Source organism: Cydia strobilella, chromosome 21 (assembly GCF_947568885.1).
Source record: "Cydia strobilella chromosome 21, ilCydStro3.1, whole genome shotgun sequence".
NCBI classification, from domain to species: domain Eukaryota; kingdom Metazoa; phylum Arthropoda; class Insecta; order Lepidoptera; family Tortricidae; genus Cydia; species Cydia strobilella.
This window is the reverse complement of record NC_086061.1, coordinates 4,554,831-4,681,414: the sequence shown is the minus strand read 5'-3', so window position 1 is coordinate 4,681,414 and position 126,584 is coordinate 4,554,831. Positions and strand designations below refer to the sequence as shown.

General features: G+C 37.9%; 3 protein-coding genes across 4 annotated transcripts; 1 reads left to right on the top strand and 2 right to left on the bottom strand.

Moving 5' to 3' along the window:
• Nucleotides 1-3,512: 3,512 nt before the first annotated feature.
• On the bottom strand, nucleotides 3,513-10,785 carry LOC134751197 (zinc finger protein 628-like). The gene has a single exon (XM_063686575.1). It carries the CDS (start codon nucleotides 10,418-10,420, stop codon nucleotides 8,873-8,875), a length of 1,548 nt encoding a protein of 515 aa, XP_063542645.1. The 5' UTR covers nucleotides 10,421-10,785; the 3' UTR covers nucleotides 3,513-8,872.
• Nucleotides 10,786-11,179: 394 nt separating this feature from the next.
• On the top strand, nucleotides 11,180-15,484 carry LOC134751032 (elongin-C). 2 transcript variants are annotated; one of them, XM_063686365.1, is made up of 4 exons: nucleotides 11,180-11,319; nucleotides 11,580-11,665; nucleotides 14,173-14,380; nucleotides 14,474-15,484. In XM_063686365.1, exons 2-4 carry the CDS (start codon nucleotides 11,584-11,586, stop codon nucleotides 14,613-14,615), a joined length of 432 nt encoding a protein of 143 aa, XP_063542435.1. In that variant the 5' UTR covers nucleotides 11,180-11,319; nucleotides 11,580-11,583; the 3' UTR covers nucleotides 14,616-15,484. The 2 variants fall into 2 exon arrangements, with proteins under 2 accessions (XP_063542435.1, XP_063542434.1); XM_063686364.1 differs by having other exon boundaries at nucleotides 14,164-14,380; nucleotides 14,474-15,483.
• Nucleotides 15,485-18,619: 3,135 nt separating this feature from the next.
• On the bottom strand, nucleotides 18,620-110,046 carry LOC134751036 (focal adhesion kinase 1). The gene is made up of 27 exons (XM_063686370.1): nucleotides 109,560-110,046; nucleotides 86,418-86,847; nucleotides 65,098-65,198; nucleotides 58,050-58,237; nucleotides 57,246-57,401; nucleotides 55,851-55,930; nucleotides 54,627-54,783; nucleotides 52,846-52,990; nucleotides 51,528-51,664; nucleotides 49,381-49,467; nucleotides 48,161-48,242; nucleotides 46,550-46,585; nucleotides 45,166-45,288; nucleotides 44,182-44,262; nucleotides 42,728-42,895; nucleotides 41,606-41,738; nucleotides 40,789-40,921; nucleotides 38,925-39,066; nucleotides 37,207-37,411; nucleotides 29,663-29,790; nucleotides 28,365-29,581; nucleotides 27,275-27,391; nucleotides 26,563-26,662; nucleotides 25,765-25,835; nucleotides 24,488-24,690; nucleotides 23,604-23,714; nucleotides 18,620-22,743 (listed from the first exon to the last, which is right to left on the bottom strand). The coding sequence occupies exons 2-27, from the start codon at nucleotides 86,792-86,794 to the stop codon at nucleotides 22,197-22,199; spliced, it is 5,025 nt and encodes a 1,674-aa protein (XP_063542440.1). The 5' UTR covers nucleotides 86,795-86,847; nucleotides 109,560-110,046; the 3' UTR covers nucleotides 18,620-22,196.
• Between the last annotated feature and the right edge of the window lie 16,538 nt (nucleotides 110,047-126,584).

The window sequence follows — 126,584 nt, the reverse complement described above, 5'->3', positions numbered from 1 at the left end:
CGTTTTATTACGAGTATAATATATAAATGCGGTACAGACAATTGCGGCCCGCGTCAATTTCGTTGACTGCTATGTGGCCCTTGGCCGCTAAAAGGTTGCCGACCGCTGATCTAATTGATTATATTTCGTAAATTTTAGGTCATTATCAAATCGATAATTATCAGTCATAAAAATCACGATAATTATCAAGATATCATCATTCATTGATAATTATCCTTTCGAACCCTGATTCTATTCCATTATGGAATAGAATTGATTTTGCATTGTTTGAAAATTGAACGAAAGAAAGCAAAAGCGACTCTGTTCCGATGGAATATGATTTAAATTTCATCAAACTGAAGAGGATATGTAGGACCTTGGGCCTTTGGAGGATAGTGATTGGAATGAAATTAAATAATACGAAAATTGGAGTTAACAAAAACCGGCCAAGTGCGAGTCGGACTCGCGCACAAAGGGTTCCGTACCATTACGCAATAAACGGCAAAAAATCATGTTTGTTGTATGGGAGCCCCACTTAAATATTTATTTTATTATGTTTTTAGTATTTGTTGTTATAGCAGCAACAGAAATACATCATCTGTGAAAATTTAAACTGTCTAGCTATCACGGTTCATGAGATACAGCCTGGTGCTGGTGACAGACGAACAGCAGACAGACGGACGTACATATGAGTCTTATTAATAGGGTCCCGTTTTTACCCTTTGGGTTCGTAACCCTAAAAACAACGACAATATGTGGCTTTCCATCACAGAACAGAAGGCATTTATTTATCTGATATTCCAATAGAAAGGTCCTTATTGCACATGAAGCATAAGGACCCATCTCTGATGGAAAGCCACATATTATTCATGACATTCTGATCGTCTGAACCGCAATAGTAGATTGTGTCACAAGGGAGCTATGTGACATATTTACAGCGTCGGCATACATTGAATCCGGAACGAAGCGAAGGATTCTATAATAGAATCCCGAGCGTAGCGAGGCACACCTTATTTTCTGAAAACGAATTGGGGTAAATAATTAAAACATACATAATGATGTCCAAAATATTTATTACAAGACCATATTACATGTTATTATAAACCAGGTACAACGTTTATAGTTATTATTGTTCGCCGGGCACCTTGGGTTCGTGTTAGTATAACTAACCACACTTCTGCAACTGTTTGTTGGAAACTGATTATACAGGGAGACTGCAGAATAATTTCGGTTTAAAGATATTTTTTTATTTGTCTCAAAAGAGAGATTAAGATAGGTCGATACATGCAAAAATTATGTAGGCTACTGAGCGTTAACAGTAATGCAAAATACATATTACGTTTGTTAGAGGGACAGTAAATTTAGAATAATTTAAAAAAGGCTATTTTGGTTTGGTCCTAACACGCGGCCTAAATTTACATATATACCAAAGATAGATATAACTCCGTAATAGATGGATACAGTCTAAGGAAAAAACGTGCCTCGAAAATCAAGAAAATTTTATTCTCGTTCAGAGGGCGCTACTAGTTTTGGCCAACTGTCGTATAGATGGCGTTGACGGTTTCGTTTGTTATTTAACAATTTTAACGCATATCAGTGACAGAACATGGGTCAAAATTATAAAAAAAAAATAATGCAAAAAAAAAAACATTTATCCATATTTAAATACATTTTATCGTATTTTTATAAATCTTTATTTTTAGTTTTAAAGTGTGTCGACAGATGGCAGTGAATTTACTGGGGTTACAAAATTTACTATGACAGTACCGCTCTAGTATAAGTTACTCTATGTATATACTTATAAGCAGATTTAGTGTTGATTAAGACTCAAATCCTTAAAGTGCTATGCTTTATGACTGGACTCCGTTTTTCAAACTCATATAACTTCTTTGAGACCCGAGTCTTATGTAGACTTGAGTCATTTTCAGAGCTCTATTTTTTACAAAAAACTGGAAGTGATCCCTTATAGGGATAAGTTCGCTTTTGTACCTAAATTTATTTGAATTTCATGTAAACATATTTTTGTACAATAAAGTGATTTACTACTATGTACTACTACTTTAAGTCTGAGTGTACAAATCAATTTCCAACACATTCCATATTTTGATCTTTAATTCATTATAAAACCATAATTACTCCTAAAAGCGTAACAAAAATAGATTTCTTCTATTAAACAATTATAGACTTCTAAAAATATTTTTTCATTGTTGTTTCAAATCAAATACACTTTTTATCGAATAAGGCCCCCACGTTATACCACAAGGTGAAATGGTTTTCGTTGCAGTTACCAACCTACAGACAAAATATAAGTTACCAATATTCGAACTTTACAAAATGTAAACGTAGTAAATGTATAATTATTTGGTATTACACTTCTGTAATTACAAAAATATAAATGCGACGAGTCACACTCGTCGCCAGATTAAACATAAAAACTACAAACTGGGAAACAAGTTAACAATAATTATGCATATAAACAAATTTCACCAATAAAAAGGGCAAGGGCACTATGTGCCCCGCTCGGCTGTCAATAAATAAATACAACTGAACTGTCAATATTAAATATTCAAGACGTAACAAACTGTTAAAGTTGCATCTTTGATATGTTAACGATTATTGTATATATTAAATCTAAAACATTACAAAAATATATTGGATATATCGTTGTATATTTCAGTATCAATACTAATAAAATAAAATACAAGGAAAACATAAATTATTATTAATATGCGAGTTATATGCTATTTGTTACATTTGTACTCTGGCTTGCACCTTTTATTGATCGTAATCGTAAATTACTCCAACATACTCCAATATATAGGTTGTTTTCTAATTGGTCTTATCTTGGAAACTACTTATTTTTGACATATTGTAGTCAGGGAGAGCATTCCACAAAAATATCTACTTTGTCGGGGACGTGACGCGTATTGTATATATGGCAGTTACTTTAATAAACTGCAATAATCTGTATTACATTATAACGTTGGATTTATAGCTAAGTTATCACGCCAAATATCGGCTTCTTAGCTTTATCAGAAGTGTTAAAAAACCGGCCAAGTGCGAAGGGTTCCGTACCATTACGCAAAATACGGCAAAAAAATCATGTTTGTCGTATGGGAGCCCCACTTAAATATTTATTTTATTCTGTTTTTAGTATTTGCTGTTATAGCGGCAACAGAAATACATCATCTGTGAAAGTTCTAGCTATCATGAGATACAGCCTGGTGACAGACAGACAGCCAGACGGACAGTGGAGTCTTAGTAAAAGGGTCCCGTGTTAAAAAATCGGCCAAGTGCGAAGGGTTCCGTACCATTACGCAAAATACGGCAAAAAAATCATGTTTGTCGTATGGGAGCCCCACTTAAATATTTATTTTATTCTGTTTTTAGTATTTGCTGTTATAGCGGCAACAGAAATACATCATCTGTGAAAATTCTAGCTATCATGAGATACAGCCTGGTGACAGACAGACAGCCAGACGGACAGTGGAATCTTAGTAAAAGGGTCCCGTGTTAAAAAATCGGCCAAGTGCGAAGGGTTCCGTACCATTACGCAAAATACGGCAAAAAAATCATGTTTGTTGTATGGGAGCCCCACTTAAATATTTATTGTATTCTGTTTTTAGTATTTGCTGTTATAGTGGCAACAGAAATACATCATCTGTGAAAGTTCTAGCTATCATGAGATACAGCCTGGTGACAGACAGACAGCCAGACGGACAGTGGAGTCTTAGTAAAAGGGTCCCGCTTTTACCCTCTGGGTACGGAACCCTAAAAATAGCGTCACGTACCTGACACTTTTTTGGGACTAATTTGTTTCAAATGAACTGTAATAATGTACATTGTATATGACCAATCTGAAAACCCCTTGTGGATTGGTAAATATCACTTGGTGTAACTGCCTATTTGAGAATAATTTATGTGCTGCTATTGAACATGACTAGGGCCAAGGAAGACCGCGGCACACGTGAACACATAACATAATATAATAGTGTGTGCGCGGTCTACCCTCGCAGGAATTATCAAAACATCCATGGCTGGATAGCCACCGAACCATCAGAGCGTTCTGATCGGATCAAATTAGCAACTTTTAAAGCCTACCCATAATTGCCTGGCTACTTTTTTAACGTACATTTTAGCAATTTATTGCCACTACTCTGGCATATTTTAAAACACTAACTGCGAATTTTGACCGGATCATTCGGTGGCTATCCAGCTTATCAAATACAATGCGACATATTCTCTAATAATAACTATTATGGAACATTGTACTCGTAGAATATTTTGAGGGAAATCTTTTCTGATATCTTTATCTAGAGATGTATGTATTTCTAACTTCCAAAATGTAACGAAATGCGCAATTTTAAGGCCTAACTTATATATTTTATTATTTTTAGATATATTTGTGTTTTTTAGTCCGCGATCTTTTAATGAGGGTGATTTGAACCTGGACTTTTTGATGCCAAGAATATTGATAATTTGAATAACGGAATTTAGACCATTGAAATGGAACTCAAGTACCTGTTATTCTAAAATGTATATAATACATTTAAGAGCTATGAAAACGGATATACATTTGTAGAACTTTATTAACTACATATTAAAATTTTCAGACGTATGACATGCGTGTAAAATTCATGGCTCGGAACCGGTTTTAAAAATAGCTGTAAATACTGGTATTACTGGTTTATTTCGGTTTTACTCCGAACTTTCACATTAAGAACGCTAACGTATTAAGAACTTTATTGTAACATAAATAAACCGGTTTATTCGACGAGCGAGGAGATGGCCGGCCGGCCCAGTGGTGTGCCGCGTAAACAATGACACCGACATACCGGTTCTAAACCGGTTAATATAATAAGAAATTTATAGAAATGTTCTCCTAAAAACTGGTTTACAAATAACGGTTTTACGAACGAAACCGAAATTAAAAGGTTTTGCGCCAAGCCAAGTACATGATAACGGTTTGAAAATTTTACCGGTTTCCGGGCCTTGTTTTATTATTTATTATGGTACAAAAAGAGGCCATTTCAATAGTAAAAATCCCAAATTAACAATAAAGATAAAGCGAAGTATATAATCATACATATTAAAGGATATATCAATAAAGATTTCTGACATTGCAGCACACACTTACATTACAATTAATAGCGTACATTACGTCACCTGTACCATCGGTATGGTCGCTTCAGAAATAGAAAACCTAACTCTCACTAACCTAACGTAGTCAATTAAAATCTAGACGTAATTATAAGTTTGCTTTGAGGTAGATTAACAGGGCGTCCGCTTGGTACTAAATCTCTGTAATTTTAATGAATAAAAGTTAGGTACTCTGATCCCATCTGTATTATTTTGGCCGCGATTAAAATGTTGTCTTGGGGTAGCCTTATATACAAAAGGCATACAAAAATAGGACAAGTATCCGAAATTTTACCATGTGGACGATTGGCAATTTTAGAAAGGTCCGAAAGCACATCAGTAGATATCAGTGCCATTCTTAACGTTAATCAGTTAGTTACATGGTGCTCCAATTTTTAGGTAGTTATTTGAAAACTGAACGAATTATCAGCAGCTAAACAGTGACGCGCTAACTTGTCAGCGCTAAGCGGTGCGGCGGACGCCCTGACCAAATTTTTTACAGTCCTATTAACCTAGAAAGATTGAATTATTTACATATATCTATATTTACGAAGCGTGTAAAACTTGGATCTCGCCATTTTTCCTTCCTAGACATACATGGATCATAATTCAATGGTTACCTAATATACGAGTTACTGTTTTTTTTTTTTGCAAAGTTATCTTTAAAAAATTTACACATCTAAAACAAAATGCAACGGGAAATGAAATCTTGCTGATAAAAGACACATTCCGTAATACAAAAAAATTTAGAAATATGCGCCTATAGATTCAGGTAACACGATCGCTGTGATATTTGATGACGTCAATCGCATATGATTTCAGGATTAATAGTTTGATAGTGATTTTATTTGAAAATTATCTCTTGCCACACGATAGTCAGAAAAGCAATGAAAACGCAAACATGAATAGAAATTCTATACTCTATAGTTACATTGTCCAAGCTATTAATATTTTTGAATAATTAAATTCCCCATTTTTAAGTTAGATTAGCTTTTTGAAAGTTTCACTGAAAATTCAAGGAAGAATGTAATCATAATCAACAACAACAACAACAAACAATGTAATTAATTTCAAATGCCTATTATAAATGCGAAACTCTGTATTTGGCCTCTTCAGGCTTAAACCGCTGAACCGATTTAGATGAAATTTAGTATGGAGATAGCTTAAGTCAGGAGGAAAGGATAAACGATATTTTTTATCAATCATCATCATCATTCAACGCAGACGAAATTGCGGGCAAAAGCCAGTGTTAAATAAATGATAGACTAAAGGGTTCGCTTGGTCAATCAATCCTAAGAATTGGCGAAGCATATTTTTACAAAACGACTGCTTCCCGAATCTTTGAGAATGCCTGTGTTTGAGGATAGTCCGACTTCCCCACTGTAATTTTTTTACAGCGAAAAGCTGGTGGCATATATCTATGCACTCGTGGTTAATACATTTTTGGACGTCATCAAACATCCATCGATCGAAATTGCTCGATTCGTTCGAAAAACATGTTAAATTATGATTTCACCATCGTCCGCAATTGAAAATGTAATTTATGATCCAGTACAATTTCTAATATTCAGCCGCGTCCATACCGAGCGAACGAACGACTAACGGACGCCTGACGTTTGTGCGAACTCGTTACTGGTCATTCGTTAACTTGCTGGTGTGGACGACACACCTTTCCTCGAAATCCAAGTTATAATTTCCCTACTTAAATCTGACACGCTCGAGTCATTGTATATTATGTAATTTGGCTTATAATCCTAAAACACATGCCAAGACAATTTGCAACGGCAGTTTTGCAATAGAATTATTGAAAGAATATTAGCAAAAAATCCCCGATTACATATTTTTCGAGAGAACATTCATACTTATTGTCATTGTTATTTAATATGACAGGGATATCACAGCATCACATGAAAAAAATAAAGAACACGATCAACCATTCCAGAACATTCTTGATTCTATATTTTTTGGCACATTTGTTGTATGAGAATGTTATGCTGTAATATTTGCTTGCCAAAGGTGGCATTCCTATCCAAAATATGCGGGAAACATCTATTCGGATTAATCTGCATACTAGCTTTGCATCCGACTTATGGCCTCTCCAAACGTCACCGATAATCGCATGCGATTTGCAATACATTGCGGCGTTTGATCGATCGATTGAATTCGTTGCTCTTACTTAACCAGCAATTATCGAAAATCGCATGTCATTCGTTGCAAGGTCTGTAGAAGCCTTTATTCGCAAATTAATCTTGTGAATCTTTATTCGCAACGAAGTTGTGCGGAAAAAACGTTTTTGCGGATAAACGCTAGTAAGCTAGGAAGCTCCGAGCGAAAGAAACTGATTATAACAAAACTAGGTAGGTATTTAGAATTTGTATGATACTTATTGGTTTTTTGATGGTTTTAAAATGTTTTTTACTACTTTGTAATTACCGTCATACCATCAATCAATGTAATAATATTCATCATTTCAATGAATTTCTATCGCCCGAAAACTCACCTGCCAAATAGGTAGCTGAATTTCAGAACCAATTAAAATAAGTCTTAATTCTAAGGAAGCAGCCGCTTCTGAGGTATTTATGATTTTTTTTATTGCATCCAGTGTCTCATGCTTTCAAGTGGAACTGAATATTACAAATGTTTTTTGAACACTATACTTAAGAAAGACTATTTCTTTACCTTAACAGATCTGATGTAATGCCACTCCAGCAGTTAATCATTTATAAATAGATACTAGCTTTGATATAATTTTTTCTAAAGACGACACGCACCTCTAAAACATATTGTATAGCATGCCGCCTTTATACGAGTTGTTGAACCCCTGGGTCTCCGGTACAAATCAGTAGTCGTAACAAATGGCGCAGATATTCCAATAAATTGCAAAAATAATTGAGAAATAGTGTATTTCGTGCTTTATATATTTATTCAAAACGACGCGACAAGTGCAGTCAGAAGCAGAACATAGCATTTGAACAACACGCAAAGTATTCCTATAAAAGTGCCCAAAGTACATTACAATGAACATTTAGTTTCAATGTAATTTAAACCATTAAAATAAACTAAGTAGCATTTCTATTGTTCGTAAAAACTTTAAAAGTGGTGATTTTTAAGCACAAACAAATTACATACAACCTGTTCGTAAGGTGCGTCCAAGCCAGGCGAATATGCGGCTAGCGCGCCATATGCGAATCAATTCGCGAACTGCATCGTGTTCGCCAAATCTCACGCACCTGTTGGACCTACCCATCGTCTGTGGTAGCACTAACTCCATAAAAACGTAGTTCCCATTTCCATCCCTAGTTTATGTTTGTATGGAGGAGCTGTCCACAATTGTCTTAAACAATTTTACTTGAAAATATAGCATCAGCTGCGCTCATATTGCATGTTATGGTTAATTGTGTGTACCCTGAATGCTCCTAGAGATTCAACAACTTGTTTCACCAAAATTAGCTCAGTATCAACTCGGCCACCTGATCAAAGGCCCTCGAGAACTACTCTACTGCACCCTAGCTCAGAGTTGGTCCCATAATACTCCATAACGCCACATGTATACGCTATAAATAAACAATATACAATTCCGAAAGTACATACACGACTAGACCACTTATTCATGTAGAATTCGGAAACATTTTGGTATACCCGACACGTACAAATATACTATTTTGGCAATAACCGGTCCCATACCTGTCTCACGCGGAGAGGACATTTCCATACTCTATAGCTAGACCACTTACCTAATGAGGTAGCATAAATGCTAGTGGGGCGGAGGGGGCGGCGGCGGCGGCTTGGGACTCTGCGAGGTCTGGAACGCCTGCGTGAAGGCTGGCAGCCTCTGCCGCTGCTGACCCGGTTCTTCCCGAGGCTCCTCCTCAGGCAGAATACTCAGCATCTGCGACGCCAGGCCCGACGGTCCTTCCCCGGGATCATCGAGCATCAAACTGCTGGGCAGTAGCTCGGGCAGCGGCTCCGTGAGGTACGGCAAGTCTGGCGCGGTCTGGAACGTCGGCGGCACCATAAACACCACCGGGAAGTCCATCGGCAAAAGCTCACAGCTGGGCGACGTGGGCCTCTCTAACTTTATTTCCACCGGCTCCAACTTTATATCAAAATCTGGCGGAATCTCCACGATGATATCAGACGAGGGCACCCTGGTCGGGCCCTCGGGGGTTGGGACTTTTGGTGAGGGTGATTTCCAAGCGTAATCTGGACTTTCTATTGCATACTCGGTAAAGGATGTTGGCTCGGGTATCACAATTTCATCAAAGGAAGAGGCTTCTGGTGTAGGGTCCTTCGAGGTGCCAACAGCTGCGGATCTCCATGATTCTTCTGGATGAGCGTTTTTAACGTGTCTTACTAGATGATCTTTTCGGCCGAATTTTTGAGGACAGTGTGGGCACAGGAAGTCTCTCCGGCCAGTGTGCACAACTTGGTGGCGTCGCACATCCTTCGCTGTAAAGAACCGTCGCTCGCAATAGGTGCAAGTAAATTTTTTGTCAGTCTCATTTTTGACTGTCCGACTACCTGTATGGACTTTTAGGTGATAAACTATATCTTGCGTAGTAGTAAATACTTCATCACAGATCTTACACTGCAGGTTGCCTTCCTCAGCCGAATGCAGCGCCGCATGCTTCCTATAACTAAGTAGGGAAGTGTATGATTTCCTACAATCTGGCCTCTCACATGTGTATAGCTTTTTGACAGGATTGTGAACTCTGACATGGTTAGTGAGATGATCTTTTCTATTGAATGTTTTGCCGCAGACGTTGCACGCAAAAGCTCGGGCCTCGCTGTGGATGAGATTATGTCGGACGAGTTTGAATTTAGAGTTAAATCGCTTATCGCAGAGGTCGCAGGAAAAGGGGAGCTCGCCGGTGTGGGAGAGGACGTGCTGGCTGAGCTTGCCGGGGCTGGAGAAGCGCTTGTCGCAGGTGCCGCAGACGTGGCGCTTGGAGCGGTCACGGCGCGCGCGGCGCTCGCGCGGCTCGGGCGGCGGCTCGGGCGCGGCGGGGTCGTCGCGTCGCCGCGGCAGGGTAGGCACGCGACGCGCCGCCTTCACGGTGCGAAAGCACTGCTTGATGCCACTGGGCCCGGGCGCGGCTAGCGCCACGTAGTGCAGCTTGGTGCCATGCGAGCCGTGCGGCGGGTGCGGCGGGTGTGGCGCGTGCGGCGGGTGCGGCGGCGGCGGCGGCGGCGGCGGTGGCGCTAGGACCGTCTTCGGCGCGGCGGGCGGGGACTCCTCGTCCGCGCCCCGCCCGCCGCCGTCGTCCCCGCCAGCTCTAGGGTTCGGAGGCGGACTGGCCATCTCGCGCACATTTTTGACGCGCTTGCCCTATATCGCCGTCCGGGTAGCTCGCGTCGTGGCCGTTTCGTCTCCGCGGTGGCGTTCACTCGTCGCGATGGCAGAAAACATCTCTGTCACATTGACGGTATGGAAGCAGTTTTTCGTATTCGTGTCACATGGCTGTGGACGTATTTCTCGGTCCCGTATGCGAATTTCACTAAACCGTTTGTCGAGCTTATCTCCCTACGCTTTTATTCGTAAGAAGAAAGGAGAGAAATTGCGAAAAACGATTGAAAAAAGGCCTTTTCCAAAGAAATACGTAGCGCTTGACATCGAAATGTCAAAATAATGAAGCCATAGAGCCATGTCAAAAAAAGTCCGCGGGATTTATGGTTCATCTCTAGTGATGCGATCATAATGATGACTTTGGTATGTCAATGATTTTATTAATGATAATGATATAAATAAACCGTACATTTTGACAAATTAAATATAAATTGTAAAATATGGTGAACGTACATTTGAATGCTCATTTTTTTCAATTGCAATATTGTATTGTCCGTGTTTTTGGATTAGTTAAATTTATAAAATGTTTTGAATGCTAGTAAAGGCAATAAATCTCACATGCTTGAAAGTAGTTATGGCGAGATCGTATAAATTTTCATTGCGCAAAGAATAAATTTACAAATGCTCTTGAGGAAAGTTCTTGGCTGTTTATCTAGTCACTCAATCACATTTCGATCTTTTACTTAAAAAAAAATTAAACACTATGCTCTATGCTCGAAATAAAACTGAAAACTGTCAAATAGTTGAAAATAACCTGATCATTTCTATCTATTTTAATTATATCAAAATAATCAAACAGTCAATCTACATTTAGAGTATTGATTTATTTTATAACTGTAAGCTAACACCGAAAGGTAAGTATCATCGGCGATATGATATATTTCATATACACTCCAGACACTAGTCAATAGTCATGGCTCAAAATATTTCATGGCTGTAACTAAAACGATTTCTGTTGTTTTTCTTGGCTCTAAATTTGTACGGGTTCTACTCTATAATAATAGTTAGACTAAGGCAACACCACACGGAATGTAGTTTATACGTAAATCGCGCACCCTTTGTTCAGTTTTAGAAGATGTTGATGATACCTATAATACTATTTTGCTTGCCTTTCAGTCATGTCGGAACAAAACGTAGCCGCTGGATCGCCCGTCGCCTCTGCTACTGGCATCGAGGAACGTTCGGCTAGCATTGCTCCAGGTATTTATTTTACATAGATACATTTATCAAATTCACCCAAAAGGTAACCTGCCTATAGGACTACTGTGTAAAGCCTTTCATTTGTATAATCATGAGAATAATATTGTTGAAAGCATTTAAACCTAAATAAAACCCTTTTTTCTGTTGAAAATATTGTGAAATTGCTGAATAATTTCAACAGCAAACTTAAAAATGAATTGAATTACTCTTTCAAAGATAAGATGGATTAATCTTATCATTAAAGGTGCAACAAGGATCTTGATAATTGTTTGCATGACATAATTAATAATTCAAGCAAATAAGTTTGCTATCACTGATTGTAGAGTACAAAAGTCATTTGTGGCCATTGGCCACATAAATTTTTAGGGTTTCGTACCCAAAGGATAAAAACGGGTCCCTATTACTTGGACTATTTCTTTCAATTACTAAAGCTGACATGTATCTCATGAACCGTGATAGCTACACAGTTGAAAGTTTCACAGATGGTGTATTTCTGTTGCCGCTATAACAACAAATACTAAAAACAGAATAAAATAAATATTTAAGTGTTGTATGGGATAAATAGATATTTATCCCATAGAACAAACGTGATTTTTTTGCCATTTTTTACGTAATGGTACTCACTCACTTGGCCGGTTATATAAAATTTTTAGGACTAAGGAGATGATTAGGCTTGATAACTTTTGCCATATATATATAATCAAGAGTCAAGAGTCAATATATTCTTTATTCAAATAGGCCTAGCAACAAGCACTTATAAATTGTCAAGTTTTAAATATTACCTTAATCTAAATATCAGAGCAATTTATTGATGCAGTTATTATTATTCTTAAAAACATTGAATTATTATAGATATGTCAAACTTAATAATAAGAATTAACAAAAGGACCGTCAAACACAAAAATTGTATAAAAAATACTAGTCTAGAACCTTTCTGGTTGGACAAAAGCAAAGGGGATGCCGACACAAATTTTTCATCGGAGTGATGTTATTATGACACCTATTTTTTATTGTGTTATCATAGAGAATACGCTAAAATAAGCATGTTTTGTAGGAAAAACTTTTCTCTAAAATCAAAAATGGATATATCTATCATTTGGAACAGTAAATTTAAGTAACAGAGACGAGATAGGTGCGACGACGAGCGAAGCGAGGAGGAGTGTGTTAGGTTGACCGCGATGATCACAGATGTTATTGTACCTACTAAAAAAATTTTTTTTAACCCCCTTTGCTTTAGGCCAACCAACTTTCTAGAATAAAAATCTAAATGTCAAAAAATACGGATTACCTAATATAGGTATTCATTGAATTATCAATTTCATCATTATTAACACAATAATAAATAATTAATTATTTTCAATCACAATCCCACGGTGTTTCATCATTCATGTAGTCTTGTGTGCTATAATAGGCTTTAGAGATAAGTTTACGTTTTACATATTTTTTAAATTTATTAACAGATAATTCAGTGATGATATTTGGAAGTTTATTATAAAATCTTACACAGTTACCCAATGATTTTTTAATTTTATGGAGCCAAGTGAAGGGTACTGCAAGCTTATGCTTATTTCTAGTATTAATGTTATGTATGTCACAGTTTTTCTTAAAACTGGCAATGTTTTTATGTACATACAGAATATTCTCATAAATATATTGACAGTGCACTGTCATTATGTCAATCTCCTTAAATTTATCTCTAAGTGAGTCTCTATGGTTCATTTTATATATTGCTCGAATAGCCCTCTTCTGCAGAACAAAAATGGTATTTATCTCTGAAGCACCACCCCACAGTAAAATACCATATGACATAACGCTATGGAAGTAACTAAAATATACTAATCGAGCTGTTTTCACATCAGTTAACTGACGGATTTTGCTCACTGCAAAAGCTGCAGAACTCAGTCTATTCGAAAGAGTATCAATATGGGGACCCCATTAGAGTTTAGAATCTAAAGTTATACCAAGAAAAACTGTACTATCAACCAAGTCTAATATCTAAAGTTGCCATATAGAGGGTTAAAATTAACCTTTTCACCTCATAAGAATTACTTGAAGTGAAAAGTTTTTGATGTTGAAGGCTTATTACATAGTGGGGGGGACTATTTAAAAGACAAGGATGATCCAAACCAGAAACCACAACTATATCATGCACATAGCTATTAAATCATTGTAATATAAATATATCTATATATTTTTTAAGATTGTAAATGTTTTATTAGTAGTTATGGAATAAAAAGGCTTTTTATTTAATTTATAATTTTATAATATAAATATATCTAGGAGGATTTCTCTTATAAATTTATTTTTCTTTTGCTCTACAGTGTCTACAGTGGACACACGCTCCCTTGCGCGTTGTATGTTCTGCCATTTTGTGGACTAAATCGGAAGCTTAAACTTGCCATTTACACTTTGCGCCAATAATCAAGGGGCTTCTGTGCTGCCCCCTAAGATCCCTATTTAAAGTATTTGTTTTAGTAGTCACAATGAATTTTCCATAGGCTCTGCAGCATCTGCTACTTCTGAGGAGAAGGAGAAGGTCTACGGAGGCTGCGAGGGCCCAGACGCCATGTACGTGAAGCTGGTCTCCTCGGACGGCCACGAGTTCATAGTGAAGCGGGAGCATGCGCTGACATCTGGCACGATCAAGGCTATGCTCAGCGGCCCCGGACAGTTTGCAGAGAATGAGGCCAACGAAGTCAACTTTAGGGAGATTCCGTAAGTTGCATTTAAAATGTTTTTTTTTTCAAATACCTATGTTTAATCTCGACTGTTGGCAAAACTAAAATTTTGTTCACCTTTTCCCCACAGATCCCACGTCCTCCAGAAAGTGTGCATGTACTTCACGTACAAGGTGCGCTACACGAACTCCTCCACCGAGATCCCGGAGTTCCCGATCGCGCCCGAGATCGCCCTGGAGCTCCTCATGGCGGCCAACTTCCTCGACTGCTGAGCTGGCCAATAATATCTAAACACAGTGGCGAAGCGGCAACAAAGTCCATCTTGCAAGCCGGAAAGGCATTACAGAAGTGTTGCTTTTTTACACTTCTGATAAAGCTATGAAGCCGATATTTAGCATGACAACGTTTGAAAACTTAGCTTTAATTCTGCAGGTTATTAAGGTAGCTGCGGTACGCGTCACGTCCCCAACAATGTAGACCTTTGTGTAGAATGCCCCCGAAGTTATACTAACTTACTTTTCCTTGTCAAAATGGGCAAGCCGATGGGAATTGAGTTATGTGAACGAGTCGCCACTTGAAGATTCGAACTCAATTTTCTTGCAAGAGCTATACACGGGCATTTTTTTAACTTGTACTTTGAAGCCTATAAGGTTAATTTACCGAAGTAGCCAAAAAGATTGTATGGACGACATTGCTGCCTCACCACGCATGACAGCCGTATGTTGCATTAGGAATTCATTATACACGATGAAATTTAATCAGGGATTAGAAAAATTGGTTCCTGATCACCAATTAAATTTCATCGTATTATCAATCTTATTCACAAATCTCGTTCAAACTAGTCTTCCAATGTAACATACTGTACTGTTGTTACGTGGCGGTGCATCATAAACAGTGGTAGTTGAACAATTTTGTAATTAAATATAATTCATTTAAGCATATTAAGCCAACATAGCTGAAATATAAATTTATCAACCGATTTTTTTAGTCCCATATCGAGTTTTGTGCTAATAGTATTAGAATTGTATTTTCTTGATCTTTTGACCGCTTTTTTCATGTCCAAAAATGTCACACACACGCCAACATCATTGGTACTAGCAAACTCACTCGAAAGCGATGAGGGCTATCGTTTTTTTGCTCACCAGTTTTTTTTTTTTTTTTCATCTGGTTTTTATGGAGGCTTTGGACACTCTAGGTGAACATGTCAGCCTCATGGGTGCTATCATAGTTCCCTACTCAAGGGAGAGGTCAATAAAGTGGTAAACACTGATTGCTTTGTCCGATATAGGCTCTGCCAACCAACAATTGATCTGTCCATTGTGCATGGAGCCCAGGCTACCAAAAATTCTTTTTCTCAAGTCCGAATTCCGGACGCATTCCAACAACACGTGAGACAAGTCATCAGTCTTCTGACAGTTTGCGCACAGTGGTGACGATTTAACACCCATCATGCACAGAAATGACGCCTCTGTTGATGGTGGTCCAAAAGACTAAAGAACAGCTTGAAGTGACAAGTGACATTTGACATTTCGAACTATGGAAAAGACCACCATCTACACTAGCGCCCCTAGCGGCGAATTCATACGCGTTAGCCCTCATTAACTGAGAATTATAAGTGTTTTTGGGCCGGCACAAGATGCCTATATAGGTTCCGGTACAAAATAAACCTTACTACATTGTAATAAAGTTCACTATTGCGTGTGATATAAGATAGTCGTGGCGGCCAAAAGGATTCGTGTCATTCAGAGTCTGTAGATATGATTCAAACTTGATATATTATTTGTAAAATCAAACAATTAATATTGTATAGTTTTTAGAAGCACTAGAATAAATAAACTTAACAGAGTAAACTTCTTTAGACAACCATGCTTTAAACGTAATATTGCCACATGGAATGTATGAAATGAATTTATCATTCTATTTACTTTCTTTACTCCTGTGAGGTATAAAACCGTCAGCTATTTTTCCTTTAGGTAGGTAGGACTGTAGGACGTCGTCAGAAATATGCGATGGATTGTCAAATTGGTATCGTCAATGATAATTAACTGTCGAGTTGTTATAAGGCCAGGATTACACTTGTAAGTTTTACTTACGTAAGTAGGGACACAGCTATACTAAAGGATGAAATATGAATATCGTTATCTCATTCTAGCAAATAGCTTTGTCCCTACTTACGTAAGTAAAACTTACAAGTGTGATCCTGGCCTAAAGGCAAATTGTAAGTAAGCCTTATGTAAACGCCAAAAAGTATAAATTGTGTATTGTCTGACAAGAGTCGTAATATGATTCTTGCGATGTCAATCTGTAGTTGCATTTTCTTTTGAGCTGTCGATGAATACATTAGTAGATACTGACGGGAAAAAGTGCGGTATGCAGTATGCACCTATGACCTATGCACCAATATATCTGAAAAGAGGGGTTTTTTTCACAGTCCTCACTAATATTTTATCATAATTTAGTTTTGGTATCTTGTACATACACAAGTAGACATGTTCAGGTATGTTCATTTTATTAGGGTTCCGTACCCAAAGGGTAAAAACGGGACCCTATAACTAAGACTCCTCTCTCTGTCCGTCTGTCACCAGGCTATATCTCATGAACCGTGATAGCTAGACGGTTGAAATTTTCACAGATGATGTATTTCTGTTGCCGCTATAACAACAAGTACTAAAAAAACGGAATAAAATGAATATTTAAGTGGGGCTCCCATACAACAAACGTGATTTTTTTGCGTAATTATACGGAACCCTTCGTGCGCGAGTCCGATTCGCACTTGGCCGGTTTTTCAAACTAATTCTGCTTTGTATTTTTGTTAATAAAATGAAAATTTAATTTGTAAACATGTTTTATTTCTTTTAACCTTTTGGACGACAATGACCGATATATACGCACCGTAGCTTCAACGCCAAAGACCGATTAATTGGTCATAGACCACAGAGCAACATAGACCTACATGCATATGCATAAAGTTCAATTTCAGTCGACACTTCGGTGACGTGGCGTCTGGATGACTGCTTTTGTGTTTGATATGGCGTCGAAAAGGTTATAATGCTCTCGTGGAAGCGGCATTTATTTGTTCGAATTCGCTTAACCCACAAGATTCACTTCAATTCAATCAAAGATATATGTAACTCCGTATAAGATAAATAGTCTAAGGAAAAAACGTGCCTCGGGAATCAAGAAAAAGTCGTTCTCGAATAGATGGCGCCACACCTTTGACCTATACTCGCCAGATGGCGTTTACGACACCGTTTGATATTTAATAATTTTAACACATCAGTGAAAGAACAAGGTTTTTTTTAGAACGCCATATTATATTCATTTTTTGATATTTTTATACATTTTCATTTTTAGTTTTAATCGTGTGTCGATAGATGGCAGTAAATTTACTGTAACTACAAAATTTACCATGACAACAACCCTCTATACTATCTATTCTCTTTGCTTCAACTTCCTACAAGTAGCTAACTCCTGATAAAAATACATAATATTACTGTGGAAGAGAAGATCAAACCTTCGCGCCAACATTTTTGACAAATTTTTCTCTTACCCGGGGAAAACCCTTCTTTGTGGCAGTTATAAAAAAAAGTTGAGCATGGCTAGCGGCTAGTTCAAACGATACAACTTTTTCACAATAAGATTTGATGATTTGATTCGATTGAATTGTATGGTGACCTCAGAGGATGAAAAATTAAATTCAAGAACGTAACCGCACATCAAAACGCACATCATTCATAGACAAAATCTAAATTTATTCAGTGAGCCTATGGTCATACCTCTATTATTTAGATTCAGGGCAATTTCCGGAAAAAAACTGCTCGTATGTCCAACCCGCCTTATGAATTATTAGGAATTGTTCCTGTTGTTTAATCTACAATGAATAGGTATTTATTAGTTGCTCTTCAATGAAATAAAAAAACATCGTAAAGAAACCTGCATATAATGCGACATAAAATAGTAGAAATGAAATAAAATGGAACTATAAAAATTCCATACTAAATTGTTGCCATGTTTAAATAAATAAATAAATATTCGTTTATTTCAGGCCTGGGGCCCATAAAAATGTTTAAGCATTTTACGTCAAAAAAGTGACAGTTACGTAGGAGATGGCGCCCTCAATAATTTTCTACAATTTCTTGACGGACTATACCTACATGACGAAATCGCCGAAATCCCCAATCCTTTACGTTATTGAGGTTCTGTATGTAGTAGAAGGTAGTAACTCAATAGAGTAGGTAATGGAGATATTGAGGAGAGCTAAGTAAAACAAGACATGTATTGACTTGTCCTTTATTCAGTTTAATGCATAAACGAAAACCAGTTCACGTCTATATTTATTTCATAATTGTAAATAATCTCCGGCAGTCGACTAGGTATAGTGAGTCTTGGCTTTTCGACCTAATATTATATACTCGTAGTTACACTGGTAGATATAAAATGTGACCTGTTGTTATTGTTATAGAATAAGATGGGCCTTATTTCTAGGCAATAGTTGTGATAATAAGAAATATTAAAAGACAATTTATTTTTTCGGTAAAACAGTCTCAAAGCCAACACTGATATAGTAAGCGCGAAGCTTTTACCGTCGACGTACTTCACTTTGGAATGAATCCTGCTTAACTCTAACACATTAGGAAAACTATACATTAACCGAAGTTGATCAATAAATAAATTCTGTTTTTTAATTACAAAACTAACCGACATACATACAGTCCCTGAGATCTAAGCTTACAATAAAACTTTGGATTAAAAATTATAATAATTATGAATCAATTCGGTTTGTACATTTTTACAAAGTAATCCGAGTCCAGTTAAATGCTGTATTCGATATATTGAAGAAATTAAATGCAAAAGTTTACATGTTGTGACAGTTAGGCACCTTAACTAATGAAAATATACAACACAGAAGTTCTTTTCACAGAACACATGGAGTGCTTATGACCATATACAACGAGATAATAATGACGCCTCAAAGTAAAAAAATATTATAGACACATTATTTCAGTTTAAGGAGACGGCTAAATATTACTGCAATGTTCTACCACCAGAGTGCAGCACTAGCCCTTTTAGTAAACCATAGATACCATACATACTGTGCTTCTAACAGTTTTTTGACAAGTTTTTAAAAATAATAAAATATGAACATTGATGCATCAAGGCGGTTTGTTTACAGAGGACCTACCGGGAAACGCGAATCCGAAATTACGCTATCTGCCTCTTTATCGCTTGAATATGCAACAGTGACAGAGATATTAGATAACGAAATTTCTACTCTTGTTTCGCGATAAACCCTCAGATTGTGGCAGTGGCGCCCCCTACAGGTAATATTCCCTTTTGTCAAATGTTAGCGCTTGATAACCAAATTTAAAACTTTGGTAATCAAATTCGCGTCCAAAAATGTTTGCACTAGTTTATGCGTCTTTAATATTTATTTTTGTCTATGGTATGACTCCATGTGCGCTGCACCTTATTCAAATAATACGATACAATTCCATTATTTACTGTATACTGGAAGATTCAAATCGCTCGCGCGGTATAAAAACTGCAACATTACACCAAAAATATAAAATTTGTATGAGTAATTAGAAAACTTACGCGGTAGGTGCAATCATAAGGAATGTGCTGATGCTTATTATATTATACGTATGGCAACACTGATAACAAAAATCACAATAATCTCTTTTCTGTGACATTAGGCTCAGTAATATTGAGTAATATTGTGTTTTTTATTATCCGTTGCCCATATTAACTCGAATTAGGTAAAATTTATTGGCAATAATATCACAAATTAATATTATCAATCGGTTTTAACTTCGTAATGTTTTGTGCTCATTTTTGAGAAGCCAGTTGCACCTAACTCTGAGCTATGAAAAAAATCTTTGAATTTCATTAAAAGTTTATAATTTTCGTATTTGAAACATCATAATAATTTGAAGCTCAACAATGCCGATGATATGTTGGTAGATATAACAAGTAACACATAAGCCAATATGTGATATATTCTATTCAATTTTCTATTGAGCGAACTATTTAATAATCGTGTATGTTTAATAATGTCACTAGTTTTAATTTCGAATTTTTGCGACATACTAAACGATAACAAAGTTTTCTCGATAGAAAATCTTATTGAAAATTCCAGCTTGGCCTGGGTACAATTTCCTTTAAAATGAAGCGAGAATATAGTCCAATACTTCTAAAGAAACATACATGTCATATGAACGAAATTATGGACAATATTTAGCTCAGGACTTAATTTAAATCGTCATCTATTCTACTACATAGAATATTGAGCAATCGTATGATTGTCTTTCAAAGCTTAAAGTCGCGGAAAAAAATCGAAGCGGCATTGCTAACTTCAAAACAAATTAAAGTATCGCGGTTAAGTACTAGTCACTACTGCCTTGAGAATAACTGCGTATAGAAGCGACGTTGAAAATAAAACGGCCGATGTTGTGTCTTATGTACCTTTTCGAGGATAAAGTTATGATAATCAGCAATATTCTTCAAAATAGGGAGTATTACTGCAATACTCTGCCGCCAGAGTGCTGCACTAACGAAAACCGTAAACCATAGAGCAACTTATATACCGACAGTTTTTTGACATGTTTTCACAGATTACTTGTTACGAATAAATATGACGGTTTGGTTACTGTTTGAGCTAGTAGCGCCCCCTACGCTGAGTTTTGCTTAATATTCCCTATTAGCTAAGTTATGGGTTATCTAACTTATACGTCGGTCGCTTCTATAAGCGTTAAAACTGCCAATACAACTTTTCACTAGCTATTCTCAAAACTACCGCACATACTACCGTAAAGCTGTCAGCCTCACCGAGGCAAAAACAAAACTACAAGCAAAGATAATTGATTGTAAGAGAGGTAAAGTCTAAAAAGAAAACGTGCCCCTTAGTTTGACAACCAAAACAAATGGCGATGTACCAGGAGTGCGAAACTCCTAGCTTCGGGCAAACTCGGCTCCGTTCGGCTATTATAAGGGTTGACAAACTTGACGTCCCTTTGCGTGCACGACCACAGATAAGATAATGACTTGAATTTTGACAACCCTAAATAGCCGAAAGGGATAGTGCCATATATTAGAAAGAGACATCATGATTCGACCCTTAACCGGTGTCAAACTTCGGTTTTGTAGGAAGTTTCCTTTCTGTACGGTAGTACTATTATTTATTCTGTGGCTGTACTGCGCCATAAGTTTTGCGGTCACTGAATGATGGCTAACGCGTATGAATTCGCCGCTAGGGGCGCTAGTGTCCCTTCAATGACTGACAGCTGATCTTTAGTCTTTTGGACCACCATCAACAGAGGCGCCGACTTCCGGTTCGAGCGCCATCTTGATAGTTAGCATCGTGATTAATTACTTTGTTTTTTGCTCATTAATATTGTTTAAAGTGTAATATCGATAGCTTATTATACAGTAAACTAATGTGGTAGTGTGCAGTGAATGGAGAATTAATTTTGAAGCGCGTTTAACCACCATCTTGGAGTCAACGGCCGGTAGTCCACGTGCTTCTTGTAAAGTCCAGCTATCGATTTACAAGAGCTAACAAGTCACCGTACACTGTCTTGTACAACCGTACAATTTTTGTCGTTTTTAAACCTCTTAATACCTTGATACTGGCGAAATAGTCCCACTGGGCTGAAGCCATAATTTTAAAAGAAGAAGAACAAAGGCGCCAACTGGTGAGCAAAAAAACGATAGCCCTCATTGTCAAACGTCAACTTATGACAATATGGCGCTGTACAGCGCCATCTCGTCTGTCAAATTCGAAGCACGAAATCGTCTTAGATTTTACGCATCTCACTCAACCAATGTATCTTTGCTACAAGCGAATAAAGCTTTCAACCTTGCTCGGTCGCGTTCTGATCCACAATGACTTTCTTGCTCACAGAGTATATGGGCGGCGAGTCAATCTTACCCGACATGGCTTGTATGCGGCTTCTAACCGACTCCAAAGGCGCGCCATCGATTTTTTCATCGATACCAGACGAGGAGTGCTGAAAAGAGCCGCCTACTTCAGAATTTCCATAGATATGTTGCTCTCTAATATTGCCGTACAGATTATAATTATGTATCAGAGCGGAGACCCGGTTAGAAGTTACTGGGAGGCTGCTATGTTCTTTAGGTAGTTCGGTAGTGGTAATTTGACTAGTGGTAACAGGTTGGTTGATTTTGAAGTCTGGCTTCGCTTCCTCTTGGACGGAGGGTTGGAGGGTGTTTTGGGGGGAGAACTGGTTGGGTTGGGGGGAGAATGGGGGGGACAGGACGGATGGGTCTTGGAGTGCGACTCGCCAGTCTATGGTGGGGTGTCGTTCGCGGATGCAGTCTACGACGTCGAGGAGGTTTTTAGCGTCCATCGCTAGTACGTGAGCCGCTGCGAGCATATTTCTGAAAGTAAACAATGGAATGGAATGGCTTGGCTACTAATACCAAGAATTGGGGTAGGCACTTGTTGATACAAAATGACAGGGGCCCATTTCTCGAACGGTATTAGACTAATATTATTAGTCCATGAACTGTCAAATCGTATGGGTAGCCATGACAACACACTAATAATATTAGACTTAATATCTTTCGAGAAATGGGCCCCTGTACTGATATGATACTATGGTATGATATACTAGTTTATGTTGTTTAGTTTATGAGTTTATGAAGTGAGTGATGATGTTGATGATGATGATGAATGAATGATGATGATGATGATGAATGATATTGTGATTGAATGAATGATTATGATTGAAAATAATTAATTATTTATTATTGTGTTAATAATGATGAAATTGATAATTCAATGAATACCTATACATATATTAGGTAATCCGTATTTTTTGACATTTAGATTTTTATTCTAGAAAGTTTCTAGACTAGTATTTTTTATACAATTTTGGTGTTTGACGATCCTTTTGCGAATTCTTATTATTAAGTTTGACATATCTATAATAATTCAATGTTTTTAAGAATAATAATAACTGCATCAATAAATTGCTCTGATATTTAGATTAAGGTAATATTAAAAACTTGACAATTTAAAAGTGCTTCTTGCTAGGCCTATTTGAATAAAGAATATATTGACTTTGACTTTGATGAAATGATGATGATGTTTATGAATGATGTATATGATGATGATGATGAATGATGATGTTTGTTTAATTTATACGAAAAGACCTTCCAACCCAGAGGGGAAATCAGGCCTTATACCGGCAAGTACATATGTTAAGATATAACATCAATTCAATGGTGATACTCACTTGGTGTACTCGTGGTGTAATGTGGTCGCCGCATATTGGAGCGCCAAACGCATGGCTTCTACCAGGGCCGCCATGTCTTTACTCAATACCTGATGGGCCATCTCCACCTCCCTGCAATATACAGATGAGATTAAAGCATTCATTGGCAGCGCATGATACGCGCTACACTTGTAGCCGATAGTACGCTTTTTCCGCTTTGCACGGAGCTCTGTGCCAATAGGCTAGATGACAAATTTTCATTAATGTTATCAATCGATCAGGTTTGTTTTTAGGATCAAATGTCTATATGGGATTCATTGCATTAAAGCAATATAAAAGTCAGAAATGATAGTCAAAGTCCGACAGTCGTACTTCACTCGGGAAACGCTCCTTAGAGAATGACTTTTTTCTTTTTTGGAAGTTAAAAAAAAATATTGAAACTTTCAGGTCCTGTATGTTTGTATTATTTCCATATATTGGTTTAATATCGACATTATTGTGATAAATTGCTCATTTGCTATCTATTTTACTAGATTTTGTTATCAAATTCAACATGTGTTCTCAATGTCATCATCCCTATAGCGGCTATAGCCCTCACAGCTTATAGCACGGCGGGTGCAGGAGGCGCGCCGTTGGTGGCGAGATTATAATTATATATAGGTATAACCTATGTTTGCTTGGCCAACAAAGAGACAAAGAAACACACTGACCGTTGCTCTGCACTAGGAAATGGCACCACAACGTTGTCAACGGTGGCACACAACGCCCTCAGCTCGGTACCAATAGCCCTGACAGCTTGTAATACAGCAGGGGCAGGTGGCGCACCGTTGGTGGCGAGATTATAATTATATATAGGTATAACCTATGTTTGCTTGGCCAACAAAGAGACAAAGAAACACACTGACCGTTGCTCTGCACTAGGAAATGGCACCACAACGTTGTCAACGGTGGCACACAACGCCCTCAGCTCGGTACCAATAGCCCTGACAGCTTGTAATACAGCAGGGGCAGGTGGCGCGCCGTTGGTGGCGAGATTAGCGAGTTTCATGACGCAACGCACGACTCCTGTAGTCAGGCAGTACACGGGGTCTTCCGTGTGCGAGCGGGGCTGGAATGAGAAGAATATATTTTGCCTGGTGTACACACTTGTCGAGAGACTCCGAGACAGACCAAAAACGAGTGTGTACAATACTGTTTCCTTCTCATCTCGCTCTTAGGAGTCTTAGGCCGCTTCCCCACTTGGCGGCGCGGTATCGGTGCAGTACGCATTATTTCTTCCTGATTGGCGCGGAGATGGCGCGGAGTCGCGGGCGCGCCAATCAGGAAGAAATACTGCACCGATACCGCGCCGCCAAGTGGGGAAGCGGCCTTACTCGTCTCGTCTCGCCCTTCTTCGAGTTGGTCGAGTTGCGCCGAGACTCGACGAAAGGCTCTCGACGAGTGTGTGCAGCCGTTACAAATATTACTCAATACTAATTTTCAGGTAAATATCGCATTTGGCACTTGAAGTTGCCCGCAGTCGAAAAGCAAACGATATTATTACACGACTAGTAACCGAATTAAATAGAGCTTCTGTGAACTTTGTCGTGGTGACAGATTACATATGAGATGTATTCGATATTTGTCGCTCAATACAAAATCCTATAATTAAATCAGATGTACTGACAAGTATTCATTTAAAGTACTAGCGACCCGCCCCGGCTTCGCAATTATACACCTAAATCTTCCTCAAGAATCAATCTATCGATAGTTGAAAATCCGTTCAGTAGTTTTTGAGTTTATCGCGAACATACATGCATACAGATAGACGCGGCGCGGGACTTTGTTTTATAAAATGTAGTAATATGATTGTTTGATACAAAATTCAAACAAAAAATATTGGCGAGCTGGAAGTTAAACCTAGATACATAGGTACGTATTTTATGCATGCGAAGATAGTTACGCAACACAAAGCAAACTTAGTAGCACTAATAATTGACAGCACCCTGAACACACATTCGTTGTTGTTTATCGGAATAGTAACACAATTTTATTATTGTAAATTAAGCAAGTAAATAAAGTAATAAACACTATTGTACAAGAAAAGATAGGTTACAGCAGATATATAATTGAAAGTATAAAGGCGAACTTATCCCTGAGAGATCCTTCTTCTGGTTAATCTATAAAAGCAACATGTACTCACCCTGTCCTCGCTCGGCGGCTTGTCGTTAGGCTTCACAGTGTTCGCTGGACTATTTTCCGACGAGTTAGGCGCTATATAACCAAAATTCCATTAATTTTCGCTTATGATAAAAAAACTATGCTGCTATACGGGGATCACGAGTTCGAGAGTTATTCAGGGCGATGGTTTATTCATTTGCTTTTTATTAAAAAAAATAGATAAAGTCGTGATGCCATCTGGGTGTCACATAACAATATAGTAGTATTAAATCATTAAATCACATTCGCGATAAACCTGATTATAAATGATTTATTAATATGTGTTTCGAAGCGCGAAGGATTTAAATGTTATGATATAGGTAGTATTATTAATTATTATAAACAAAAAGTGCTCAAACCAAAGTGCCACTGGGGGGCTTGGTCACTTTTTGTTAGTCATATGACATCTATCTATTTCAGTATATCTCTAGTAGTGTGACTACTTAAAAAATACAAATCATTTTTTTAATAAAATATTTGATTTGTTACCTAGTAGTATATTTCATTTATTTTAGAGATAATTATATTTAAGCTTTCCCTTATTTATTTTTTACATTGTGTTCACTAGTCCATCTACTGGCCTTACTGAAAATCAGCGTCGCGGAGTGTGCCATGTTGGCTCACACCGTGACACCAAGCTGAGTAAGGACCATTTAGCGCAACCTCATTCTGTGTAATTATTCCTAGTTTTAGTCTTATGTTATGTTGTGCTAATAAATGCTTTTTCTTTCTTTCTTTCTTTCTTTCTTTCTTTCTTTCTTTACTACTTAATTGTAAGTACCTGTCTGGTTGGGCGTCTTATCCTGCACAGCTATGTTCTGTACGCCCTCCGTCAGCTTTTCGGCAGGCTCCTCCGCGGACTGTACGGTTGACAGGCGGTTCTGTAACAATTTATATCATTGACCAGGCGAAAGCGAAGGTCATCGTTTTCGACCGAAAGAAGCGAAGGTCTTTGTTTCAGCTTGGGCACAGGTACATATCGCATTTCTCAACCGATTCTTGTGGAATTTGGTGAACAGGTTCGATAATAATTTTTTTTGTCGCAGTTTCAGGATTATTTTCAATATAGCGGAGCCATGGGTGTTCGCGAGGTCTACAGCTCGCAGAGCCTCTAGTTAAGATGAAAATGGATTTTTTTTCTACGTGTTTCGAAATTTTGCGAACTTTTGGGTCATTCTCACCTGTTCTACCAAGTTGCTAAAATTTCCAAATAGCTAATGGTAAGTAATAATCCGAATTTTTGAGTAGGCGAAAAATTTAAAAACCGTAAAGCCACCCAAATATAGCCCAAAACCTCCAAACTACACACTACCGACACTATGGTCCAAAATGAACTCGAATAGTTTTTACCAGTTTGTCCTCTTGCATCTGCAGCATCGGCGGTCCTCTTCACTCTGATGTTGCTGTCTCGCCAGCTCGGCCAGTAGGCGTCTCTCCACTGCTTGCTCGGTGTTCAATCCTGGACTCTATAGCTATTGACATAAGGTTCTTACCAGTTTGTCCTCTTGCATCTGCAGCCATCGGCGGTCCTCTTCACTCTGATGTTGCTGTCTCGCCAGCTCGGCCAGTAGGCGTCTCTCCACCGCTTGCTCGGTGTCCAATTCTGGACTCTGTAGCGTTAGAAAAAGGGTTAGAATGGATTCAACGAGTTTAGTTGACATTAAAAGATCCATTTGAGCGTGGTTATGAAAAAAGATTATTGTTTAAGGCTATTGAGTAAAATACTAAAAGTACTTACTGTCGAAAAAAATCATGAATCAGATATTTTAGATCACAAACAATAGATACTAAGTTCTGCAATAGACTCCTATAACACAATTGAAATAGGACACAGGTCTAAATCAGTAGAACAGTCTGAAATTTGATATGTATGTAAATGAAAGATCCTGTTTTATATACAGACCATTTGTCGTTTGGGGCCTCTAGGAACCGCCGCCATCTTGAAGTATTTCGACCTTTGTCCTATTGCCATTATGTTCTTAGGTATTTTATCGTCCCGATTGGTTAGATATTTGGCTAGTTTATGCAATAATAATTGACAATAAAGTGGTAAATACTTAATTAGAACATTGTTTGAATACATCGTAAAAATTAAATGCGAAAAGGAATATTAACGATCTCTCAAATGGATCCTTTGGAACTAACATTGAGGTTAGTATTTTTTACAATTTGTACAGTTTTAAATATGCCCAAAATGTTACATGGTTTAATTTAGTAAATAAATAATGATTAATTGAGATGTTCTCGAGCCAATAGTTCCCAATGTGTTAACGACAATGTTAGTTCTTTCTCTTTTGAAAGTTAAAAAACGTGTCCCACGTGAAAAATTAAAGCTCAAAACATTTTTCACATGTGACACTAAAATAAAAAAATAAAAAACCCAAATTCTACCGGAGAAAACCAACGGACACACAAATGTCTGCAAAAAAATAAACATTTACAAAATAAAAATAAAACGTGTCACAACTAGAGTATATATACAAGTGCCTGTCAAATTCAAAATCTACAAGTCGCCAACATGCAGCTAAGAACCTACGAAATAAATAAAAATGTCTAAGAAACCTTCATGCAGGAAAAATTCACCTGGACGGGTTGGCCGACCGCCGAACATTCCTGCCGCGACGCGTACAGCGCTTGCGCGTCCACACTGGCCGCCGACGCAAAGTGTGGACGCGGCGCGGCCGTGTACTGACTCGCGGTCTGCGCGGACACTTGCGGCCGATACAACATCGGCTGAGGCCCTTGCACCACATTATGGCCACTATAGATAGGCTGGGACGCGCTCGCGTAAGACATAGGAGGAATAACTCCCGTAGGTTGAGAAACAAAAGTTTGAGATAAAGGGCTGGCCGAGCGTTGAGGGAAAAAAGCCTGACTAGAAGCTATAGGAGGCGACGGAATCTGCTTTGGCATCATTTGCATGACATGACTAGGTTTCACTGGGCTTTGGGAGTACGGGACGCCTTGGACGACGCCAACGGGCACACCATACGTGACCGGGTGAGAGGCGACCATCGAAGGTCGGTATTGCTGTTTCGTTAGACCTGCCTTTTGGGCGGCGACAGCTACGCAGCTTTTGACATTATCGCCCCCGAAATCATAGATCTCTTCGACTAGAGGCGGATCGGGTTGAGATCGCATCTTATTGACGACACTGGCGGCCAACTGCGCATTCAGAGACCCTTGTACAGAGAACTGACCTATGTCCTGTTCCCTTCTATTTCTCGGCGGCGGCGACGCCGGGACCGAGTGCTGACGAGTGAAAGGAGCTATAGGTACGGGGGAACCCCGATGGGATAGACTGCCGCGAGCGTTGCGTTCTAAGGAACCCATCCTGATCGGCGCTCGTTCGGCCGTCGATAAGGTTCCCCGAGTGTTCCTCTCCAACGACCGAACTCTATTGGCGTACGGTTCCGGAGAAGGTTCCTCGGGTGGAAAGGCAGTATTCTGGCAGAGATTATCGCAGCTGTCCCTAGCGCCGACTACAACAGTCAAAGTCTCATCTTCGGGTGGAACGACGGGATCGAGTTTGTGAAGCGACGCGACAGGCATCGGGACAGTTTGGAGGGGTATGTCTATAATTTCGTCAGGTTTGGGATTGATGATTTTGGTGATGTCGGTGTCCTCCGGTAGAGCTTGGAAGTCGACGGCGACGGTGTTGAATACCGAGGCGGGGGTGGTGTAGGCCTGCGGGTCTAGGGCGCGGGCCTGGTTCTCTCGCAGCAGGTGCGCGAGCACGAGCGGGTTCTGCGCCACGATATATGTCTGCGGCGCCGCGCCGCCGGTGCCGGGCTCGGCGGCTGTGAACAAGGCGCGTGTTGTTTGAATATGAAGTCCTCTCACGCGAGTAGTCGGGTTGGAACAGGGGTGGGAGTGGTCACCGGTGAGGTTGGTGGCGGGCCTGCTGGGCTTGGGCGGCGGCTCGTCGCCCCAGGAGGCGGCGGCCACGCGTCGGTTCTCGCGCCGCATCGTGTCCCACGCCGTGCTGCGCTCCTCTTGCAGAATCTCACTGTAATCACAAATACTCAAACTCAAACTCAAACTCAAACTCAAAAATTATTTATTTCAAGTAGGCTTAAAAATAAGCACTTTTGACAAGTCATACAGTCATAATCAAGAGAAAATAAAATATAACAAACATTCACTGAATAAAATAAAATTTTGAACGAATACAATTGGTTACAATTAATAAATTAATAGAGAATTTACATACAAGAAGGGAATAAAATGTCAGACAATTGGTAACAATAAACTATTTATTTTAAGGGTAAAAACGGGACCCTATTACTAAGACTCCGCTTTCCGTCTGTCACCGGGCTGTATCTCATGAACCGTGATAGCTAGACAGTTGAAATTTTCACAGATGATGTATTTCTGTTGCCGCTATAACAACAAATACAAAAAAGTACGGAACCCTCGGTGCGCGAATCCGACTCGCACTTGGTCGGTTTTTTAAAGTTTTTATTTTGAAGCTTCAAAATAATAAAATAAAAACAATTCAATTTTTTATACAATTTTATAACTACAGACAATGTTGTCGTTAAAAAAACCTGCCAAGTGCGAGTCGGACTCGCGTTCCAAGGGTTCCGTACATTACACAATTTAAACAATGTATCTTTTATGTGAAATGTCTTTAAAAAACCCGTAGGGGTCGGATCAAAAACTAAGTAATTAAGTCCGACTCACGCTTGACTGCACATTTCTAATAGGTTTTCCGGTGATCTATACGTAAAGATCTATTTTGTGTATTTTTGTCAAAATTTTTGACCCAATAGTTTCGGAGATAAAATGGCCATTTTTTGCCTATTTTCTTGAATAACTTCTAAACTATGTACTTTAAAATTGTAAAAAAAAAATATATTTGAGATTCTCACAAATACGATATAGTTGGACAAACTTTATTTTTTAATTTTCTCATTTACTTACCCCCCAAAAGTGGCCCCCGTGTTTAAAATTAATATGTTTACGTTACATGTCCATCTTTGGGTCACAAACGTACATATGTGTTGAAAAAGTAGAATTTTAGTAGACACATCGTTAGTCAGTTTGCGGGCGGCACAGAGACATCTAGCGACAAATTGAGCTAACACACCTATGTTGTTCAGGTAAACCGTTTCACCAAGACTGTTCGTGCTTTACCCCCTTATTTAAAAACTTTACGAGTCCCAATTAATTAATTTATGTTTAACTAGCTTCTGCCCGCGAATTCGTCTGCGTGAAGTGATAAAAAGTTAAAAACTATCATGGAACGGATATTTTAGGACTTATTTACGTAACTTAGATAACATTCCAACGTTTGAGATCGTAAAAACAAACAATGAATACGGTCGAAGTACCGTGTATATTGAATAGATTTCCAAATGAACATAGAGTAACTTATACTAGAGCGGTACTGTCATAGTAAATTTTGTAACCCCAGTAAATTCACTGCCATCTGTCGACACACTTTTAAACTAAAAATGAAGATTTATAAAAATACGATAGAATGTATTTAAATATAGATAAATGTTTTTTTTTTTATTTGCATTAATTATTTTTATGATTTTGACCCATGTTCTTTCACTGATATGCGTTAAAATTGTTAAATAACAAACGAAACCGTCAACGCCATCTATACGACTTAGGCCAAAACTAGTAGCGCCCTCTGAACGAGAATCAAATTTTCTTGATTTTCGAGGCACGTTTTTTCCTTAGACTGTATCCATCTATTACGGAGTTATATCTATCTTTGAAATGAATTAATAAGCTCATTAGAAGGTCGAACATGTAGCTAGATAAATTATAAAGAAACACATGCTTAAAATGTGAGAAAATTTAATCCCTATCTTGTAACAATATAACAAAAAATACAAAAATATAATAATATTGCATAATTCATTCTATAATTTTTATATACCTAAACCCCTTAACTCGAAAAATCTTATTAATTTAAGATTAGTAGTTAAGTTTGTAAAATGCATGATTTTTATACGAAATAAACAGATTAAATGAAAGAAAAAATAATCACCTACACACAAACTACGGTTTTAGGACATCTTCTTTTTCTAACTTCACAAAACAAAAACGTATTGAACTTGCAACATCCGTTTCATCGCGTTAGGGTCATAAATTTCTCTATATTATGGAGTTCCATTGATATTGATTAAATCAACTTGTATCTCTCTCTATCTCTACTCAAGTTTTGAATATGCAAACTAACGGTCACTAGTAAATTACACTATGCCGTATACAAAAAATGTAATCATAAAAAGTTTATAATATATAACTACACAGATATGTTGTCGTTAATAGTAGAATTTTTAGTAGACACATCGTTAGTCAGTTTGCGCGCGGCACAGCGACATCTAGCGACAAATTGAGCTAACACACCTACGTTGCTCAATGCTTAGGTGAACCGTTTCACTGAGCGTTACCCCCCTTATTTATATAACTTTACAAGTCTCAATTAGTTAACATATGTTTAACTAGCTTCCGCCGTTTACCAGCGGGTTCCTCTGCATGGTGATAAAAAGTTAAAAACTATCGTATGTCAGTATGTCCTTCCATGGAACGGATATTATTAGGACATCTTTTTTAGGGTTCCGTACCCAAAGGGTAGAACGGGACTATTACTAAGACTCCGCTGTCCGTCTGTCTGTCTGTCACCAGGCTGTATCTCATGAACCGTGATAGCTAGACAGTTGAAATTTTCACAGATGATGTATTTATGTTGCCGCTATAACAACAAATACTAAAAAGTACGGAACCCTCGGTGCGCGAGTCCGACTCGCACTTGGCCGGTTTTTTAATGGTAGGATAGAGCATGCTGACGATTCTGAGCAAATTGAGCCCAAGAAATTCCAGATTAGTAAAATCAGATTTTCAGTATTTTTTTTTTTGGAAACCACTCATTTTCATAACGTGATGCCGCAGTAGAGTGGCAGTCAAATGTTTCTGCCAAATATCATATTTATCAATAGCGATGTAACGATACCGATACGAGTATATCTGCCGATATATCGGCATCACCGATTTAGATACACCCGATATCGTAGTTTAAAAGGCGCGGGAAATGAACGAAGCAACAGATCACATATATCTGCTAATAATTTGAATAAACTTTGTTTCCTTAAGAAAAATCTCCCTAAAGTGAACTTTAATTACTAATTTTGATTTACTTTCGCTGTGATTGCATGATGATTACCTCATTTTTTTAAATTTGGCAATGTTTCTTTATTTATGTTTTTCACACTTCATAAAATCGAGTGCTGTCTATTAAGCATTGGTAAGTTTTATGCATGATATAGTACATAATTGTTTATTTCTTTGATTTTTTAACAAACCACTAAACCATCAATATCGGAATCGTATCGGCATAATTATGTATCGTTACATCCCTATTTAAAAAACTACGGGACCAGATTACAGTATTTATCTGTATTAAACCAAATGAAACATAATATATTTTACTTTCAGTTTCAAAACGACATCACACAATGTTATTCACGACAGAACAACCAAGAACGGCCATGAAGAACCATAGACCGAGCATTACATAGATGAGCTATGCGCGTGCGCCCGTGAGGGACAGAAAATACGCATTGCGAGTCGAGTCGAGTAGCTTTGTAGCCCACATAAACCATAAAAATTTACGGTGGGAAATTTTAAAAAATGTGAGACTGACAAGGACAAACAATAATAACGCTCTGCTACTCCTACTGAAAGTTTCATAAGAGCATCTCATTCAGTCAAATGGAGGAGGCGCCATTTCCTCTCTATATTATTATACCTCTACAAGGGCCTGACACTCTTTGATAGAGAAAGGTAGTCTTATTTCGATTCCTATAAGAGGAAAGAGAAAATAGTGCTATGCTTTGTCCTTATCACCGACCGGGTGGCATCATAGGTAGGAGGCGAAGGCGAAATACCGAAATTTATAAGAGTGAAAGAGAAAAAATCCTATGCTGCCCAAATTTATATTCTTTCTCTTACCCTGGTCGCGCGGTGGCGCGTCTATAACTACTTGTAATTTGTATAATTATACTATGTACCTCTATGAGAACCACGCAATTTTCTTTACCACAACCATATTAGGCTGCGCATGCAGTAAAGGGTTAAGTAGGTAAGTTTAGGTTTAAGATAAAGTTAAGTTACATATCAACCGCTAACACAAACGCAAAGGAGCCTCTTCTGCCAACAAACCACTGTGTGGTTTGGCAGGAGAAAATATGTATTTAATTGTAAGTAAGATCTTTGAATAAACGTTTTTTTTTTAACGGCTCGGAGCGTTCAGATACTAGTACCTGTTCCATAACAATAATAAAAAGGTAATGTGTAAAAACGTTTTTTAGTAATACTCTATGAGTATTTTCAGCTGTGGCGTTTATATTTTACAATAAAATAATTGAAATAGGTATTTGAATATTAGTATATTCATCAAAATTCTAATTAATATTTTAAAGTCAATTGTACTTATTTGCTTTCATAGTCTTACGTGTTTCGGAACGATTTAATTCTATGTAACTTTTTTTGGGGAGTATTATGAAAGTTCAGTTATACGTTTGAATTAATTTCGTAATTTTACGTCTCACTCTTTTTCCTAACGAAGTGAAAGGGACATAGCGAATAGAATCCTAGTGTTTCAAATTTGTATTAAGCCGAGCATATTGAAATGACATTCGAAGGTAAAGGTCACTTGAATGTCATTTTGTCTCACTGTTTTTAAGCAGCAGCAGGCAGCTGTTTGTTCGAGCTGCTGAGGTGAAAATCATCTTGGAATTTGGATCTCTAGTTTTGGTATTTGAATCAGAATATTTAGAATATACAAATTACAATTTAACGGTCATTAGTAAAATTCCAATATGCCGTTTTCAAAAAATATTAAACAAATCAAACAAAATGTGAAGTACTTAGTATAACTGCTGATACTGTTGGTGTTAATAAAATAGTAGTTTAGTAGACACATCGTTAGTCAGTTTGCGCGCGGCACAGCGACATCTAGCGACAAATTGAGCTAACACACCTAGGTTGTTCAGGCGATTCAGGTGAACCGTTTTACCAACTGTCCGTGCGTTACCCCCTTATTTATAACTTTACAAAGCTCAATTAGTTAATATATGTTTAACTAGCTTCTAACCGCGAATTCGTCTGCATGGAGTAATAAAAAGTTAAAAACTATGTCCTTCCATGGAACAGGAAACGGGACCCTATTAGTAAGACTCCGCTGCCAGTCCTCCTGCCTGTCTGTCCGTCCGTCACCAGGCTGTATCTCATGAACCGTGATGATGTATTTCTGTTGCCGCTCATCATCATCTTCCTCGCGTTGTCCCGGCATTTTTGCCACGGCTCATGGGAGCCTGGGGTACGCTTGGCAACTAATCCAAAGAATTGGCGTAGGCACTAGTTTTTACGAAAGCGACTTCCAACCCAGAGGGGAAACTAGGCCTTGTTGGGATTAGTCCGGTTTCCTCACGATGTTTTCCTTCACCGAAAAGCGACTGGTAAATATCAAATTATATTTCGTACATAAGTTCCGAAAAACTCACTCAAGTACGAGCCGGGGTTTGAACCCGCGACCTCCGGATTGCAAGTCACACGCTCTTATCGCTAGCTCTTGCCGCTATAACAACAAATACTAAAAACAGAATAAAATAAATATTTAAGTGGGGCTCCCATACAACAAACGTGATTTTTTGCGTAATGCTGCGGAACCCTTCGTGCGCGAGTCCGACTCGCACTTGGCCGTTTTATTTTTATATGGTAGGATAGAGAATGCGGACGATTCTGAGCAAATTGAGCCCAAGAAGGTCCAGATTAGTAAAATCAGGTTTTTAGTATGTTTTTGGAAATCGCTCATTTTCATAACCTGATTGCCGCCAGTGAAATTGCAGTCAAATATGTTTCTGCCAAATTTAATATTTATAAACCTACGGAACCAGATTACAATATTTACATATCTGTATTATACATATATTTTTCATCTCTCCTATTCGAAAAGCTCACCTTTCATAGGCTGATATCCGGGTGCAAAATTGCATTTCCTACCCTAGGGTGGTTTTTGTAAATTTGTACTTCGAGCAACGGTTAGTTAGCCAAATATGCCATATTATTCAGTTAAAAGCTCTCATATTAGCTTTCGCATTTTCAGACCAAGTACCTATTATCGTAATAATAATGTAATGTCGTAGTTATGTAATTTTTACACGCTAGCGGATAAAATAGACTTTTGCACGCAGATGACGCAGATTTCGCGCTATAAACTGAGGTTTTCCGAGCGAGTGAGGTGAAAATCATCTTGCATCTCTAGTTTTGGTATTTTTTAATCAAATTCAGTATATACCAAATACAAATTAACGGTCATTAATAACTAATATGCCGTTCACAAAAATACAAAAACTTGGAAATTGAATTATGATTCTTATAACCGCTGATACTGTTGGTTTTAATAAAGTAGTATTTTAGTAGACACAACGTTAGTCAGTTTGCGCGCGGCACAGCGACATCTAGTGACAAATTGAGCTAACACACCTACGTTGCTCAATGCTCAGGTGAACCGTTTCACTGAGACTGTTCGTGCGTTACCCCCTTATTTATAAACTATACAAGCCTCAATTAGTTAATATATGTAGTTAGTTAATTTGTGTAAAAAACCGGTGATATCCGAATCAAACACGCGTAGTGACACCGTGAGTGTAGTGTGTTTGGACAGACCAACGAGTGTGAACGCGACCGGACCAACAAGTGTGAATGCGACCGTTAGTAAGGTTGAAAGTGAACGCAGCCGACGCGCAAGAATTTGACACCCACCCGCTATCTTCAGTCACCCGTGAACATGATGCATGTAACTGCGTCGAAATATCGGGAGCTCACAAATAATACAAAAGGTAATCACGGTCTATATCCCGGTCAATATAAGTCTAGTGAAACTAACCGTAAATCATTCAAAACTCTAATTTCCTCAAGATGTTTTCCTTCATCGAAAAGAGACTGGTAAATATCAAATATTTCGTACATAAGTTCCGAAAAACTCATTGGTACGAGCCGGGGTTTGAACCCGCGACCTCCGGATTAAAAGTCGTACGCTCTTACCGCTAGGCCACCAGCGCTCAATGCTTGCACCTATATCTTATTATAATATCTTTATCTTTATTCAGTAGTAAAAAAGACATATATGTATATGCTTACATTTTTGTACACAACTATATAGTTTAGTGATCTTATAGTCACTAGGCGCAGCACAGTTAAGTGACCAACCCACGTCCTTAAGTCGTTAGAATAAGGTCTATGAATCCCTATATTTAATAATTGGATTTGTTCCCTAGTTCTATAAATTTACTATGAAACGCGAAACCTGTGGTACTCACAAGATGGTTGATATTCACCGCGACATGCGGAGTACAGTCGCGATGGACGTTTTGGGGGAATACACCATGACCACGGTACTTACAAAAGTGTCTCCTTAAGCTGGTGCTGCTGAGGTCGCTGGGACGGCTCATAAGCCCAGCACCGCGACATCACAGAGTAGAGTCGCGGTGGACATCCTGGAGGGAGTGCCAGCCGTTCTCCGTTCTCCAGTTTACCGATGACGTCATTGTTCTTCACGCCGCTGAAAGGTTTCACGCCGAGCATGAGGATCTCCCACATGCAGACGCCTGGAATGATAAAGTACATGTTTATACACATTGCATTGCAAAAAGAGTACCCGGCAAGCTCGGCCGAATTGCACCTTCCCATACAAATGTAGTTCCGCTTTTATTTTAAAACTACGTGTTGAATTGTAATGAAACTTTGCACATTCAACATGAGGTATATATAGCTCCAGTTTATAAAACAAACGAAATAGTGCAAAAACAAGTTTTGTGTGAAAAACTTAAATTCGCTGTTTTTTTTAACTATGGTATCTAAAGCTACATAAACTAATTACAGACATAGATATACCTTACCCTATTGTAAGTACAAAGTTTCAGAGCAAACTAGCTAGTCGTTTCAAAATGAGAGCGGAACTACGTTTGTATGGAGAACCGAGCTTGCCGGGGACCCTTAATAGTGTAACTAAAATATCGGACTTATCGAACATCTAAACATCAGACGTTAATGGATTCCGGCGCCATCCATTTAACAAGCAGTTTCCAGCGTGATGCCTATTTATATTCATCTTCCACAATTTTCAATACATATGGAAATATATGTAGTCATTAAACTTACCGAACATCAGACGCTGACGTGAACCGCCTGAAGTGAATTGATTTTTCCGCCATCTATTTAATAGAGTTACACCAAGATAAGTCTGCAGCGATTTTGATAGCCCAAACTGTGCAATGAAATTATGACGTATATAACCTTTGCACAGTCTGTACTGTCGAAATCGTTGCAGAGTTATCTTGGTCAAACTCTAGGCGACTTTTACCTGCCACCATATTTGAAATCTGGAATGTATAGTTGGCATTAACCCAATGGACTTCACCGTGCGCGGCGTATTATCTTGAATCTTGGCTCCTCTACACAATCGGCGATGATAGAGGATGACTGGTGGACACGATAGTGAAGAGGGCATACTCGGCAGTCCCCGCCAGTCATCGTCTGTCATTGCCAATGATTGCCTGCGACCCGTGAGTTGTCGGTTTTTAGGGTTCCGTACCCAAAGGGTAAAAACGGGACCCTATTACTAAGCCTCCGCTGTCCGTCCGTCTGTCACCAGGCTGTATCTCATGAACCGTGATAGCTACACAGTTGAAATTTTCACAGATGATGTATTTCTGTTGCCGCTATAACAACAAATACTAAAAAGTGCGGAACCCTCGGTGCGCGGAATCGCCGGGTGGTTGCGTTGTACAGGCGATCATGTGGATGCTTGCACGATGATCTTGCCGATGATAGATGATGATACTGTCAACGATCGTCGCCAATAGTGTAGAGGAGGCATTATCTGAATGCACGAAGGGTGATATTGGGTTGTAGCCGCACGTATCAGGTGACGTTTTTGACGATCAAAGGGTTAAACAGACTTACCGAACATCCAAACGTCAGAGGCGGAGGTGAACCGCCTGAAGTTGATGGATTCTGGCGCCATCCATTTAATAAGGCAGTTTACCTGACGCGTTATACCTTAATTTATCCACCATCTTTGATAAATATAGAAAAGTGTGTAGTTGGCATTAGACTTACCGAACATCCAAACGTCAGAGGCGGAGGTAAACCGCCTGAAATTAATAGATTCTGGCGCCATCCATTTAATAGGCAGTTTGCCGCGAGAAGCCTTGTAGTATGACTTGTCTTCCACCATCTTTGATAGACCGAAATCCGCTAACTGCAAAGTTTAAATACGTGAGTGAAACCGCTAAGTTAACTAAGTTAATATGTCTCACGATAGTTTAAATTCGATTAAAATTTAATGTAAGAATTATTGCAGCTTGTTGACCAAGTGATCGCAAAGAGCTTGGGCAAAAATGCTTTTTCACCTCAGCAGCTCGACTCACTCCAGGGAGTGAAACAAAGTAGCTTTTTATTTTAGTGAAGGCCATCAACTGCCACTTCATACTTTTATACCATTTTTTTTTCTCTGTATTATTCTGTGTAATTCGAAATACATTTGAACCTTTACTATGTTCTCACTACTGTGCAACACGAGAGCAAAGTTATTTTACATCTCGTTTTTTCGATAAACACTCGCAAGAAAAACCAACTTTCCTCTCTTGTTGCACAAATAACTATTGTATGCCCAGCTGTTTTCCTCTACAGGTCGCATTTCTCAACCGAATCTCGTTTAATTTTGGTTCGTTATCTATATGCGTTATAAGTACAATCAGTTTTTAGGGTTCCGTACCTAAAGGTTAAAAACGGGAACGGGACCCTATTACTAAGATTCCTCAGCCTGTCTGTCTGTCTGTCTGTCACCATGCTGTATCTCATAAACCGTGATAGCTAGACAGTTGAAATTTTCACAGATTTATTTCTGTTGCCGCTATAACAACAAATACTAGAAAGTACGGAACCCTCGGTGGGAAAGTCCGACTGGCATTTGTTATTTCAAAATTACGGAGCACTGGGGAGAGGTCTATAGCTCAAAGAGGCACTAAAATAACAAAAGGTAACACCGAGTGTATTAGGGCACATACGGCGAAGTTAATAATCACCAATGGTATTATAACTAACACTCAATCCCCGCCGTTTTGACTGATTTAAGACGAACTGAGCAAACTAAATGAGCAAAAAAAATATTGTCAAATAAAATAAAAAGTTTACCAAATTCGCTCCGGCTTGCCCTATTTTTTATACCACGTCGGTGGCAATCAAGCATACGGCCCGCCTGATGGTAAGCAGTTACCGTAGCCTATGGACGCCTGCAACACCGGAGATATTACACGCGCGTTGCCGACCCTTTAAAAACCTGTACACTCCTTTTATGAAGAACCCCATACTGTAGCCCCTCGGGAAAACCTCGGCAGGGAGCTCTCTCCACAGCCGAAGCATACGCGGGAGGAAATTCCTCTTAAACCGCACAGTACGCGACCATTTAGGTTCTAAGGTGTGAGGATGAACACCCTGCCGATGGCGAGCGGTGCGGTGATAGAAAGCGGCCGTTGGCATCATGTCAAACAATTCTTCAGAGCACAGCCCATTGTACAAGCGGTAGAACACGCATAGGAGGCGAAGTCTCTCCTTAGACTTAACCCTTAAATGCATGATTTTTTGTATAACTTTTTAATAAATTGAAATAGATGTCATGCTGTATAAAAGTAATAAATGTGATTTTGGATAGCTGCATATTGAGCCACGGACCATCAAATATACGATGCATATATACATCATTATGCATTTAAGGGTTAAAGGTTCAATACCGCTTGTGAGTTTGGGATCGTGGACGATTCGTACAGCGCGCCTTTGGATCGAGTCGAAGGGTCCAAGCTGGCATCCAGGTGCTCCTGCCCAAAGGTGACAACAGTACTCCATATGGGGTCTTGCCCTACTTGCCTTTCACATTATGTTTACCTAAAATAACTAGTGACTAACATCATTAGGTTCAATTTACCTTAACACAAGTTGGTGTTGAAACAAGGACATTCCTCGCGGCGATGTCCCGATGTACAAATTTCTTGCTCTCCAAATAGCTGAGTGCAGTTGATAGCTGGTATATATACAGCACCAGGGTACATGTCTCCAACCTGAAAAGGGCGGCAATATTAAATCAGTTAAAAGGGGCCCACTGACTATCAGTCCGCCGGACGATATCGGAAAATTTGACAGTTCCGAACAACTGACCGGGCCGATATCGTCCGGCGGACTAGTCAGTGGGCCCCTTTACGTACTTTCAGGGCAATGTATCGGTCAAGAAATACCGCAGATAGTTCATTCCACAGTTTAGTATGAGTTGCACTTTTTATGCAAAATAAAGACATTGATTGATTGATTGAGGTGAGTTTTGTGCGAGGCAGGAAGTATCTAGAGAAACGCACAGCTGAGGACTCGCGACCACAGATTAAATATATACGCTAGATGACGCAAAAATCACGATTTGTATTGAAACCAAGCGTCCCGACTTTATCATACAAAATTTACGCATAATATCATTTTAAAATAACTTACCTGTGATAGGAAATATGTCCTTGGCTTTGGGTGCTCGCTATTTTTGGGCTGTTGCAGTTAATTATCACGCAACGTAGCATTTTTTAAGTTTTCACGGACGTCAGGCTGCAACAACTGACGCGCGTGAACTGTCAAGAGCGACGGTCAACCACGACGCTTGGTCGGGGTACGGACACGCGATGTAGATGCATTTGCGTCATCTATGGTATATTTATATGTGTGCTCCCGACCTGTGTGTATAAGTGAAGGTGTATTAGACCCACCTCCTCGCGTTTTGTTGCAAGTAAGCCCTAAGTTCGCCCAGGGTAGCCAGCTCCATGACGATCCATATCGGCGGCGCGCTGCACACGCCCACCAGCCCGATGATGTGCGGGTGAGAGAACTGCTGCATTATATCTGTAAATAATAATAAACTTTACAGTACATATGGTGCTACTTTCTCGCACTAGTGCGTAAAGAGCACTTTTTGTGCATATGTCGAAAGTTTAAAGGGCCATATGTACTGTAAAACGTTGTACGATACACGTGCGAATAGGTAATTCGCAACTCGTGTCGATTTAAAACACTCCCTGCGGTAGTGTTTTAATTTATCGCCACTCGTTTCGAATTTCGTCTTTTCCGCACTTGTATCGTAAATAACTATTTCACATTACCAATTCGAAAAAGGGCTTCTTCTTCCCTGCTATGAGAGATCAAAGTGGCATTTTTCTTCCCTGCCCTAGCAGAACAAATCAAATCTAGGGATCAAAGTAACACTTTTCTGTTGTAGGACACAATTTTTACATCTTTTTGGACATTTTTTGAAGTTAAATAATATTTTCAAACATCATAATTACCTCATAGGTGATGTGAAAAGCAGTATGTGTCACGTGGTAGCAAAATAATTTCCATCTTGGGCGTAACACACTTGAATCCCTTACGCTCGGGATTCTATTATAGAATTCTTCGCTTCGTTTAGGATTCAATGTACGCCCTCGCCGTAAATATGTCATTTTGCTCCCTTGTGACACAATCTACTATTTAATACCTACTCAATAAAAGTAACATAAAAAACTCTACTTACTAAGTTGGAAATCGTCGCTTAGTACTCATAGTACAAGCTTTGATAAATTTGGGACCTGTGTAAGTTTGTCCCCATATATTTATTTATTTATTACCGTAAAACGGGGTCAATAAACACGATTTTAAACTTCTAGCTCCATTTTAAGAATGACTTCAAATATCTTAATTAATAAAGTTAACTTTTTTCTCAGTCGGTTCTTCAATTCTGTATACATATTTTTAATTTTAACCCGCTTATTTTAGAGAAAATCAAGAAAAACTACCCGATTTCAACAAATTACTGCTGCTTCTGTATGGTGAGCCTAATAAAGAGGTACACTCACAAGCTTCTTCCAGAAACTTCTCGGCGGTATCTAGGTCTGCATCCAGCTTGCAGGTCTTCACGGCGACGGGTAGTATGTATTCTCCGCCTGAGCCTTTCCCCTGCTGCTTTTGTATGGTGAGTTGCCGACGGAGGGAGGGGTGGTTGGCTGAGGCCACTCGACACGTGCCTGAAATTATAATACCTATATGTAATGTACGATTACTAAGGCGACGGTTGCGATGGGTAAATTTTCAGATTCTGTCAATCCGCGTACGCTTCGGCTGTGGAATGAGCTCCCTGCCGAGGTTTTCCCGAGGGGCTACAGTATGGGGTTCTTCAAAAAAGGAGTGTACAGGTTTTTAAAGGGTCGGCAACGCGCGTGTAATATCTCCGGTGTTGCAGGCGTCCATAGGCTACGGTAACTGCTTACCATCAGGGGGGCCGTATGCTTGATTGCCACCGACGTGGTATAAAAAAAATGTTTTATTCCATTTCACACACAAGCGCACTTCACGCACACTAGGGATAAGTTCGCCTTTGTACATCTTATTATTTGTACCATGTAATTTTTAATGTGTATATTTGTACAATAAAGAGTTTACTACTACTACTACTACTACTACTTTACTGGGACAGGTCAGTGACCCATTATGTTTTTTAAGATAACACTTAGTTTAAAAAAGCGATACTCCAAATTTTATATTAAAGGAAAAAATTACACTTCCGGCACTTTTAGTTTAGTATTAACCACTGGCCTCCTTTGAGGAACAGAAACTGTAAAAGCGTTCCATTGAAAGAAGAACGAGAAACATACATTTAATATTGCTTTCCTAGTCTGTTCATGTCACACATAGATGACATTTTTAAATGTAAATAATCTAATTCATTTGATTGTTTTCTACTATGTTATGTGATGTGTTATTTCTGTTTCTTCCTGTATATTTTGTATCTTGTACTATATTTGCTTTTGTATTATATTTTTCTTGAAATGAAATATTCTGTTAGGTTAAGTTTCTCTGCGCATTGGTATTTGCTGTAATGCCGTTTAACTACAATTGTATAAAAAAAATATTGACAGTTTTCTTTATACATTCTACGATGAAGTTAACTAGCGTTACCTAGTTTCCGTCTGGAACAGCGCCATCTTTTAGGAAATTTGGACATCAAACTAAACAGAAATTGGCTATATTTTTATCCTTGTTTTTCGGGGAGAGAAATGACAGCCATGTTCTTTACATTTTATTTAGATAATAATTAGCTTTTTGAAAGTAAGAAACGAGAAGAATTTTTAGTGTTTCGTGCAAAACTTTGTTTTGACAAACGGAACACTTATGGGATCACTTCGGTCTTGCAAATCAGTTAAATGCGTTTTTATTAATGTAGGTACATAATACCTATAATTTGCTTCGTTTGTTTTTTGAATGGTGTACAATAAGGACAAATAATTTGTCTTGTATTTTATAGTGTTTGTACCTTTGTGTACGTCGCCAAACTGCCCTTCTCCGATAATGCCGGTGAGCTCGATCTGATTCCGGACCAACTCGTAGTCTCGAACTAGAAATATAATAATATTTATATTTAACAGAAGTATTCATATCTTTTATCAATAATAAACATAAGGAGCACAACATTACTTTCATATTTATTTCTATACCAATACCAAAGAGATAGAGGGGTACTGTCATTTGGTCAATTCTTTGGTAAATTTTGTAGTCACAGTAAATTTACTGCCATCTATCGACACATGATTAAAACTAAAAATAAAAATATCAAAAAATGTATATATACAGGATAAAATTATATGAATAAATGATTTTTTTATTTCAAATTCAAAATACAAATACAAATGAGTTTATTTCATTACTTTTTACAGCTTTTCTTAGTAATTTGTATTTATTGACCCATCTTCTTTCACTGATGTGTTAAAATTGTTAAATAACAAACGAAACCATCACCGCCATCTAGTCGAGAATAGGCCAAAGGTTTAAACGCCATCTATGCGAGAATTATTTATTTATTTATTTCCGAGGCACGTTTTTAGGGTTCCGTACCCAAAGGGTAAGAACGGTACTATATTCTATCAAAGATAGATATAACTCCGTAATAGATGGATACAGTCTAAGGAAAAAACGTGCCTCGAAAATCAAGAAAATTTGACTTTCGATCAGAGGGCGCTACTAGCTTTGGCCTACTGTCGTATAGATGGCGTTGACGGTTTCGTTTGTTATTTAACAATTTTAACGCATATCAGTGAAAGAACATGGGTCAAAATCATAAAAATAATTAATGCAAATAAAAAAATAATTTATCCACATTTAAATACATTTTATCGTAATTTTATAGAACCTTAATTTTTAGTTTTAAAGTGTGTCGATAGATGGCAGTGAATTTACTGTGGTTACAAAATTTACTATGACAGTACCGCTCTAATGGTAGTTGTAATGATAAATGACAAACCGGCCGGTGTGGAGTAGTCAGCGTCGTCGTCGACAATCTCGGCATAGTCCTCTGACAACAGCGTCGCCGTGTTGCCCTCCCACGTACTGGTCTTGCCTTCCGACGAGCTTGAGCTCATCTCCGCTGGAAACGAAACGGATATGTTAATGTTGTTTTAGAAACATACATACAGGCAAATAGAATCAATGCTAATATTATAAATGCGAAAGTCTGCCTGTCTGTCTGTGTGTTACCTCTTCACGCTTAAACCGCTCAACCGATTTAGGTGAAATTTGGCATATAGATAGATTGAGTTCCGGAGAAGGATATAGGCAGGCCTATGGAACTCTCCGCGCGAGCTCGGATTTATACCTACGACTCGCTTCCCGCCGGCGGGACTCAAGCTAGCCAGTTGGTTGCCACACGCGCTCACGCACGCACGTCACCGCGCGCTATGCCAAAGAAATGTCTTCGTCACGAACTAAAATTACACAGCTTGTAGTGTGGATGGATGCAAAAAACAACGAAACAAATAAAAAATAGTTTTTTCCTCTTTAGACGGATGAGGAAAATTAAGTAGACATTCTCAATATAGGTACTTACACCTACTGTTATTATTTTTACGATAGTTACAAGCTACGTAGGTACTATTACATTGTTTTAAAGACGTAGGTAATGTTTTTTATGACACATTTATAGCTAGATATCTACCTAAGACACCTAAGTATTTGAAAGAAGCGTCGGCAACCCTAACGTTGTGCCGGTGCGCGCGGTGCGGCGCGTTGAAGGTCATTTCATTGTATTTTTGTGTAGGTATCAAAACAGTAGGTATTTGCGTTTTCTTTGAGAGATAAGTATCTGTTCGTAAGAACTATTATATAATCTGTGATATAGGATAGTTTTTATCTCGAAAATCATCGCTTAATGAATGTTATGTGGAATTGAGATAATTTGTGTAAACAATTTGTGTGCTCAAATTGAATGATTGCTATTACACTTTTTTCAGGCGCTACACTTGCTCTGCTGTTACTAATTTTGAAATGATAATTTGAAGACCATTTTCTCGAGATTTGGAGATAAGCTTGCTAAGTATTTCCGTTTCATTTGTGACTTAAAACAAAACTTCACAAAGTTATTATAGTCCGCATCTTCTTAAATGATTATTACGCCTACGACGGTAATTTGTTAAACAAAAGCCATTGTATCTTTTGTGTAGGCGGTCGGCCATTGTGTGCCATTATGTCTGACAATGGCACGCGACGTAGCACGCGCTCAGTGATTAATAATAACATTTGAACAATGGCTTTTGTTTAACAGATTAAGATCTTAGACGTAAAAATAATTTGAGAAGATTCAAACTATAGTAACCTTTAGTTAAGCTATTTTTGGTAAATATCGTACTTACTTTTGCATTGACAATTCAGCGACTTCCATACAGTAGCTTGCAATAAAATATTATGAGTATTACACATGGGATAAATGATAAAATAATTAAGAACGCAGTTGTATTGTGAGTATGTAGTTGTGAAAGTGTAAAATGGTGCTTACTAAAATCAAAGATCTGTCACGTCATTAATCAACTGGTCGAATGGTTTTCCGCCAATGGCATGCTTCTAAACCTAGAAAAAACAAATATTGTCCACTTCCAGTTAAAAAAGTCAAATAAGCCCAATCTAGATATTATATTAAATAACACCCCAATTCCACAAGTCGAAACGGCTAAGTACCTAGGCTTCCATATTGATGCCGGCCTAAAGTGGGCCCCACACATACAGACGACTTGTGACAAATTGGCTGCAGCGTGTTTCGCACTGTCCAGGATAGCACCCAGTTTATCTATAGAGAATATCAAAGCTGCTTACTATGGATATTTCCATTCGATTCTTATGCAAGGTGTAGATCTCTGGTGCACAGCGGCAGACCGCGACAGAGTGTTTAAAATGCAGAAACGAGCCCTGCGTATAATTGACGGAAAACCATTTGACCATCCTGCTCAGTCCTTGTTTAAAAAACATAAAATCTTAACGTTACCGTCTATATACATATTGACTGTGTGCATGTATGTAAGGTCAAATATACATAATTATAAATATAGCGCTAAAATTTGTGACACCTCGACGCGAAGACGACCACGGTTGCAATTCCCAAAGCATCGACTCGCTAAGTCTCGACAATCGCTCGACGTCATGGGACCGATTGCCTACAACTCCGTACCTAATGTCATTAAAGACTCGACTAGCGATGCGATATTCAAAAAGAAACTTAAATCATTTCTTATAGATCAGGCATACTATCGTATTGCTGACTTTACGAGTGCGCCGGTGAGTAATTGACCCAGCACCGTTCGAAAACAGGTTCTATTACCTACCTACCTACTAATAATGTTAGAATGTTACTTGTTTGTTACTTATATCTAATGATAAGGTTATAATTAAGTACTCAATAGTGTTTATGACGTGTAAAGTGTACTGTTTATATTTACCAATAAAGTCTGTATTTCTGTATTTCTGTAATCGCGTAATAACTTACGTTTATTTATGGCCTGACGTTTCGAACGTGACGTTACCAGTGATAAGCAACTGTAAGGGGGAAAGAACATCCCACCACATACCATCGGATGTCGTGAGTGTTGTGTGTAGGCAAAGTGACAACCCTAGCGTACAAGTTAATAATCAAGATCAAGTGCGGGTAGTTCGCAAAACCCGCGCAGCAAGATGTTGATACAATTCCTCGCCAGTCTGCCTGTTACCACGAACGTAACGTCACGTTCGAAACGTCAGGCCATAAATAAACGTAAGTTTTTACGCGATTTAGACCCGTGTTAGTTTAAAATTATGAGTGAAAATGGCGCTAGTTTAAATCAATATATCGTCGTTATACTTACTCAACCTCATATCTGCAACAATCATTTGATGGAAATGTCGCTTTTCTTTCATTCGGAATACGGGTGTTTTTGTCATCAAATGAGTGTTGCAGATACGAGGTTGAGTAAGTATAGCGGCGATATGGTGCTCACTTGTTCTGTTCCATAGCGAGGTCTGCGATTCTGTGACTAGTCTGCAATACCCATCTACTAAGTCTGCTAAGCTTTCCGCTGCCTGTAACGTAATAGAATAAAGGTTAAAATGTACTAATGTTATCGAATATAACGAGAGGTAGATGCGGGAGTTGGAAGGGGTAGAACTCTGCGGATTTTCTCTGATCAGATCGGGGAAATCCTGAAGAAAGGCCAGGTCAAGAGCACCCTAAACCGGCGAGCGTGTATGAGGAATAAATAAATAAAAAGTCATTTATTGTCGCAGTAAAAAAAACAGTAGTAGTGAATATGAAAGTGAAGGAAGCGAAAGAGGTATGTCAGGATCGTAGCAAGTAGAAATCCGTGGTCTCTGCCTATCCCTCCGCGAAATAGGCGTGATTGTATGTATGTATGTATGTTATCGAAAATAAAAAGTTTCGAAATGCCGGGATGTGTCCATAGCCCGCTGCGTACCAGTTCCAAGATGAATCCCTTCCTTGCTTCGCTCGTTCGATTATCTCTTTCTTTTATGTGACTGTAGGTCTAGCACAGGAGCGGCGCGACAGTATCTCGCCCGCGAGATAGACTATCCGTCCCACTCTAATTAATATTTACACTTAGGGTAGTCTATCTCGCGGGCGAGATACTGTCGCGCCGCTCCTGTGCTAGCTCTACACTACTGGAATGATTTGAGCAGTACCTAATGCGTATTACTATTACCAGGGGGGCGAAAGTGATCCTTTCGGGCATTCTCGGCTCCGTTCGGCTCAGCATTGCTGCGAGCAATTATTAGGGTTGACGTCCTAAAGCGTGTACGACCACAGATAAGATAATGACTTACGTACAAATACAAATAAATACATTTTATAGGACAGATTGACTAAGTCCACGGTAAGCCCAAGGAGGCTTGTGTTATGGGTACTCCGACAACGATATATATATATATATATATATATATATAATATAAATACTTAAATACATAGAAAACACCCATGACTCAGGTACAAATATCTGTGCTCATCACACAAATAAATGCCCTTACCGGGATTCGAACCCAGGACCATGACACACCACCATGACCACACCACATGACCAGGACTTGAATTTTGACAACCCTAAATAGACGAAAGGGATGGTACCATACGTAAGAAAGGGACAGCATGATTCGCCCCTGAATCGCTGTCAAAGTTTGGTTTTATAGGAAGTTTTTGTGGTATTACCTCGACACTGCTGCATGTAATAGTGAGCGTCTCCGTGGCGCCCTTCACCCGCAGCTGCAGCGCCGCCTTGCCGCACGACGAACCGCTCTGAAACATCACGTCATTTCGCTTGAAAAAAATCACGAATTTAGGTCTAAACCGCACTTTAGAAATTATAAAAATTTTGCATTCTGCATATGAAAACTATTTCTACAAATGAGCAATATTATGCTTTAGGGGAAATTTCTATTTTTTTGTGCTTTGAAAATAAAAAAAAGTAATCGCTCAGTTAGCGATAACTTTTTATTTTATCTTCGAAACACAAAAAAAATACCAAGATCCGCGCTTCCGGGCAAGCATTCCATGACGCTTACGCTCAGTGAGAGTATATCTGATCCGATTGACCATTGATTGGCGATTTTTAGTGTGATTCACTAAATCGATGTAATTTTAAAAATAAAATTTTACTTTAAAACCTATGGTCACACCTGATGGAAAGTGAAGACAGAGCCACAGAATAAGTAATAGTACCTATTATCATACAGAACGGCCACGCACCGCCCCGCCCCGACTCGAATTACCTCGCCCCGCGACGCCAGATTGACGAGCTTTTACCGATCGCTCAGTACTGTTTTTAAGCAACTTACTCACACTATGACGCATGCCGCGTGTACAGACGTGCCGTTCACACATAGAAACGCATTTTTGATGTATAGCGTGTCGCGTAACAGAGCCTAAGATGGAGCTCACCGGTTCAGTAATAGCCTATTCACACTTGCTTTAAAGAGACCGAGGTCATATCTATCAGGGAACATAGATGGTGCTAGCGTATTCCGTTCGTCCGCACCAAAGATAAATGTTTTTTTTTATTTGCATTAATTATTTTTATGATTTTGACCCATGTTTTTTCACTGATATGCGTTAAAATTGTTAAATAACAAACGAAACCATCACCGCCATCTAGTCGAGAATAGGCCAAAGGTTTAAACGCCATCTATGCGAGAATTATTTATTTATTTATTTCCGAGGCACGTTTTTAGGGTTCCGTACCCAAAGGGTAAGAACGGTACTATATTCTATCAAAGATAGATATAACTCCGTAATAGATGGATACAGTCTAAGGAAAAAACGTGCCTCGAAAATCAAGAAAATTTGATTCTCGTTCAGAAGGCGCCACTAGCTTTGGCCTACTGTCGTATAGATGGCGTTGACTGCTTCGTTTGTTATTTAACAATTTTAACGCATATCAGTGAAAGAACATGGGTCAAAATCATAAAAATAATTAAAGCAAATAAAAAAATCATTTATCCATATTTAAATACATTTTATCGTATTTTTATAAATCTTCATTTTTGTTTTAAAGTGTGTCGACAGATGGCAGTGAATTTACTGGGGTTACAAAATTTAATATGACAGTACCGCTCTAGTATAAGTTACTCTATGGTCGGCACCAAAGATAGATATAACTCCGTAATAGATGGATACAGTCTAAAGAAAAAACGTGCCTCGAAAATCAAGAAAATTTGATTCTCGTTCAGAGGGCGCTACTAGCTTTGGCCTACTGTCGTATAGATGGCGTTGACGGTTTCGTTTGTTATTTAACAATTTTAACGCATATCAGTGAAAAAACATGGGTCAAAATCATAAAAATAATTAATGCAAATAAAAAAAAACATTTATCCATATTTAAATACATTTTATCGTATTTTTATAAATCTTCATTTTTAGATTTAAAGTGTGTCGACAGATGGCAGTGAATTTACTGGGGTTACAAAATTTACTATGACAGTACCGCTCTAGTATAAGTTACTCTATGGTCCGCACTAAAGAAGACAAGGCAAATAGTTTCGCGCGGACAAATGGAATGTTTACAACGAACGGGTGCTACACTATACCAACCCGCGACTACGATTGGACTTGCCTGCACGGCGACGATGTCGTAACAACTAAACTAATAGACCGCGGACCGGACGAACAGATTTCCATGACCAATCGCCTCCCGGGCGAAAACTCGTATAGTGGTTGGTGGAAACTGCTATTCCTCATCCCACCAACGGAGCGGCAGCTGACGTTCATGAGGCTTCATCAAGAATAGCCGTTAACCGCTATACGAGTTTTCGCCCGTGAGGCGATGACTGACGAAATTTGCGCCTGTATAATATACCAACCTGCGATTGCGATTGCGTAGTTTGCGACTGCGACTGACAGTTGGACTTGAGCGTCTGCACGGCGACAATGTCGGCGAAAGAAGCGATTTTCGTGTACGTCGGCGGCTCGCCCGCCTTGTGAGACACGTACGATATATCTGCAAATTGACAAAAGAAGATTAATAGAGAAACGTAAACAGCATTATTTTTTGACACAATTTCTATTTTAAAACCTATTTTAAAGTATTTAAAATAATGCCCAGCATCACGTGACTGCAAACGCAAATTGGAGCGCGTGACGTCACTGTGTGAGAAACACGCACAGACAATTAGAGTTTTGAATGATTCACGGTTAGTTTCACTAGACTTATATTGACCGGGATATAGACCGTGATTACCTTTTGTATTATTTGTGAGCTCCCGATATTTAATACAAAACATAATACAAAAGGTAATCACGGTCTATATCCCGGTCAATATAAGTCTAGTGACGCACAGACAAGTTGTCAAACCACTCTGGCACTTACAGCAGTTTGTTTATCACATCGTTACGTCATCAAGATCACGTGACAGCTTAGAGCGTTTTTGCGCGAAACTTTAACACTAAACTAATTAATCGATTTTTTATTAAAAATTAATGAATAAAAAATTTTACAATTTTTTTTTTGCAATAATAGGGGATATTACTGCAATGTTCTGCCACCAGAGTGCAGGACTAGCCTTTTTAGTAAACTATAGGTTAACCAACCATTAACAGGTTTTTGACAAGTTTTCAGAGATAATAAAATATGACATTGATGCATCAAGGCGGTTTGCTTACTGAGGACCTACCGGGAAACGCGAATCCGAAAATTCGCTATCTGCCTCTTTATCGCTCGAATATGCAAGAGTGACAGATATGTTAGATAAAGGTAGTGGCGCCCTGGCGCCCCCTACGCAGAGTTTCGCGTAATATTCCCTATTACGTGACTATCTATAAAATGAAAACAGTTCTAAAAAATTGTCAACAGCCCTATTATGTAAGTTTTACGATAACTTTTCATAGCGTTCGCAAGGAGCCAAGGAGACGTGAAAGGAAAACTTTCGAGCATATTTTCACTTTTTAGGGTTCCGTACCCAAAGGGTAAAAACGGGACCCTATTACTAAGACTCCGCTGTCCGTCTGTCTGTCTGTCACCAGGCTGTATCTCATGAACCGTGATAGCTAGACAGTTGAAATTTTCACAGATGATGTATTTATGTTGACGCTATAACAACAAATACTAAAAAGTACGGAACCCTCGGCGGGCGAGTCCGACTCGCACTTGGCCGGTTTTTTTTCGCATATCGTTTGACTTACCTATATCGGGTCCAATGGCGAGCTCTATAGGAATAGCCCAGCCGGAGCCGAGGGCCCCGGTGAAGGTCTCTCGATCGTAACCGTAGTGAGTGTGCATAGTCTCCAGATATTTCAGCATGCACTCTGTGTCTGACAGATTCGCCACCTGCAATATAAATGGCATAACTTTACTAACGTTATATACTTTTTCTCAAAAATGGACGACAAAGTTGACGTTGCCAGCCAAAAAATTAAAAAGTTAAAATCATTGCAGTCTCGATTTCGGGACTGCAATGTTGCATACAAATTCCATTATTTGTCGAGTTCCAAACTTTTTAAAAGTTGAAGTGGCCATATCAAATGAAGGCATAGGTCCATTAAACAGCCAAACAGATGATCAGTACTTATTATCATAATGTTGGTACCGCGACTATTTAGGTGTCTCAAATAGGTTGGCGTATTTTCAGCAGAAAAATACACTTCCATTTTTTATTAAAAAAAATAAAACGGCGGCAAAGCAAATATTATTACTTTTTTCTGTGAAAATATATACATAAGAATGTTGCTTCTGTAAAATATTTCTATTATATAGGTATTTGCATTTATTGCGCCATTTTTGAGAAAAGCACTATATATGACTCGGCTGGAAGGCTACTTGCTGGCTGAGGATTCGTTTTAAACGGACGACCTTGGGAGTCCGTTTAAAACGAATCCTCAGCCAGCAAGTAGCTACTTCCGAACCTCGACAATAATGTACTATTAATCATCAACCAACATTCAAATTTCGATTCAACATCAAGACAATGCTAATGATTCCTAGGATTCATAGAAATGAATCCTAGGATCACTGTCATCGGTATTTGTCAATTAACTGAAAAACTAACCTAGTAAACCTAAACTGTATACACTTAGTATATAAAAGGTATAAAAACTGAATAATATAAAACTAGTCCCGTCAAAAAATAATGGCATAACTAATTAGATTCTTCGCATCTTAAGACAAAAGTGGAGGACCCATGCGAAATTGCCTTTTCATACATACGTAGTCCTCATTTTCCTCTCCCAATATTAACATTATTGGAAACATTTTGACACAATTCGTTGTGTATCAACTACAGCTAGAGTTAAACCAAGACAAGTCTGCAATATAAATATAAAAAAAAAAAAAATCAAGCGCAAGGGCATAGTTAGACCGAGAAGTCTGCAACGATTTTGATAGCACACGCAGTGCAAGTGTTATTTTAAACGTCGAACTTCTATGAAATTATGACGTATAAATAACACTTGTACTGCGAATGCTATCAAAATTGTTGCAGACTTTTCTCGGTCTAACTATGCCCTTGCATTTGTTTTTTTTAATTCTTTAAGAGTTAGCATTAAAAAAATTGTATTTAATCTGTTTTTCGCTCCTAATTTTTAGGGTTCCGTACCAAAGGGTAAAAACGGGACCCTATTACTAAGACTCCGCTGTCAGTCTGTCACCAGGCTGTATCTCAGGAAGCGTGATAGCTAGACAGTTGAAATTTTCACAGATGATGTATTTCTGTTGCCGCTATAACAACAAATACTAAAAACAGAATAAAATAAATATTTAAGTGGGGCTCCCATACAACAAATGTGATTTTTTGCCGTGTTTTTGCATAATGGTATGGAACCCTTCGTGCGCGAACCCGACTCGCACTTGGCCGGTTTTTAGAATAATTAAAGATTCGAAAAAAGTCTAACGTAGAGGCCTGTACCGTATTGAACCTTTTTTGCAGAAGTAAGTAAAATTAAACCCTAAAACTTATTAAATAAGGTACCTTTTTGAAATGTTGTTGTATGGCCTTCTTCAGCACCTTAGGCTTGATGGCTTCCAGCACAGACTTTGGCAGGAACTTGTGCAGTCCGAATTCTTTCTCCAGGTATTCGATGTTGGACTTCTTGTCCAACGATATTTGCATGTCTTTACAGAAGTATCTGGAGCACGATAAGGTTTGCGGATTACTTTAAGAGTCCCCGGCAAGCTCGGCCGAATTGCACCTTCCCATACAAACGTAGTTCCGCTCTCATTTTAAAACTACGTGTTGGATTGTAATGAAACTTTGCACATACAATGACATTAGGTATATCTAGGTCTGAAATTAGTTTATATAGCTCCAGTTTATAAAACAAACGAAATAGAGCAAAAACAAGTTTTGTATGAAAAACTTAAATTCGCTGTATTTTTTTAGCTATGGTACCTGAAGCTAAATAAACGAATTACAGACATAGATATACCTTATCCTATTGTAAGTACAAAGTTTCAAAGCAATTTAGCTAGTTGTTTTAAAATGAGAGTTTGTATGGAGAACCGAGCATATCGGGAACTCATAAACAATTCAAAAGGTAATCACGATCTATATCCCGGACATATTCGAATGCAGCTTGCCCATTTTTAAAAACAAAATACGTAAGACTTTCTGTTCATAAGCTGCGTTCGCACATCAAAATGCCGATCTTTTTCTTTAGTTATTATAGCATGTTGTAATTTAAACATTCTGTCTTGTTTCGTTTTAGACCTAGTTTAAGTAGTAGATAATTTAATTACGTATACGTAGACTTAAGATCTTACTACTATTTGTATAGTTTTCCTGGATTTCTCCTCCCTCTAGCGTTATATTTTAATCTGAATGTTCTTTTCCTTTTGTGCACACATGTTTAGAGTTATGGTCCAGACCTGAACTGTAAGCCATCAATGTAATTTATGTAAATGTCTGTAACTTGTTTTGTGAGCCAAATAAATAAAAAATATAAGTCTAGTGAAACTAGAGTTTTGAATGATTCACGGTTAGTTTCACTAGACTTATATTGACCGGGTTATAGACCGTGATTACCTTTTGTATTATTTGTGAGCTCCCGATATTTCAACGCAGTTACATGCATCATGTTCACGGGTGACTGAATATCGGGAGCTCACAAATAATACAAAAGGTAATCACGGTCTATATCCTGGTCAATATAAGTCTAGTGAAACTAACCGTGAATCATTCAAAACTCTCACTCACTTTATTTCTAAACAACATATTTGTATCGCCAGATCCTGGTCCACCATGGGATGATTGGCGTTGAGGTAGTCATGTCGCACCTGGAATTATACACAATCTAATTAACACAAGGGCACTACAAGGGCCTGACACTCTTTGATAGAGAAAGATAGTCTTATTGCGATTCCTATAAGAGGAAAGAGAAAATAGTGCTATGCTTTGTCCTTATCACCGACCGGGTGGCATCATAGGTAGGAGGCGATAGCGAAATACCGAAATTTATAAGAGTGCAAGAGAAAAAAATGAATAAAATAAATGAATATTCTTTCTCTTACCCCCGGTCGCTCGGTGGCGCGTCTATACTTGTATATACAATGTCTATGAATTAATACCACTTCCACCCCGAAATCGCGAAAAAAAAAACCCTCCCATAGAAAAAGGACCAGCCAAAATGTATGCTTTGAAACAGCCAAATTTCTTTTCGCGATTTCGGGGTTGGTCCCATAGTAAAAGTTGCTCAGTATAATGCCAAAAACTCCCTGGCAGCGGGAATGCTTAAAGGCTTGGCCAAACACAGGCGCGACGCAGCGCCGCGTCCGCGCCGCGTGATGCCTGTTCAAACAGGTCGCGCGCGGATTGCGTCGGCCTCGCGCTGTCAACACGCGCTCATCGCGCGCGCGAACGCGGTGCGGACGCGGCGCGATGCGGGCGTGACTCGCGCTCGATTCAGCAGCATGCGCGCGCAGAGGGTTTCTCATTCACGTCCGACTGATGTGACCCAGCGTGCCGCCGCGTCCGCGCCGCGTGGCCGCGCGGCGCGGGGCGCGATGCCGGCGGGACGCAGTCTGTTTGACGTCGCTAACCTGTTAGCATGGACGGCGGTCGCGCCGCGCGACCGCGGCGCTGCGTCGCGCCTTGTGTTTGGCCAAGCCTTAAAGCTTTAAATAAGTGGGAGACTGTGCAAAAGTTTTGGAAAAAGACGCTTAAAGCCGGTACAAAAACCGGGAACCGTTAAAAAAATCTTCAATTAGGGTTCATTCATTAATTACGTCACACGAATTTGGAGGTTTTTTGACCCCTCCCCCTCCTTGTCACACTTGGTCACATTTGGCAAACCCCTCTCCCCCTGGTGTGACGTCACATTTTTTTCAATGAAATCGGCAAATCGAATTAAGTATTATTAATATTTTATTAAAATATTTTTGACAAAAGAAATATTAGTCATTTTATAACCCAAAACTGATTAGGAAAGAAAATTAAACGCATAAAAACGATTATCGTTCCAAAAACTCGTCATTTAACTGTACAGCGAATAAAATAATTTAAATAAGTTAAAGTGACGTCACAAAGTTTGTGACTCCCCCCTCCCCCTTGTCACAACATGTCACATTTTCTTGCGATTGATAATGTAAGTACCTGATCGAAGTAGTAGTGGAACGTGACTCGGTCAGAGTCACACAGGCCACGTAAGTTGGCGGGCAGGTAGCGCACGCGCAGTTCTAACCGCCATTCCGATGCTGGCCATTTTGCGAGCAGCTCCGATACTGGCGTGTCTTGGTGGATCCATCGAATCTGAAAATTAAGTGATTCAGGTGAACTTTGTCTGATTAAAATTGTATATCCCCGATAACATTTGTCAGCCCAATTTGAACTAAGATAAGTAATTGAATAGTCCTAGAAACTATATGGATTAGATATGTCAGTGTTCTTCAAACCAAAACGTCACTTTTGACACTGACGCATCTAATCCATATCGTTTCTAGAACTAGTAAATGTACTTAGTTCGAATCGGGCCGATATTCAATGTAAAAAAACACGCACTGACACAAACTTTAATTAGCATAAAGCAGTTTTGCTTGAATGACGTATCAGTTCACAAATATTTGGGTTGTTGGGTGAGCTGTAGCATGCAACGCAAATCACAAGGGTATCTGATAAGACTATCTGGTAGCCGGTAGCCTCGCTCGTAGCGCGTAGCACGACGCGTAGACTCGCTCGCCGGTCGCTAATAGCCGTAGCACTGAGCGCCCGTCATAATGGTTCTACTGCCACTATATATGCTTCATTCAGCCTACCTTGCCAGTAGTCAACCGCCTTGCCCGTAGCGCGTAGCACGACGCGTATACTCGCTCACCGGTCGCTAGCCTGTTCGCTAACAGCCGTAGCTCGGAGCCGCACGTCATAATGGTTCTACTGCCACTAGTATATACTTGAGCCTACCTTGCCAGTAGTCAACCGCCTCGCTCGTAGCGCGTAGCACGACGCGTATACTCTCTCGCCGGTCGCTAGCCTGCTCGCTAGCAGCCGTAGCACCGAGCGTACGTCCTCATCGGCCGACGCCCGGACGACGTTGAAACCACCGTTCGGCAGGTGGACTTTTAATGTTGATTGGTCCGCCGGCGCCGATCCTAAAATAATAAAATGATACTTGATAATGAATTGGGATTTCATAGTATTTTTGACAGTGGTAGTAAGTACTTAAGATGGCCAAATTTCAGAACCTTGTCATATTTCTTTCAGCCTTAATTTGACAACGTCCAAAATACTAAACATAAATGTTGACTCTCTTTTTTCATTTTTTCTTAACCAGAATATTATAACTCGAGGAGGTTTTGATTCACGACCTACTGTGTTTGGTTTAGATTTACTGTTTTGTTAAAACTCGTAAAATCATCAATCAAAAACGTCAATTATTCGCGATTCGATTCAAGAACCATTCTGCTCCAACATCAATCGGTTATACGAACATTGTGCCACGCTTACTGTCACAAAAGTTCGGCAACCTTGGTTCCCTGCGGAATTCCAATTTATAATTCCATTTCACAGATACCCCGAAGTATTTCGCCGAGAAATTCACGAATGTTCTCTAATTAAGTGAATCGTGTACGGAACCACAGAGCGTCGTATATTGTCGGTTAAATAACTTAAATACGCAAACCTCTCAAGTTGTTAGCTCGAAGTTTGCTAATTAAGTCGACAATGAGTTAACATCCGCTAATTTCGCCTCGTAATGCGTAATGAATAGAATCTGTGTGGTTCATTGATGCTTAAATCTTGTTTATACTCGATAAGTATTTCGTTTGTTTCATTGACGAGGGATAACATACTATGACAACATTATCATTATAATCAAACCATTTGAAGGTATTTCTGTGTTTAACAGTGTAGTACGTGTGATGTTAAATTTAATTAACGCACAGTTAACACTGATTAAAGTGATCAACATTAAATATAGCGGCCATGACAAAAAACCGGTCAAGAGCGAGTTTGTGTAACTTACGCACCGAGAGTTCCGTACAAACTTTCAATAGGGAATGTTTGTAAGGCCTCCTCCTCGTTTTTGTATCCTCATTAAAAAGGATTGAGGTATTTTGAATCTAGAAGAGCGAACTACAACTTGGTGTCGAATATTTATCGAATTTGGTATGATTATTTCGTTTGATTGCAAGTGTTGCAATTTACTCAGTAAATAAATAAGTAAGTTTGTGAAATATTGAGTGACTTCTGCTCCTCGTTAGCTACAGCAATCGGCAACTATTGATTGGCAGAGATGACGTCCCGTGAGTATCGCACAACATACCGTAGTAATTGGAAGATACGAGTGATGCGACCCGTGAACCTCAGAAGGGATAATTAGACTCAGTCACATGTTAAACTTGCCATTGAGAGCTAAACGTCCGTAGTTAATCTAAAAATTTAAGGGTGTCTTATTATAATATAATAAATAATAATCAGGTGAACATTCTGTTAATCGTTAGCTTCAGCAATCGGCAGCTATTGATTGGTAGAGCTGACGCCCCGTGAGTATCGAGTAATTGGAAGATACGAGTGATGCGTGTATCCCTAAAGGGATAATTAGACTCGGTCACATGTTGAAAACTTGCTATTGAAAGCCACATGTACGTAGTATCAACGTTGGTAAAAGACGTGGGATCAATTTGGCAAAACCTGGTTCATTCATGCCACCTATCCCTCAGGAGCTGCGACTAAAATCATCTCTTTAAGTCAAGTCTAGCTTCGTAGGTGCCAATTAGTACCTGCGATCGTTCTATAGATCTACTGAACACAGCTATCTATGCCCATGTTGGCCGTATTGATTGGTACAGATGACGTCCCCTGGGTAATTGGGTTGGACGCGTAATAGCCGAGGTCAACGGCTGGATTTTATTTGAAAATAACGTCGTTTACAGATCATAATGTTTGTGGGTAAAGTGCTTTTTAAGGGTTCCGTACCCAAAGGGTAAAAACGGGACCGTATTACTAAGACTCCTCTGTCCGTCTGTTTGTCACCAGGCTGTATCTCATGAACCCTGTACGGAACCCTCGGTGGGCGAGTCCGACTCGCACTTGTCCGGTTTTTATTTATTAAAGGCACGTAGACAAATTTACACTACCTATTTGGACCGGGCTAGCAAAATTCCCGTGTTCAAATGGAAAATTATACAAAATTTTGACAAATATTTTATACCAAGGTGGTAAAGCGTACGGCTTGCTTGATGGTAAACGGTCACCGCAGCGTACGGACGTTTGCAATTCACATAGATTGAGATTTTTCTTTTAAATTTAAATGTCATAAATATCTATTAAAACAATAAGATCTTATTTAAAATTTTAACTCACATGATTATCTAATAAGCCCATCTTAATACGGGCATTACCAGTACGCCCTCTACACAAATTCATTGAGAAAATTTGTGAATGAAAGCGCAAACCCATGAATGGAATTCGTGGGCAGCAAATTGCACACGACTCACTTTAAAGCTTACTTGTACTCCCACTCCTGTCATTCAAGATGCTTACGGAGCGAATGCCTACGGCGAAACCAGTATGATACTGAGACAACAAAATACGTAATATAAGTTAATAAAGTGCAGATAATTTCTCGTGCATAGTATAAATATATATTTTTTTTCATTGATTTTTCAAAGGACATATACATAATCAATTTCAAAATTACTCACCAAACTGCGTATGCAGTTATTACAGTGCGTATATTTTATGCACCTACTTAAGTTGCTATCTTACTATGCTTACCCTAAGTTTGACATTAAAGTTAGTCTTAGAAAAAATATACCTATATAATAAAGTATCCTTTTACAAATAAATGTTTCTACCTAAAGAATACACTATGCTAAAATAACAAACAACAACAAATATAATTTAAATAATAATACACGGTACACAATATAAATATTTAAGGAAAATCTCACACAAACAAAACTTAGCTCTTGTACTATTGGTACCACTCTAGGCGACGATATACATACTTAAATACTCATGAACAAGTATTCGTGATAAACATACAGATAAACTGTGTTATTTATTCAGGGACCATAATTTTATATCCGCAACGCAGGCTTCGTCAGGTGAACACAAACTCACTATCCGCAACAGGCTTCGTCAACTTACTTACTCTAAAATTATGTACATTAAAAAACCCTACAAACAAAACACCCCCTCTAACTCGCCGCCAGCAGGCAGTGTGCCCAACAGGCTGGCTGCATTTCCCCGTTGAATAGCGATGCTAATTCTCTGGGCAAAATACTGGCCAGCCCTTTGGTCGCCCGTGGCATCCACCAAACGCGACGCCAAACCCTTATACATACATACAGACATACAGATTACATACAGATTACAGGATAACTCACGTTAGACCGGGCCGTGTCCGGGCCGGAGCATCCGGCGCTTCGTTTTCTATGGAAAGCATCACGTGATCACCTGTCATGTCAAAGAAAAGTAAGCGGCGGAAGCTCCGGCCCAGACACGACCCGGTCTAACGTGAGTCATCCTTAATGCCCCTACCGGCATTTGCGCCCAGGGACCCCAGCTTCGTAGGTATTAGGGTCACTACCGAATAGCCTGCTAGGACGCCGTTGAATGTCGATATTTCTAGATGTTCCGGTATTTTTGGACCAAGTTGAAAAGGAGACTTTCGCTTAGCCCAGCCAATTAGGTTTTAACTATAAGCGATGGGATTGTGACAACCTTTCCCAAATAACTGTAATAGCATTGTATGTAGTTATAAGGGACACTTGCACCGATCACTAAACCGGGGTTAACCGGTTAAACATGGATTTACCATGGTTACCAGTATAATTTGACACTGGGTTAACGGTTTAACCGGTTAACCCCGGTTGGTGCCCCATTTTGACTTAAAACCGGGTACGTATAGCGGACAATACATTCTGTTAGCAGGCGTAGGCGTACCTACGCTTATGGTCTTATTTAATGGCATTATCAGTTACAACAAATTTAATACATATAATATGTTATTGTGTCCATCGAGACACGACGAAATAAAAACTAAATTGTGTTGCTCTGAAAGAGAACGTTTTATTAAGTACAAACAATGATATTTAAATAATACTTAATACAAACTGAAATAATAATAACTAAAACTCTTACCTGAAAGAGAAACAACATTTAAAGCTAGTATTCCATATATTTGTATTTTAATCTATCTTTAATATTATTTATTCTATTGAATAAAGCCTTTGATATTTGATGTGTCAACATATGTGTCAGTCATAGTACTCATAACTAGTCATAGATAATCAATCAATAATAGACAACATTGGTCCGACGTTATTTTTATTTTTAAACCAACACAAAGACTCAGGATGGTACCGGTTTTCCCTATTTTCTTTTTCACAAATTCTACATGGATGATAATCTTTTCCATTCTTCTCCTTATTTTTATTTTCTAAACTCACCACCTTTTTTTCCCAAATCTTCTTGTTCACCAGGTGTTCTAAACCTCTAAGATTGTTAAATAAATCCTCAGTTTCCTTTAGATCTTCTCTGTCTATCCTATCAGCTACAAATATTGGCAAACCTATAGCAATAAGGTCTATCAACGTAGATTTATCCATCCCTTTATGTATCTCTAGCAGAAGCCTTTCTTTTCTTATAGCATATTTAAGTAAAGATCCCTGTCTATATTTAAAAAACATTGCATACCTGACCGGCGACCAACCTTTGTCCGCATAAGTTTCACAAAATATTTTGCTCCATTGTGACCAGTCCGAGTCCGCTGTAAATTTAATTATCATGGACCTGTACCAGTCCAAACAGGAATCTTCTAAAAGCAATCTAAGCGCCTCAATCTTCTTTGTATCCTCTTCTATTCCTACACGACGGCACTCAGTCTCAAAAGTAGTCAGCCATTGACTTGCATTTGTCGTTTTATTGGTAAATTTATCTAAAATCATTTTCTCGGTCAGTTTCTTTGTGTTCTGATGCATAGATATATCTCTCTTTTTATCAACAAAATTCTCCAAGATCGTTGCCAAGGCCTCTTCTGATATACCCGTAGCTGGCGCCTGTAGTTGAGGTTCAAGTGTAACCTCTTCTAACAAATATCCTTTAAATTGCATATTTCCATCTTCATCCATATAAACGCTGACCTGTTCTGGTGTCAATGATATCCATACTTGTCTCTTATCTTGTCTTTTTTGTAAAGTAAGTTTGACTTTTTCGTATGCTGGAGTTTTAATAATTATCTCGTGCAGTTTCACTGGTTGTAGTTTTTCCGGAATCAAAAAAATATTCTTGTCCGCATTTGTAATCGACGTCATGCAGCATAAATTTGTTTTCGGATCTTCACCCGCTTTCACAACAAATTCGAACTTAAACTTTTCCATGGTTGTTCAGAATAGCTGTAGAAATGTTGTTTTATAATATGTTATTGTGTCCATCGAGACACGACGAAATAAAAACTAAATTGTGTTGCTCTGAAAGAGAACGTTTTATTAAGTACAAACAATGATATTTAAATAATACTTAATACAAACTGAAATAATAATAACTAAAACTCTTACCTGAAAGAGAAACAACATTTAAAGCTAGTATTCCATATATTTGTATTTTAATCTATCTTTAATATTATTTATTCTATTGAATAAAGCCTTTGATATTTGATGTGTCAACATATGTGTCAGTCATAGTACTCATAACTAGTCATAGATAATCAATCAATAATAGACAACAAAAAGGCTTTATTTACATACATATAATGTTTTAATTTAGAAACAGATTTTATGGATGTAAGAAGGTCAAAACAAGTATGCTTTGACAAATTTCCAAGCTATTTACATGAATTTTTGGAAGGCGCTGAGAACCTTTTACTAAGTAATTAGGTTAAGGTATTACTATAGGTAAGGTATGGGACGATATTTTACCTAAGCTCAAGATGGAAGCCGTTAAAAGGATTCAGAAGAATTAGACTTCTTCATACCAAAGAGGATATAATAACGGAGTTATATCTATCTTTGTTCATACTTATATTTTTTATGGTGTATCATAATTCATGTCCTGTCTAGGTTTTCAGCCTACAACGTATGCAGCGTAAAACCTGCTTTGAGTAATCTATCGTGATAAGATTTGTAAACTAGCGGCTCTATCAGCTGAAGACCTTGCGAAGTTCCACCATTTTTATAAACTCCATCGACAAAAAAAAAACTACTATATAATTATCCGACCTGCTCATAAAATCTTAAGAGAATCGGTTGGAAAATGCTACCTGTCGTCGAGAACATCCGGACGTATGAATTTTTGTTTTGCCCACTAAAAACGTAGACCTTCGCCGTTGCCCATTTAGTTACCTTTGCATTAAATTATTATCGATGAGAATGCGATTTGCGGTTATTTAAACCGGAAAGCAAACGCGATCTCGACGCGCTTACGGTTATCTGCGCACGTGGGGTGACGTGGGTAGATGGTATCGCACAGGACGAAGCTGCAATAGTGGCACACATTACGCAATCATCTCATATGGTTTGAATTTATACTGTTGCATGTTTTCGCTTGAAAAAACCAAAGCTACACGCTGTCACACCGTTTACGCAGCTCTGTAAATTCCGTGTCCGTTGACCAGATCTGGGAAAAGGCTCGCTATTTGCGCACGCAGCACTAGCGGCCTGTTCTCTAGACCTGGACGGTGGACACCTTTAGATCCAGGCGATTCGTCATTACAGTAATATCCTGCCAACTTCCCTCCTTTAACTGAACGGCCTGTGTGGCGAGCGGCCAGAGGAGTTTTAAGCGGTTTTTAATGGCGTCAAGCTTGAGGCTAAGCGTATGCTGAGACGCAGGCGACGCAGTTCATGCAACGCAGCGCAGAGCAGATTTTGTAAAGTATAGAACGTCCTTCAGCTACGCACGCTGCAGCGCAAGTGCCTTGAGACAATCTGCAATGTCCCTTCACGCCCCGCTACACTACTCGAGCGTCTCTATTCATATATTACACTAGGAAATACCCCTCACTTACCGTGTTGTGTCTGAGAAGGCTGCCGCTTGGGCGAGCCCGGCGCGGGCTGCATCGCGCGCGCTAGCGGTCCCTCGCCGCGCCCGCCTCCCTCAGGCTCATGGCTGTAACAAACAGACATACACTGTTAATAGTTGAACATATTTATACAGACACATTAAGCAAATAATAAAACAAACAGATAAATATGTAAGGCAAAAATGCAGTTGGCACGGCTAGAATTAAGGTAATTGGCGTATTTCATAAAGCTACTGCGGTGTCAAAACAAGTATCTTCAACCGACCTAGATATACAGATCTTTATTGGTAAAATAAAATACATTTTACAAGTCACAAATTATTAAGAATAAAATAAAGATAAAATTATTATTAACAATAATAGGTTGATATAAATGTTTAGAGGAAGTTACGATATGGAGTCAATGATCATTTCGTATAGACAGCATGAATTCGTCGATCGAGTAGTAAGCCTTTTCTACAAGTAACGATTTTAGCTTTTTTTTTAAATATTGTGTCACTTTTCAATTATTTTATATCGGTCGGTACTGAGTTATAAAGCTTTGGTCCCATAATATTTAGTGACTTTCGTGACTTCGCGAGCCTGCATTTAGGAGCGAGTAGAATAGGCAACCTGCGGGCTGGGCCACTGCGGGTAGATCCACTGGATTTAAACAAGTGTATATTTGTTCTGACATACATACATGGTGTATACATGGTATAAACACACGCTGTGCCTATAGCCAAGTAGGTACCTTTGCCTACAATTGCCAAATAAAGCATGTGTTCTATAAAACTAGCGTAAGTATGTAAGGTTTTATTATATTCAGAAAGGAATTAAACATTAATTAGCAGCTACACTGACTATTCTCGTGACGTCATGTTCGATGGCGGCAAACGGGTCGGCGCACAGGGCATTCTTGGCCGGGCGACGAAACCGAACGGACGTCTGATAGTAAAAATTGTGGAAGTACCTAATCTTAATCGTTGAGTTGTTGGTTTTGATTTGTTATTTTAAATAACGGTTTTGAAATATAATTACTTTTATAAACTACAAAGTGTTGGTTATTTCCGAGGTTGTTCACAAGTCAGCCAGTGGGATAACGAAATTCCGTAAGTACTCGCTCACATGTAAATTTTGTTAACAGTGCATATTTATAACAAATATGATATGAGGAGCCCTTGTTCAATAAGGTGCTAGGGAAATTTGGATACGAGAGTATAGTTAGATTAGCTAGTAAATATAGTGTAAAATATTTATTTGTGATAGATACTCAGATTTCTAGAATAAAACTCATTTCGATAAACTACGGGGTAATTTGAGAAATCGCTTGTTCGCGTACATTTTCGTTAGTGACTACGATCATGTGGTGCAACCAGTTTTAATGTGATAACCACGTGTTTTATAAAACACTTGTAGTTTGTCATGCGCGGGTGATACCGCTGACTGGGTGTTTTTTTTAAATTTATATTTTCTTTTCTTGACGTGACAAAATCCTATATATTAGATTAGAATTTTTCATCTTTTCAATGAAGCTTATTTTGATGTGCTATGTATATATATAAAATAAATGTAAAAAGGTTCAAAAGGTTATAAAAGGTTTAAATGTTAAAAGGTTGAAAAGTCACCCGTTGACCACGAACGCTGTAAAGGGTTCGAAACGTCGGGATGTATTATAAATTCAATATACGCGATATAATCTGTTTTCATAGTTTTATTTCATGAGTAACTATCGCGGTAACCGAAGACAATATTAGGTTGAAAAAGTTGAAAGGTTAAAAGTTTCAAAAGGTTAAAGGGGCTAAATTTTCATTAGTTTTGCGCTAGGACGCACCGTTATCGAGATATAAAAGAAGAAAAGGAGAAATCTAAGTTCTAGTCTCCTAAAAATTACTTCCAACCTCCTCGAGCTGAAGTACTAATGCTACTATGTACGAGTTTCAGATAATGAATGAAGAAGATGAGAAACGCCGGAGCTTAGTGACTCCAGGGCGTGAGCGCTCCCGATCGAGGCGTAGTGGGACAAACGCGCGACACAGGAGCCGCAGTCACAGCCACAGCCGCCGCTTGAGGGAGCGAGAGCTGGCTCTAAAGAGAGAACGAGAGCGCATTCGACAGATGGAAGAGGATCTGCAGAAAGAAAAGGACGCCGAGCGCCGCTCACGGAGGAGCGAACGAAATTCGTCGTCAAGATGGAGCCGCAAGCGCCGCAGCCGCAGCCGACCACCGAGAGCCGAGACCAGCCGCGCGCCGCGCAGCCGCAGCCGAGAGCGGGGCCCCAGAGCAACGCGTGACCGGGCAGGAAGGGATCCCACGAGCATCGATAGACGGCATATAAGGTCATGTAGCCCTTCTTTCTCTTCTAATGATGTTGTCAAAATAATCAAATCCATTAAAGATGTCTTACCGTCTCAGCCGCACACACAAAGCCAAATTCCGATTAACAGAAATTTCGATTACAAAAACATTGTTCCAGAATTTAACCCATCCGAAAAAAATCAAAGGATCGATGTGTGGTTAAAGAAAGTCAACGAGTGCGCTAAAGTTTACGGCTGGGATGAGAAGACGGTTATACATTTTGCTATGCAGAAACTGACAGGGTTAGCTAAGACTTGGTTTGAGAGCCTTAATACAATCCTATTTTCATGGGATGAATGGCAGACTAAATTGACTAACGCGTTTCCGTCAGAGCAAAACTACGGCCAATTATTAGAAGACATGTCGAAACGTAGGAGTAAGTACCAAGAATCCATCGAGATTTACTTTTACGAAAAATTTGCTTTGCTTAACCAATGCGAAATTACGGGTAGGCGGGCAGTCGACTGCCTTATTCACGGTATAGGGGACAGGACTATGCGATCCAGTGCGTTAGCTTTACGATGTGAGGAACCCGATCAGCTGCTAAAATTCTTGTTAAGCAATAATAAAGAATCATCCGTAAATGTTTCGTTGCCTAAGGATGTAAGTGATGATAAAACGTCTAGTAAAACCGGCGCGACAGTAAATCCTAACATATTTTGTTATAATTGCAAGGAGGAAGGGCATATTTATTCTCGCTGTCCTAAGCCTTTAGTTAAATGTAGTACGTGCCAAAAGGTGGGCCATAAATCAGAGATGTGTAAGCTAAAGTCAAACTCTGGTTCGACAAAGGCTGACACCAAAGTACAGATCTAACCCATCCGACAAATTTAGAAAATCAGTACAAGTTAATGGTGAGGCAATGGGAGCCTTTGTCGACCTAGGAAGTGAAGCCACTCTTATACGAGAATCCAGTTTCTGTCATCTTGGGCTTTCTCATGATTGCGTTCCTATTACGATGATAGGGTTCCATGATAAGCTGGTGCAGTCTTTAGGATCGGCGGAGTTGTCAATAACAATTGATGGCGTGTCCGCCACAGTTATGTGTAGGCAAAGAGGATATAATAGGATAGGGCGGTGCTGTCATAGTGAGTTTTGTAACCACAGTGAATTCATTGCCATCTATCGACACACTTTGAAACTAAAAATGAAGATTTTTAAAAGTACGATAGGGTGTATTTAAATTTGGATAAATGATTTTTTTTATTTTTGCATTAATGATTTTATTATTTTGACTCATGTTCTTTCACTGATATGCGTTGGAATTCTTGAATAACAAACGAAACCGTCAACGCCCTCTATACGAAGGCGGGCCGGGGGTAGTGGCGCCATCTGTTCGAAATCGGGTTGTCGTGGTTTTTGAGGCACGTTTTTTCCTTAGACTGTATCCATCTATTACGGAGTTATATCTATCTTTGGTGTAGGGTAGTTAATGATAGTCTTCTCGAGAAGTCGATACTCATAGGTCAGACTTACTCTGAGCAGCCCCGTATCGTGGTTTACAAAGATGCAAATAAGTTGCAATTTTTACACATAGGTACAGAGCTTCCTAACTTACAAGAGCGTGTTGATGAGAAGTTAGAGAGAGTAAGGATTGTAGCACGTACCAGGATATATGGGGTAGCTAGCATGAGAGCCGCCACTGGGGCAGAGATTAGTGGCAACGTTGTGTTAAATACTAAAGTGGTAGGGAAACCTCCAGATCAGTATGTAGTTGTGGCGGGGTTTATGAGGTGAAGCAGGGTAACTTGTGCCTTGTGCTTCGTCTTGTTACATACAAGAAAATTTTGTATTTGCGCGAGCAGATCGTGTAGAGGCGGTGTATAGGCTGTCGGATATATGTACAACAGTATGTCTGTACCAAAATAAAATAACTGAAGAAAAAAACCGCGTCATCACCGTTTGATGAGAAACAACTCCGCATAGGTAAAAATGTTACCGAAGGTTGACTGGTAGAGAATGCCTTGTAGCATTAAGTCCGCCTTTTGTACATTTGTATTTTCTTTTGTGCAATAAAGATTAAATAAACAAATAAATAAAAACAAGCTCGTTAAACTTCTCAACCGTTACGGAGATTGTTTTGCTTCTGATTTAGCCAGCCTAGGTTGCACTAATACGACCGAAATGAAAATAGTGAGCGACCGGTCGTATATAGACCCTATAGATTGTCACATCATGAACGTGAGAAGGTTCGTGTGATGATAGATGATATGTTGCAAGCCGGTATAATCAGAGGGTCCGTATCTAATTACGCTAGTCCTGAAATATGTAATAAGGGCATTGCAGGACATTTTCGACACTTTCCGAGTGCCTGATCGAGTCATAAGTAACCGTGGGTCATGCTTCACTTCCCATGCGTTCAGAAGGTTTTTTGTAGACAGAGGCATTAAACACGTCCTGAACGTAGTGGCCAGCCCGAGAGCAAATAGCCAAGTCAAGCGATACAATAGAACGATCCTCGACTCGCTGACAGCTCGGGGCCTTGGAACGGATGAGAAAGAATGGGACAGGGAATTAGGGACTAATTCAGTGGGGACTAAACAATACGGTACAGAAGACGATCGGTAGGGCACCAGCTGAAGCTATGTTCGGGGTTGAAATGACAAGCGAATATAACCCTGTGTTAAATGAAGTTGCAGATAAGGATAAAAATAAATAGGCCCTAACGTCTATTCGTAGCGAGGTTAAAGATGACAGAAAGACGCTCAAAAACTTCGCTATGATCAGGGTAGGCGTCCTGCGCGTACTTATAAGAATGGTGATTTAGTAAAAATTACTTTACACTAGAAATCGATAGCGATAACGATGTTCCTTAATGAGGAGGTAGAAGATTCAGAAGATTAGATATCGCAAATGTATTTTTGTGTCTCGTTTCAGGTCGAGTGCTAGAAGACGCGGAAATGGTTGGCGTGCTTAGCTTGGCCTGGAACGAGATGAATGAATTTGGATATATGCTCGATTGCATATTCGGTTACAAGGTTACAAGGATATTTGGTTACAAGGTTACAAGGATATTTGGTTACAAGGTTACAAGGATATTTGGTTACAAGGTTACAAGGATATATGGTTACAAGGTTACAAGGATATATGGTTACAAGGTTACAAAGATATTTGGTTACAAGGTTATAAGGATAATTGGTTATAAGGCTACAAGGATAATTAGTTACAAGGCTCTTTAGTTATAGGGTTACTGGATTACTTGGTTACACATACATATTTTCCATGATAAAGAGTTAAATAAATATGTCGCTACTTGGATAAATGATAAATTGCTAAGAATATAACAAGTATTTGAATAGATAATTACTTGAACATAATGTTAATTATATACTCGTAACTGGCAAATTGATATTAAAACAGATACTTATTGAGCATGTAAATTTAGAGCTATAAATTGCTATAGAATAAGATACTTATAAATATATATATATATATATATATATACTAGTTTTATATTCGTTAAAATTATTTAGATACGAATGTTAGAATGATGAATTTATGTTTACATAGATTGGTTGATGGTTTATATACTTTTATAGAAAATTGTCTTAAATGTAAAACTATTTCCAGATCTAGAATGTCCTTGCTCGCCGAGTGTAAGGTTTTGGTTTCACCAGATACGTGCCTGGGGACATGCACGTCATCAGGATGGTCGAGTGTAAGGTTTTATTATATTCAGAAAGGAATTAAACATTAATTAGCAGCTACACTGACTATTCTCGTGACGTCATGTTCGATGGCGGCAAACGGGTCGGCGCACAGGGCATTCTTGGCCGGGCGACGAAACCGAACGGACGTCTGATAGTAAAAATTGTGGAAGTACCTAATCTTAATCGTTGAGTTGTTGGTTTTGATTTGTTATTTTAAATAACGGTTTTGAAATATAATTACTTTTATAAACTACAAAGTGTTGGTTATTTCCGAGGTTGTTCACAAGTAGAGCCAACATCCCTGAACTCAAATTCCACAGATCCGAGTAGTTGGTAAACATTTTCAGTCATTTCGTAAGGTCGGAAAACAATGGGTTTCCTTCACGGCTGGTAGCAAGGACAAAGGAAGTCACTACCAACAATTTACGAACTGAATAAGCCTTTTTATAAACGTTAACTAAAATCTGGGACGACCGTCGATAATCAAGTATCTGACGCCTACAAAGACACATTGGTTATCAATTGTCATTCCATCAGTAGAAGTAATCTAACTGACGTGCCTAATGTATCTTGGTTTTCGGAGATAATTCATAGATTAGACACACGATTCAGGAAAAAATTGTCGAAAGAAAAATTACAACATTCTATAATCCCTGAGAGTCCCACGGGTGTAAATTTGCTAAACAATAAAACGACCTTAAGGATTATTTAGAATTGAATCTTGACTCTCATTTATGACATAAAATCGTGTCCTTAGAACTCAGAGTAAAGGAAAAAAAAAAACGATTTTACAACTCTTTACTTTGGCATTGAAATCATATACCTGTGTCCACAGTGCATCTCAAAATAATAACAAACACAAAACATACTCATAACTTGCCCTGCCTAAATTTGTGGCATATAGGGCATACAGATAATGCCTGTGTTATAATACCTTTACCTTATTAACCCATGTTGTTGATCCATGGATGTAATATGACCCTATTTTCAACGATACGCAAACTACTTGAACATTCTCCAGACGATGTTTAACAATCAAAATATAACCCACTAACAAACTAAGACAATGCACCGTAGTGAAATAGCCAAGTTCTGAGAAAGCAAACATTTGCAAGCCTCTTACGCGTTCAGAACTGAGCGCATCACAACACAACATTGTCTCAGCACGGTTTGATAAGTTTCCGCGTTACTTGCATAAAGTTAAACCCACACACACACCTCTACCAAGACATTTTTAACCCTAAAATATTGTCTTGGTAGAGGTGTGACCGGTGTTTAGTTATTTACTATAATAGACTGCGTGCCTACTATTATTATCTAAATAAGAAAGAGGAAAACTTTGATTTGACACTAGTCGCTAGATAAATATAATTATATATATAATAAATGGGACCTCACGGCTTCACGGCTTCGGTGGCTTTGCCGTGAGGCCCATTTAAAAGGCCCTAATTCACTAGCTTTCCTGGGTGTCATGCTTCAAAACTTGTATCACCGAATTAGGTGTGTCACCAAATAATGCGAGTTTACCCTAACTGTAGCCTATGGACGCCTAAAAATTCCAAAGGTGTCACAAGGATTACCAGGTGTGTTGAAATATACTCGTAAGTACTCACGAGTAAATTCAACCGTTATTTTACTAACTCTAAAACTTACAACGAGCTGCAAAGTTTGCATCTGGGTGTCCAATAAAAACTCGTGCTACCCTAGCATAACATTTTCTTCTGTTCTGCAGCAGCCACGTTCTGATACTCGAATGAGGGAACTTGGCCCGATTACTGCACCCTGCGCCTTAATAGGCTGCAGGGGCATTATGTAGCGTCATAAATGTTGAAAGTTTTGCTTGCACGGAGGCGTGTTCGGAAACTGTGTACAATACCGATATAATATATTATCAGACTATCAGTCCTCACTTAAGCTGTGGTATAAATTAAATATAAATAACTGTGATATAAATTTCGGTGCTAACTGCACTCTTACTGGAGGCCTTGCTGACATTTTCTTTCGTATATGATCTATTTCAGTTTATAGCAATTCTTTTTGTCCAAAATAAAGTGTCTTTAATTATATTTTAGGTACTAAGTGTTCGATTCAGAATGCTGTGTTTAATAATTACACGTACACGGTACACGGCTTACCGAATGTGCGGCCTGCGGGGTGCGCATCGATTGGCCGCATATATGTATGCACTTGTAGGTACCAGTGTACATAGGGTTGTCGCAAGCATTCACTGCATGTTTAATTATTTTGACCTTTCGGTGATATGTTGATAACCATTGAGAGTGCGGACTTCTGGCCGAAGGTTTGGTATTTCGGCGGTTCCTTGGGAATCTGCCGTATTCGACATCAGGACAGGTGACGCAGCAAAAAACTGTTGTGTCGCCAAAATTATTTATGTATGTTAGTCTGTAAGGTATAGGCCTCTGTTGCCTGACAATGAAAGTTTTTTTGAGGAAATTTTCGAAGGGAAATATATTTTGCAAAGGACTACCAATAGTCTACATTTTCTGCAAGTAAAAAGGGGCCCATACGAAACGAATAAACGTTTATACCTAAACCACTAACGAGTAATATTACACGAATAATCCTCATTTTTAGGGTTCCGTACCCAAAGGGTAAAAAGGAACCCTATTAATAAGACTCCTTTGTTCGTCTGTCCGTCTGACTGTTACCAGGCTGTATCTCATCAACCGTGACAGCTAGACAGTTGACATTTTCACAGATGATGTATTTCTGTTGCCGCTTTAAAAACGAATACTAAAAAGTACGGAACCCTCGGTGGGCGAGTCCGACTTGCACTTGTCCGGTTTTTTTTTTAATTTAAATAGTCTTCTTTTTATTCCCTCATTAACACTGACAGTGCTTACATTTAGGGTCGGTTGCACCAAGCCCTCTGTCACCGCTAAAGCGTTCGCTAAATTTTATTGTATGGGAAATTTCATAGATCTCCGCTGCGTGACGTTGATCAGTCTGTTAATTGTGGCTGGTGCAACTCGCCCTTACTCCGATACAAATAAACTTTGTGCTGACATGCCTTGCTTTCGGTATTGACAGCCTCTTAACGCATAAATACATATTAACATAACTTGAAACACATGAGGAATGAAGGATCAAGGTCGTCTTTAAATTGATGCCTATGTATTAGTAAACTATTTAACTGTTTATCCAAGTTTACCGTTTGCCAACCCTATTGTCGGACTCCATTGTATTTATTTGGCACGCGGCATGTGCGTAGGACAGCGCCCTCTCGTGTGCAGTTTGTGCAATACGCAATCTAGAGTGCAGCCATGCAATACAATACTATCGTTGGACAGTGGGCAGCACCTTGATAGCTTGTGGTTGTGGTCAAAGTGATTTATTCAATCTATACAAATAGAAGCTGCACTTGAATTGTATCAATATTTTAATATTAATACAATTCAAGTTTTAGTTAAATTATTGTAGTTTTAATGTTTAATTACATTACACAAACGTGTAAGTAAGAAAATTATTCCTAAAAAATACTTAGCGCTACTTGCACCTTCCCACTAACCCGGGGTTAATCGGTTAAACCGCAAATTGTACTGGTAACCATAGTACCTGCAGGTTTAACCGGTTAACCCCGGGTTAGTGATTGGTGCAAGTGGCCCTTAGTTAACGTATTATTGGACCAGTTTTTATGTAGTAAACATTACCATAAATAAAGAAAACAATAGGTATCACGTCATTTTTGAAAGCCTTCAAATTTGGAACATCTAAGTGGGTGTGCTTATAGGAGTTATCAACGTGTTAGGACTAGTCTTACATGAATCACATAAATATTACACAAGATTGTGAAAGTTGCAACTTACAACTAAGATATTGCAGTTGATGAAATAAGTAATAGATAAAAAGTCGTTGGACTGTTAGGAAACTGAAGGCAATGGACTGGGCTTGTTCGATTGCGCAGTGATGTGAAAAGATGGGTCCATCCAACCCTCTTAGAAATATGATGACTATGATGAGCGCACTGCAATTGTGTAAAACGAAATGATATTGATTATGATTAAACACTGGAATGAAAATAAACTTTCTTGCGTTAAACTGAGAATGAGCAGTGATGCATTTATGAATTGTTATGGATTTACTCGCGACAACAAATGTACCTTAGTGCAATTGCGAATTCAGAATATTGATTGACTTGAATAATACTGAGGACAGAGCATCAAACAATAGCATCAAATATTTAGATTCAAGACGTACACTCTTCCCTGTACCTAGTCTGGTGGTAAAAAGTTAGATAAAAACAAACTGTTGCTATACCTATTTGGTTTACACGTGAACAGCACGTAACAACTTATCCATTTTCCATTAGACTGAGTACCTATCCCAAACCCAAAACTAAAAGGAAGTATTCTTTACGTCAAATCATATTGGTTACGTCCTTTTAAAAGGGCAATAAGTTCTTGTTCGACGGGTGTAGGGTAAAAGCAGAGTATATTTATATGAAGTAGGCCATCTTCAGTCCTACAATCCCTACATATCTACATATCGAATTTAAACTGTTGTGAGACATACTAACATTAAATCATTTTACGGTTTAGACTCACTTGTTTAGTCACTCGCGCGACATGTTTCGGAGAGCCTAGGTCTCCTTTCTCAATCACTAATAAATAGTGCGAGCATCGTTCACGACGACGGTGTATTGCGTGTTGTGTGTACGTACGTAAAATGATTTAATATCTACATATGTTACATAATAATATCTACATAGGCTATTACTGAACCAATGAGCTCCATCTTAGGCCGTATCTTCACTTTCCATCAGGTGTGACCAGGGCCAATCGCCGATCAGTTTATATAATAAAAAATAAAATAGAGAGCTAAGCTCAAAGATTTCAAAACCCTTCTTCAGAATGATACTTGAATTAAGTTATTTAGTTGCGTCGTGCGTCACGCCCGCGCCAATAGGTTACATGTACGGACAAATACAAGCAAAATACACGATAACAGAATGATATCAGTAACATGTCATTCTGATATCAGTGTACGTTCGAATTGACCTGTGTATGGAGCGAAGTGGCTCAGGTTAGGGAAAAGTGGCATTCCCTGTTTTTGAAGGCAACAATCCTCAGGGTCTGTGCATGTGAGAAACAAGCACAGGCACAAGAACCCTGGATAATCTTAGTTTAACCAGTTATAGGGCACACTTAAATAGATATTATACGGCAAAAATGACGACCCTATAAAATAATATTTTTGTATTTTTTGCTTATGTAGAATTTTTAGTACTTTAAAGAGGCGATGAGGCTTGAATCATGTAATTTTTTAAATCTAGACCAGTGAAGGGACAAACAGTTGCCGCGCTTTAAGTTAACATCAAACGTGCATTCCCGACGTTTAGAGACAAATAGCTTACTTTCTTCATCTCTACTGTGCTCAAAACCTCGTAAAATGTGTTTACTGCTCTTTATTTTTACGTCGCCTGCGATAAAGTTTATCGAACATCTGTTCCATTGTGTGGAACTAAAAGGGCTTTTGTTATTGATTACCTCGATGTTCATACGATGTTTCAGTGGTTAATGTAAAATTAATCTATGTTTAAATTAACGTTACTTGCGGGGGCAGTATATGAGTTAATCATATAAATTCGAGTCCAAGATTGGTTTCCGTTTCCACCAAATATGTGCGAGAATGCAAAGCGAGGGATGTGTTTTTTAAGAACCAGTAGAATATCGTCCACTAGAGCTGTGCGAGGATAGGTAAATGAAGTTATTCTATTAGTCCATCCCTCTCTGGTGGAAACACAGCTTTATGAATGAATTTATACATAACGTGTGCATGCAATTTTGCAGCTCGCTGTAATTACGTATGTTTGCTTTGTAAAATTAAGACAAACTATTTTTAAAAGAAACTCTTGTACCTATTTTGTTAAGCTTTTCGTCCCATCGATTTGTAAAACGCGACAACGACAAGTCAATGAACATGAATAAAATATTCGGATAAAAAAAATAACAAAAACATGACGCAATAAAAATTCACAATGACTGATTCATCTTCAAGAAAAACGAACTGGATTTTTTCTCAGCCAGTAAATAAACTATTAACGAATAATAAAGCGCCAGCCTGAACGTAACTTACTTGTGCGAGCGAGAAGTATAGAAAGTAAATTACGTACATATTCGCTGCAATAATTGGCTATGTCAGTCATAGATTAGTATATGTTATTACTGTAATAGATAAGAAACTCTCGGACATTTCACGTTCACGTCTCTACTAGTGCTGCCTCTAGCGGTCCTGCTCTCAACTAATGAGACTATAGTAGAAAACACGCACACATGTACACACTACACACACACACCCACACACACATGCGCATACTCGTGGGCTCTTTACCTGCAGGTAAGGTGAAGGGGGCGGAGTGCGCCTGCCGTGTAAGTGCGCCTACCCCTATATATCTATATAGACTATATAGATAGGCACACTTACACGGCAGGCGCACTTCGCCCCCTTCACCTTAACAATTTTATTATTGGAAACTGATTTATGTAGTAATCTTTGTCGTCCGTTGCACAGAAAATTACATAAATCAGTTTTAATTTTCAACAAATGAAAGAAAACTGACATTAGTTCAAGTATAATATATTATACAATATAAGTGATTATTTACACACGTTCCCAGTCACTAAGGCAGCGCATACTGTGTATACTATATTACTTTGCTAATCCTCGAAAAGTTAACGTGCTAGTCAATCAGTGGTCACCCGTTATACTTGCGCATTTTTACATGCAATTAATGTTCCCACCGCAAAAATAAGTACGCAAATAAATATTTTTGTATTAATTAATATGGATTTTCACAAAGTAACGCCTGATTCTATTCATTAAGGGGCTACTCGAGGTTTTCATCGATATTTGACAACTTTTGAATCATATCTCCTTCTACTTTTGGTTCTTCAATCTTTTATCTCCATTTTTGCCTACCGGACTTTGAAAGAAATGAATACTTATTTATTTATGATTTTTTTAAACATTGTCTAAAAAAACACTATTCTTCTAGTCTTTGACGTTCCTAAAAATTTGTCTAAGGATTTTAAAATAATTAACACTAAAATTGTTCTTTGATGCCAAATAGCTTGAAAACAACGAATTTTGAAGTAATTATATTGCTTAAAGCCGTTACTGTTAATATGATAAGCTACGAACATTAGAAAACTAAGGGATTTCGATCAAAGGTCATTGGGGCATGGGATCCCCTTTATCTATCTCCTGACTTTGTGTTTTAAATAATATTCATAGGCGGTATTTTTCATCTCGTCCTCCTGGTCCCAAAATGTGGTTTTGCCCATTAAAATCTCATTTATTTCTCTGCACCAATTATTGATAAAAAATATGATGCTTCGTTTTAACATAAACTTCGTCAACTCCTCGCCATGTTTTTCACATGTCAAAAAGGAAAAATCTAAATGTATTGCTGCGATTAATTCTATGTATTCGGTGAGCCTTCTTATGTGGCAAGAGACCTTTAAAACTTTAAGAGTAATATTCTCCATTTGGCAAAAAATATCGAAAATCGGTCTCGTTGGATATAAAAGCCAAGTTTTGTCATGCCTGTATTCTCTTATTTTGATGTATTCGTGAAATACTTGTAAGTTGTCGCTTTCTAAGTCGCACTTGCATTTGGGGCAATTTTTGTATATTTTCTTTTTTGATAATTTTATTAGCCATCCGCTACAATATGCCACTGCTGCAGATTTCTCTTTTTGAGTTTTAATTAAATTTTCTGTGTCTATAATCTCAATCATTAAATGAGCATTGTCTACAGTCAATTCATCTAAGTCAGGAACTGCTATTTTCTCAGTTAAGAAAAATCTTAAAGACTGAAGACAATAATTATCGTCTTCCTCACAATTGGACCCGATGGAATGAGGTGAGGTCAAATTATTAATCATTAGGGCTTTATATGAGTTTATAAACGTGTACACACTTGGTTTAGTGTTTCTTAAACCATGAGCCCTAATTGCACCAAAAAAGTTTTCTATGGGATCCTGATTAAAGTTTCGCAGCAGCAATGAATTCAAGCCAAGTGAGTGCAAGTATTTTGTGATGGCTTGAAAAGCTTCGATAGTTTTGATCCAACTTGATATTGATGGAACTACTGATTTCGACCCATTTTTGGTGACATATTTCATGGTTTTAAGGACTTTCAGGCTCTTTATCCACAATTTTCGGTGCGGTGACCTGGGTTTCACAGCGCATCGGTATATCTTTCCTTTTTTAGGCTCACTAAAATTACCATTGACAGAGTCAAACAGCTTGTCGAAGAAGAGCAGGATATCTGCCGTGTCGCAGCTTTCTTTCGGCAGTTGTTTAACACCTGAAAATGTTATCTACAATTAAGATCTTGTCGAATTACAAAAAGTTTTTTTTATATAGAGGAAAAGGAAGAAAATATGCCAATTTGTCTAATTTTATGTTTACCTAAAAATCTGTACCTATATAAATATATATGTTTTTAATATATATTTATATCGGGTTAAAGATATTTATTTGTCTCAAAAGAAAAATTACATTTTACTTATTGAGATAGGTCGGTACATTTGAGGACTCTATAACTAAAATCATTTTTTAATTAGCGCCATTTCAATATACTTAAGCATATAAATATTTTACAATTTATTCAATACATTAAACGGGTCACTGTCAACTTTGTCTGACCAAGATTTAGTCAACGCGTGTGGAAGCGTCATCGTTGAAGAAAATGAACGAAAGTACGTGAGTGACCCGTATTAACATTTTAAGAGTCCCCGGCAAGCTCGGCCGAATTTCACCTTCCCATACAAACGGAGTTTCGTTCTCATTTTAAAACTACGTGTTGGATTGTAATGAAACCTTGCACATACAATGACATGAGGTATATCTAGGTCTGTAATTAGTTTATATAGCTCCAGCCGGGCTAGCACATGATTGGCGCGAGAGTATCTCGCCGCGACATAGACTACCCGTCCCCCTTTAATTCATACAGTTAGTAAAAGAGGGGTAGTCTATCTCGCGGCGAGATACTGTCGCGCCAATCATGTGCTCAGTCTACAGTTTATGAAACAATCGAAAAAGAGCAAAAACAAGTTTGGGTGAAAAACTTAAATTCGCTGTATTTTTTTAACTATTGTATCTGAAATTACATAAACTAATTAAAGACCTAGATATACCTTATCCTATTGTTAGTACAAAGTTTCAGAGCAATCTAGCTAGTCGTTTTAAAATGAGAGCGTAACTACGTTTGTACAATGGAGAACCGAGCTTACCGGGGACTTAAGTTTCGTTATTAACATTTTACAAACCTGCCATGTATCCCATGGTGGCCCCTACGTTTTCACTGAATACTTGCGTACAGAATTTAACCTTCATCTTTGGTATACGATTTGATGTAACGTATCCCAATCTACCTTACACAAAGGGAAATAAGCACTAGTCCTAGCTGCTCATAATTTTGAAGTATTACAATTACAACTTACAATATAAATACCTACCACCGCCAACAATGTATAAATACATATTGTGCTTTGCCCGAAGCTACTGGTACCTAGAGAATGCTCCTATCAAAGCTGCCTTTTGCAGCCTGTATTTTTTATGCGACAAATATTAAATAATAAATAGATGTTCAGGAGCACCACGATAAAGTAATTACTTGAAACTTTACTTACCTTGTCCTTGTACCGATGTACAAGAAGGCACACAGCATCGGCGCGGTGCCATTTCTTTTCTTTCGGCTTGCCGGCGTTTTTTTATTCGTATGAGTAAAAGCTTGGCTTTATCACATATAAAGAAATATTGGGAATAATATTAATTTTGAAAATTCCCGTCAAACCAAACGTCAATTGGTTTTTTTATTCGTCAAAATACGTCAATCTGTCATTTTACGGTATTTGCACTATATATTAAAAAACCTACTTACGTTTCAAATTTTATTTATTTCCTAGTTCATTTGCAACGTAAGGTTAGTAACACTATCAAAACATTTCTTATTAAAATATATTCTTCTAGATTTAATTACATACGATTAAGTTAACTGCTTAAATATTTGTTTGGTATATTTTGTTTTCTACCATCTACATACAAGAATTATACCTAGCCACACTCAGCCCTCCTTATGCTAAAAGGCATTATCTCAAAAACGAATGAACTGGAAATGGAACTTTATGCTTAAAATTTAAGGTACTTATTTGCATTCAATTTTCAATTGAGATACCGCATTTTAGCAAAGCAGGGCACCACGGTTGAGGAATATATGTCAAGCATAACCCAAAGATGGCATTATTATCAGCATTACATTACTCTTCTTCAGAGATACTATACCATGATGTCAGTCACCTGAGAGCGGACCAGCGACGCTCTCAGCGGTAGAATGCAGTCGCTGTGGCCGAAATCGGCTAGGAGGAGATGATGATGAGTTCTTTGCTCATAAAGAAAACTGTAATGTAGTAGTTGTTAGTTGTATAATAGTTTTAGTCCTTTAATTTTAAATTCTTCATTTAATATTCGCACGCCCGAAAAGGTGTTATATGCAGAACAATTTTGTACCTACTTTAGGACCATTATGTAACCATATTACTGCGAATAAACCATTTGTATTTGATGAATAGAAAAAAGAAAATATTGGAGTTCTCACATAGGTATATATGAATATTTATGCAGATATGCAGTATTCCTTACGGACTGACGAAACGGACATTTCCCGTAAATATTCCAAGTTATTCGCAAACAGATCCCATCGATTCGTGGGTTGAATATTCATCCGAGCGCTATAATATGCATTGAGGGGACCGTCCGTTTTCATTACGGTTGTCCGCCGGTTAGATGACCGCTCGATATTGATCCAGATTCTGTTAGTTACTCTAGGTACTGCCAACCAAATACAATATTACCACTACGGGCTGCAAGTTCAATACGTTATTACGCTTCCATACCAATGTTGTTTTTGTTTGTTTTTTCTGAGTTTGTTCTCTCACGAATTGTTTCACGCAAACAATAGGCTCAAAAAGTTAGTACAGGAGGAAGTGTCACCTGTTGTGTGTCTGTATATGTGTGTTATTTTCTAATTGAGCTTATGAATTTTAAATATCTAGTTCTATAAGGATCGTGACTGAATTTTTAGTTACCTTTGCATTTTTTCGACAATGATTTCTTCTGCACTCAGCCCGTTCTTGTTCAATCTTGTGATGGACTATCTCACAAACCACATTCCGGCACCATTACCTTGGACGATGCTGTACTGCACAACATCTGCAAGTACTTTTAAATACCTGGACACATTCTCTCGAGAAGCATGGACTCCGAGTGAGCAGGAGTAAGACAGAGTATCTGAAATGCCCATTCAGCGGGAACACAACCCCTGAAACAATCTGCATCGGATCAACACCCATCCCTACAGTCAACAAGTTCAAATATCTGGGCTCCATGCTTACGGCGGATGCCAATATAGATGCCGATGTTACGCACCGAATAAATGTAGCGTGGCAAAAATGGCGGACTCTCACCGGAGTTCTGTGTGACCCCCGCATGCCTATAAAAACGAAGGGCAAAGTCTATAAGACAGCAGTTCGCCCGGCATTACTGTACGGATCGGAATGCTGGACAGTAAAGAAGACACACGAGCAAAAAGCCCACGTAAACGAAATGAAGATGCTGCGGTGGGCGGGAGGGGTGACCAGGATGGACAGGGTGCGCAACGAGCACATACGGGGTAGTTTTAAGGTCGCGCCTATCACAGACAAAATGATAGAGTCCCGCCTTAGATGGTATGGCAATGAGACGCAGTGAAGACCATGTGGTAAAAATCGCTCTAAACTTACCAGAACGTAAGAAAGGTATCGGCCGCCCGCCATTGACCTGGTGGTCTAACATAGAGAGAGACCTCAAGAAAACCCAATTGCCAAAACCGACAATCCAGGACCGACGGGCCTGGCGCAAAAATGTGAGGAGACCCGACCCCAGATAACGGGAGCAGGGACGGACAAAGAAGATTTCTTCTGCTCTATACAGCACAACCGAGGTCTGATCCACGATTTTTGACCACAACGCACATATGTAGGTTGTAGGTAGGTAAGGTTATTGCCATTTATGCGATAAAAGTCGCGTGCAGCTATACCAATAGAACAATACTTTCAGAACAATTCATTCATGTTATTAACCGATGGTCTTGGGTTCGAATCCCGGTAAGGCCATTTATTTGTGTGATGAGCACAGACATTTGTTTCCGAGTCGTGGATGTTTTTTATGTATGTATTTGTATATTATGTATATCGTTGTCAGAGTACCCACAACACAAGCCTTCTTAAGCTTACTGTGGGACTTAATCAATTTGTGTAAGAATGTCCCTATAATATTTAATATTAACAACTTGAATGAATTATTCTGATAATACCAAGTCATTAACTAAGATCATCACGCCCATTGCACTTTATGTGTTAATATTATAATTATGATTGAACCGTTTCACAACTATAATGTACCTAATGAACTAATTATACCAAGCACCGATAACATAAAGCCCTTTTTAAAATGGGTTAAGACTTCCTCAAATCTATTTTTAATTTCAACCTTAAACGTGTTTAAATAAGGTTGGTTTTCAAGGAACAGTAAAGTAAGTAAAAGCTGTTTGGTAATATTTTTGTTGTCAACCTTATCAACGGACCTTCCATCTCCGCCCACGGGATTTTGCACAATTTTTATTTAATTCAGTGAGGTGGCATATTTAATTTGATTTGATTGGCTAATGTTTGTTTATGTTTATGTGAGATTGTATTAAAATTATTTATTTCCTACACCGCGATATCTGATAAAGCAGAGACTCTCACTAATAGTAGTAACTTTAGCTAAGGGCAGAATATCCGATCTGTATCAACTATAACTATTTTTAACTATTTTTATTTATTTTTTATAATCTTTATCTCAAATTGGAACGTTTTGTATACTAAAGCTCTTCTTGTCTATTAAATTGAGATATTTATACAAATGTAACATTAAGTAATTTAGTTTAAGAGCATGCGCGCCGCCGCATACACAGAAACGAAGTACGCAACACGAAATGCCACTAAGTTGTTAATAATACGCGCCTAAGTTAAGTTGTATTATGAAGCGAATGGAAGTTAAAGGTACTGTGTGAAAAAAAAAAATCAAAACCCAATGAATATACAGACAGAACAGACATCAGTCCTTGTCGAAGGCTATACATAATCAAAGATAGATATAACTCCGTAATAGATGGATACAGTCTAAGGAAAAAACGTGCCTCGAAAATCAAGAAAATTTGATTCTCGTTCAGAGGGCGCTACTAGCTTTGGCCTACTGTCGTATAGATGGCGTTGACGGTTTCGTTTGTTATTTAACAATTTTTACGCATATCAGTGAAAGAACATTGGTCAAAATCATAAAAATAATTAATGCAAATAAAAAAAATCATTTACCCATATTTAAATACATTTTATCGTATTTTTATAAATCTTCATTTTTAGTTTTAAAGTGTGTCGACAGATGGCAGTGAATTTACTGGGGTTACAAAATTTACTATGACAGTACCGCTCTAGTATAAGTTACTCTATGACATAATATAATAATTCATTAATGAAGAAGGAACTCGAAATGTTTGTCCGAAATTATTTAACGCACCTTAGTAAAAAAGAATAACCGTACTTCTGATTACAACTTTCATAACAAATTAATGTACATTCGACTCCAAATTTACCTAACTGCGCAAAAAATATCAATTTATTGCCAACTTTACGTAAACCAACCTTTTAATTTCGCCACAACATATATTCTCTTCAATCGAGAGCTAATTTATCGTTGGCTTTCGAAATCGATTATAAGCTCATTGCGATTATTCGATTCCATTCGATTAATCGATACAGCTTTTGGTATGTATGGCAGTTGGCAATGTGGCATATAACATATTATATTGTATATGGATTTAATTAAAACAGGACTTAATCGAGTTTAAATCTGTTACCTATGTATACATATATGTATATTTATAACGATTAACGACCGGCGGTTTAGCTTAGTCGGTCTGTCTGTCGGTCTTAGGTTCAAATCCTGGTATCGGCATTTATGTGTGTGATCACAATAATGAATACAGATTACCATAGAGTAACTTATACTAGAGCGGTACTGTCATAGTAAATTTTGTAATCCCAGTAAATTCACTGCCATCTGTCGACACACTTTAAAACTAAAAATGAAGATTTATAAAAATACGATAAATTGTTTTTAAATATGGATAAATGATTTTTTTTTATTTGCATCATGATTTTGATCCATGTTCTTTCACTGATATGCGTTAAAATTGTTAAATAACAAACGAAACCGTAACGCCATCTATACGACAGTAGGCCAAAGCTAGTAGCGCCCTCTGAACGAGAATCAAATTTTCTTGATTTTCGAGGCACGTTTTTTCCTTAGACTGTATCCATCTATTACGGAGTTATATCCATCTTTGAGATTACTAAATCATTAATGTTTTTTATTAGGTTTTTTCGGGACAAGTTTTGATTTCGTATTTATTCCCTCCAGAAAGAAAAACTCTTCAAACCAAGCAAAGTTTAACAAAATCTACTAAATTAAAAATATGATTTATATTTAGTCTTAAGTAATAACAAACCAAGCCTTATTGAGCTTGAATCGGGACGATTATTCCCATGTTTTTTTTTCTACATGATTTCCTTGTTTATTTGTCCCATAAAGTACCCACTTAAGAGGGATATACACGCTCTAAAAACACCAGAACCATGTCAAGGGCCATACATGCTCATTAGCCATGGTGATACGGAGCTGTCAACCGTCATGTGACACCCACGCGCTGCCCACACGCGTTACACAACGAGAAAGCATCGGTTAATAAGAATGATATCGAGAATATAAATATAAGATGTACTTTATATTGCTGTCTTTTGGACAAGGTTAAAATCGGAGAAGACAACTTGCAAAATAATACAATGTGTCCTTAATCCAACGATAATATAGGAATATCGCTTGTAAAATCAACGATTCATTATTCATTAGTACAGGGTTTCCAGCGGCAGATTTCGGATTTCATATTTTGTAGAAAAAACTAAAACGTACCTATCAAAAGAAGATGAATGAAGATGATGATTTTTTAAAAATCACATTTTATAAATATCGATCTTCGCTGTGTCCTTAAATACGCATTCATCCGACCTTTTCCGCATATTCCTAAAGTAATTCAAAACTTACTCATTGCGGTTACTAAGTGAAAAGTGAAAAAAATTGGTACGACCTCAATAGCATATGCACGCTGCTCTGCGTTTTCATATTATTGTTATTAAATCTTAAATCTAAACATACCTCCTCGACCTGACCCTGGTGTATCTCCAAGTGTTGCTGCTGTAATGCCCCGAGCTGGACGGACATAACAGAAGCTGCAGACTATTCGGACGCGGCTGCCTCTGCCTTTTGACCCTCATCTTTACTTCCTCCTTCTTCTCTTTCAACGGAGGCTTTGAGACACTCCATCTCTTTTCCTCATCAATATGTTCTTCCAAATTCAAATGTCCCAATCTCTCTTTAATATTCTTTGAACGCAGCAAATCGGGAGTCAGATCTATTCGTTTGTCCACGGGTGGTCTTCTAGGCTCGAAGACGATTTTGCATTCCGTACTTCGCCTCCAGAGACGTGGAGAGAGAGGCCAGAAGCGGCCTTGCAGCGGGGATTCCATGACCATTTTCGTTAAGCACTGATTTCACATTACACACTTGACTTTATCGATGTTACACACTGCTTTAAATGAAGGAATAATAGTTGTTTTATGCATTCGCCTACATTAGTTTATCGAACACTAAAATAGAAATCACTAAAATAACATTAGACAAATTGTAACGTTCCATAAAAGGACGCAGCCTACATCTAACACATTCAATGATGATTAATAATGCCTTCAAATGACCTCATGTGTGATTAAATTAAATTAGTTATAATTTTCCACGTCAACGTCCGTAAAATAAAAACGCGCGCGAAATACTAAATTACGACAAAACTGACAGTTTCTATCTATCTAACTATCAAATACACTAATGGTTAAATTTATTCCAAAGAAACCAACGATGTCATGTACGGTCTAATTAAATTACTAATCTGTCACGTCAACGTCCATAATGATCAAAAGCGCGCGAAAGACTGAATGAATTAAAGAGTAAGACACAGAGTACGTTGCAAAACCCACCGCCAACACTCGATAGTGTAGTGAATCAACTATGCTAATCTATAAGACACCTGCCAACTTCGGATTAAGTACGTTGCTTATTTATGTTGGAAAGCCATTTCTTCTTACTGTTTAGTTTTCTGATGTCTTGGATAAGTAATGGAAACCAGATTCTCTGCGTTACTGGTGATATCATTGGAGATAATTAACATTCAAGTATTTATAGCTCTTAGTGTTGCTAGAAGTTGCACAAAAGCCTACTTGGTGGTCGAATTAGATAAACTGTTCAACTATAAAAACTGTAGAATAACCACGGGATAATATAGAAGGCAAATTGGACTCAATCGCAGGTAGTTAACTTAATTTTTTGCTGATTTAAATTGATTCTAGTCACGACTAGATTTTAGAACAACAACAAAGAATACAAGATATCAGCACATTGCGCGCATATCACGCTTCTCCCCAACGATAAGAAATTACTGTTGAATTCTGACTCAGCACCATTTTTTTGTTCGTTTTAGCGTTGTCATTCCAAACTTTGAATAAGTTATAAGTAAATCAAAATCGTTGGAAAACCAGTATAGATACGTAAGTTCCCCATAACGTAGTACTCAAATTGGTAGAGTTCAATCTTAAAATGCACGTCTCTTCGTCATATTTTTACACTCACTCTAAAATTAAACTATCCCAAGCTGGATCTACATCTGACAGATCTTTTGTACAATTTATTTTACGAATCATACTGGAGGCGTATTTTATCAGTCTTACTTTACGTATCTAAGCTTATAGACTCATTAGTTCTCTAAAGCTATGTATCGGCTCATACAGCGCTTGAGCATCCGGCTGACCTGCAGACCTGCACTTTATATAATTACATCTGTATATAACGACAGAAATCATAAATACCTACGCATACCGGCAGACACGTCAGCGTATCGGAAGCCACCAAATACCGGCGCATACTAAGTGAAAGGAAACGGAACCCATCTACCCATCACTTATCGCCTCATATAAACCAATATTAAGAGACCCCCCAACTCTAACTCAATTGTTAGGATAGTAAATTTACTTATACTGGTTAATAAAGGAATTAACAGACAATGCTTGCTTATAGAAGGATTTTATTCATCTCTTTTCTATAGTAAGTTATGTCGTTTTATTTAGGGCAGGATGTACCGCGCGTTATGTTATTGTCTATCGTATATAGATAACTCTACGTACTATTATCGACACTAATTTTTGACCATTACTGAACCTTATTGCGACCATATAAGGTCTATGTCAGGATGTTAATACTGATCAGGATTCAAATTTCATTATTATGAGCGATCGATGACATCCGTCTGCTTTAGATGGCTTCGTTTTGCAATTGTAATATGGTTTTAACATATTATCCTTAACCAGTAGGTCTATTTGTTTTGTACGCTGCAGAATTTTGATTAATAAAATGGTGCGACATGGTGGAGGCGGATCTGCGCGAACTTCGAGTCACCAATTGGCGAGAGGTCGCACAGGATCGAGAAAAGTGGCGCTGTCTTGTGTCGGAGGCGAAGTCTCATTTTGGGTCGCTGTCGCTGAGCCAACGGAGTAAATAAGTAAGAATTTTGATTGACACTTTTACATATTAAACTTTGGGAACAAATTTTTATTTTTAATTAAATGTGGTTTGTGACGGAGTAGTAGCCTTGAGGTCCAGGGCGTTGGGCGCGTAAGGTAAAGACGCCAGTTCGAATCCGGCCTCCGCCACTGGAGGGCGTTGTCACTATTTAGGGTTCCGTACCCAAAACTCCACTGGCCGTCTGTCTGTCACCAGGCTATATCTCATGAACCGTGATAGCTAGACAGTTGAAATTTTCAGAGATGATGTATTTCTGTTGCCGCTATAACATCAAATACTAAAAAGTACGGAACCCTCGGTGTCCGGTTTTTCTTTAGTACATAACATCTATTTCAGTTTATACTTTTACATATTATATTGTTTTCTCTGTATGCAAAAAATATTGCTAGAATTATTAGTATTATTACTGTAACAAAAAGTTAATTCTAAATGACATAGTGTGCAAAAATAACGTAAATTATTATTCAGTTAATTGGCTTAATTATGAAGGCTAACAAGAAGTTAATTAGGTAATTCATTTTAATTAATGGTCGGATGTAAACCTTTGTTCTATTAAACAAAAGCAAGTCAGTGTGGGAAAAAAGGGCAATGAAATTAATAAAAGATAATTTTATTACAGAAGCCACCAAAAGAATTTTAAAAACCGGCCAAGTGCGAGTCGGACTCGCGCACGAAGGGTTCCGTACCATTACGCAAAAAACGGCAACAAAAACACGTTTGTTGTATGGGAGCCTCACTGAAATATTTACTTTATTCTGTTTTTAGTATTTGTTGTTATAGCGGCAACAGAAATACACCATTTGTGACAATTTCAACTGTCTAACTATCACGGTTCATGTGATACCTGGTGACAGACAGACGGACAGACAGACAGACAGACAGACAGAGGGACAGATGGACAAGGGAGTCTTAGTAATAGGGTCCCGTTTTTACCCTATGGGTACGGAACCCTAAAAACTACTAATTGCATTAAAAACTCAACATCCTGGGCAAATCTACAATTTGAACATTGGTAATTACTTGCTTAAATCAGTAGTATCACTACGGAGTAAAAACAAAAACACTAACAAAAAACAACGATTACGTAATTTAATTTCCGTAAAGCAAAAAGCCCGACACCTATTCAGAATGCAATTGAAATAACTTCAGTAAACGAGAACCGTTTTAAATTCTAGATTCACTGACTTATTGACACGATTCTCGATAAAGAAACACGTTTTTTTCCGCCGACTTCCGATTTCAATAAAACCCGTAGGTATTTAATTGTATGTGGTCACAGGAAAAATGCTGATACGCGTAAGTGACAGGTTCTACGTATTGCATAGTTGAAGCCCATGCATGTAAAAAATGTGTCAATAGGTAGGAAATCAAAATATTCCGTTTTGTAAAATTATATGGGAAAAATCTTGGTGACGCAAAGTTAATCGGTTTATATCATATTAGAAGTATTAATATGTGTGTATTGAGTAATCAATCAATTAGATCAGAAAATTGTTTTTCCCCTCACTAGCTCGGAAAGTTGTCTTTTATCCTTTAAAACAAGCGGGGAAAAACGCATTTTATCCACTAGTGGGGAAAGTAATTTGACCTTGGATGGAGCGTGTTTAAGTAGCTTGACAGATAACAAAATGTAAAACGCTCATAATAATTATTCGTTTGATATTAATTATCATTAAACAAATGGTTTGAGAATCTAATAAAAAATACCAAATTTAGCTTTATTTAATGATTTTATGTCATAAACCTTAAAGTTCCATAAGAAACGTTTGTTTTTTAATAATGATGTTAAATATAATTCTGAACGCACAAGTTGAGTCGATGCAATTTCAAAACGCATCATTGACATTTCATACATCAGAAATGTCAACATTGTCAACAAAATTTTTACTTAATAACTTCTCACGTAAAAATACAGAATTTCCAGAGTTTTTGTTATAATATCGTAAAAAAATGAGTGATTCCAGTGATAAAGATGATCTAACGACTGTGGATGTTGCACTTTCCTCGCTATAGTGAGGTGAAAAGTTTTGTGTTACACACGGGTGCAAATGTATTTTACTTCTCGTGTGTTGAAACACTCGCTACGCTCAGGATTCTATTTTAGAACCACTCGCTTCGCTCGTGGTTCAACTATAGAATCCTTTCACTTGCTCGTGTTTCAATTCCACACTCGCGGGTAAAATACAACTTTGCACCCTTGTATAACAAATAACTATTAAATATATGCAGTGTGCGACGTTATGTGATACCAAGTGTCGTATACAATTATTAATAAAAATAAAATGAACATTGGACTCGTCAATCAATGCGGAAAATTTTGCACAGTTATGTAGAAACCATTGCAATTGTCAGGAGTAAGTATATCATGGAAACACAGCAATGTCGTTCAGGGCCTTATCCTTCAAAATATATAGCTGTGTAACGTCTATGGAAAATCAGGCATATCAGGCATAGCGGATACACTAAGCGCCTCAGGAAATGAAATCTATCGATTTCGAAATGTGACTGTGCTGTACCCTGAACAAACTAGCATGTACGAGGAATATTATAAAAGTGAATGATGTCAACGAGGTATTATATCAAGACTTGCACTTGACATAATACCATGACTTGCTGATATCGGCGATCTCTGGAAACACTTATCTGTTCATACCTATATGACATAAATATATAAGACACGAGCTGAATGATTTCAGAAATTTAGAGACTGGAGAGACGAAGTGCAGAAAGACCTCAGCGAACTCGGCGCCGTTGACTGGACAGAGTAGTATGGCGGTCTTTGGTGTCGGAGGCCAAAATCCACTTCGGATCGTCGCGCCACAGCAGTAAATAAATAAGTAAGAGCAATTAATCTGGTTACTTGATAAATTCAGATATTGTCTATGGCTCCTCTCTAGCGCCGTGGAATATCTGAAGTAATGAAACCGTGGATCTAATCAGCTCGTATCTAACATGTCTGTCATGTTTACGAGTATGTTATGCTATGTTCCAAAATTGTGGTATTTATAAGGGCTCAGAATATAAAAGAAGATAGACAAAGACACTTCTCACTAAAATACCTACATCCATTTAAAATCAGGGCACTGTCCACGGACACGGATGCCCGGTACCAGGCCATTTAAGACTTCACTCACTCCTCCGCGCCTTCCGGCCATTGTGTAGCATAGAATGTTCTATACGACGTCGCCATAGACTGCATATAGATTTAATGAACTTAAATACTAAACTATGTACCTATATTCTATAAGTAAAGAATGAATATGCTTATGTGCTTGATTATCCAATTATTCCAGCTTGCAGCAAATGTAAGGAAAGGGTTCCAACCTTTTTTGGAGTAACCTCCCTTTATACATAATACGAGTATAACCCTAATTTCTTCGAATCTTATACGCGGCGAGTTTGGGAACCATTGGTCTTGGTCGAACCTTGTGATGGGATTGTTTTATTCAATTTATTGTAAAACAAATACCAACTCGAAGATTTATATGCTCATACGCATAACAAACATGTTTGTGTTCATAAATAAATAGAGCTAAGATTAAGATATGACGTGTATGTACAAAAGTCTGTTAGCGTGATCGGAATATATTTTTTAAACACATATGGCGTTATTCATAAACGCGTTACTGGTCTGAATTAGCTATGAATCGTTTTTCGAAAGGGATAAAACATAATTTAACTAAATCAGGCCCGTAAAGTTTAAGGGGGATAGAACATAAAGGTCAACGTACTGCCAGTTTCTATCGAACTTCGACAACAATAAAACACAAATAAGTCTCGCGTACTCGTAACGTAGAGAACTGCTCAAATACTTACAATTCGAATCGAATCGAAGGAAATTGTATTTTCTTTTCCAACACAAAGCGTGTAAACGAGATGAAATTTCGATATAGACTCGCAACACGTGCTCATGTAAACAGAAGACGATCGATACAGTTCAAACACCTCTCCTAGGATTACGCACTAGCTTTGTCAAGCTCTTCTCTTACACGATTGGAGAATTTGAAAACCGACCTTAGCGCACGCAAAATAAGGTAAATATTCAAATGCAACGTAGAACACAAATGTAAGGTTGTGTGTTAGGTATTGTATTGTAAAAAGGAAATTGTGCAAAATGGAACGTACCTAACGTAAGTTTAGGAATATAGGCTATCTGTAGGATTAGCTTGCGAACGTAGTTTTGTGAAAAACTAAACGCTTTGATGTTAGAACACGGGATTTTCTCACAAAGATTTTCATTCACGCTTGAGAATTCAATAATACCTACATGTAAATAACCTAGATATTAGCATTAACTCTCGTGTGATTCCATGTTGTACTAACTAAAATGAGAATCTTAAATGTATGGCATACAAATTGTATGACCAGTTTCGATAACTAGACAAAAAAACTCGCGATAGCTATAAGAGCCCAATTGAATTTAAAAACAGAATTAAGAGATTTAAGATTAGACACGAAATTTCGCAGTAACATTGTACGCTACTCTATACTTAAGACTTTCTACACCAATTATGTCTCCACTAAAGGCATCTTAATTGTGATGTTTTACACCAGACTCACTTTATAGCAAAATAATACGATACAGAGCATTGGCATCGGTCACGATTAACTGATGCGTAACATACATAGCATAAAAATAAATTGTAAAACAAAAACGTTATCTATTCGATTTTTAATCGTAAATCTTATCAGTAAAGGTTGAGAATAGAAAGGCCATTATTTGACCGCATTTATCTTTTGTTTTATCTGTGTGATCTAACATCGAGACATAAAATGGACTCTTACGCATTGTAGGTACAGTCAGAATCGAAAGTAGCGGATAAAACAACGCGCCAATAATATCTGCCACCCTGGAATACTTTTTCAAAGAGATAGATCTGGTGTATTGTATTCCTATTTGTCCCCGCTGGGCACAGAAGGAAATAGGGTGCACTCCTATAAATCATTCCCATCTGTCCCCGCCTCGTGTATGACTGCGGTCACGTGGGGAAAAATGTAATAGTTTTCGTGGCCATTGTGTCTCAGTGCGTGGCACGCGCTCGCAGAAAAGAATCAATGGCTTTTGTTTAACAGATTGGGGTCTTTGACGTAAAAATCATTTGAGAAGATTCAAACTATAATAAACCATAAACCTCTACAGTTCTGTGTTCTAAACGCGGGATTCCACCATTGTGCGGCACAAGCATATTCAGTATAAAAATGCTGGTGGAACTGGTGGAATCCCGCCATAAAGTCTGTGATATATAATTGTTATACATTTAGATTAGAGACATTATCTTTTTGTTAAGCTGTTAAAGAATAAAAGATACTTTGATCCGCTACTATTGATGCTGACAGTATCATCTAAACTTTTAACTGCCAATTCGTGAACCTTATTGCCAACACATAAGGTCCAACGACAGTTAATTGAGTGTTGTTTAATACATCAAAGGTATTTAGCGAATGTGGCGATAAATGCCAACTTTCTGGGCAAGAAATAAAGTGGGAAATTGATTAGTTTTGCCAAAACATGGGTGGGTGGTCTCCAGGAGTTCGATTCTAATTTAATATTTTGTTATGGTTTTCAGCTGGTTTTGATACGACCTTGACAATCGTCTTAGTATAGTTTGAATATTCTCAAATGATTTTAACGCCAAAGAACCTAATCTGGTAAACAAAAGCCATTGTTTCTTTTGTTTAACAGATAGTCTTTGACGTAAAAATCATATGAGAAGATTCAAACTATAATTCGCGCGCATCTTTACGCACGACTGTCACTTTATTTCTCATGCATCAATCAGCGTGATCTTTAAGCTCGTGTCAAAACCAGTTCAAAACCGTAAACTGTTGAATCTGAATCGGTTTCCTGACCTAAGGTGTTTGTCTTACTAGAAAAGTTTTTGTAGGTTAAAAAACTGCTAATACATAATGATTTTTAATAAGGTCAGTAACCTTAAGGTAAGCTTCAAAATTAATTATAATTACTGATCGTTGTATTATATAATCATGATAATTAGATACATTCGGTACAGTATCCCAAAAAAAGTTGATCCTATGCTGAGGGCGTTGAGGCCCCTCAACGTAGAGATTGTAAAGGTATTCAACCTTTACATTACAATCCTCGTCATTAACTTATTTGCGCCCGCTGTACTCATTTGGGGACATTAACAGTACTTTTTACACTAATTGAGTGTAAATTGGTTAAGCTACTGTCTTAACACATTTTGTACCTTTTTGTATGCTTAATATATATGTAATTAAGTAAGTATATTTAATACAGACAGATTGTATGTTTTGTGAAGAAACTTTTTGACTCGTTTTGTGCTCATAATTGTGTGTGTTTTTGCAGCAATTTACCTAATTAAACGTTTTGTCTATTTATGATTGATGTTTTTTGTCAAAAATTTCATTTTTACGGGCCAACTAATACAACATACATCGAGACAAGTAATTGCATAACTATGTACATAATAGCGTTAATGTTTCATCTTTATGTGAATCAAATGCAGGTGCAGTATCGAAGATTATGTCGTATAATTTTGTACCTTACGTCTTTGTAACAAGGCAAAAAGTTGGTCTTCTGCCTAATGTGTTAAGGTCAATAAAAGTACATTATGTTAGCATCAATGAAAGATCGCTAATACAGCCCTAGATTTCATTGACTTTGATCAAATTAACACTGTATTTCGTAACTTTCTCGCTACAGTCAAGTGTAAGTCATGTAAGTCATATGTCCAATAGTTCTTAATTCGCTGACATAAGAGCTATATGGGACATATTTTTGAGTATGATGAGTGCACCCATATTTTTACACTTGACTGTAGGTACAACAAGTCGCTTCATAGAGGTTTTAGTTTCCTTGTGTTTTGGAAATTATTTTCCATTAATTATGTTAATTATGTTACAGGTTACGTATTTTTTACGGTTTTTGCTAAACTAAGAATATGTGATTGATCCTCGGTCTTTGCGCGTCAATTTTAAGGAAGAAAACGAAATTAGTTAGGAAGGAACCTAGCTTATTTATGTTATTTATAACCTAAAGCGGAAGTGCAAATCCTTTGTTTTGGAAACAAATCAGTAGGCTAATAGTTGCCTAAGCGCCATTTTTTTTTTTTTTATCACAGGGGTAAATGCCTTTACGCATCTCACCCCCGGAAGCCCATAAGGGGAGGTGGTATGTGGGACTCGCTCCTCCTGCTCCCTCTGTTAATCAGAGGGAGGGGAGGAGAATACCCACTAACATCCCCTGCGGCGATTCTCCGCACTGCCGTTTATGGGGGCGCCAAACGTTTTACCACGACGTCCCCCGGCTGCCTTGGTTCACCCAGAGGCTTCCGCGCCGAAGGGGCCTAAGCGCCACTTGCACCATCCCATTAACCCGGGGTTAACCGGTTAAACCGTTAACCTAGTGTCAAATTGTACTGGGAACCATGTCAACTCCAGGTTTAACAAGCTATCCCCGGGTTATTGAATGGTGCAAGTGGCCCTAAGTAAATTAAATTGTTTTACACATTAATCATTAAATCAATAAATAGTAGCTTCAGTTAGAGTTAGACCAAGATAAGTCTGCAACGATTTTGATAGCACACGCAGTGCAAGTGTTATTTTAAACGTCAAACTTCTATGAAATTATGACGTATACTTTCACTGCGTGAGCTATCAAAATCGTAGCAGACTTATCTTGGTGTAACTCTACCTATGAAAATATGACTACTCGGAAAAACAAGGTAAGGTCAAAAGTTATTTTAACGTTATTAGTGATATTAAAAATATTAACAACTCACACAAAGGAGTCGTCGTAAAGACGGTCTGTGACGCCACAGAGTGAGTCTCTCTGACTAACTTCATAGTAACAAATTATATTCTGACCAACTATTTCCGTCACGAATATAAAGACGCGAAATTCAACACTTTCGCAGCTTTCTCGTCTGAAATATTAAAATTTGATAGTTTATTTTGTACAAAATTGTAGCTGGTACCTGCAAATGCAGGATGATTGGGTAGTAGGCGAATCAACTTTTAGGCCAACACTAATTTGTCCACTGCAATCGAAAATTTAACTTATAAATAATATGTTACTTTTAAATAATTTTATGTTATACATTAAAACAAGCTATTTGCTCTCTAATTAATCTAAAATTCAGACGAATATTAAATTGGATACGTGATTTCATGGTATCTCCAGAGACCCCTTTTGCCCCTTTTGGTAACCGAGACACGTGAAAAGTGTGGGTCTAAAATTACGACTAAATTACTTAGTCAATCGAGCACAGTTTACTTTTAATATTTAAGCAAGAGTATAGTTGAATTGGCTCCTTCGACTCATCTTAAAAATGGTTTTGTAATTGGAATTCTACCTTAACATTGTTAAATGACGATGTCCTTATCAGACCACCGACAAGCAAAGTTTACCTGAGACCTGAGACAAATTGTCCTAATAGGCATATTAACCTGAAATTTGACCAAACTACCCTTTACTTTAGCAAACTAGTCATTCCTTTGTAGTAGTAGTAGTAGTAGTAGTAGTAAATCACTTTATTGTACAAAACAAAAATTGATAACATGAAATTCATATAAACAACGCTCAACGCTCAACGCTGTAGTCAACGCTTGGAAACAAGGGATCTAATGCATTAGACACAAGGGACACTTAATCCCTTTCAAAGTCGCCCCAGAACTGAGCTGTTATTCACAAACGCTTTTGTAAGTCAAACGGTAGGGTTATTTAGTTAATTCGCAATTAAAACTCCTTATCAATACAAAACATGAATTAAAATTCTGTAATTATAAATGGCTTTGTTATTTTGCAAATGTAGTAGTTTTAAAATTATTGACTTTTGAAAAAAAAAACAATAAGTATAAGAAAAATAATGCTAGAAATTATTTTAAAAGCAAGGTTGGAACAATTGAGCTGAAGAAGAGGGTATCATTTATTTTGTTTATATATTGCTTAGTATTTTAATGTAACATTAATTACTTATAACAGGAAATCGCAAACATACATACACACTTACATACATACATACATACTTATGTATAATAAGCAATTTTATCTTCCTCAGAAGTATTGTGAATTTATTTCGATTGCTTGTCAATTGTACTATTTCAATTGTATGTCTAAATCAAGCAATAAATATAATTGATTATTTTTCCGAAAACAAACGTTTAAAAAAAGCTAGAAATCACTTGTGGCAAAAGCAAAATGCACAAAATATTAATTTCCAATTACTTCAGAGCCGAACGATTCGTTACGGTTATACGATGTAGATTGAATTCACAAAACAAACAATTAAAAAGTCCAAAGTTTTAAACAAAATCAATCAGACTTAAACCTGTAAACCTATTTGCAAATAAAATTGAAAAGAAAAAAAACATTTTTCGGTAAAACAAATTCAATATCCCAATTTCGAACTTGGCAACGTTCCGTTACAATAAATAAAATTAAACTAGGGATCCGTGTTCTAATTATTTATTTATTATTCTGTGGCTGTTTGCCAAAGGATTATGAGTCAAGGGATTCCTGCAACATATTATTCCAAGCGCTTAGCGAGTCCAACGATCAGACAAACCGGGGTATGCCTGGGTAACTTTCGGCAGAACGGTTGCTTATCCAGAGCCGCGAATTCGAATCTGGCGGTGCTGAGTATACAAAATATAGAAGATCAGGTCACCATTGTTAGTGATAATCTAATATAATTAGAAACGTCCGTGCTGATAACCCTTTTATTCGCAATGTAGGTTATACATAACTTTTGACCCTCTCGTTGCATTTTTTTCCTAAACAGAATCATTAGGACAATCTAGCGTCAAGAAGGCTTGAACCCATCTCTCGGCTAATCTAATAAAGTCTAATCTTACAGTTTTACGCTAGGGCACCCTCTCTCCGCGCAAATCAAGCATAATAATAGAAATATTCGCATCAATCCGGTAGGTAGAGCTTTGGTAGCTCGTAGAGCGGCTGACCGGAGTAGCGATTTGAGTAAAAATGTTGTCCGTGGCTCTTAATTCTTCCATTTTTTATGTAAATAAAAACAAAACTAGTACCTATTCGAGCATTTTTCCAAATATGCATTAGGTTGAACTCAGATATACAGTAGTTGATCTAGTGTTTAACTCGCTTTGTATTGGTTAGTCGTAGGAACACGGCCTTGTTTATATCACTTCGTTATTTTCGGCCTTCCGCCATTACGGGAGTTGCGTGTGGATGTATTTAATTGGTTTCAATTCGATGCCATTGTCCTGTTGCGGTGCTGGCGATAAAGCGTCGTTTATTAGCTTTATAACCCCTGTATATAAGTCAACGGCTTCTGCGGGCGTTTTATAAATGGTTTATCCACGTGATAAAATAAGCGTCACTTTTAACACTATGCTATCGAAAGAGGCGGACACTGTCATTATCAAACTGTCGCGTAGACAAATAAGACCATCATTACCGTAATGCAGGCATCTTATGGTCATCATAACTAAATCACGTTAATTTCTAACGAAATCGTTAATAAGTTTAATAAGATACGAGCGGTATCATCAGATTGCTAAGGGTATAGGCATCAAAGAACACTAGACCTTCTTGGCGTTAATTTGATTTCCTCTGTTAATTTTTCGCTTACAGCAACAAGAACTGTTTAACATCAAATAATATTTCATGCATAATTTCCAAGAAACTCAACGAGGGTTTCACAAAGGTAATTTTTGGCAAAACATTTCGCAAAATTATGAGACACGCATAATTAGAGGATCTTAACAGCCCGACCTTTGGTTGGAATCTTGAGAGATTCTCAAAATGCTGTCCGACCAACGGAAAGGAATGTCCGCGTCTTATAAAACAAGCTTAATTATTTGATAAAAAGAATGTCGCTGGACAGAGTCAATGGAACACAGTATGCTCCGACCATTTAGAAATTCACTTTGTTCAAATCTTGAACGCGGCAACTTGTCTCTAATCAACCAGATAGATTCAGACTTGTGTTCTGTTCAGTAGCATCATCTTCTGCTATAAATTTTGCGGGTCTTTTTTGCATGTTTAAATATCAGAAGTTTACAAATACGGAAGAGAGTGTCGTCAGACTTCACAAGTCTACAAGGAATGGCTTCTAGAGCCTCGTCCGTTTTACAGCAGATGCACTGACTCGTTAGTAAGGTTGCCTTGAGTCCAAGATGCTGGTGGAGCCTCTGGTAGTCTGTTTCGTCAGTTCTTTCACCCAATCCGCGCATGCATCTTGTTTAAAAGATGGTCTACTGTATGTATGCTGTATGTATGTAAGTATGCTCCGACCATTTAGAAATTCACTTTGTTCAAATCTTGAACGCGACAACTTGTCTCTAATCAACCAGATAGATTCAGACTTGTATTCTGTTCAGTAGCATCATCTTCTGCTATACATTTTTCGGGTCTTTTTTGCATCTTTAAATGTCAGAAGTTTATACCTACGGAAGCGAGTGTCGTCACTTCACAAGTCTACAAGGAATGGCTTCTAAAGAGCCTCGTCCGTTTTACAGCAGGTGCACTGACTCGTTAGTAAGGTTGCCTTGAGTCCAAGATGCTGATGGAGCCTCTGGTAGTCTGTTTCGTCAGTTCTTTCACCCAATCCGCGCATGCATCTTGTTTTAAAGATGGTCTACTGTACTCGTATATAGTACTCAGCTGAAGCAATGGTGTTAAGAAAGAAGAATTCCAACTCCAATGTCGGGCTCTCTTTGTTAAAATTTAATTACGCATTAAAGCGAATAAGATTACGCTCATTATTTTAGTTGAATCAGTAGAATTAAAGACATAGTAAATAATGCAATTGAATAAAGGATAAGTAGGTAATCATATACCTATTTGTAGGTACTAGTACTAACAGAGTAGATAGTCATAGTTAGACAATATTTGATCGAATTATGTAGTAAAGTAAGAATTCCTCATACCGGTCTATACGTTTGAAACATTCATATAATAATTATTTACTTATCGGAATGAAAACTAACATAACTTTTACAGCAATCTTTTAACTATGACGCGCCCTCAATAACATTAACATGATTTGGTAGAATTAGAACCGCAACCATCACAAGGCGTGACACACACACTATTAACTCAATGGATGATACTGTTTGCAAACTTACGTCAATACATTTTGGAACTTATAGTAACGATGTAAGATTGTGAATGTATTTGCAAGTATATCGCGTCGGTTAGGTCTTTACATAGAATAGAGGTTACAATTACAATGTACACGCCCTTAAGTAACGCGCCACTTTGTTAATTACTTTGAAATAGTTGAAAGGTAACGTGGGAAAATCATGTGTTTGTTGGATAAAATTCAATGCGAAATGACCTGTGATAGTCGACATAAATTAAATTAAGTAGGTAAAAAGAGCAACAACGGTAACAGACACCTGGCAAGATTAACATGCATAGCTTTTTACACGCTTTTATTTAGTTTCACATATTCTCGTTATGTCTGTCAGTTTTTGTCATCTTGCTATCTTGCAAGTAAAATTTGAGCCACTTCCCCGTATCTGGTAGTTGAGCATAACTACGTTAAACATCAGTTACCGACATTCAAAATAAAATTCTAGTTATATCAGGTTGCAAACCCTGACCACCTCTAATCGATACATTTGGGTGTGAGTTTGTATCATTGGCGGAGTGGCGTGCTTTTTAAGATTGGTTGAACTCAATATATCTCAGTTTTTCATAAGCCGTCAGTTGTATTTTGGTAAACTATAAACAAATAGATGTCATATCTTGATTAAAACATGAGCAAGCAGTCCATTGCCCGAGACCTGATTGGAACCGGCGAGTCTTCAGCTTTGGCGGTTCGCGGCTAACGCCATGACCTCTAGTTAGGCCAGCCGAAGTGTTACTTTAAAAAAAACCGGCCAAGTGCGAGTCGGACTCGCGTTCCAAGGGTTCCGTACATTACACAATTTAAACAATGTATTTTTTATGTGAAACTTGAGTGAAATATTTTTAAAAAGCCCGTAGGGGTCGGATCAAAAACCAAGTAATTAAGTCCGACTCACGCTTGACTGCACATTTCTAATAGGTTTTCCTGTGATCAATAGGTAAAGATCTATTTTGTGTATTTTTTTCAAAATTTTTGACCTAATAGTTTCGGAGATAAAGGGGGGGGGATGGTAATTTTTTGCCTATTTTCTCGAAACTTTTAACTGTTTATTCTAAAATTATAAAAAAATATATTTGAGATTCTCATAATGAGCTCTTTCATTTGATATGTAACACGATATAGTTTGACAAACTTTATTTTTTAATTTTCTCATTTCTCATAATTTTCCCCCAAAAGTGGCCCCCGTGTTTAAAATTAATATGTTTATGTTACATGTCCGTCTTTGGGTCACAAACTTACATATGTATACCAAATTTCAACTTAATTGGTCTAGTAGTTTTGGAGAAAATAGGCTGTGACAGACGGACAGACAGACACACGCACGAGTGATCCTATAAGGATTCCGTTTTTTCCTTTTGAGGTACGGAACCCTAAAAAAGACGAATTATTTATAATACAATTATTTGGTTTGTTCCATAGTTGTTTGCTACCTTAAAATTTATCGGTATATCACCTTCTCAACGAACTGCCATTACCTTTTCCGGCACCCACCATACAGTTTCACACCCGAACTGGCAATCGCACTGTCAGTAGTTAATACATTAATTAAATCGTCTCGTCCTTTTAATCTCTTAATTATACCTTTCACCGTCCAAGGATTATGACAAATTATCCTGTTTACATGTTAATTTATAGCTGGTAAAGCATTTTAATTAATGTTGCGTGTATATCAAGTTCCTGGTGCGTAAGAGTTGCTCTATAAAGGTGATAAAATCGTTGGCTTAAATGGCGATGGAAGTTGTTTTATGGCGTGAGTGCAATCCTAAATTGCAAGGAACGGCCCCAGCAAGCAATGTCTGATCAAGACGTTAAAAAGGCACCATAGAAATAGCACAATAAATTTGTTCAACGTTTCCACATGACAACCATTTCTTAGAATTAGAATCAGAATTAGATTTAAAAACAGTTTGGTAGAGAAATGTGGGTAAGACAGTAGTCCCATATTCATGGCAACTGCCTAATATAGAAGAGTGCGAAAACATAGCTATACTCGAAAAGTTAACACAGATGAAAATAGGGAATTTCGATGTATTTGTATTTTAAAGCAAAGAAAATGAGCCCTTTTTAATTATTTTGAAGACTAAACAGTAGGATAATATGAACAGTAAAATAATTGATAAGAAAATTTTGGGTTGTATAAAACCTCTGCATGCGCTAACAGTAAAAGGTTAAATCATAATTCTTTTCCCAAACAAACAAATGAGTTTAATTGAAACATGTAATTAACTATCAAGTGTTTAAAGATTACTAAGACGTTTTACCTTTAGTTAAACGGTAAACTTAGGTCAGTTTTCCAGCTTAAAGTAACCTGACACTAGGCCCAACCTGCGGCTGCGACCAAGTTTAACCGGCGTGAGTCAGCCGTCTGAGCCGGGTGCTCCAATATTCGAATACAGGCGAGTCGATGGCACAGTCCAACCAGTATAAGTAAGTTCATTGAGAGGCCAACTTGTTAATATTGTTATGGAAGTCAATTTGAGGTCAACGTGGAGAAGACCGGTATAATATAAAATTTGTATATGTACATACTTGTTCAGACAAACAGGCCAATTCGAACAATAAGATACGTCATATACTAGTTCTAGAAACGATATGGATTAGATATGTCAGTGTCAAAAACGACGTTTTTGTTTGAACAAAACGTATTAAACGTATCTTATTGTTCGAATTGGCCTGAAAGTCAGAAAGGAAGAGCTTCATATCTTGTGCTCTACCGACATTCTGTGAGTGGAGTATGTGTACAAACGCAAGAATTAGAAGCGACAAAAGAGTTTGTAGACGATCTTACCTGATAGACGGTCTTCTCCACATTGACAGCCCGAAATTGTTGTTGCAACGTTTCGTCGACATCAAAAGTAAGGGTTGCTGTTGCTCCCTCTATAATGCATAACCCCCACAGTGGGTACAAGCGACGATATTCTTTATGTCATGCCTTATGACCTTACTTGATAGGTTTTGGCTGTAATGAAATATGATAAAGCGAGTAACGATCGACTGTTTACTCGCGCAAGAAACGTAAGTACATGATGCAGATCCCGTGTGATAACGGTACTTTTTCTCGGAGAAAACTCTCCTCCAGTAAGAAAATAATCACCTTTTACTGTTGCTTCTCATAAATTTATGTCATTTATTGGATCGCTTGAGAATCGGAATCCGTGCTCACGTAAGCGTTAAGAATAAACCCTGAGTGTTTAATAACACGCAGGCATGCGTACGCACATAAATTCGCGTGGAAATGAGCGCGCTCATCTTTATACTGCTTCTCTATTGGCTAAGGACGATTGGATGTTTGTTTGTTTGTAACACGATCGAATATATGATGATGGCGGAAAGACTTAATTATTTTCAAAAGCAGAAGAATTTGGATGTTTTGTATTATTCCTACAGCTGCGTTGGTGCATCTGTTTATTTCGCAGTTTTCAGTGTTCGGTGATACGGAGTTCGATAACAACATGTTTCTTATAGTTGGGACTATGCATATCTGCAATAAAACGAGTTCCGAGTGTTTTACACGTTCGATTTTCGACTGTATGTATGTGCGTTGAAAAATGTTTGAATGCAGTTTTTCTTACATTCATACACCAAAGCTTCGTGATTCTTAAGAACGTAATTCTTTCTTATAAGTAGTTCCCATGTTTCTGGCCATTTGGGTTTAACACCCCGACGAGAAGAATTTCTAGACTTCAGAATTTTTGAACTCAATTGCTAGAATTTTTTACCTCGCCAAATATTTTATCTTTATAAATCTGCTTTATTTTATCTTCTTGTGTGGTCTGTTATGGATGAATAAATATATAGGCTCGAAGCATAGTTTATGATGACAGTGACCGAACGCGAGAATGCTCGAGCAGGCATTTCGCAACCTGCTGTATTTGCATTGCTGAAGAAATACTATCGGAGATGTATAATGTTACAATAGACAGTAAGTGACTTGTCTAATTTGATACAGGACTATGTTCATAACTACATACAGTACCGGCCAATAATATATCACCATGTTTTTACGGCATAACTTTTTTTTATATTTGTGAGTGACTTCCACCTCACTGCTTCAGGTAGTCTAGTAGTATTCCTTTGTACGGGCGATGAGAAAAATTGGTCTCATGTAATGGTTTTTTAACCGACTTCAAGATTTCAAAAGGAGGAGGTTATCAATTCGGTTGTATGTTTTTTTTTTTTTTATGTTTGATTGTAAGTATATACATACAGATTGGTCCCGTTTTGGTCAAAACGCAGTTCTGATGATGGGATCCATGAGGAATCGAGGGAACTCCTCAAATGTTAAAGGCATACATATAGTGATTTTAGTATTTTCATCTACAAATCAAGCATTTACATATAAAAAAGTGACATTTGATGAAGTGGAACTGCTGATGATGATCAGAACGGAACTCTTCAATGACGCATAGTTCACGTTTGGCGATTTGTCCTCTTCGTTATGATTGGTAAGCAAGTTAGGTTTTCAAGACACATTTTTGTCAAGCTCGAGTTCTGATGATGGGATCCATGAGGAATCGAGGGAACTCCTCAAATGAGAAAGGCATACATATAGTGATTTTTGTATTTTCATCAACAAATCCAGCTTTTACATAAAAAAGTGACATTTGATGAAGTGGAACTGCTGATGATGATCAGAATGGAACTCTTCAACGACACATAGTTCACGTTTGGCGATTTATTCTCTTCGTTATGGACCCAACCCCAAACTTGGACCTGGACTTTTTTTTGAACTGCGATCCTCACAGAACCGAACTGCTATCAGAAAAGTGGGTTAGGTTAGGTTAAAACTGTGACCCTTACAGAAACGAAATGCTATCAGAACATTGGGTTAGTTTAGGTTAGAACTATGACCCTCATAGAAACGAAATGCTACTAGAAACGTGGGTGGTTTTACCTCATTTTAGTTAGGCAAAAGATGCTGTCTTTTTCATTTCATTGTCTGGAGTGCACCATCAACAATAAGTAACCTTTCAACGGCATCCCCCATTGAAGTCGGTTTTTTTTTCTTAAAAATTATTCATAAAGGTTTTATTGTTAACTAAATTTTTTTACTAGAGGTTTTTTAGTAATATGCTCAGTATCCTATTGTAATTCACAGTATTTTATTGCAATATTCATCATATATTTGTATAACATGACTAGTAAAATATGCAATCTACAAACTAACCTATATTGTTTACTCTATACAAGCTCATACAAAAACACTCAAAGGTGATATACTATTGGCCGGTACTGTATGTGGAATGCAAAATCAAACTTATTTATTTCTTTTCATTTCATCTTGGTGTTTTCTCATCTCATTCTCATAGTTCTGGTCTTATTTCTTAAGAGTTGCTTCTTTATCATTTTTTCCGTACCTCTTAGTACCATTTTGAGGTCCAATAGTGAATTCGCCAATTTTTTTTTTGACCCATATTCATTATTTTTATGTAGGATTAACCCTTCAACGTGTTTTTTTTGTGTGAATTCTCGAATTAAATTTAATATGCACAAAAGTTGCATACAAACATTGCTTCCATAACAGACGAAATCATCAGCCCCTCTTGTTGGGGGCTTTCCCATCTAACTTTGTCAACACACGTGAGCTTAATACTTTTAATGGCATTCCCCATTACACCCACTGTCCACAAAATGGTGCATCATAATTATTAGAAGCACTTATTCACAATGACGTCATTTCAATAGAGTCAGTCACCTGAAGTTTTGACACGGTTCGCGAACAATACGAGTATTTAGTGGGTCGCGGCATGTCAACAATAAGTAAATATGACAACAATAAAGTATTTGCTTTCAAGATACCTATATCTATATGTTGTTATGTTATACGTTGTGACTCTGTGATCATTGTAATAAACATGGTTACAATTCTTATTTCAACAGATTTTTCGATAGAGATGAAATGCATTAGTTGCATTATTTAACAAATTAGGAAAGTTACTAGATATTGCGTAGTAAAAAAAAACGATAATGTAAGCAAATACATACACGTTGCTAAAGTAACTTGTATACCTACGCAATTCAAAACAAATAATATTTTTAATGGTCAATTTATCTTTAATATCTAGCAACACTAAGACGCCTTGCTAAACGTAGAAGAGAAGTAATAAAAGTTGACAAAGAGAGCTAAATTACCGCCTTTCTCAGTTAACCTTATGTTCCTGCACGGATTCAAAAAACCTTATTTCCAAAATTAACCAAGCATATTCGTGTCATACAAAATACGTACTTTCCTTAAACATCGGTTTATCGGTAAAAGACGTCTATTTCGGTCAAACCAGTGGCAGTTAAATTTAACTGCTTTCTTCCCACAGAAGCCGTCAACGGTCTAAATAAAGCTTCGTCCACACTACCCATGTTTCAATGGATGCGCGAGCATGGGATACTCGCGATCTTGTCTAACTAGTATAATTTGTGAACTTGAATCCACATCGATATGCCATTAACTTGCGACCACGAATGCGTCAGCTAATGGCTGTACCAAGAACACGCACTGTGTCCTATAGTAAGTCTCCTCTGGTCCGCGTTCTTCAACTGCTTACCTCTCGAATGCGGCGAACACGGATCCACGTTAGTAGGTATTGAACTCTAATTATTAATTAATTAGTATTCAATACTTACCGCGAGGATCCACGTTCCGGCGTTCGAGAGGTTAACGCGCTCCTCGCATCAGCACCGGAATGTGAGGTTTTTGCAAGTCGTTGGTCTGTTTTCTGTAGCGAGTGTATGAAGTTCTGCGAGACGACGGATAAGCGAGAGTCGTCTGTTATATATAAGTGTTGTATTTTAAATGTCTTTGTTATATTATTGATTACATAATTACGTGATTTCTTCAGTGAATTGGTTATAACACTTTTAACTGTCATACTGTGTAATTTGTTAAATAAATAAATAAAACAACCGGGGAATATTGAAGCGATGAATCGCCTTTCATGGATATTGTTTTCATGATCATTTCGGTCATTTGTCAAAATCTTTCACCTACTTTTACCGGATAACCGGAAACGGTAGCATACTATAATCTAGGTAATGATACTTTAAATATGTATCAACGATGATGATTCGGGACAAACGACGACTCGCATGAACACCATGAACATCGAAAACAGTGCACATGATCAACTCTGTATAGTCTATAGGACTTGACCTAATATTTACTGAAGATGTTTGTCTCTTTATCTAAGTGGACATAGCACAGAAGTGGCGCGACAGTATCTTGCCCGCGAAATAAAATACCTGTCTTTTTCTAATTGTATTAATAAGAGAGAGACTGTCGCGGCGCTCCTGTGCCTACGACGTTAAGCCAACGGACGCAAGTTCGAGTTTTACCTGAAGCAGTGACATTTTCTTTATTTCAATTTTATTGTGCTTTTTTACAAGTTCGTCGGCGATTTCGACACGCCAGCCTCGGTAAGCGTTTACAATGTTTACTGGAGTGACAGCGCCATAGACAACGTGTCTATTTCGGCGTCTGCGCAGCTTACTTTCGTTTTTCTAAACGAATGGCGTTGAGTCATGGCGGCCGGTCTTTGTTGTTTGAGTTTGGATTGAAATTGAAAGTTATGGGTTATCGCCTGATTTTGATAGGTTTCTCAGTTGGTCCCATTGTCATCATGTCGAGATCTGATGATTAGGTACCATCGCCCACACTGTTAACTGACAGTTCGTAAACCTTATTGTAAAAGACATAAGGTCCACCAATGGACAGTTAAGAGTTGCTGTTTGTACTGGATGAATAGAGGGAACTTTTCAAATATTATATTACCTTCTACCTTTCTACTTGCTCTCGGAAAGCATCATTTGGTGAAGTGGAACTGCTGAAGAAGACAGTGGAAACGCTGTTTTGAGAAGTCGGTTCAATCTTTGATACAGCTTATTCAAATACATATATGTATGTTGATATGATAATACTTATTTCTTTGGTACAGCTATTCCAATAAGGTAAAACCGATATTAACGTGACATTTTTCATTAAACTCGTTTTAGAAGTGAGTTTGACTTGCGCTTTAGCTAGGCTAAGAACATTCATAATCAACTAAGTTTTTAAATTTTGTATTAACTTATTTGAGACTATTTGTACAGTCCCTTGGTAGTCTAAAGTGTCTCTTGCCCTTCTAACAAAACACAATCACACAGCAAGTCAACATAAATTCAAAGCATATATCATCATTATATCGGTCATTTGTTTGTAAATTGTTATTGCTCCTTCCTCCTTCCTTTACATTCTATGTATATCATATCCATTGGTTATGTAGATTAAGTATCTATAAAAATACACGAGACTGATTATTCAACAGGTGAGAAAATTAAAAACACACATTTGGTATTACATATACGACATACTTCCAAGTTATAAAATGCATTATGGACGTGGTAAGCGTAACATGACTAGTTTATAGAAGGCTAAATAACCGTTTAAGCGTCAACTTTTATGATTACAAGGATAACGTTAAGTTTAACACAAAACAAGCGATTAGACATAATAATAAATCATCATCGGCCGAAGACATAAAACAACTCGACTTATATGGTAAGGCATGTGGCCAAAAATTGGGACCACAAAAAAAAAAAAACACTGAACCTTCAAACAAAACACAATCACACACATCGATAAACTTCGTTGAAAATTCGTTGTTCGAACGCGTCAATTCGTTAATTTGAATTTCGAAATAGCGCGTCGTAGCGACCGCGGCGCGCGCGCTGCCGCCTGAGACTGGCTGGAGACAACATCAACAGTCAACACACCTCATTACAACTTTAATCTCTCATCCCGTTCACACTTACAGAGCTTTAGTTAGAATGAAAGGGAGGCTTAATCGGTTAACGAGTAGATGCCACGGGGGCGTAAGTTTCGCAAGTCAAGGACGATTTACAAAACTATTACCTGAATAAATATGAATAAAAAAGTAAACGAAATGCCACCTGCGTATATGGTGTTTATTGGTCCACATACCAGCTGTAGGCGCTATTTTTAGGTTTTTTATTGGGTTTAATTTAAGAAAATTGTCTTGCGGCCGTTGATTATGGCCACCGTTTGTGGTTGTAAAATGGAGGCAGTAACGGTTTATAAACATTTATGTTGTTCGTCTGCAAACTTAATATTACTTAAAATTGCAAGATTATTAAGATAATTAATAATTATTCATCCAAGAATATTCAAGCTCATCTTATCTCTTTACGTGTTTAGGAGCTTTTGACATATAGACTATGTAACCTCTACATACTCTACATTCTACTTACAACACATCAAAAGTATATCAAAATGTTATATTATATATATAATAATATTGATAATTATCCAATATCCAATCATATCTATACGATCTAAAAATTAATAAAATAAAAAATTGGTTAGGTATCTCAATACCACATTTATTTATAACAATATTTCTCGCAGTGCTTATTTAAAATACAGAAGTCCCTTTGACGTAAAACAGTGAGTCACCAGCTCGCTCAGGTTTCCTTTCCCTTGACATTAGTACAGAATACAGATATTGAGTGTGACCTATATTCACGTTTCCTGAGCATGCATTCGAAATTTAAAAATCTTACCTGGATTTGATACTGATTTAACATACGAGCGCAACTCGTTTATAAGTAAGAAGTGGGTTAATTTCGAAAGCGTAATTTTTAAGGTTCCGTGCCCAAAGGGTAAAAACGGGACCCTATTACAAGACTCCTCTGTCAGTCTGTCTGTCTGCCTGTCACCAGGCTGTATCTCATGAACCGTGATAGCTAGACATTTGAAATTTTCACAGACGATGTATTTCTGTTGCCGCTATAACAACAAATACTAAAAACAGAAAAATATAAATATTTTTAGATGATTGTGATTTTTTTGCCATTTTTTGCCATTAACTGTTAATCGATCTCAAATCAAGTTGCTATTTTTAAAGTTCGACACCAGCTTTAAGGCGTGTCACATTCTGCCTATACGTACCTACGTACGGTCAGATTTATGACACGATCAATTATTAATGTCTCAAGAATTTATAATGAGTGCAACAATTGCACATTACATGGAGCCGAGTGGCCACGGGGTTATGGCGTCAGCCTCTACTAGAAAATCAATTTGCAACTTCTTTACCAACCGCAAGATATGTGGTAGATGTTATTCAAATGTCACTACAGTCGTGCAGGGTCACAATACTCACAATGCAATAACAAATCACGAAGTACGCTTGGCATTTAAGGATGATGATTTAGTTTAGATTACACATCGAAAAAAGTTAAATTAAACCTCCATTCTTAATTGATGATCACTGGCCTTTAAATAGAGTACAAAATATAATTAAAATTGGTCAAAAGGAAAACGAATTTCTCTTAGCACGTGCCGCCGTCCATTTCGTTTGAGACAGCAAGACAAGAGAAAGGACTCGAGAGGATTAAAAACCAATGGCGGCGTACAGAGCCGTTGGGCAAGCTTGAGCTAATTTAGTCTGCGGTTTCTTTAAAACCTGTAAGACAAGGTGCTCAATTAACTCAAATTAGGGAAGCCGATGTGAATCAACTTGTCTGGACCCTCCGCCTCCTCCTGAATACCTAAAATATAACGCTCAGTCATTATATGATGTCACTGAGGCGAAGTCAGAGGAGAAATACGTTTAAGCGAGTTAGTCAGGTAACATTTTTGTCACAGTATAGTCGAAAAAAATGCAAGTAAATTTTTAACCACTCGTCACCGAGCCAACCAACCGACCAAACGATACCCGAGCCACATATTTTGACTAAGGTGTAGAGTTTGTGAAGTTAGGGTGTTTCGAATTAGAAGCTTGGGGTTTGCTATCCTGATCCGAAATGTATGAACGATAGTTTCATGGATCTGGATACGCGGATCTTCCTATACATTACAGATCCGTCGTGCAAACCCTACTTGGCTCTAAATGAGATCTGAAATCTTTTTGACAGTGCGAGCCATATGGTCTCTTGGCAAAATTTTACATGAAAATGTTTTTGGTAATACATATGGCACATACGCACCAACTTAGGATTTATACTAAAACTGAAGTCGTTCCTAATCCAAAAGGCCTATTATTCCGTAGCTGAATTCTTGGATGAATAGCTCGACGATTAACTACTTATTACTTTCAATTTTGTTTAATGACATTCTTAAAATTTTATTGTTGTATTTTCTTTGTATTAATGTATTTATGTTTTGACATCCATCTTGCATACCTATGTACCTAATTGTAACACTGACAATGAATGATTAATACAAATAATTAAATATGAGTATGAATAATAAGATGCTCTTGTTCCATAATAAAACAAGTAAATAATTGCAAAATGGAACAAGAATATTTCAATAATAACGCGAAGCCACCGATCCGATCACTTTGGTACTGATATCACGCTTAGGCGGATCGTTAAGACCGTTCATTGTTCAATTTCGATCGGTATAGATGCCTTTGCCATGCAAATGATGTTGTTCGATGACCGGTATATTAACCAGGACTAACTTATATTTTATATACAAGGTGTTCACGAGGAAACCGAAAGATTTTAACCACGCTTTTTTGAGGCCAAAAGAAGGAAAAAATTTAATGTTTAGGTCAATTTCGCAAAGAATTTTTTTTTTGTTTTTTTTTTTTCGATTTTTCAGATGTATTTGTAAATAAAAAGTAAATATTATTGGTAAACTTGTCACTTAAAATGGACTTTTACTTTTTTTTCCTGAAACTGAGTTTTTACAAAGTGTTACTTGTCACTTTTTGACATCTATCAATAAGGTTACTTAGACTACGTCCCACATTGGCAACATCGACATCAAAAATGCGTTTTGCACTATGTAACAATAAAAACTTGTTTTTTTTTATTGGTATTAACTCGGAAACTAGGCAAATTACAGAAAAGTATAGGACATTTTAGTTTTTAAATATGATCAGGAATACGCTGTTAAAATTATTCGGTATCCTCATGTTACATGACATATTGGCATGTAGAACAAAATGTTCTATTTTGCTGTTGAAAGTTAGGGCATAATCTTCAGTTGTCCCATCTTAATGTTGAGGATCGTGTCTTAATGTCCCTCGTGTGACTCCAAATTTAAAGACCAACTGAACGAACCGCCAACTGCAAGATGGACCAAAAAATTTCTTCAACGTTTTTTTAGCGTAATATCGTGCGCTTAAGTCACATTCATTCATTCAATTCTGTTTTTGCGATTAGTACTCTGTGTAGTTGTGTGTGTAAGCATTCACCTCAACTCTCCTGGCGATACCTATACTAGAAGGCGATGCCAAATACTACATAAAATAGAATTAAAATGTTAGTCATGTTACAACCTTATATAACCTCGTCCACGGTTCATTGTGAGCCGAGAATACAGATATTTAAAATTCAGTCGCAGTTGCAAGGCTAAAAATGGCTTTAATATTTAAATCGCATTGTTGATATGTCGGCGCGTCAGGCCGTTTGGGACAGGAAGGCTTATTCGAATATTAAAAATTCAGCTTGATTTGATAATGGTTTGACATTAACATTAGTCTCTGTGCACTTTTGTAGGTGCGCGCGAGATGAACTGCGAGTAATTTTAAATCAATATCCAATTAAGTTGAATTTTTTAATGTTCGAAAATGCCTCTAGACCACCGGCCTAGCGCATGAATTCTGTTTTCTAATGAGTAACGTTTAGTTTTATATATATTTTAATATGTATATGTCAAATTATAAACAGTACTACAGCTTTGCTCTATGGATTTACTTATACATAATTATTTTGTGTAATATTTATTGCAAAAAAAGAAATAAATAAATCATAGCAATCCACATCTCGTCTCCGCTCCCCTAGATTACAACTAATGCTAATAGCACTTGTCTTCTCATGTCCACTCATCTCCGTCTCTGTGGAAAGGCGACTGTTTTATATATTAAGAAGATCTCATTGTATATTGGTCTTATTTTGACAAACGGTAGATTACGTTCGATAATCTATTAAGTAATGAACACAAAAATCATACCAGAGTATTCACCCAATTATAGGCAAACACAACTTGCTAAAATTACGCGCTTACATTTCGTACTTATGTTAAAATTCTTAACCTTAGCCAAAAGTTAAAACAGAACTACATGCATTAAGATGCATGCATGATGAAAACAGAATCACTATTTTAGAGATTCTACCGAGTCACAAGACAAAATAGACCAAAATATCAATATTAATAATAAAGGACGCACTTATGCAGCAAAATAAAATGGATGTATGGATATTTCAACAATCTTATACCACTACCACTAAAGATTATTAACTGTATTATCTTGGGTGCTGCATTTATAGACCGTCTGGACAGGTCAAGGATTCTTCGAAACACTTCAGGGATTCTATTAGTCGCGAATTTGCTTGTGTGATCTTGAGTGTTATGACTTATGACACTTGATAGTGATCTAAATATAATGGCGCGTGTTAATTTTAAGATACCTACATAATGTGATAATAAATACTTCCTTAATTTGTCATTTCTGTTTCCGGAAGTTATTTAAGAACATTGGTGATACACGTAACGTAGCCACAATTGTTTTGATAAATCCTTAAATTACGTGGGGACTGGTTCGGATTATGTACAGTCGCCATCAGATATATCGGAGCAGCCAAGGTGCTCAAAATGATCTGAACAAGCACTCTAACGCCCTGACAATAGAGGCGTGTTCAGATATTTGTGAGCGCCTTCGCCGCTCCGATATATCTGATGGCGACTGTACCTAAATAACAACCAGAAATCAGAACGCAGTTTTTTTTAACTTTCGAGACCCTTCCGCCTTTGGCATTGGGTTTCTATTTCCTCTCGTTAACAATTTTAGCCATACCTTCCTTATTGCACAACTTTTTAGTATTTGTTGTTATAGCGGCGACAGAAATACATCATCTGTGAAAATTTCAACTGTCTAGCTATCACGGTTCATGAGATACAGCCTGGTGACAGACGGACAGACAGACAGTCAGCGGAGTCTTAGTAATAGGGTCCCGTTTTTACCCTTTGGGTACGGAACCCTAAAAACAGCTGTTCTAATAAAGATAAGCTCTTAACGTGTTGATATTAAGCTGATACAGCTCATACATACTTCATATTAGTCCCTAGTACCTACCAGCGACTTTTTGCCACCATGATATCTAGGTAATAATGTCAACGGCAAAAAATCCATCATGGACGTCAGAAGTTAATTGACTGTTAATTTAGCCCAGCACGAGCTTGCGTCACGTTTGGTCACAGACCACTTATCCAACAGATGAAGCATGTGAAAGTCGCTCACCATGCATTGGCGCACCCATATTAATTTAAATATCTAGTATGAGAACACGACCGGTCACTTGACTGAAATGCGACCACTTTTACGACCAGGAACGGCATTCGATCTTTAAAAATGTCTAGATTTTATATTGATTGTGATTAGACATTACGTGCACTATGTGTATTCGGCTCACGCCAATGTGTAAATGCTTGCACGATGTAGGTATTGTAGGTGTATGTAATATGCAACTGGATGGTACCTATAATTTAAATATACAGTCAACATCAATATTAGCGGATGAAACAAGACGCTAAAAGTATCTGTTACAGTCAAATTGTTCTATATTATAATCTCTAAGTTATTAAATAATGATGCTGATTTGACTATCGTCCACTTTATTTATTGCAGACATAAATAGGGTCCTGATTGTAAGTTAGATGTGTTGTTGTTTGTAAAAACCGGATAAGTGCGAGTCGGAGTCGCGCACGAAGGGTTCCGTACCATTCAGCAAAAAATTCACGTTTGTTGTATGGGAGCCCCACTTGAATATTTACTTTATTCTGTTTTAGTACCTATCTGTTGTTCTAGCGGCAACAGAAATACATCATCTGTGACAGTTTCAACTGTCACGGTTCATGAGATACAGCCTGGTGACAGACAGGCAAGACGGACAGACAGACGGACAGAGGAGTCTTAGTAATAGGGTCCCGGGTTACCCTTTGGGTACGGGACCCTAAAAAACACCGGTACACAAAGGCCGTGGGTCATAAAGCAGATTCTATTGGAGGACGTCTATGTGTTTAATGTATGAGAAATGAAAACTAAGCCATAATAAATCACTCATGCGTGTGGATGGTTACTGATAGGTGTGTCATACATGTTGTACTGTTGTTATTTCTGTTTGTTGTGTATAGTCTATCTGAACTATCAACATTATTTAGTTGCAAATTTATCTTTTATGTTTCCGAATTTTTACATGGGAGAGTCAAATGCTCATAATTTTGGTACAGGTACAAATGATTTTTATTTTATTATAAAAAACTAAACAAAATAAGTTTTCGTCAAAAAATACAAGCTTTTATCGCTGACTGTACTTTTGTTTCAACAGTCAACTAATTTCCAAATCGGTTCAGACATGACGGAATTCTGAGATAACATATTATTGTCAATACTAAAAAAAATTTCGAATTGATAACCTCCTTTTTTTGTACCTAAGTTGATTAAAAGCTGTCAAAACTTATTATTAATTGTCTAGAAATTAGAATCAAAATGATATGAAAATTGGAATGAAACGAAGAAATGCCAACATTATTAATGTCGTCCTTTCTGATAATCTATTCTCCTCGTCTCGTCTATTGTCCTAAACATATTATTTATTCGAATTTAAACTATCGTGAGACATATTAACTTAACTAACATAGCGGTTTCACTCACGTGTTTTTAGTCACGTGTACGTGTGTGTTTAGCGTGTGTTAGTGCTTGAAAATGGAGACCTAGGCTCTCCGAAACATGTCGCGCGAGTGACTAAAAACACGTGAGTGAAACCGCTATGTTAGTTAAGATATTATTTATTCTCATAAACACATGGTACAAAACCTTGTCGTGCCTTCCGGAACATACTCAATAGATAAATCATATCGTTTCGTCCGGACGCTGAAGGTTTGTGGCTATTTCCGTTTAATTATTAATATGTAGCAATGACATTATTACTCAGAGGCCGTCAATAGTACCTACGGGTATCTACCATGTGTGTACAATTACAATTACTAACCATGTGCGAAGTGTGTAGATATGTAAACTTTGCCACAGTCATAGATAAAGCGAATAACTGTGAAATATTAAATATATTAATAACGGGTCACTCACGTATTTTAAGTCGAAAAACGCTCGACATGTTTCACTCCGTACTGAGGAGTGTCATCAGGAGCTTGCGTTGACGGTGACGATCGAATAACTGTGATTAAAATTCAAGCATTCGTGGCAGTCGTGGCTCAGTTAACGTGTACCGTAAAGTTGTAGAATGTAGATCATCCTATCCGTTAATATCATATATATTAAAAAGTGAATAGCTACAGGTATTGACACCAGAGGGCCTACCGCGAAAATCGAAAAAACGCTCTTGCATATTCGAGCGATATAGAGAGGCATATAAAGAAATTTCGATTTTCCTCGGAGTCGAAGCCACGTACACTATACAACAAGATGACCTGTCAAGACTAGTCAAGAGTCATTACTAAACACATTGGGATTTTGAAATAACCGTTCTTTTATCACATTCATTCGTTAATTCAGTAGGTACTCTGTTTAACAGTTTAGTTACAATGTAAGTTTGGGTCAAATCTTGAACGACAATGCTTATAAGAAACCCGTGACAAATACAATATTTCGACAAGCATATAGCTGATCTGATGGATACCATAGGAAACAGAAAGAGGTAGTAAAAACAACGTCATTTGACCGAGTACAAATATCAATTAAAATAACCTACACGACACGCTTAAGGAAGAAAATTGAATGTAATTATAAATACCATTAACACCACCATATTCGATCAGCAGGAATGTGTAATTGATGTGTAATAGATGTGAGTTTTACCTTAGGCTTTATTTACACCTAGGCTCTGGGCAATAGCATATAGATAAATATGTAAATCATCGTTGGCCTTCAACATCAATTAAATCCCACCAAAAACATTTCATGTAAAGTGTTGCCAAGACTAGGCGCATAAAGCTTTTACACTCAAAAGCTATCAGATCCCGTAGTAGGTACCAAGACTTTTACTCTGTAAGTCCTAACTTTATTAGCTATAACTGTATATAGCCAACATCTTGGTCAAACGTACAGTACGGCTTGGCCGTTTCGTTGCTGTCAAATGGACAAATTGGACAATCCCTTAATGACACTCAGAATTTGAAAGACTTGTGTAACTACTTGGTACAACAAGTCCACCGATTGAGTGTTTATGTGACTGCAACGAAACGGCCAAGCCGTACTGTACGTTTGACCAAGATGTTGGCTTTATACAGTTTACTAGTACTATAAATGAGCTCTCCGAATATGCATACATATTGTTACGGATCTTACGGTCGCGTTACTCTGGTGTTTCGAGATCTCTACATGCATGCGAGTTTCTAAATCGTTGGAAACTGTTTGATGGTACTGTGACATCCGAAAACAAAAAGTCGTATGTGCCTGCAAACTTCCTATTATGATATGACTACATATATTCACCTTTCGCTGAATACTGCACAAATAAATTGTGCAGCACAATACGGCAAATCGAATTTAATTAACAATATTTTGTTACGTGAGAATACGAGTCACATGAACGTCGTCAGTCGAGTATGTAATGTAATTTATAAAACAACTGATCATAGTCTGCTCACAAAATACACATATGTTCCAAAATGGCTGTCACATATGGACAGACAGACGGAAGACCGGACGGATAGACGGACTAAACAAAACTGTAAGGATTCCGTTTTTGCCATTTTGGCTACTGAAGGCCGAATGCCCGGAGCGTATGACAGGTACACGCTACCCGCAACGTCTCCAAGTATCTTCATGGCGGACGGTTTGCCCGAAGTAAGAAGTTAAATTTTGTAACCACAGTAAATTCACTGCCATCTATCGACACACTTTAAAACTAAAAATGTAGATTTATAAAAGTACGATAAAATGTATTTAAATATAGATAAATGTTTTTTTTTTTACTTGCATTAATTATTATTGTATGATTTTGACCCATTTCTTTCACTGATATGCGTTAAAATAGTTAAATAATAAACGAAACTGTCAACGCTCTCTATACGAGAGTAGGCCAAAGGTAGTGGCGTCATCTGATCGAGAATCAAATTTTCGTGATTTTCGAGGCACCGTTTTTTTTCTTGGACCATAGAGTAACTTATACTAGAGCGGTACTGTCATAGTAAATTTTGTAACCCCAGTAAATTCACTGCCATCTGTCAACACACTTTAAAACTAAAAATGAAGATTTATAAAAATACGATAGAATGTATTTAAATATAGATAAATGATTTTTTTTATTTGCTTTAATTATTTTTATGACTGACCCATGTTCTTTCACTGATATGCGTTAAAATTGTTAAATAACAAACGAAACCGTCAACGCCATCTATACGACTGTAGGCCAAAACTAGTAGCGCCCTCTGAACGAGAATCAAATTTTCTTGATTTTCGAGGCACGTTTTTCCTTAGACTGTATCCATCTATAACGGAGTTATATCTATCTTTGCTTGGACTGTATCCATCTATTACGGAGTTATATCTATCTTTGCAAATACCTACTTACCTAATCTAGATAGATGAGCTGGCGGCTTCCTCGCACAACGTATCAGCATTGCGATACAGCGAGGAAATGCCGCCAGCATCCTTGGTACAATGCCTCAAGGGCCTGTTTTAGATAGCTAGTTATTAATTTCGTTTACGTAGTACCACTGTCTATATCTTGTATGTAAATAAAGAGTTATTTAATTCTATGATATAATAATTAAACTAATTAAGGTGACATCTACCGAAACACTTGTGTACTTGCAGATGTACTCTAAGCTTAGTTTAGCTATGTCATTATATGTAATAGTTCATAACCAATCCGTAGTGTCATAGTGTGGCACTGCACTTAGCTATATAAGCTTCTACATGTATGTATTTACGATCACTTTTTCCAACCAGCCTTCTGTTAACAATAAGCCGGGCCGGGGTTTGAACCCGCGACCTCCGGATTGAAAGTCACACGCTCTTACCGCTAGGCCACCAGCGCTTGTGTTTGAAGTATGGCTTTGAAAAGTTTACGACAAGAAACAGTGCCAATATAGAGGGCGCTATTTGTCTGGTTCACGTGAACCTGGTTCAAATCTGTACTTCGAAAACTTTTTGTTCTTTTTTAATGTTGTTTTTGTATTAGCATTCCGATCACTGCTACCACACAAAATTTCACGATTCTAGGACTTCAGGAACCAATGTTTTCAGGTTTAGAGGTATTTTTAGGTACCCCCATTTTAAGGGGTTGCAGGGCGAAAGTTACAGATTTCTGGTCACCATATGTGTCTGCATACAGACCCATCCCTACATGCCAAATTTCAGCCTTCTAAGACTTCAGGAAGTAGTCTGTATTTTCTATGACGCGAATTTCATGTGTTTCGGACAGTGAAAATTAAGGTACTATAAAATTTTAAGTATAATAGGTAGCTTAATAAAACTTGGTGTTTTTGATAAGTCTACTGAGTACATGATATACAAAAAATTACAGCTCTCTAGCATTGTCCAAGACGAAGCTACGAGGGTTCGAAAATACGGCGAAACGTGCCGAGAAAAGATATGCACTGCCTTTTGCCCTTTGTCTCGTCTTGGCGGGGGCACGGCCGTGCCCCCAGATGATGGTTTAAACAGCGTCCCTAACATTGCGGCACTTACGTAAATGACTATAGTAAGTCCAATGCGAGAGCGGCAGCCGCGACCGCATAGCGGGCATGAGAATGTTATGCCAGGTGATGAAGGTGGGAAATCAGCGCGCTGGTGTCTTAGTTCTCGCCTAGTGTGAAGGAGGTCAAGCCATGCTTCATCGTGTGCAGCTGCTCCCTTGCCCAGGGTTTTCCTCCAGTGGTCGCGGTCATCAGCCTCCCTTTCCCAGTCGGTGGGATCGATCCGGAAGGACAACATATCTCGCTTTGCGCAATCCTTAAAACGAAGCATTGGTCGCCCAACCGGTCGTTTCGCGTGCGCTATTTCGCTCAGGAGAGTCTGACGTGGCAAACGAGAGGGCTCCATCCTGTGCACGTGCCCCAACCACCGTAAACGTCTCTGTTTTAAGACTGCTGTGATACTGGGTAAACGTGCGATGCTAAGTACCTTCTCGTTTGTGACTCGATCCTTCCACGAGATATTTAAAATACGTCGAAGGCAGCGCATATGGTAGCTGTTCGACCTCCGTTCCTGTTTGGCATACGATGTCCAAGTCTCAGCACCGTACAAGAGTATGGAAATATGTAAATAAAGTACACATAACTACTTCATCGATCAAGTCGAGTACGGCGGTAATCACACCAGTGCGAAATCCAGATGCACCGCCCGTGTGATGAGAACCGCATAAGAGGGTCTTAAGGCGGTTCCCTGAGCCAGAAGGCGAAAAATCTCCTTTTATGATCATGTTTTTCTAAGAGGCGTTGATATTCGTAGACGTGGAAAAAATATATGTAGTTTTTGACTATATTATCTTTAATATCGTAGCTTCCGATACACAAATTATGACAGTTCGCTCGATACAATTAATTCCCAAAGTAACCTCTAACTTGGACTTTTAATCCAACTTTACTCGGTTATTTATTATGTGATACTATAAACAAAAAAAGAAGAAAAAACAATCTTAACTTAAATAGTAATTTCATAGCTTTCGAGTTTCGATATTGTAAGGTAACGTTTTTAAAATAAATAAAAAATTAAAAATCGACAAAATTCGATCAAAATTGACACTTGGCGCGCATGATCTTTCCCGTTCTTTCTTGCGAAATGTGACAGAGACAGCGGCAAACCGATGGAACGGCCCTAATGCAAAACTGTAGTTAAGGTAAACCGGGGTAATTGCCACTATGGGATTATTGCGTCTATTTGAGTCATTTTTTAAACAACATTAGTTACTATTACTACAGCTCCCTCCATCTAGAGAAAAAGGCCAGAACTAGTTTTTTTCCTGATTTTCCTAGGCACGTTTTTTTCTTAGACAGATCTTTGACAATACTACCTGTATCTAAATTGCAATGCAAGCAGGCAAAAATTCTATATAAATAGTTAAACAATAATGTTTATACTGACATAAATAAATAAATCAAGTCGACTGTCTATAAAAAATGCAGCATCGTGCCAAAAAATTACGTTCAACAAGTTTTATTAGACAACTAACATGTGGGATACTATGCGTTAGGGTTATTAACCGTTAGGATCGTGCCTGTTAATTTTATTATTGTAAATATTACTGGTGTTACATGAACTCCGAAGTTTCATTTTACAATTTTGCTCTAAACTATGATTTCAGCAGTAGAAGTTTGAAAAAAAACCTAAATTCAAAACCTGTCTAGGTATGAGTGGTAATTAATAGAACGCTAAATAGTAACATGAAGAGTAAATTAGAAGTTTTCCTCATTGACAACCGAAAACGTGGCACCTTTCTTATGTCTGAAAACTTCACATGCAAGTTGTAAGTGAAAACTATTTTGTGCTATATCTAAAATTACGGATTTCGTAAATGAATGTCTTTATTCTTCAATTTATCCATGTTACAATGCACTTATGAACAACCACCATTAGTTTTAACCTATATCACAGCTCCGAGAAGAGAGAAATGATTAATAATTAATACATCAAATCTTATACATACTTACGTAATGCTTAGTTCTTCCCGGAAACATCATAAATTATTTGAAAGAGATAGTTTGATATAAAAGAAATAGATAATAATTAAGTAACACCATATTATCTGTCAACCCTATCCCGAGTTCAACGGCCCGACGACAATGTAAGACGCGTCACTAGCTCACTAGTAAATATTCAATGGTGTTTATATGCGTAATAACTGGCTCTCATGCACTTTATGCGGTGTCTTTGCATACGTTATGTTTTGCAGTGGGTTTAGTTTCGAAGGATTACTGACCCTATTTGCTACATTTTTTATGACACCTGCACGAGATGGGTTTAGATTGCCTTGTATAGTTTAGCTTCAGGCTATTTAATTTATTAGGATTTTATCTTGTTATATCTTGATAGATATCATGATACCATATTTACCATTACCTACCGTTTATTATAAATCTAACATAAACGGGAATATCCCCGAAAAGCTTTTTAAATCATCAGTTACGAAATTTCGTTACATAATGATACTGATACGAACGATATTGCTCGTAAATATTTACAGGCGTTTGATTCTTCGAGTGCGTTATAAGTAGTGTCCGACCGAAACCGGTTTTTTCCGAAACCGAAGTTTCAGTTTTGGAAACTACTACAGTTTCAGCGCGGCCGAAAGGTTCGGCAGCTTTATTGGGCAAAACCGCAGACATCCCATTTTTATGACGAAATCTGCCGAAACCGAAATTTACAACGAATTTTACAAGTAATTAAAGCTAGTATTGATTTTATCGCTGATCCTTTGATACACATTTTAAACCTAACTCTTGAGACGGGAATATTTCCTGAAGATTTAAAAAAAGCCTTAATTAAACCTTTACATAAAAAAGGTGAGAGGGATCAAATTAATAATTACAGACCGATTGCTCTGCTTCCAACTTTTTCGAAAATCTTCGAGAAAGTTATTTACAGTAGATTATTTAGCTTCATACAAGCAAACAAAATACTTAATTCAAACCAGTTCGGATTTCAGAAGGGAAAATCTACATCATTGGCAATATTTAAGATTTTTATGCACATATGGGATCAGATTAACAATAAGAGACCATGTTTTGCTCTTCTGTTAGACCTGTCTAAAGCCTTTGATTGCGTGGTTCATAATACTGTTTTACGTCAATTAGAAAATTTAGGAATACGAGGAAATGCTCTGAAACTTTTCAAAACTTATTTATGTAATAGGAAGCAGGCGACAGTTATAGTATAATAGTTTAACAAAACATTCGTTTAATAGTTTAACAAAAACCATAGAGCAGGAGCAATCAGACTTTGAAACTGTCAATGTAGGAGTTCCGCAAGGAAGTGTATTAGGTCCGCTTATTTTTCTAATTTATATTAACGAATTACCCAAAATTGTCAATGAATTATGCGTTCTATTTGCTGATGACGCTACACTTTTATTTTCAGGATCACTAACTGATGAGCAACTTGAACACAATATAAACAACACACTAGGCACTGTAATTGAATGGCTGAAAACACTAAACCTTAATGTTAACTTAAACAAAACAAAACTCGTTCAAATTAGAAATTATAGAACTTCACCTATGTCTATCACCGTAACACAAGAAGCGGTGCCAATAGAACAAGTGGACAGTGCTAAATTCCTAGGAATTACAATAGATTCTCATCTCAATTGGAAGTCTCACATTGCTGATTTAAACTGTAAAATTGCAAAAGCAGCTTATGCCTTATCTATACTCTCTGAAACATGTTCAGAAAATGTAGTTAAGAGCGCATACTATGGAAATGTACATTCACAACTCACTTATGGCATAATTTATTGGGGTGACTCTGTTGATGTTCTTACTACATTCAGGTTACAAAAAAGATGCTTACGAAACATGTTTCACTTGCACCACCGTCACTCAGTTAGAAATGTTTTCAAGGAAAAGCAGATTTTGACTCTAACTGGAATCTATATACTCGAGCTTTGCCTCTTTGTAAAGCGCAATGGAGAGTATTTCACAAAACTGTCCTCATTTAATGATAACTTGCGCGTGCAATATAAATATAATTATCGTATCCCAAAGGTGAACAATAAGCTTATGGATAAAAGTGCCTACATTGCAGCAATAAAAGTTTTTAACAAGTTGCCTGTTGAAATAAAGTCAGTCGAATGCAAACAATTTAAAACCATTCTAAAAAAATGGCTTATTAGTAGAGTGTTCTACAGCATGAAAGAATTTGACGCTTATGACAATAGTGCATGCATGTATTAATTTTGTTATTTAGTTATAGGTTAGTCTTAAGTATATTGTACGTCCGTGATGGACAAACTGTTGAATCCTAAATGTATTATTACCAACATCGTACACAGTTATACAATAAATATTATCTTATCTTATCTTATCTTATCTACACAACACGCTTTCGGATACTAGTAAGAAGTAGGAAAAACGAATTTTGACAGGAATTCAATCTAAGGGCCGGTACAGGCGGACTGCAACCCGACTGCAACTTGTATGGGAACTGCACGACGACGTTGCAGTTACAATTTGCAGTCCATCTGTATTGGCCCTTGGATTGAGCCAGGTGAACATTTTGTGAACTCTTCTACAAATATATTTACAAATTAAGTGCATAATGAGCAAGAACTTTAACCATACAACTCCCATAAAATACCGGTTACTAAACGGAACCGGAGAAACTTGAAGCCAGAACTTAGCTCAAAACTTGGTCTTTACTCTCAGATAACTATTTACTCTCAACGTTCATTTAGTGTGTTATTACAAAATATACCTTGACGCAGTCGCATAAAGTGCATGTTTCATCAAACGTGTGTTTATGCATGACAGACGTTTGTAGCCTCCTAAGGCCCAAGGTCCTACCTATAGTACTTATTCAGTTCGATGAAATTTAAACCATATTCAATTAGAATAGAGTTGCTTTTATTTTGTTTCGTAAAATTTTCAAAAATACAAAATCAACTATATTCCCTGCATTATAGGTTCCAATTTCAGTGGCAAATTTTGGATTTTTCAATCGTATGGCTGGGCCAGGCCTTAGGAGGGTACTGAGCATTAGAAATGGTCAAGTTCGTTTATAGCGAAAGTTTCATTTAGTAATTAAAGAGTTAACAACTTAAAACTCATAAACCAGTTTATGAATAACTAACTTCCGCTCAAGAGTCTTAGTGCCAGTTGCACCATCCGCACTTGACAGACTGTTTAACATCACCAGGCGCGCCGCGGCGGTTTACTATGAAACTTTCCATACAATAAAATTTTGCGAACTCTTTAACGATGACAAACAGTTTGGTGCAACCGACCCTAAAGGGGCCCACTGACTATCAGTCCGCCGGACGATATCGGCCTGTTAGTTGTTCGGACCTGTCAAATTTATGTTCTAACTGACAGGCCCATATCGTCCGGCGGACTGATAGTCAGTGGCCCTCTTTAGTCTCATGCCTTATGGGAAACGGTTGAAGAGACAGCTTAGAGCCGCTAACCGCTACCAATTTTTAGTTTGTTTCAAAATTGCCGGGAGTCAGCGGCGTAGGCCATCTTCAAAACAATAATGTCATAAATAGGACTCCCGCCTCTTTCTCTTAAGTGATGGATTGCTCTAATCACTAGTATGTGGGAAAAGCATAGATAATTGACTTAATCGATATAGGATTTCACTGCCTGTCAATTAATTTTGCTTATTCCGATGCGAATGAAACTAAAGTATCTATCACCGATCTTCTCGTATGCAATCGTACTGTTATTTTATACAACCAAGGCGTGGGCCTCAATGGTGCTTGTCCAAATATTTATACTCACTTCCGAGAGCCCTCGAGTCAAGAGTGCCAACATTGACCATTCGTGAATCCTATTGCAAGCACATAAGGTCTATCTATAGTTAGTTGTGTTGCTGTTAGTAGGAATAATATTCTTACGTCGGATGTCTTGACAATTGAGCTTGATCTAGGGCTGACGTGAGGTTTTGAATCAAAACATTGCGTTATTTAGGTATATACTAGC

What these genes read in the sequence shown, in the direction of transcription:
- LOC134751197 (XM_063686575.1), bottom strand. Translation starts at nt 10,420, where the DNA reads ATGGCCAGTCCGCCTCCGAACCCTAGAGCTGGCGGGGACGACGGCGGC.
- LOC134751032 (XM_063686364.1), top strand. Translation starts at nt 11,584, where the DNA reads ATGTCGGAACAAAACGTAGCCGCTGGATCGCCCGTCGCCTCTGCTACT. An exon ending in TTCGGCTAGCATTGCTCCAG is followed by an intron (nt 11,666 to 14,163) that starts GTATTTATTTTA and finishes AATTTTCCATAG; the next exon opens with GCTCTGCAGCATCTGCTACT. An exon ending in GTCAACTTTAGGGAGATTCC is followed by an intron (nt 14,381 to 14,473) that starts GTAAGTTGCATT and finishes TTTTCCCCACAG; the next exon opens with ATCCCACGTCCTCCAGAAAG.
- LOC134751036 (XM_063686370.1), bottom strand. Translation starts at nt 86,794, where the DNA reads ATGGTCATGGAATCCCCGCTGCAAGGCCGCTTCTGGCCTCTCTCTCCA. An exon ending in TTACATGCAGCAGTGTCGAG is followed by an intron (nt 48,243 to 49,380) that starts GTAATACCACAA and finishes ATTACGTTACAG; the next exon opens with GCAGCGGAAAGCTTAGCAGA. An exon ending in AGATGCAAGAGGACAAACTG is followed by an intron (nt 26,663 to 27,274) that starts GTAAGAACCTTA and finishes AAATTGTTACAG; the next exon opens with AACCGCCTGTCAACCGTACA.